At 38.8% G+C, this 144,179-nt stretch overlaps 1 long non-coding RNA gene and 1 pseudogene across 1 annotated transcript; both read right to left on the bottom strand.

The window, feature by feature from the left end:
• Positions 1-41,310: 41,310 nt before the first annotated feature.
• On the bottom strand, positions 41,311-42,734 carry LOC101135005 (selenide, water dikinase 1-like; annotated as a pseudogene).
• Positions 42,735-43,155: 421 nt separating this feature from the next.
• LOC109025889 (uncharacterized) lies at positions 43,156-94,179 on the bottom strand. Its single transcript, XR_002004840.2, has 7 exons — positions 94,120-94,179; positions 77,678-77,742; positions 73,147-73,229; positions 72,199-72,373; positions 70,398-72,052; positions 54,443-54,626; positions 43,156-43,286 (listed from the first exon to the last, which is right to left on the bottom strand). It is a non-coding gene; the product is annotated as an uncharacterized lncRNA (long non-coding RNA).
• Between the last annotated feature and the right edge of the window lie 50,000 nt (positions 94,180-144,179).

Raw genomic sequence — 144,179 nt, 5'->3', positions numbered from 1 at the left:
ACCATGTGATGACTCAAATTCTGGTTTAAGACTTTGGTGGAAATATTATTATTGTTTTCTTTCCAACTTTTATTTTAGGTTCAAGGGTACATGTGCAGGTTTGTTACATGGTTAAATTGAATGTCACGGGGGTTTGATGTACAGATTATTTCATCTCCAAGGTAATAAACATAGTACTCAGTAGTGTTCAATCCTCACCCTCTTCTCACCTCCACCTTCGAGTAGGCCCCAGTGTCTGTTGTTCCCTTCTCTGTATCCATATGTACTCAATGTTTAGCTCCCACTTATGTTTTAATATTATATGATTTTATTTTAATGTTTTTGAGACAGTCTTACTCTGTCACCCAGTCTGGAGTGCAGTGGTGCAATCTCAGCTCATTGCAACCTCCACCCTCCAGATTCAAGTGATTCTCATGCCTGAGCCTCCTGAGTAGCTGGGATTACCAGTGTGCACCACCACGCCAGGCTAACTTTTGTATTTTTAGTAGAGACGGGGTTTCGCCATGTTGGTCAGGCTGGTCTCAAATTCCTGGCCTCGAGTGATCTGCCTACCTTGGCCTCCCAAAGTGTTGGGATTACAGGCATGAGCTCAGCCTAGCTCAGCCTAGCTCCTGCTTATAAGTGAGAACATGCAGTATTTGGTTTTCTGTTTCTGCATTAATTCACTTAGGATAATGACTTCCAGCTGCAACCATGTTGCTGTGAAGGATGTGATTTTATATTTTTATGGCTGCATAGTATTCCATGGTGTATATATACAACATTTCCTTTATCCAGTCCACCATTGATGGACATCTAGGTTGATTCCATATCTTTGCTATTGTGAACAGTGCTGTGATGAACATATGCATGCATATGTCTTTATGGTAGAGCAATTTATATTCCTTTAATTCCAATAATGGGATTGCTAGGTCTAACGGTAGTTAGTGGCTGAACTAATTTACATTCCCACCAGCAGTTTATAAGCATTCCATTTTCTCTGCAACCTTGCCAGCATGCGGTGGTTTTTTTTTTTTTAAACTTTCAAGTAACAGCCATTCTGACTGGTGTAAGATGGTATCTCATTGTAGTTTTGATTTGCATTTCTTTAATGATTAGCGACGTAGCATTCCTATACATGAGTTTAACATTGTTCTTAAATAATTGTTGGCCAAAGTTTCATTTGATGAATCTGATTTTTCTGAAATAGATAATTCTGATGATTCACATGATTCTGATGTTAGTTCTGTTTAGAAATAACTCCAAGGACAGTTTTTATATTTCATTTTCACATTGAAAATCAGTCAGATTTGCTTCAGCCTCAAAGAGTGTGTTTATGTAAAATTAAATGAGCACTGGCAGCGAACTGACCTTTTTTTTCTAGTCGAGAAAGGGTTAAGTCTTTAATCCATCTTGAGTTGATTTTTGTATATGGTGAAAGGAAGGGTTCCAGTTTCAGTCTTCTGCATTTGGCTAGCCAGTTATCCCAGCACCACTTACTGAATAGGGAGTCCTTTCCCCATTGCTTGTTATTGTCAATTTGTCAAAGATCAGATAGTTGCAGGTGTGCGGCTTTATTTCTGAGTCCTTTAACTTGTTCTATGTGTCTGTTTTTGTATCAATACCATGCTGTTTTGGTTACTGTAGCCTTGTAGTATAGGTTGAAGTTGAATAGTGTTATGCCTCTGGTTTTGTTCTTTTTGCTTAGAATCGCTTTGTCTATTTGGGCTCTTTTTTGATTCCATATTAATTTTAGAATAGTTTTTTCTAATTCTGTGAAAAATCTTGTTGGCAGTTTGATAGCATTGAATAGCATTGAATCTGTAAATTGCTTTGGCAGTATGGCCATTTTTACACTACTCATTCTTCCTATCCATGAACATGGAGTGCTTTTTGTTTGTTTGTTTGTGTTGTCTCTGATTTCTTTGAGCAGTGTTTTGTAATTCTCTTTGTAGAGATCTTTCACCTCCCTGTTAGGTGTATTCCTAAGTGTTTTATTCTTTTTGTAGCATTGTAAATGGGATTGTATTCTTGATTTAGCTCTCAGTTTGGACATTATTGGTATATAGCGATGCTACTGATTTTAGTACATTGATTTTGTATCCTGAAACTTTGCTGAAATTGTTTATCAGATCTAGGAGCCTTTGGGCAGAGACTATGGGGGTTTCTAGGTATAGAATCATATTGTCTATGAAGAGAGATAATTTGACTTTCTCTCTTCCTATTCGTATGCCTTTTATTTGTTTCTCTTTCCTGACTTCTCTGGCCAGGACTTCCAGTACTATGTTGAATAGGAGTGGTGAGAGAGGGCATCCTTGTCTTGTCCCAGTTCTCAAGAGGAATGCTTTCAGCTTTTGCTCATTCAGTATGGTGTTGGCTGTGGGTTTATCATATGTGGCTCTCATTATTTTGAGGTACATTTCTTCAGTGCCTAGTTTGCTGAGGTTTTTTAACATGAAGCGATATGGAATTTTAGTGAAAGCATTTTCTGCATCTATTGAGATGATCATTTGATTTTTGTTTTTAGTTCTGTTTCTGTGATGAATCACATTTATTGATTTGAATATGTTGAACCAACCTTGCATCCCAAAAATAAAGCCTACTTGATCATGGTGGACTAGCTTTTTGGTGTGCTACTGGATTTGGTTTGCTAGTATTTTGTTGAGGATTTTGGTGTCTATGTTCATCAGGGATATTGGCCTGAAATTTTCTTTGTTTATTATGTCTTCCAGGTTTTGGTATCAGAATGATGCTGCCTCATAGACTGAGTTAGGGAGGAGTCCCTCCTCCTTGATGTTTTGGAATAGTTTCAGTAGTATTGGTACCAACTCTTCTTCTTCTTTTTTTTTTTTGAGACAGGGTCTCACTCTATCACCCACGCTGGAGTGCAGTGGTGCAATCACAGCTCACTTCAGCCTCAAACTCCCAGGCATAGGTGAGCCCCCCAGGTAGCTGGGACTATAGGTATACACCACTACACCTGGATAATTTTAGTATTTTTTGTAGAGAGGGGGTTTCATCATGTTGCCCAGGCTGGTCTCAAACTCCTGAGCTCAAGTGATCTGCTTGCCGTGACCTCCCAAAGTCTTGGGATTATAGGTGTGAGCCACCACACCTGGCCCAGCTCTTCTTTATACATCTGTGAATCCACCGGGTCCTGGGCTCTTTCTGGTTGGTTGATTTATTACAGATTTAATTTTGGAACTTGTTATTGGTTTGTTCAGAGTTTCAATTTCTTCCTGATTCAATCTTGAAAAGTTGTATGTTTTCAGAAATACATCCATGTCTTCTAGATATTCTAGTTTGTGTACATAGAATTGTTCTTAATAGTCTCCGAGGATTTTTTCTATTTCTGTGAGGTCGGTGGTAATATCCCCTTTGCCATTTCTCATTGTGTTTATTTGGATCATCTCTCTTTCTTTCTTTGTCTAGCTAGCAGTCTATCAATCTCATTTATTCTTTCAAATAACCAATTTTTGCCTTTGCTCTCTTTTGTATGGGTTTTTCTTGCCCCATTTTGTTCAGTTCAGCTCTCATTTTGGTTATTTTTTTCTTCTGCTAGCTTTGGGACTGGTTGTTCTTGTTCTAATTCCTCTGGGTATGATGTTAGGTTGTTAATTTAAGATCTTTCTAACTTTTTGATGTGGGCATTTAGCACTATAAATTTCCTTCTCAACACTGCTTTAGCTGTGTCCCAGAGATTCTGGTATGTTGCATCTTTGTTTTTACTAGTTACAAAGAATTTCTTGATTTCTACCTTAATTTTACTGCTTACCCAAAAGTCGTTCAGGAGCAGGTTGTTTAATGTCCATGTAATTGTATGGTTTTGAGAGATCCTCTTGACATATTTTTGTTGTGCTGTGGTCTGAGAGTGTACTTCGTATGATTTCATTTTTAAAAAATTTTCGAGAATTGCTTTATGGCCAACTGTGTGGTCGATTTTAGAGTATGTGCCATGTGCAGCTGAGAAGAATTTATATTCTGTTGTTGTTGGGTGAAGTGTTCTGTAGATGTCTGTTAGATCCATTTGGTCAAGTGTCAAGTTTAGGTCCTGAATAGCTCTGTTAGTATTCTGCTTCAATGATATGTCCAATACTGTCAGTAGGGTGTTGAAGTCTCTCATTATTATTGTGTGGTCATCTAAGTCTCTTTGTAGGTCTCTAAGAAGTTGTTTTATGAATCTGTGTGCTGCAGTGTTGGATGCATATATATTTAGGACAGTTGAGTCTTCTGGTTGAATTGAACCCTTTATCACTATGTAATGCCCTTCTTTGTCCTTTTTGGTCATTGTTGATTTAAAGTCTATTTTGTCTAAAATAAGAATAGCAACCCCTGCTTTTGTTTGTTTGTTTTCCATTTGCTTGATAGATTTTTCTTCATCTCTTTACTGTGAGCCTTTGGGTGTCATTGAATGTGAGATTAACCTAAAGAAGACAGCATACAGTTGGGTCTTGCTTCTTATCCAACTTGACACTCTTTGCCTTTTAAGTGGGGGCATTTAGGCCAGGTACATTTAAGGTTAATATTGATATGTGCTTATTTGATCCTGTCATCATGTTGTTAGCTGGTTGTTATGTAGAGTTGATTGTGTAATTACTTTATAGTGTCAATATTCTATGTACTTAAGTGTGTTTTTACGGTGGTTGGTAATAGTCTTTTATTTTTATGTTTAGCACTCCCTTAAGGATCTCTTTTAAAGCAGGTCTGGTGGTAATGAATTCCCTTAGCATTTGCTTGTCTGGAAAGGATTTTGCTTTTTCTTTGCTTATGAAACTTAGTTTGGCTGGATATGAAATTCTTGGCTGGAATTTCTTTTCTTTAAGAATGTTGAATGTGGACCCCCAACCTCTTCTGGCTTGTAAGGTTTGTGCCTAAAGGTCCACTATTAGCCTCATGGGGTTCCCTTTTTAGGTGACCTACTCTTTTCCTCTAGCTGCCTTTAATATTTTTTCTTTTGCACTGACCTTGGAAAATCTGATCACTATGTGTCTTGGGGATAGTCATATAGCATCTTTTTAAATTTATTTATTTTTTGAGACGGAGTCCCGCTCTGTCGCCCAGGCTGGAGCGCAGTGGCGTGATCTCTGCTCATTGCAAGCTCTGCCTCCCAGGTTCACGCCATTCTCCTGTCTCAGCCTCCCGAGTAGCTGGGACTACAGGCACCCACCACCATGCCCGGCTAATTTTTTGTATTTTTAGTAGAGACGGGGTTTCACCGTGTTAGCCAGGATGGTCTCGATCTCTTGGCCTCATGATCCACCCGCCTTGGCCTCCCAAAGTGCTGGGGTTACAGGTGTATTATGAAATTCTTGTAGTGAATTTTTCAGCTGTATCAGATTAGTTTGGTTCTTTCTTCAAATGGCTATTTTGGCTTTCAGCTCTGGAATTATTTTACCGGATTCTTTAGGTTTCTTGGATTGGGTTTCAACTTTCTCCTGAGTCTCAATAATCTTCATTGCTATCCAGATTCTGAATTCTACATCTATCATTTCATCCTTTTCAGCCTGGCCAAAAACCATTGCTGGGGAGCTAGTGCAGTCATTTGGAGGGAAGAAGGCACTCTGGCTTTTTGAGTTGCCAGAGTTTTTGCACTAGTTCATTCTCATCTGTGTAAACTGATGTTCTTTTAATCTTTGAAGTTGCTGTCCTTTGGATGGATTTTTTTTTTTTGCTTTTATATTCTTTGATGCCCTTGAGGGTTGGTGTTATAAGTTGGATTCAGTTGACTGGCTTTGTTTCTGCACAATTTCAGGTGGCCAAGGCTCAGCTCAGCACTCCTGGGAAGTGTGCTGTCATCCTGGGGCACTGGGACCAGGCTCATGGCATTCTTCTCTGGCCCCTGAAGGTTAAGGCCCTGCTGTGTTGAAGAGGCCTAGGTGTCCCCAGTCTGCCGGCAACAACACTTCAATGGCAGGGGGAGGGAGGTTGCTGGCAAAAACTCTTCATCGAGGTGGTGGCAGCAGGGTCCGTGTTCATGTGCACTGGCTGCAGCAGAGCAACAGTGCAGCAGGGTCTGCATGCATGTGTGCCAGTGGCAGCAGGGTGGTGGTGCTGTGGGGTCCATGTATGTGTGCTTGAGCCAACAATGGCAGGGTGGTGGGGGCTGCCCATGCACGCTTGCCCTAGTGGCAGGGTGGCGGCATGTGCATGTGTGTGTGCCCTGGAAAAGTGGTGTGGGAAGCTGCGGGAGAGTGCCTACTGAGGGGGGCCTATCTGTGGAAACTCTCCAATGGCTAGGCAGGGTCTGCTGGTGAAGGAGCTGTGGCAATGGCTGCTGGGAAGTGCCCCAGTTAGGCACCTGAGGCTGTGTTGTAAGCAGGTGCAGCCAGGCAGAACCCCAGGACAGGCCAGCAGACAGGAGGGTGCTCAGATTAGACTGCCTCGGTCCCATGGGCAAGATAGCCCTGTTCTGTCCAGTTCTGACAGTCAACAAAGGCAAAAGCCACCTAGAGGAGTATGGTGATCCTTGGGGATGGGCATCCCTGCCCTTGCTCCAATACAGCCGTTCCTGCACCAAACCTTCTGCACTCTGCACAGGCTGGAGTCCTGTTGCTGTCAACTCTCCAAGCAGCTCTCCCTGCCAGCTCAAATGTCTGTGGGGGTCGTGTGGTCTCCTGGAGCTAGGATTCTGGATGTCTGTGGTGACAGTGGGTCACTCTACACTCATTCAAGTCACCCCTTCCCCAGGAGCTGCTTAGGGCCAGGAATGAGTCCTGGTGCTCGGCAACCCCATGCAGGGTTCCCAGCTTCCTCTCCCTTCAGCCCAGGGTTTCTGTCCTCTCTCCATCCACTTTCAATGACTTTCCCCCCTATTTTTATTATTAAGAGATATTTTACAATATTTTCTTACATACAAAGTCATCAAAATCTGGTGTGCATTTTAAACTTATAATACATCTCAGTTTGGGCTAGCCATGTTCCAAGTGCTCAATAGCCACATGGATTATTTAAATTATGGTGATTTCAGAGTGTAAGTAAAAGTTATTAGTGATGTTTAAAAATTAGATATATAACATAAAAGCTGCCTTTGATAAAACATGTGTGGTAGATTATATTATTGTTCCAATTTGTCATGCCTTCCCTCTATTAGAATTATTCACCAGCTCCCTTTGTCTTGTGATTTTGAAGTTCTTTCTACTAGAAATGAAACATATTTTATTGCTTGATGGATGTTGGGATTAGTCGCTTGACTTGCTTTGGCCAATGGAATATGGGTGGAAATGTTAGTGTGTGCATTCTGGGCCAGTGCCGTAAGCTTCTGCCATTTTATATGAAAAGGGCATTTCCTGGGTAGTCACTAATCCAAGCAAGACAGAAGATATGAGAAACAGATCTATACCAAACCTGCAGCTAGATCCCAGAGACTGGAGTTCAGCCTCGTCTGGCCAAGTTGCAGCTGGCTGTAGACCTTACTGAGAAATAAATGCTTGCTGTTTTAAGTCAATGAATATTTTTTAATTAATTAATTTTTTTTGAGACAGGGTCTTACTCTGTCACCCAGGCTGGAGTGTAGTGGTGCAATCACAGCTCACTGCAGCCTCAACCTCCTGGGTTCAAGCAATCCTCCTGCCTCAACCTCCTGAGTAACTGGGACTACAAGCACATGCCACAATGCCCAACTAGTTTTTTAATTTTTTATTTTTTTGCAGAGATGGGATCTCACTATGTTGCCCAGGCTGATCTCAGACTCCTGGACTCATGCAATCCTCTTGCCTCAGCCTTCCAAAGTGCTTGGATTACAGGTGTGAGTCTCTGTGCCTGGCTCGTCAATGAATTTTGGGACAGGTTTACTATGTAGCATTATTGAAGCAATAGCTGATTAATGTACTACCTAAGATTAGAAGCAGGAAGGCAAACACTGACCACATGTCAGGGAAAAGCCCAAAGTATTCATCCACTTGAAACCTGGTTGTGTACATCAGATTGGGTACCTCAAAAATTGTAGCTAATAACTGGAGCATCTAGTCATCTCTTCATCTCAAATATCTGCACTTGTAGAACAAAATCAGGGACTTGAAAAATAAAACAAAATAACTGCAACGACAAAACACCTGGTAGGTTTGAATATAAGTAGAACAGCTGCCCTGAATAGGCCAAGGCAGGAGTCTCACATCCTTCCAGCTCCAGTGCAGGGTCCCAGGCTGAGCTTTCCTAAGACTGCTCAGGGGGCAAGGGCAACTTGCATTCTTAGTGTAATTTTAAACCTTTTTTCTCATATTTCTTCCCTTTTGGCTGCAGTCCCAGAGGTGGCCACAGACCTTGGAATTAAATACCCAATCCTTACCTCTCTCTGCTGTCAGGCCAATCTACAAAGCACCAGTTGTTGAGGTCATTTCCCACATCAGAAGCTAAGAGGAGATGATATAAATTCTCTACACATCCTAAACCCATATTCCAATCCCCAGATGAAGCCGATTAGGATTATTAACAGTTGGTTTCCAAGAAATCTGTCCAGTGGTTCACAGCCATACAAATATGTACCTGATCATTCTCTAAGTTTGTTCTCTTTAGCAACAAGAGTTTGCATGTGTAGATGTCTGCACATTACTAAGTACTGATGCTCTGTTAATTTATTTCCTCTGCTCAGCATCCCTCTGAAATAGGCAGAAATTACTCCATTTTACAGATGAGGATACTGAGGTTCAGTAAGGTCATATGGTTAATAAACAATAGAACCAGGTCTAGGTGCTATCTCCTTTGAACCAATCTTGTAATGTTTTTATTACCTATAATTATCCATGTAGACATTTTCAAAATTATTATAGACTTCCTAAAATTAAGATACCAAGTCTCTCACAGCACTTTCTCAAGAATATAAGATTTGTCACTCAATGCACTTATCACAGGATAGATGCTAAAAGAGTATGAAAAACCTTAGTCATGGAGTAAAAAGTATATGCTATTGCTTTACTAAGCCACTTCCAGGTAACTGATACTGCCACAAACCTAATGATTTTGCTTTTTTGTTTTGTTTTGTTTTTGTATTGTGAGAATTTACAAATTGGCAAGTATTAATATGCATATAACAGTGTTTTCTAAAAGAAGCCTACTTCTATACGTCATAATCATTGGCAGATTAATGTACACAAATGCAAGCTACTTTGTCATTTCAGTCTACTTCATTTTTACATTCTTGTACTTGAAGTTGACAGTATCTAATCTGGTATCTATAACAGAAAACAGAATGTACTGTACGATGCCCAGCCCCCAACACATTGCACTTCTACCAAAGAAAGTATTCTATCCTGTTTCCTCAAACAACCTAATAAATACAGCAAGAAATGGCTTGGTTCAGACCCTAATACAAAAACCTCCAGCTACTGAGGATGATTTCTTGTAGCCAGAGTTGCCATCTTGTTTATAAGGAAAACACAGCCATTTTCTTTATTGTGTATACAAGCACTGCAGAGCTGTTTGTTTGGTTTTTAACAAAGACAATACAAAAATAAATTAAGCCTCGATTTGGTTTAGGTAAGCAATCTTTTGAGCCACAGCTGTATTACTAACTCATCTATAATTGCTCTGCATTTATGAGGTACATAGTTTATTCTCTTGCTTGCCACACAATGGGCCATGCAAGTTAAAGAGCTCCAAGTTTCAAGGACTGGAGTTTTTGGGTGCCTGCCAGGACTGATCTGTTTAGCAAACAAGCTGGAGGGTGCTTATTAGTAGGTTGTGGCTTGCAGACCATGAAGCCCCTGGGGCAGAAGCACTGATCAAATGGTAGATCTATATACCAACAAGGCCATTGGATGGAAAGGAGAACAGCAACGCATTACTAAATATGCTTCTCACAAGCCTTAATTACGCCACTGTAAATGACTTCTTTTGTAACTCCTTCTGTTGGTCCAGAAGACAGGCTATTTAAGATTAACATACCAACTATTTTTCAAATTAAAATGTAGACAATTCTAATGAGTTATAGTGATATTATTCATATTACAAAAAATGAGCCCTGGTTAGATTGGGAGAGTGGAGTCATATTTCTAGTGGAACAAAACACATCTTATTCTCTCCAGTTGCATTTCTCTCTTTCTTGAAAAATTACTAGTCTTCTCTGCCCCCTGCTTAGATTTTTGTTTCTATTGAGTGACTCAAGGTGGCTTGAGGCTTTAAATTAATGCCTGGTAGAATATCATTGAGGCCTTAAAAGAATGAAGCCGGTCTGACCTATGATACCTCAAAAAAGAAAAAAAATCTGGATGATTTCATCTTTTGCCATTCTTGGTCTTGTATGTTCTCCTCTGCTACTTTCCCTAGTGTGTTCTGCATTTTAAGATAACAGTATAAAATGTACCTTATGAGTGTTGCTATATTTTAATAGAAGCTATTTTAATAATGCAAATACATGAGTTGAGAATTTTTTTGAGAGTCAGCCCAGTATTCCATTTAAATGCATCCTATTAGTGAAATCTTTTGTGTCTCTTGCTCTGCTGCTGATTGGTTAATAATTTGTTTTTCTAAGTTATTAGACATTGCTCATTAAATATCAATCTCATCAAGTTATGCACATCCGTAGTGTAGAGGAAGAGCATTGAGAACGCACAGAGCTATATTTGCTACCATGATAATGATTGACCGTAGTTATAAGGAAGAGTTACCCACATTATTATGATGAAAGTAGAGTATACAACAGTTTTGTAAGTGCTTATGATATTTCAATTCCAATTTTGAGAAATTCTGGGAAAGGGAGCAAACTAAAAGCAATTTTTATTTCCAGTTTTGTGATATTCTTGGACCTACTTTACCATTGTAATATTGACATGGTTAAAGTAATTTTTCATTATTTAGGAGGAAAATATTTACCTAGAAAAATATAATCTTAAAATGTGTGGCTATTATGTCAACTGTAATTATTTAGTGCTGATAAAATTGGCCACCTTTCTGGCAGATTACCTGAGGTTGGTAGTTCGAGACCAGCCTGACCAACATGGAGAAACCCTGTCTCTACTAAAAATACAAAAATTAGCCAGGCGTGGTGGCGCATGCCTGTAATCCCAGCTACTTGGGAGGCTGAGGCAGGAGAATCACTTGAACCTGGGAGGCGGAGGTTGCAGTGAGCCAAGATCGTGCCATTGCACTCCAGCCTGGGCAACAAGAGCAAAACTCTGTCTCAAAAAATCAAAATCAAAATAAATAAATAAGTAAAAATTGGCCACCTTTATTTCTTATCAAAATATTTAACCAAAAACAAATGCACTATAGCAAATTCCACACTTTTATTTAGGCCTCAAAACTATTTTACTCATAGAAATAACTTCTTTATTTTTTATTTCTTAGCTTTTGGCCTATGTTTGTATATGTGGGTCATTTTACTATTTTTAATAAGCTGATTGATGAAAATTAGTTATTCAAAGTGCTTAAGCATGTAGTTTGGGCATGCAAATTACATTGGACCCAAAAGTTTAGACCATGGAGTAAATAAAAGTGGACAAAGTGGTCTATGAACCTGAAGCATAACTCAAAAATGCATAGGACACAGAAATTCCTCCTTTAGATTTCTGTCATTTGCTTCATTCCAACACATATTTTTTGAGCCTCTACAATGTTCCTGCTTCAGTGTTTGATGCAGGAGAGATCAAGACCTGGTCCTAGCTTTCTCGGGGCTCAATTTCTTAGGGAATTGGAGTAAAGACAGAAAAGTCAACCTAAAACTATAGTTGAGTGGGGTGCATGCAAACATGGAGATACTTGTAGGTAGCCCAAAGGAGCTAGTGACCACCTCTGAGGACTGGGGCAGGGGAGCCTCTCTGAGGTGGTCTTTGAAAGGCCAGATAGAGTTTGCTAATCACAGAAAGGCAGAGGACATTACAAGGAGAGGGCTCAGCAATTGCAAAGTGACAGCCGGTGAGAGAGGAAGCAGGTCTGAGAGTACAATAGAGGGGAGTGAATGGAATGGGCCTAGGCCTTGAGGATGCAGGGGCTAGGCAGAAGCTAAGCTCTACTCTCAGGTGTCATGTTCAGGATTTCGATTTTAATGTAGTGGGGATCTCCTGAGGAACTTACAAAATCAGATTTGTGTGGATGTATTTTAATAATACACTTTCTTTTATAAGATAAAATACACTGGATGCATACAGTGGAAACCCCAATGTACTTACGCTCCAACAACTCAGAGAAAACTACTGTTAACATTTTGATGTAGATCCTTCTGATCACTTTTCTATTTATGTGTCTGATTTATGTAAATATCTATATGCACATATATGTATTTAGAAATAGTTACATATCATACTTGCTACTCAATAACCTGCTGTTTTACTTAGCAGTAGGTGTGTTTTGAACATTGTCATATCAATTCTTTTCTGCAAGATGATTTTTAATAACTATGCAGTATTTCATCATGTGGAAATATACCAATTGAGAAACAATTGTTGGACATTTATATTATTTCAATATGTTTTGCTATTATAAATAATGCTCCATTAAACATCATTGTGCACATACATCTTTGTGCCCATATCTAATTATATTCTTTTTTTTTTTTTAGACGGAGTTTCTCTCTTGTTGCCCAGGCTGGAGTGCAGTGGTGCCATCTTGGCTCACTGCAATCTCTGCCTCCTGGGTTCAAGTGATTTTCCTGCCTCAGCCTCCCAAGTAGCTTACAAATATTCCTAAAAACCTAATTGTTGGTTGAGGGAGTAGAAGCAATTTATCATGAATTTGATAACATATTGCCAAATTACCCCCCCAAAAAACTGAGCGTTGTACTGAACAGGGGTGAGGTTATGGGCCAGGAGACACATGAGAAGGCTGTTTCTGTAGTTCAATGGAGAATAATTGGTGACTCACTAAAGGTGGTAGATCAAAAACAGGTAGGCATCTGGGATGATGCCCAGCTTCCTGTGTTGGGTGATAAGACCCATGGATATACCTAAGAGAGAAGGAGCATGCAGAGGGAATAACTCAATTCCTTTCAAGGCCGTCATTATGGACTCTTAGTTAGGAATGTGTATTCTGGCTAATTCCCTCTTCCTCATATCAACAACTTTTTAACTTTCTTGATCCAAATACCTAGACCCAAACCATTAGAAAAATTCTTTCATTAAGGATAACTACATAAAAATGACCTTGCTTTATTCATAAGAGAACATTTACTGAGTAGTTTCTCTAGGCAAAGCTCTTTATGTGGTGTTTTGAACATTGTCATATCAATTCTTTTCTGCAAGATGATTTTTAATAACTATGCAGTATTTCATCATATGGAAATATACCAATTGAGAAACAATTGTTGGACATTTATATTATTTCCATATGTTTTGCTATTATAAATAATGCTCCATTAAACATCATTGTGCAGTGGCATGATCTTGGTTCACTGCAAACTCTGCCTCCAAGGTTGAAGCGATTCTCCTGCCTTAGCCTCCTGAGTAGCTGAGTAGCTGCCCTTCTGGGCAGGGCAGAAGAAGTGCTATAGAAATAATAGAGGATGTAGGAAAGCCTAGAGCAGGCATCTTATCATAATGCCCTTAAATGAAGGAATTCACTATCAACCCGAGGCAGAACTGTACTGAGATTGCCTCCAAGTCTGGAGTGCACTTTTTCTGATAGTCCACGGAATTTTAGAGCCAGAAAAGGTCTTCCTGTCCAAAGCTTCCTGTTTTATAAATAAAAAACTGAGTCTTTCTCAAAGCAAGGAATGTTCTGGGATGTTGAGCCCTAAGGCCAGGGGAAGACCAGAATGACCAGAGACTCCAGGCCTGTCTCCACTGCCTGGGAACAGCCTTGTCCACTTTTCCCTGTGAACTGTACAGATAGTACCATTATCGGTGTGAGTGAGGTTGAGGAACCACTTCAAGCAGTAGTTTCCAAGCCTGAATCAGGGTCAGAATTACTTGGGGAGTTGTTTAAAAACAACAAAAAGGGGCACCAGATTCCTAGACTTGCCCTAAGTTTACAGAATCAAATCTTGGCTCCTGGGGCCTAAGAAGCTTCTTAGGTGATTCTGATGTTCTTGGTTTACAGATCAAGTTCCCAAAGCCCCTGGATTACAGTATGGGCTTTAGGATGAGCACACCCATTTTATTTTTTATTTTTAATTTATTTTTATTTTCTAATTCTAATTTTTTTTTTTTTGAGACAGAGTCTTGCTCTGTCATCCAGGCTGGAGTGCAGTGGCATGATCTTGGTTCACTGCAAACTCTGATCCAAGGTTGAAGCGATTCTCCTGCCTTACCCTCCTGAGTAGCTGAGATTATGCCTGGCTAATTTTTGTATTTTTTAGTAGAGACGGGGTTTCGCTATGTTGCCCAGGCTGGTCTCAAACTTCTGGCCTCAAGTGATCCACCCACTTTGGCCTCCCGAAGTGCTGGGATTACAGGCGTGAGCCACCACACGCGACCCAGAGACATGCTCACTTTAAATCGTGGTTCCATTACTAGTTACTAGTAACACTGGGCAAGTGATATAAACTCTTTGAGCCTCAGTTTTCTCATCTGTCAAATGGAGATAAAAACACATATATTACAAAGAAGGAGGAAGCACATAGACAATGTCTGGTTCTAAGAAGCACTAACTAAATTATAGTTGTTACTATTATTCTTATTTATGCTTACTGGTACTTTAATGACCAGAGTTAATGTAATTTCCCATGGTCAGTCCCATTTCTGTGTTTTTTTAATCACTCAGAGTTAAGGTTACTGAAAAACTATCCCTGGGCCATATATATTTAGCAGTTTGGCCCCCTCCCAGTGATGGATTTGCACTTACAACTTCTACCTCCAGGTGCAAAGACTTTCAAGTTTAGAGCACAGCCAATGACCAAAGAGGCAAAAAGAATAACATTAACTTGCTCACCTGTGAGCTGACCATAGCTTTATTCATTGCCAGAGCCAACCTGACTGTGACTAATTTTAATACAGGGAGAGATAGCACTCAATATGTTCCATGGTAAGTTCAAAATCGGAACTTTCATTTCCTTTGCTACTGTAGAGAAACATTTGTATGTTGCAAGTGTAGGTTCTCATGTCTAAACATTTAGCTGTGCATTAAATTCTGCCTTTGACCAAGGCTTACCAGAGTATTAATAAGACCTTGAACTTTTGCTATATACTACAAACTTCCCTGATCAAAATTAAGAACAGTGCCATCTTCTTTAAGGTTTTAGAAAAAAACTCCAACTACAGCAAATGATTAAAAGGCAGCACCACTTTTAAAGATAAAAGTTTATAATTAGCATGGAGGTTCTGTAATTTAAAATGGAAAGTTTGTGAAGACACAGGAAAGTAGGATAAACCTCAGCTACAAAATAACAGGTTTTAGAGGCTAAAAATATCAACCATTTAACCCAAAGTGAACCAATTGTAACAAATTTCCTGTAATGGATGGGCCTAAAACTTAGAGGTAAATCCACTGACTTAACAGGAAATAAGTCAGATTCTTAATACTAATTACCAAACTTTTGCCATATATTGCTCTCCAAATTTAGAATTCCAAATATCTATTCCATTTGAGTTGCTGAGCTCAGTGTTGTTTTTATGTTAATAGAATAGGAGCACTTGCATAGTATATTGCATTGAAATTTGTTATCTATGTAATAACCATCTATCGCTTATTTAATTATTACCCAGACAAATATGTTTTTCATAGTCATCTGGGATCTATTTGGAATAGTGTAACTCCTGTTTCAGCTTAGAGTTAGTTTTATTTCAATATTATTTCACTTCTGTATATCAAAAGCATACTTTAGCAGTGTGACAGGTAATAAATTGTTATTTTCAAAGAACTGTCAATCATTTCATAATATATTCTTCTAATCAACTGGCATGAATTTGATACATGGTAGATAGCTTATCAAATGTCTGTTTGGATTCTTTCATTTGGAGTGTGTTAACTGAACCTATGGAATGATGAAACTCAATCTCAGGCAAAAGTAATGGAATTTTTATATCTAAAATATAAAGAGTTATTTTTGGGCAAGGGAGTTTAGGTGATGAAATGCTTCACTATGAAGTGCCAATTCCTTCCCACCCCCAAGAGTTAGTTTAAAATTGAGATCACTAAGTTCCAAAGCCCAACTGCACTCCAGGAAATAATTTAAACTATGCAGTGGTGTAAGTATCATTTTAATCATAGTGCATAACAAAGAAAAATAAATTTGACTACCAAAGGTTTCTTTTTAGAAAACCAATTGGTTTTTACCACTATGATCATATCTCTGTTCACACCCACGCTGAACAGCGGAGTTAGTCCACTGGCTTCATTCTGGGGTCTGAAGTAAGTTTGGAATACTTTCCCAGCTATTCCTCCATGCCCCACATTAGATTCCAGTTATTAAATGAAATTTTCCCAAAGAGTATACTCATTTCTCAATAATAAAATGTAGAATTTATGTTCTGTAACTATTCATGTTCCAGACTAGGTCAGAGATTTCTCACACATGAAGTAAACAGAAGTCTAGGGCTTTCTAGAACACATCAGGTGAAAAGGAGTCTGTGGTTTCTTCAATTGGTTTGATCTGTCGTGTACTAGATCTCCTTTCTCTGAACTTCTGTGACACCATATTCTAATGTAAGTTGTTTTGTTGTCACTTTCACATTTGTGGGGTTATATTCTTCACCTGGTTTATTTAAAACTCCTGGATTTATAAACCAGGTTCTGTGTTCCCATAGTGTTGGATTAGGAACATAGGATTTTAAAAACTCTTATTAATGGATTTGAATTGATTGCAACTTGTCTGGGTAACTTAGAGAACTTCCTTAATTTTTCTTCTTATATTTGCATATAAAAACACATTGCAGTTACAGCAAGACTCTAACCGTGATCAGTCACACAGTAAGAATGGAGCTACCTATCAATTCTGGGAGGCTCTTGGTTTAGAAAAAAAACAAAAACAAAAACAAAACTGTGCAGTTAAATGAACATGGGGTCCGAAGTAAAGATGGAAAGAGGATGCGTGTGGAGAGGAGGGTCTTAGGTGGCTCTGGAGGTAGTGCAGTATTTTGGTAAAGGCACTTTTATCCACTCTAAGGCCCACTCTAAGGCTCTATTTCCAAAATCCTATCACTGGGTCATATTCTTGCCAAAGGCACAAGAAGGGTGATCCGTGTGGGCTGGGTATTTCCTTCGCCTGCAGGTCTCTTAGGTGCTGTTTCCCCTTGTCTCAGAGGTTCCGTTGCAGATTCTTGGAGCCAATTATATCACATTCTGGAATAAAAGGTTTTCTATGTTCAGGCCACCATTTTGACTCCACATTGTTTCAATCAAACCAAGATTAGCCCAGAGAAAGGGAAAGTTACATTAACATGGAGGAAGTACGAGCTCCACAGAAAATGCAAATCAGCATGTGGTAAATTTTAACGAAATGATCATCATAAAAGATTACAGACTCAGGGAAAAAAGAAAGCCACAGACACTTTAGTCTGTTTGTGAAGAAGCTTATGTATAACCATCCTGTACAGTTTAGATCTATTTCTAGGCCACCTGTCTTCTTGCCACACTTTTTGAGAATATACATTTATCAAAAGTTATTCCTTACTGAATTAATAATTTCTAGAAAGAGACTTTATGTATCCTCATGCTTAAAAGTGAAATGCTCCTTGAAGATTATAGGTGACTTTGATATACTATGAGAACGGCCCTTCCGTAACACACTCCCCTCTGCCATCTAATTTGACACTTAATCTGAGAATTAATAAAAATGTTCTTATGCAATATTGTGTGTAATTGATCCAGGGGATTTGGAGATGGCTAGTATTAAGTGAAGAGAAGTAAGTAGGGTTTTCTGTGGCCCACCCCATTGCCTGAGTCCATACAGTTGTATGTCTTATCCCAATCAATGCCAGAGATCCTTTCTTTGAAATTGCACAGAATTCAGTCCAAAATGTTATTGATGTAATACATATGTGTGTATAATTTATTTACATACTTGGGGGTAAATTAGCAATCTAACTGCTTTATTTAAAAGAAAGTGGAATTTAAGTGCCATGACTCTGGAAAGTAGGGTATTTATAGCGCCATCTGTCTTCAGTAAAAATTTTTGAATTCCACTCCCAGCTCCATCCTCAACTTACTTGGGTAATAATACCTACAGCAGACAGAAGATTTGTCTAATGAGTTGTGAAAGTTGTTTCTTTTGAAAACTGGGCTCTCCTCACAGTAGAATAATTAAGTAATCGCTGCTATAGTGTGAATCCATCTAAAATTGCAATGTTTGGGTTCACATGGGAACAATTTGGCATGGAGATAATTACTGAAAGTGTAAATGTAGTTTAATTCTTTGGCAAGTGGTAACAACAGACAGTTACCCATCATCATCCTAATTACCTGATGGTATTTGTTAAGCACACATAGGCCACTGGCTCTATATTATGGATTGCACCCACAATTAAAGTGGGCCCAGACCTTGCCCTCTGGGCACCTGCAAGAGAGAACAGACAGCCGATTAGTGAATGCACAAACTGAGCATGTCTTAATTCTCCTGGTTTTCAAACATCATGACTTTGCTGGCTGCCACATACCTTTAGCTAAACTGACGTAGACAATGTGAGCTTTAGGACAGAAGATATAGGATTAGGATTTCCACAGGGAATTAAAGGTATTTTGCATTCACAAACCCATAAGGTAACACCTGAATGCCTCATCGCAGGTATTATCTTATGAGTTCGTAAACGCAAAATACATTTAGGATCAAAAGAAAATACTGTCAGGAATGTGCACGGGCTGCTCCATCTTTACAGCAGCCAACTATGGGCTCCTAGAAGAAAGCTCAAGAATATCAGATTTGGCAGAGATCTTGTAGGCCACTTAGCCAACTTCCCACCTATATGGAAATCTCAGTCAGCTGGGATTATCACTGGTAGTGTTAAAAATAAGCCTATTAAAGTTGTAGGGAATTTAAATTTTAATGTGCCTCTACATGATACACTGGATTTGAAATTGGATTTACTTGGAAATGTGAATACTGAGTAGCAAGAAAGAACTTCAACATTAATTCACTTTGTAGCATGTGTAAGCAGTAAGTGTAGGTCCTTTCATATGCATCATGGCTTATAATAGTCATTTGTCCTCTCTGCTCTTTATTTTGGCAATTTCATTCAAACACAAACTCCGTTTTAATATATTAATCCCAATTTATATAATATAATTGGGTTTTTCATGGAATGGTTCGCTACTGCTGATTTAATTTGGAAGAAACTGGAAGATCATTCTTCTTGTAAAAGATGATGATGAATCATATCTAAGGCTTAAAAGCTCATTCAATTTTGGGTGCAAAACTTTAGACCTGAATGGAGTTGTACAGTGGGAAAGAGAAGAAAGGGACTTCAGTCTTTGAAAAACTGTGTCCTCTCCTCACAATTATAGAATGGGGTCTCCAAATGATGACATTCATTGAGTAATCTGTCTTGAATATGAATTCTTGGGGACAGATCATCTTCTCTATATTCTAAAAAGAACTTCCAAAATATTTCCTATAGAAGAATTCTCACTGTTAATCATTCGATGATGAATAATCCATTTTAGGTGGATATTCCCTTAATGAAAGATCTGCACAGGATAATGAGAAATCTATTATATGTTACCAAACATTTTTCTGTATCCATTTATTCATACTCTTTGCTAATGCACTTAATACATATGTCTTTATTATCATCACTCAATTAAACAATACCTTCCTGCATATTGTTGCTAATTGCAAAATTTCTGAAGAGATTAAGATATTTTGAAAGCTTTGGTGAGTTACAACCCTGCTCATACAAACACTGTGTATGTTAAACAATATATTATGGTTCTGTATGGAATCTGGAGACTGATAGAAAAGTATGTAAAATATGAGAGTGGGGTCATATTTTTGGGTTCATATAGCCTGATTTCCTTTCAAATGCAGGCTGTCTTTTTATTCCCACAATATATAGTACAGTTGTATTAGTCAGGGTTCTCCAGAGAAACAAAACTGGTAGGGTGTATATAAACATAGAAAGAGATTTAATTTAAGGAATTGGCTGACATGATTGTGGCAGCTGTAAAGTCCAAAACCTGCAGGCTGGGTGGGCAGGCCGGAGACCCAGAGAAGAGCCAACATTGCAGTTCAGGTCCAAAGGCCACCTGCTGGCAGCATTCTCTCCTGCTCAAGGAGTATAGTCTGCTGTTCTGTCAGCCCTTCAACTGGTTGGATGAGGCCCACCCACATTATGGAGGCAATCTGCTTTGCTCTAAGTCCACTGATGTACATGTTAATCTCATCTAAAAATAACCTCACAGAAACATCCAGAATAGTGTTTGGTCACATTTCTGGGTAATGTGGCCCAGCAAAATTGACACATAAAATTAACCATCACAACACCCAACAACAACAAAAAAAATGAGACAGCATTTGGAAAGAGTGTTGCTTTTCCCTTTCTGTCCTCTTTGGGCAACCAAATTTTGATTGTAATAGGAAAGTAGCACACACACACACACACACACACAAACACACACACACACACTCCTTGGAGCAGTCCATAGTTAGACTTTATGAAAGCAGAGAATGGTTAATAGAGAAGGAGTGAATCCACACTTTGGAATGACGACGCTACATGATTAATATTAGCACCTGTATATATAACAATTTGTATGTTATTTAAAGTGGGAAAAGAGACCTGATGTAAAATTCTGATTCCTCATCACTAAGAGTCTTGTGACTTTTGCCCATGGAGATATATCCAGAGACTCTTCTAGGTTCTCATGATCCTCTTTTGTTTCTCCGACGGGAGAAACATACTGCAGGGAGCATACTTCTTTATTTCAGGACAATAGACTGACTTTGTTTCTGAACCTGCTCTCATCCCCTTTTCTTGTCTCTCTTGCTCTTCCATATTATGCAGATGCTTCAGAGCCTCCCAACCCTCCAAAGCCTGCAAACATTCAGACAGAAAGCCTGGCTTTTCTTTCTTTTGGAGATGGGGTTTCACTCTTGTTGCCCAGGCTGGAGTGCAATGGCGCAATCTTGGCTCACTGCAACCTCCGCCTCCCGGGTTCAAGCAATTCTCCTGCCTCAGCCTCCCGAGTAGCTGGGTTTATAGGTGTGTGCCACCACACCCGGGTAATTTTTTTGTATTATTAGTAGAGATGGGGTTTCACAATGTTGGCCAGGCTGGTCTCGAACTCCTGACCTCAGGTGATCCACCCGCCTCAGCCTCCCAAAATGCTGGGATTACAGGTGTGAGCCACCACGCCTGGCCGAAAGCCTGGCTTTTCTATCTCTCTTTTCCCACACCATGCCATCCTTTTGACTTTTTAAACTTATCAAGTAACCCTTTAAATATTACTATTCACATTTTCCCTGTATTCTCAATAACAAAGCAATTCTGGATGCTAAGCCAGCAGGTGAGAGCATTTCCCACTTTTCTTCCACTTCTCCAGATCTTGTACCTCTATATAAGAAGCCCAGAACCCTGCCCGGCAAAAGCAGAACTCTCCTCAAAGATGAAGTAGGAAAGAGAGTGAGCAGGTGAGAACAAGATGCTCTTTAGTAGAGGTATTAGGGGTGGCGGCAAGGGGGAACATTGTGTAGCAAGGAGAAGTCTAGGAAATCACACACAGTAGTATATTTGTCCCAAACACATTTCTAATTAACCATTTATTTGCCAATATCATATAGGCTATGTGTCATCTTCAAAAGATACAATCTACTCTCTGAGGATGGAAACCATGCGAATGTCTGATGCGGCCCATGGCAATCTTGGACTGCTCTAACTATGACAAATTTCCTCCTGTTGCATCACAGTCTTTTACTCTGAAACTTTATTTATCCCCCTACATCTGCCTCCAGGAGCAATGAGTCTAAATTTATTCTCTGTGATAGCTCTTCAAATCCACAAATACTGTCAGAGCTCCTAAATCTAATTTTTTCCTGGTTTCAAGCCCCCAGTTCCCTCAGTCAAAATGTATATGATATGATTTTCAGAGTCTTCTCTGTCTTAGTTGCCTTTTTTGATGTTTGCTAGTTTTTAAATGTTGAGATGCTCAAACTGACTTGAACATTCTAGCCAAAGATTCCATGGCTTGTACCCACTCAAGTGGAATTGTTATCATTTTCTTCTATGATTTGTGCTTTTTAGCATGACCACCGTATTTGCATTTGCTTTTTAAACTATCACATTACAATGGTTTGCTTATATTGAGGTTACAAACTCCAATCTCCTGGTCATTTTCATTACAATTAGTGCCAACAGACTCCTCCAACCTGTATTTATTTAATCTTTTAACCTAAGCGCATTACTTTTCCAGCTTCATTGTTAAATGTCATCTGGTCAATCTATTGTTCTGGCCTTTTTACAACCTAGCTGCCTGAGAATCACATTAAAAACTCAAGGACCCAGGAAAGAAAAGCTCTAATATAAAAGGACTGCTAGTGACTGTGAGCAACAAAACCACACTAACATATATTTAAATTAAAATAATTGGTGTTACATTCATACAAAGCTGAATGCATATATAAAATAAATAATTTCTTTGAAAGTTAATGTCAAATTACTCTAAAAGTTATAAATAGAAAAGTAATAATTTAGTAGTAATGATCTAGATTGAAATCTCAGATGATATCAATGAAGACCACAAATCAAATGCAGGAAAGGATAGGGGAATGAAAACATACCAAATTCCTAATCTCACACAATGAAAATCAAAGGTTTTGTTTCATCCATGAGTTTGATATTTTATGAAATGTAGGTTCACGTATGATTTGAAAAACTTAGCAGCAACCACCAGAAAAATAAAATTAAAAAAAGATGTCTATGTTCCAAATCACCATGGGAGATAAAAGCAATCAAAACACCAATCATAGAAGAAAACACAGGCACCCACAAAATAAACAGCAAGACATTACCCAAAAACAAGAGGAAAAAAGCAAAATGCTAGTGGTAAGGTCAAATATCAGATACAAGAATTGAAGTAAATTTTGTAAACTTTCCAATGAAAAGGCATATACTCCTTAGGATGAGTTTTTAATAAAAGATAAATAAGAGGGCAGACAGAATTAAAACAAAATAACAAAAGTTTAATTTTTAAAAACCCCAAAATTGCCACAAATAAGGCAGAAATGGTTACTGTCTTTTATATTATAAAGATGACATAACAATGGATAAGGAAAATAAATTTTCATTAGAAAAATGAATAAAAGGCAAGAACACACAATTCACAGAAGAACCATAAACAATAATGTTCATATAAAAATATTCAATATTAAATATGTAGTTAATGAAATTCAAACCAAATTAAAATTAGATTTTTTTCCCCCTGCTAAATCAACAAAGAATTTGAAAAGGAAAGAACATTTTGAATGCCGGTAAGATGAGTCCTCTTTCAAACAAGTGCTAGCGGCAGTGTGAATTGGTACAAGCTTTCTGAGAAGTAGTTTGGTACTGTGTGTATCAAGAATCTTTAAAACATAATGTATCGTTTCATTCAAAAATTCCACTTCTGGAAATGTACCCCAAAGAAATAATCAGAAACACAGATAAATATTTTTGAAAAGTAAATTGCAATTTTATAAGAAAAACAATAAAAAATTTCGGAATAAAGTAGTAATTAAATGAGTTATAATATGTAACTGATTTACTAGAAATTATGTTTATAGAGTTTTTTATGACATGGGGATCAAGAACTACAATAAAATGCCAACTGAACAAAATGTATGATTTCAACTCTGTAAATGTGTTCTTGTATATGTGTATGTATTTCCTCAATTCTAAGGTTTTTTTTTTATATTTCAGTGATTCCAAAATTAGGATAAATCATACACTTAATATAAATATTTTTTACAACCCAAAAAGCTATATTTAAATTAATAGATTATCTTACAATAAATTACATCTTAGGGTCAAGGAAATACTGTGTCCACGTACTTAAAAAATATGGCTTATATAATAAAAAATTAAATTATTCTTTAAAAAGGAAAGAAAGTCCTGCATGGCATACCTTTAACAACTGCATTTCAAGTTTCTAAGGGGGCTATCTTACAGTTCTTCTGTGCCATGGTTATGGCATGTGCCCACATCTGCTCATCTATTTACCTTACTAAAAAGATAATCTATTTATTTTACTGAAAGCCCATTTGGAATGGATTTTCATTATGAATACTCACTAGATCCTACTGATCATCATTTTGTTTTGTGAGGTCCAAAAGCCACCTCTTTTGTTGTCCTCTCTGGAATTTTGCAATATAATAACATCATGTCTACTTATTTATTTACTGTTTCTAGAATTTGCTTCCAAACCCCCAATCTCCTACCTTTTGTAAACCCAAAGCGACTCTGTTTTGTTTGTCTTTCGACATATTTCTGTTTGTCCTCGATTCAATGGTTACCTCACAATCATGCCTAGGAGTTCCTTTAGATTCCTCTGGAAATGAGGGTAGGATTCATTTAAGCAGCCCTCCCTTTTCTAGAAATTTGTGTCCCCTTTAACCCATACTTGACGTTTAAGTTTTGAAAATAATTTTCCTCAATGGAACTGTTTCTCTCATCTATTAGCATTGTACTGTCATCTCCAGTATTGTACATTTTACTTTCTTGTTCACATCAGTGATATAAACAGAGTTGAAACGATTGGTTTTATTGCTTTTGTCACTGTTGTAAGCTTTGGCTTATGAGCACATTAACGATTCTGACAATTTTCTTAGACATTTCACAATTTGTGACCTTGGTTATATGACCTTCCTTGCTTTATATATGTATTCTTTCAAAATCTAAACTCATCAGAGGATTTCTGGGCAGTCTTACTCATGTCCTTATTTCCACATTTATTTATCATAACATGGTCAGAATTTCATTTGTAGAGCCCACCATCTCTCTTAGGCAATGCTCTCTCTTCATAAAGCTGTATTTTCAACTTCCTCTAAACTACTTTTCAAATCTTCTTAGTCTTAAGGCCTTGGATATATGCTGGACTCTGACCAAAAGTCAACATCTTATATATTAGTTATTCCTAGATGGCATGATCACTTTTTTCTGTAGTCTCTGTTGTTATTATGGTCTCAGAAAATGAAAGATTTAAATGAATAGTATACTTTATCAAGATAATTAGGCTAAGTAATTGATATCAGCAAGTAGCTGTGTGGCAGGGGTCTGCCTAGTCCTGATTGCTTGGTTTTATTCTGTAACACAAAGTGAAAGCTGTCAATTTTAGGTTTTGGCCTTAGGGAAATGCAACATGACTAGTCCAGCTATAGCTTCGTTTGAAAAGCTTCCAAGTCTACATACATGTTATATAGAAGCACACATAGTACACACATGGCACATTGAAATCAAGACTCCGTAGTACCTCAACACGCTTCTCCAGGGCCCTGTAACTCATGACCACAATGAGCAGAGCAGCGGTGTTCCTTGTTTATTCCATCTGCGTAACCCAATAGTAGTAAAATTAAAGCTTCATAAACAAGAAGATATTGAACTCTTAGCAAAGTCAAGTATGTTGTGAAAAAACCCAAATGGGTTTTTCAATGCAGACATTTTGTCGAGACGCTTAATTTTGTTTGTCGGACCCAAAATGTGGGAGTTGCAACAATCATTATTTCTTTTCCATGTGGGACATAACAACATAACAACTTATATTGTTAGCATTTTGTCCTAGCCTCCTTTGTTAGGTTTTGGTTGAATTCTCAATTGCAATAATGATATATGTGATCACTAAAGAACATAAGTCAGGATATCCACCATCTGTTAGATCAGCATTTGCTTAAGAACATCAACTGGTATGAAGGAAGAAAATATTTGAACTTTGATTTTTACTTCTTATCTCATCAATTTTATTTTTTGTGCATGTTTTGTTATATATATAATATATTAATATAGGGGTACATTTTATAAAGCATATTGATAAATAAGTGTAAATATACTGGGGGATTAAAATTTATTGATTGTGGTTCATGATCAAAAAAGTTGGAGACCATTATGTTTTATATAAAAATGGCCCCCAACATTTTTGATTATATATAATATATATGAAACCTCCCAGAGCTTGGAACTTATATTTTGCTACATTAAAAATGGAATCTATTGATATTTATTGAGAACTCAATAGGAACAAATATGCTGGAGTATGAAAAACCAATTTAAATGAAAATAGAAATTCACTGACCAGCAAGGTCTGGCAAACATTAGAATGGGCCATAGAAATGGAGACTTCCGGTTGTCTCTCAATATCTGTTCTCTCTTCCTCCTTAGCAGCAGAACCCATGATTTTTAAACCATGAACATTCCTCAGTTTCTATTACTACTGGGTGCTATATGTGACTGAGTTATAGCTAATGGGATGTAATCAGATGTATGCAACTTCTGAGATGTGTCCTTAAAAGGAAAGGAAGCCACTTGTGGTGGCTCATTCCTGTAGTCCCAGCACGTTGGGATGCTATGGCAGGAGGATCACTTGAGCTCAGTAACTGGAGACAAGTCTGGGCAACACAGTGAGACCCCTGTCTCTACAAAAAATACAAAAATTAGCTGGGCTTGGTGGTGTGCTCCTGTAGACACAGCTACTTGGGAGGCTAAGGTGGGAGGATCCCTCAAGCCCAGGAAGTTGAGGCTGCAGTGAGCTATGATCACTATACTCTAGCATGGACAATAAAGTGAGACCCTGTCTCAAAAAAGGAGGTTGGGGGTGGGTATGCCATTCTTCTGCTCTTCCTTCCTGCTGGCAGGAATAAGACTAAACATCAGACATCTATCTTGAACCATGAGGAAGAAGCCACTTACTGAGGATGATGGAGCCACACTCAGAAGGACCAAGACAGAAGGACGATGGAGTCATACCAGCTCTGGACTGCTGAGCTCCAGATTGCCTTTATGAGAGAAAAAAAAAAATCAATTTCTATCTTGTTAAAGCACTGTAATTTTGAGTTTTCTGTTGTTCACTACTGAATCTTATATGGCTAATGTAGTTATTAATTTTAATTAATTTATTAACAAGATTAAATTAAATTTATTAATTTTAATTGTGAAATATTTTAAAAGTACAGCATATTGAATATTGCATCATAATATCTTATATACTATGATTTAATTATATACACTTATTCAAACCTTTATTGAACACTAATGCATATACAGAGAGGAAAACATAGTGATTACTTATAGTTAAAATAGGAGACGTAGACACAAACTACAACAATTAAAAGCAAGAGTGGGACAATAAAGGAACTGTAGAAGAGAAGAGAATATTATCAGGAGGAGGGAATGTGGAAGAAACTGGTAGATAGGGATGATCATGCAGACACAAAGTACATTCTGATGACATTGAGAAAGCACGAAATGTCGACAAAAAGGGGTCAATAGATGGAAAATTGTTCCAAATTTGGTCTGGAATAAAACTCTTTGTGTGTGAGACACTTCACAACCAACTTTCTTCTGCAACAAAATTAGCATTCCTGATACATGCTTAAGCAATTTTCTGAGAAACTTTAATGCAATTAAAAGCTTTTCTGGGAAGTCAGCTCCTTACCTCCTCTATTGATGTTCTTTAACCAGACAGATTATTTTTCTGAATTTTGTCTAAAATTTTTATCTAAATATTCTCCTTTTCCATGATACATCCCTACTAAAAGTGAATCTTTGAATTAGCCTCATTGGATTTCTTCCCCGGCAGCATGAGAAATAAAAACTTAGATATGTCTTTGTAAATAAATTTGTAGAAAAGGGTTTTTTATTGGCCTAATTACATTTTGACAAAATAAAGTGTGCATATGAGGACATAGTTGCTAAGACAGGCTAAATGATACTGGAAAGCAATGCATACTGGGCTAAGGAATCTAATCTCTAGTTGGGAGTATGGAGCCACTGAAAGTGGCCAGAAACACAGAAAATACTCAAATGCATAGTTGTTAAATTGCACTGAAGAGTGATGCAATCCAGATAATATTGTAGGGCTACTTATTTGGAAACAGTGTGCTGGGTAATCCAGGAGGATCTGAGCTGCTTCACTATTATTCAACAGAAACTGCTATGTGAAGTTCACCAATGCCCACCTTGTGCTACCTGTGATTTCTGCAGCACTGATCTCAGCCTTCATTCTTCTTGACCTACATAGCTCATTCATGGGGTTGTCTCCCCTTTCCTTATGAAAAGTCTTCTCACTTGAGCTGTCATGGCATTGTACTGTCTTGATTCTTCTTTTCCTCTTTACTTTACCAATTCCCTGATGACCATTATTTTGTCTACTCAGTGACATTCTTCCTTCTTCCAGCCTCAGAATGCAGCTTTCCCTCAGTGGCTGCCCTGTGACCTCCTCCTCTGACACCTGCTCCCTCTTAGGGTTTTCATACCTGATGGTACATCGGGACCTCCTGCAGCATAGTAAATATCTTTCACCATATAAAATGTACGAGCCATTTCTATTAGCACTATCTTGAAAATAGCACATACATTTCCACAGACTTGGGCTGGGCTGAGAAATCTACCTGGATGCATGGGGGTGAATCAAATGACATCTCAGTAATTTATTTCTAGACTGGGATCCTAAGCTTATGTTTTTGTGTTTTAACTTGGAAAATCTTTGTCTGACTTTAACCCTGAAGGACTATATTAAGGAATACTTTCCATATTAATATTAACAATATGGTTTATGGCACATTTAAATTAGACATAATCAAAAGTCTCATTTTGCAAGTCTGAAAAAAAGAATGACACTCTATGATATGATTTTATCAGGTTATTTTTCTTTCTTATATCTATTTCATCTCCATGTCTTATTTATGCGTCTAATTTTGCAGTTGTCACATGGAATTATAAATTCAACTGTGAATTTCCTGTGAACGCATGGACTGTATGAGTTTGTTTCTGTATTCCAATTGTTTTAGTACATGCCTAGCATATAGTAGGTGCAAAACAAAATTTGCCAATTAAATTAAAACAAAAAATGATGTCATTACAAAAAAATATAATTATATAGCAAAAATTAGAAGCTAAATAAGAGTAGAAATTATATTGAGAAGATTTGGAAGGTCTGAATCTTATTCATGATGAATTTTAAGGAAATGTCAATGGAAATTACTTTTAGCTTTTATTCTTTGTGACTTTTTTTTTTTTTTTTTTTTTTTTGAGACAGAGTCTTGCTCTATCAACCAAGCTGGAGTGCAATGGAGTGATCTCAGCTTATTGCAACCTCCACCTCCCAGGTCTAAGCAATTCTCCTGCCTCAGGCTCCCGAGTAGCTGGGATTACAGGCACGTGCCACCACACCCAGATAATTTTTGTATTTTTAGTAGAGACGGGGTTTCACCATGTTGACCAGGCTGATCTCAAACTCCTGGCCTCAAGTGATCTTCCCACCTCGGCCTCCCAAAGGGCTGGGATTACAGGTGTGAGCCACTGTGCCCAGCCAATTTTGTGACTTTCATTTGCAGTTGACACTCACGTCTCCCTGACTTTCTCTGTGATTGTCTAAAAAGAATCTGCAAAGTCTTTGATACTCCTGCAATAAAAGATTGAGTCTAATTACCCTTCCTTTGAACATGGGTCAGGTTTAGTGACTCAATTCTACCAAACAGAATGAGGGAGAGGCAACCTCCTAACAGTTCTGAGGCTGGGTTAGGAGCAGAAATGCAGCTTCTGCCTGACTCTATCTCTTAGGAGATGTGCCTTTTGGGGCTCAGGCTGCTATGTTAGAAGTCCAGATATCCTAGAGCTGCCCTGATGCAGAGAACAAGCAGAGAGACCACTTAGAGAAGGTCCAGTTATTCCAGTTGCCAGCTGTCTGAATCTTTCCAGCCAGAGCACCAGGTGTCAGGTATGTGAGTGAAGAAGTCTTCAAGATGACCTCAATCCCAGCCACTGTCTTCCTGTAACCTCATTAGACCCCAAACCACCCAGCTACCCTGCTCCCAAATTCCCGAGCCACAGAAATCTAAAAGATAATAAATGATTTTTATTATTTTACACTGCTAAGTTTTGGGGTGATTTGCTATACAGCCATAGATACACACTCTCACTAAATTATCATCTCTAAAATCAGCCAAATTCATCTATTTAAGTGCATCATGCTTTTCAAAACATGTTAAAACTTACATGTAGTAAATCTATTTATATGCTTCTAAATTTTATTCCCATTTTTTTGTGTATATCCCTGATTAGCTAAAGCAAAGACCCTCTCATGTCAGTTTGAGAGTTATGAATATGAAATTTCAGAACTTGCAGCCTTTCAGAGCTACCAAGAATGTAATACATTTAGGGCTGCCTGGGAGGAAGACGGATAGAGAAGGAGCAAGGGTACCAGGTAGCTATGGAAGTCCATCAGCAGGTGATTGGCACACACTGGTATCCCCAGTACAAACAGAGTGTAGTCTTCTAGGGCAAAAAACATGTAACTCTTAAAGGAAGATAGCATATCATCTTTTCTGTGACCCAGAACATGGGAGAGTCTGAATCTGGACGATGACACTGTGATCCCACCCCATGTTAAGATCTGAGGTTCTGAAGCAGGAACAATTATAAACAGATACAATAAAACTTAAAAAGAAGGAATTTCTTATTTTTAGAGCTTTGAGTTTTGTTATAAGAACTGTGTTCTTTGATCTGACAGGAAGAGAAGTCTATGTTCCTCTTAAGATATATATGGTGCTCAGGTCTTTAGGTACTCTGGGCGAGACAGAAACAATTCCTGGCCAAAAGATTGTCAGGAAAGCCAGCTGGCAGGGCAGCTGGGCTAATATTGTCCCAGCTCAGTCAATCTGGAAGAGAACATTGACCACTCAGCTAGCAGGGGACAGTAGACCTTTGAGGATCAGTGCATGATTTTAGGAGCTCCTAAAAGAATCTTCAATTTTGAAAAGAACCTGGCATTTGTTAGTTGCCTGTGGAATTTTGAAAAACTTTTGCATATTGTCAAACTTCAGGTTCTTATGACTTGACTCGTCCAGGATATGTAAGAGAGTTTGGGAGGTTTTTTTTTCCTTTCAAACTTTCTTTGACTTGTTTGTAATTAGGGCTCTTGCCTACATGTGGTTCCCTCTGCCTGGAATTCCCTTCTCCCAACCTGCACTCCCATAGGCTGCCCTCCCATCATAAGCATATGCTTCTCGGGGTGGCTTCCAAGAACTCTCCCTTTTGCCACCAGAGTTGATCACCACCTCATTTGTGATATCACTGATGGTGTTTAGGCCTCTACAAGACCCTTTTCCATGTTGTGTGTTCATTATTTATTTTCTGACTTCATTCACTAGGCTGTGAGCTCCTAGAAGGCTACCTTTTTTTTTTTTGCCATGGATTTAATACAGATATTATGCCTTTCCTGGTTTCCTCTTCCCACTTACCGGGCAAGCCAAGCAGTAGGTACTCTCCTAATGGGTCTTGACACTTGCCATTTATGGAAACACAGACAGGGTTTTCCACTGACCTTCTCTAGGTTGCCTGGCAAGAGCCATCTGGGCAGCTTGTATGCTCAGCACTGGCGTGTACTTCTTCCGAGAAGCTGGTAGTAAAACTTAGGTTATTTAGCCCTCTTTTCACAAGGCTACTGTCATGTGAGCCTTACAGAAGGACAGAAGAAGAGGGGACTGGGCCCCTCTTGTGTACCGTATCTGGCCCATCTAACCAACCTCTTAGTAGGGAAGGGGAGCTATGAGTCTACTGACTCTGCCTGTGCATCTCAGCCTGCTCTAGTGTCTCTTGTGCCATGTTCAACTGTGCCCTTTGCCTGATACTAGGCCACTGCTTGGAGATAAAGTGATCAAGAGAAGATGTATACACACACACATACATACATATATACATACATACAAAGTCTGTGAGTTTTGGGGAACAAGTGGTTTGCGGAAAAGCTAAGGTTTAAAGGTCTCCATCAACCCCCATCAGTCACTCTCTTCTCTTCTACTGATACAAAAAAGAGAGAAAGACCTTATTACTTTGCCTGAACGTGTTTTCTGCAACTTCCTTGTTATTTTGATTGAAAAGTCTCTTGATTTCTGCCATTGATCCTAGACAAAACTGATTCTTGAGTCCTATTTTGCCTTGGTAAATAATCAGGGTTTCTACTTAAAAACCCAGAGACTGGAAAGTGACAGCAGGTAAATGCACCTACTGGAAAGCTGAAATAAATTTAAGTTTAAAAATCTCATTGTTGATACCTGCCAAATTTGCTGCCACTTCATTTAGAGGTGACTTCCAGTATTTGGCATTCCAAAATTAAATATTAGGAGAATCTCTGCTTTTAAGCCAGAAACAGAAAGTTCTCTCTATCACAAATATCTACCCATTATCTTTCTGCAAATTATTAAAAGGATTGATGGCTCAAAAAAGGAAAACAGTAGGAATATAGTAACTTTCCCAGGGTATAAATCCATGTAAGGATTATGCTTGCAGGTAGAAACATTATGTTTCATGTAATCACCATTTGAAGTTTTAATTTTGAATTGTGGTACTTGCCCAGGAGAGCCACTACATCAATCTCAAAACTAGGAAAAAACTCATTGTTTCAACTTGAGAGCTATTTTGGTATTGATTTATAACATGCCTTTCTCTTAAGACTCCCGAAAATTATATTTTATTATAAAATTCCCCAAATCTTGTATAAAATATTATCTTTATGTAGATAACATCTGGAAAAGTGACCCAGCATTGCATAAAAGCAAATCAAGGACGGAGGTAAGAATAGTTCATTCCTGGATTTCCTAATTCTGTTCTTTTGTTATAAACTGTGTATTATTTTACTGGCTTTATGGTTTCACAAACAAAAGGTTCAGCAGAATCTTTGGACATCAAATGGCCTTTATGAAACAATGTCTTGATGAGTTAAATAAAAACGAATCAGAAACACATGGACTCGACTTCCCTTGAAATATAAGAGGACGCACAAATCAAGGCAAAGAGCACTTAACAAACACTGGGTTTGGGTTTCCTGAACCTGAAATGTTAAAATAATTAGCAAGGACTTATTGAGGCTGAAAAATGATCAGTTCCAGTATTTCTAACTCAAAACTAAAATGAGGAGAGGCGGGAGGGTCCTAGAAGAGAAGGGAGTGGTCATGGGGCAGATGGAAACCTTTGAAAATTAGCTTTTCCTCCAAGCTGTTTGTTTCCCAAAGCTCACAAACTTTGCTTTTATTTATTTATTTTTTTCTCTTTTGCTTTGATTTCCAGATTTCAGCTGAAGACCTATCTAAAATATTCTGAATTGGTTCAGCTGAAGTCTTTCTAGTCTCTTCTCGAAGGCAGAAAACCATGATATTTAGTTAAACAATGCTCTGTTCATTCTTGAATTGAAAGATAAATTCATATATTGGTTATCCAGGAAGTTCAGTTAAGTTGAATTTATTTCCTAGTGAGTTGGACTTCTCAGCATTCCCCAAACCCACGAAATAAATTCTTTCAGAAAGCACTGTGAAAAAGTTGTAAGAAAGAATTATTACGTACTAGACTACAGATTTTAAAATAGATTGTAAGCCTAGAGGAAAAAAAAAGAAAAGCTTGAATTATTACAATCTGAGATACAACAGTTTCTTTGCTTCATCCTACACTGTATCTGGGATTCCCAGAATTTCTTCTCTGGCCCAGATCTGATTCTTTCTCCTTTCTTCCCGAGTTCCCCTGGGAACTCAGCCTGCTTCCTTAATTCTTCCACAGTTGTTTCTCTCTACTCTTTGCAATTTTTGTCTCCAAATCCGAGTCTGGCTGCAGTGTGAAGCAGTTACTCATGACTACTTCAGAAAGCATATATTTTTAAAAATATTATTTTAGGTATTTTATTTGTAATAATAATAATAGGAAACTGACTGGGGCGACAAAAATAACAACCAAGGGGAGGTCTCAGAGTAGTGGCAGAGTAATCCCTGATCTCTTGGTTCCTTACTTCCTCTGTCAACTGAAAACTTGAATACAGCAGTCCTGCCTTACCTCTTATCTCTGAGGGTAGATCTCAGCTCCCAGACCTGCTCATCTGAAGGTCAAGTGGGTCCTTCATTGGCCATGCCTGGAGACACTATGCAGATTGCCTCATTAATGTCTACTTGTATTAAGGGAGAAGTTTCCATTTCTGAAGACCTTCTGATTATAGGACATTTGTTCACTACTGCTATGTGCGGTATAAAATCAACCTCTTTGGGCATATTCTCATGTACTCCCTCCTATTTATGAAAAACTATTTTTAAGGTATTTCAGACTCATCAATTTTTAAACTTTAAAGTTAAAAATAATATTTTTATCACTTAAATATGAGATGTTTCACTTAGTCATCAATATAATATATATTTGTTTCCAGTAGGTCCAAAATGTCTGGCACTGTGAATACAATGTGGTCAAGCGTGTGGTGTAATTTAAAACAACAACTGTGAAAGCATTCAGCAAAGCCCAAGAGTTCTAAGGGGAGTTCTTCATTAATGCTGTCAGCAAGCACCATCACACTGCTTCCTCTGGATCTCTACTAATAGTATTTTAGCACATGATGTAAAATAAAAATAATATTTTGGGTTCGGTGACTACTATTTTTTGTGCATATTGTCTTTCTCTTGTGATGCAAGACCTTTTCAGATGCTTGAGTTCATTGTTTCTTCTCTTGCCACTCTCATAGCTCCCTTCTATAGAGCACTTACTATGAGGCTTATGCCTCGTTTAATCCTTGAGCAACCCTGTGAAGAAGTTAAATAATCATATTTCATGACAGAACAAATTTAGACTTAGACACATTAATTGGCTCAATACCAAGCCACTAATAAAGTGGAAGAGCCCACATCTGAACCCAGATCCAATTCTATTTTCTTTGATTTATTTATTTATTTTTATTTTGTTTTGTTTTCTTGAGACAGGGTCTCACTCTGTTGCCGAGGCTGGAGTGCAGTGGTGCAATCTCAGCTTACTGAAGCCTCAACCTCCCAGGCTCAAGCAGTCCTCCCACTACGTGCATGCCACCACACCCAGCTAATGTATTGTTGTTTTTTGTTTGTTTGTTTGTTTGTTTTTTGTAGAGACGAGGTCTCACTATGTTGCCCTGGCTAGTCTCCAATTCTTGCTGTCTCGCGAGGCTCCCATCTTGGCCTCCCAAAGTCCTGGGATTACAGGGATGAGCTACCATGTCCAGCCCCAGATCCAACTCTAAGGTATATTTTATCTCAACATTCCTCTCCATTTTCTTGGTTGTCTGTACACAATGCCTAGAACTTTCAAAGAAAGGTGCTATATAAAAACCAGTTCTGAAGTTAGAGTAATAATGGACAGGAAAACCGACTCACTATTTTATAACTGTATCATTATAAGTCCATAAAATGTTAGAGTGGTAGGGGCATTTATGATCACCAAATTTAACCTCATTTTTACATAGAAAAAAGCCTCCTAGGAATAGAATGTCATCTTCAGAGTGGCACTTAGGTTGCAATCACAGTCCCCACTCCTCAAGCCGGTGTGCTGTCCAATGTATTTACACCTGGTCTGACGAATCATAGTATAGACAAAAGAGAAAAACTCCACCAAGGAAAAGCAACTCCACTTCACTAGATCCCCAAAGGTATCACTTTTTTTTTTTTTTTTTTTTTTGAGATGGACTCTTGCTCTGTTGCCCAGGCTGGAGTGCAGTGGCGCAATCTCCACTCACTGCAACCTCGCCTCCTGGGGTCAAGCAATTCTGCCTCAGCCTCATGAGTAGCTGGGATTACAGGTATGCACCACCATGCCTGGCTAATTTTTGTATTTTTAGTAGAGACGGGGCTTCACCATGTTGGTCAGGCTGGTCTCGAACTCCTGACCTCGTGATCTGCCCACCTCGGCCTCCCAAAGTGCTGGGATGACAGGTGTGAGCCACCACCCTGGACCAAGGTATCACATCATTAAGGTTATTGCCAAAGCTACCATTTCTAAAACCAAGAGTTCTGAGGAGAGTTGTGAGTGTTTTCCATTGGATTCTAATGGCTGTCCAATCATTGAATATATGAAGTTCTTTTTGACAGTTGGATGTCAAGAGAGAAAAAGGCAGTGTGACCATTTTTCAAATGCCACATGTATGCGTAACATGGGCATGTGCTATAGTACCATTAATTGAGTCCTTGTTTTATGTTTAGAGTATACAGTTGGGTCTAGAATTCAGCAAATCTGTAATAGCTCTTTGATTGCTTAGACTCAGGGGTCCTTCCTTATCAGTCCTAAATTATCTTCCTGTGTGTGTGTTTTTTCTTTATTTGCCACAAGTCCTAGAAATTCAGCTTGTTTTCCTATTTTAGTTTAAAAAGATGATGGAGCAACCACAATTATTTTTATTGAACACTTGTTATATGCAAACACTGTCTTTAGTGCTTTACATGCATTATTTTGCTAATCCTTGTGAAGTAGGTCCTATATTATTCCATATTTATAGATGAGGAAACTGAGATACAGGTTAAGTAACTTTAGCAGGTTAAATCACAAGGAAGTGACTGAGCTGCTCTGCACTATGTTGTTTTGGTTTCTCCCAGATTTCTCCTTTGTTACTCCTAAAAGGCAGGCACATACTATATGCCCTTTCCCATCACGTTAGAAAAAAATAGGGTTTTGCTGGTAATTACTGCTACAAAACAGAGTAACACAATCTAAACATTAGTTAGTTACGAGGTAACAGGACCTTACAAAGTTCTTTTGATTGTGATTTGTGGTCTGTAGTTTATGACTGCCTCCTGACCTGAGAAAAAGAAGCCATAATCCTCTCTGTTCTCTCCTTTCTTTCTTCATTCTTTTTTTTTTTTTTTTTAAGACGAAGTTTTGCTCTTGTTGCCCAGGCTGATATGCAAATGACACGATCTTGGCTCATTGCAACTTCTGCCTCCCTGGTTCAAGTGATTCTCCTACCTCAGCCTCCTGAATAGTTGGGATTACAAGTGTGCACCACCACCCCAGCTAATTTTTTTGTATTTTTAGTAGAGAGGGGGTTTCACCACATTGGCCAGGCTGGTCTCAAACTCCTGACCTCAGGTAATCTGCCTGCCTCGGCCTGTCAAAATGCTGGTATTACAAGCATGAGCCACCATGCCCGGCTTGTTCTCTACTTTCATTTCCCTGGGGATAGCAGTCTTTTATTCCTGTGTGCCTTTTTGCCTACCTGAAGAAACTGGGGTGTCTAAAGACACTGGTGACGGAGGCTGAAGCAAAGGTGTATCTTGATCCCATCCCATGGGCTCATGTCATTACTGAGCCCCTCCAGATTCCATGGTATGCCCATCCCCAGGTTTCTGTGTATCCCAAAATGATCCCCTCTGGAAAGAGAAGTAGAAGGAAGGAGAGGATAAGGAAGGGAAGAAGAAATATTCTTATCAGTTAACACATAATCAGTGTGTTTTCCTGTAGCATCTTGCTGGTAAAGGTTGAGAATGTACTTGGACTTAATTTTTCTTTTAAACAGATTCATCACTTCCCTTTATGGGCATAGTAAAGATAGATATGACTAGGATTATATGGCGAATTGGGCCATTGATTCCTAGCCTACTGGTTGTCCAGGCTATTGGAAGCAGGTGAGTAAATTTTATGCAAAAATGAGCTCCACTGTTTTTTCATAATCTAGTATTATGCTGACACTGTTATATGTTATAGAATAAAATCATAATTAAAATTTAAAAAAACCAAAGAAGTAATTCCAATGGGAAGACACGTGCCTTGGCTCCGCCATTAATTAGTTGTGATTTTTGGCATATTCTTTAGCTTTTTGGGGACTCAGTTTCCTAGTTTTTAAAGTGAGAGAAAAAAACTTGTCATTTCTAAGATATCTTTAAGTTCCAGTATTCTGAGATTTATAGGAACCATGTGAATAATGGAGGCTTTTGAAGCTTAAAAGTATAGTATTATAATGGATTTTATGCTTTTCTGTTATTTTGAATTTTATTAGACTTTTGGTTCTGGATATTAAAGCAGAATTGAATATTTTTCAATTAGCTCTGTAGGTAGTACTGAACACATATTTAATTCAGGAAGAAAAAAGCTAAAATCTTGTATTGGGGGAAAAAGAAGTGTTCTTCAGTTTTCTTAGACATTAAATGGCTCATTCAAAGCAACATTTTGATAAATTGTGTAAATGAGAGAAGAACATATGGATTAAATTTTCCTTGAAATACATACGCATTTAAAAATTAAGAAGAAAAAGTGCTTGGCAAAGCCCATTTGGGGTTCTGCCAAATGGAAAACATTTTAAAAATAGTTGAAAATGTAGTTTTATCTTGAAATGCTACCATATTCACCGATCTTTATTGATTATATATTTTTAAATTTGTTAGTTACTCTCCTTATATTTATTTTTACAGTTTTTTTTTAATGCTCTGGGGGCTTGTTCAATTATAGTACTTTTTTTTTTTTTAAACAGAAAACACAGTCCATCAGTCACTGAAGAGCACGTCAGTGTATCCGTCTCTCCCTGTGTGAATCCTGTTACTTGGACTTGTGTAGAGGTTGCAGTTTGATCTTTCGTGTAGTAATGACTGGCATCAATTTATATCGATAGAATGAAAAATTCTAAAGAACACTTTGTGGTAGAGAAATAAAGGAGATCTCGTCTTTGAAGATGCAGAATATGGCAAGTAACTTTCCAGTAAATCATTCTATTTTAGTGGAGGAGTTTTGAAGGAAGATAAGCCCTGAGTTTCCTGATTATGTATAATTCAAACATAGATATTCAAAAGTCTCAGAGATAACATTCTTCCGTATAGATAGAAGAGTTTGCTTTGTCTATAGATCCCATTGTACAACTTGAAGAAGAGAAGAATTATTTTCTCAAAATCTCAAAAATCATATTTCTGCAATTTTCTCAATCTCAGAATCATATCTAATTTCTGATCAAATTGGCAACACTCTCTAGTTCTAAGTGTTCAGTTCATCTGGAAAGAACTTGGTGCAATTTGTGTAATTACTTTACAGCTATCTGCAAAACAAACTGTGGGAGTCACGTCTCTGTCGATGAATGTACAGATTCAGGTCACTAGAACATAATCCTGAAACTGACATTCTCTGTGAGATTTTTCTCCTCTTTTGGTTCTCCTTTTTTTTTTTTTTTTTTTTTTTTTTTTTGAGACAGGGTTTCTCTCTGTCACCCAGGCTGGAGTGTAGTTGCACAATCACGACTCACTGCATTCTTGACCTCCTGGGCTCAGGTGATCCTCCCACCTCCCTCCCAAGTCGCTGGGAATACAGGTGTGTGCCACTACACCCAGCTAATTTTTGTATTTTTTGTAGAGATGGGTTTTCGCCATGTTTCCCAGCCTGTCTCCTTTCCTTTTTATGATTGAATCCTTTTGAAAAGAATGTTGTTTTGTTATAAAATTTTAATAAATGAAGAATTTATTTTGGTGTTAAAATCTTAAACCCTATTAGATGGTACCATAAGGGTTTGTATTCTACTCAGGATATGTCCAAGGAAATGATAAGATTTGTTTGCATAAGATGGTAACAATATCTTATCTTTTGAGGCTAATCTTTAAAACCCAAGAGTATGTGTTAATTGTTGGGTTGTCCTTTTTCTTCTATAGCATCAAAATATTATATAAGTTATTGTTAATAATTTTCAATGAATTCTTTATGATTTAAATAAAAATCATTCTTATTGGGCTCATATGTTTTACCCCCACAAAATTGTGAATAGAATTTGTACAGTTTCATGAACTCTGAAATAAAAAATGTAGGCAATTTTCTTTTTCTTTTTTCTTACTCAGAGGTTTCCAACACATTTTATTTTGCAGACCACTGGTTTGTAGCTTTTTAGGACCAACATCTGTATCAATTCCTATAAAATGTCCAATGAATTTCAGTTCCATAGCAGGCTCTTCCATGCTGCGCACCATGCTTATGGCTGAAGGTCTAGTTACACATGCATAAAGGCTGCCCTTCCCGCTGGTTCCTGGACGAGGGCGCATCCAAGTTAAAGCCTCTTCCAGGAGCTCCATCTTCGCAGGGGTTCATTTCCTTTGGCAGTAAGTCAGTTTATGTGTGCGGCTTTGGTGCCTGTGAGCAGGAAGCACCAGAAACGTGCAGGATGTGCTATTTTTTCTCTGATGAAGATGGGCACTTGAGGATCCAGTGCTCTTGTGCTTAATGACAGGAATCCCTCAATTGCTTAGTAGGTTAAAATATAAGGAGGCCTCCACTTTATGCAACACAGATAACACCTTTCGAGATTGCCTATTTATTCTTGAACTACAAAGTTTAATTCAAGAAAATATAGGTCCCATGAAAGACTTAAAAGTTTTATAAAACTAAAATCTAGTTTTTCCCGATAAATTGTACTTTAGGCAAAACCCTCCCAATGCTTCTAAAATAATACTAAAAGGGGCATCTGATTATACAAGAGCAATTTAAAAAATTAAATATTTATTTGAATAACAAGTTTAAGTTGGAGCTGCAATGTTGGCAATGCAGGTTTTTAACACAGATCACAAAAAGCGTGCACAAAAAAGTACTGGTGCAAAGGACAAAATAATGCTAAGAATTAGGCTAAATATCTGCTGATTTCAAGAAAACAAAAGGCCTGAAATCACTGTACAAAATAGAAAATGTATTAAACACTAACATCCACAGAACAGTCTTTATTATTGATTATATTTAAAAATTATTTGCGTAATTATATATTTTGTAAATGAGTATTATACATGAGCCTCCTTTCGGGAGGCATTTCCTTGTAGCACTATAGAACATCTAATTACATTGCAAAAAGTATCCTTCTTTGCTATCGATAAAGAAAACAGTTAGTGGTATTATTGTAAATATCAGAAAGGCTACAAAAAAAGAAATAAGATTTCTTTTTTGTCTCTTCAAAGTGTTTTCCATGCAGTGAAGCACTTGCCCTGTTTAACTGAGTGCACTACTGGAGAATGTTCTGGGTCCGAGATTCTCTTGAGAGACAAGACTAGGCTTTTCCAAATCAAGCATTCAAAGGAATCATGCAACCCTCTTATGACTGAGATACCGTCATGTGCCACTTATCAATGCTGTCTCTCCAGAAAACCATTCAAGATGCTTAAAAAAAAATCAGACTTATGATAAATATACATAAAATGAAGACACCAACTGCTATTTGACAAGATTACTGGTAATGTCTGTGCTATGTGAAAGCACCTTTAAAAAGAGCCTATGCAGCAAGAGATAAGTGTCTAAAGATTCAAAATGAATCAACAGTATTGGATAACAATATAATTCTCAACTCAGAAGCTGCCTCAAGATTGGGTGCATCTTCAGTTAATGTAACAGGAAAAAAAGGTGACGGATTTTATTTTATTAATTGTATCCACTTACAAACCGACCTAAGGTCATCCGATGTGTAGACACAATGAGATTTCTGTTGTTTATAGTCTTTAATTGAAGTGATGATAAAGGAAATAGATCTATTTAAAAACAAAACCAAACAGCTATTTCTGTCTAGATTAAGAGGTGGCCCCGTCAAGCATGTAATCCCAGCACTTTGGGAGGCCTAGGCGGGCGGATCACGAGGTCAGGAGATCGAGACCATCCTGGCTAACACGGTGAAACCCCGTCTCTACTAAAAATACAAAAAAATATTAGCCGGGCGTGGTGGTGCACGCCTGTAGTCCCAGCTACTCGGGAGACTGAGGCAGGAGAATGGCGTGAACCCGGGAGGCGGAGCTTGCAGTGGGCCGAGATGGCGCCACTGCACTCCAGCCTGAGCGACAGAGCGAGACTCCGTCTCAAAAAAAAAAAAAAAGAAAAAAAAAAGAGGTGGCCCGGGTGTGGGATTCATATTTTGAGTGGCCACTTGTGGTGCGACCTCGATGATCCAGGGTTTGTCTATGATTCTGGCTGTGCAGTTGCCCTTCTCTATAATCCCAATAATCCATGCTTGGTGGCCTTCATCATATTTGAGGGACTTTATCTCTGCACAGAACTGAGCTGCTTGCTGATGTGGTAAACAGATCAGAAGGCCGCCTGAGGTCTCTGGGCAGGTCCCGTGCATGAGGCCAAACATGTTTCCACATGCCTTGCTCGCTGCAGCCGTCTTGGCCAGCACCGGGAGGTTGTGAATTACAAATGACACCTCGTTCCTCTGCTGCTTGGCCAGGTTCTGCACATGGCCCCAAATCCCAAAACCCTTGATGTCAGTGGCCGCGTGGGCATTGAACGTGTGCATGAGTCCGGCAGCTGTCCCGTTGAGCCTTGCCATGTTCATCATTGCCTCCTGATAGGCCAGCTCTACATCTTCTTGGGTGACCACTAGTTTAATCTTATTCCATTTCTCAGGAATATCCAGCCACTGGTGCACAGCCGCTGCCACCTGTGTCCCCAGGGGTTTTGTCTACACCAGCATGTCTCCTGGCACTGCATTGTCTGCATGATAAATTCATTGGGCTGGCAGACAGTGGTAGCGACTCCTCCCAGGACAATCCAGGGGTTTAGAACTGTTTGGCCGCCTGTTACAGACGTTCCTGCTCCTTCAGCTGCGTCTTTAAAACCTTGAATAATCAGAGGCATCACTTTATCCCTTTCCCTGTCAGTCATTTTATTACTGACTCCGAGGAGCATCAGCATATTGTCACATTCCATGACTCCCGTTGCGTAGAGGTCACTGAGGGCATTGACTGACACATGCTATCCTGCCCATCATGTAAGGATCGTCTACGATCGGGTAAACGTAATCTATGGTTTGAACCAAGGATAGCCCACGGTGCCTCAAAGGAATGACACAAGTATCCATTCCAATGCCAAGCCTTGGCATAACGGCTCCCAGAAACTGCTCATCTTCTTGGAAGTGGTTCTTCTGTAAAGATTCCAGAAATTTTTGCAGGACATCTTGGGGCACTTTGCAGCCTGTGCCCTTCAGTTCAGTGAATCTGGTTAGCCAGAAGCTCCTGTCCAATTCGTAACTTTCTGGGTTAAAAGGACTCCGGCGTACACACGGTTCTTGTGTCTCGCTCTCCTCACAGCTCAGCCCCTCCCCTCCCTCTGGGGGTTGGCTGGGTTCTATACGGATCCACCAGCTCGCTTCGCGCCCTCCGCCTCCTCCCGAAAACGGGCCGCGGGCCGTTCCCACAATGCACCGGGCGCGGCCGGGCTCCGTTATCGTCGCTTGAATAAAAATGCCGCGCCCGGCGGCGGCTGGGGCCGGGCCCGGGCCCGCGCTTGGGCGCCGCGGGGGCTCGCCTGGCTCGGCTCGGCTCTGCGGCAGCCGGGGCGCCGCCCTCCCCAAGTGTAGGCAATTGTCTGTAACAACTTAGAGCAGACGCAGAAGTGAAGACCTAGATGACACCTTGGAACTTCTCATGTGCTGGGTTTTGTGTTTAAAGGCCATTCAACATAATACAGCATATTTAAAACATAAAGGAAGTAATTTTAAATGCTTTATTTTATTTACTTAGGGAATGTTATAAATACTGTAAAATGTTTACTCTCCAAACACTTTAAATATAAATTCTTTTATTCCTTGGTGTATTTGAAAGTAATAGCATTTATTTAGTAAGTCTGAAAGAGAAATGAATGTAATTATTTTACTGATGGTATTATAGGAAGTTATTTCAGTTCATTAATAAAGGAAGCTAGTTACTTAAATGCCTTCAAGTGTAAGGGGTTAATTTATCATTGGTAAGTTAGACTTGAGTATATCACAGTGGTTTGGAGAATTAGATTATTGTCATAGTTTCTCAGTTACCATGAGAACTTACTTTTTTTTAAAAATCAACTTTATCAAGGTGTAATTTACATGAATAAAATGCACCCATTTTAAGCATACATTTAGATGAGTTTTACAAATCTGTACATCTGTGGAACTACCATCACCACAATCAGGATATAAAACATCTACATCACCCAGAAAGTTTCTTCATGTTCCTTTGCATTCAATCCCCTCCCCTACAGACCCTAGGAAAACACTGATGTACTTTACACCACAATAGATTAGTTTTGTCTGTTGTAGAATTTGATATAAATTCAATTACAAAATATGTACTCTTTTGTGTCTGACTTCTTTCACACAACATCATGTTTTCAGATTGATTTGTATTGCCTGTATCAGTAGGTTACATTTAGGCTGTTCACAACTTTTGGTTATTATGAATAAAGCTACTATGAACATTTATGTACTGGTCTTTGTGAGAACATAGGTTTCATTTTTCTTGGGTAAGTACCTAAAAGTGAAATTGATGGGTTCTATGATAAGTATATATTCAACTTTATAAGAAACTGTCAGATTGTTTGTCTAAAGTGGTTGCATCATTTTTTACTCTCACTGACACTTGCTGACACTTGGTATTATTACTCTTATTAAAATAAGCAAAAGAAGTAAAAAGCTGAAGAATCTAAAAAAACAACTCTTCTTGTATCTGTAAGAGGAGTGAGGACACAGGGAAAACTTCAAAATTGGAAAGACCAGCAGGGGAACACAGAGAATCACAATTTACTAGAATAGACACCCACAAACATAAACCTCCATATTCTGTTCTTCTTAACAAGGCCTGTCCTCAGGAGAAACTATTTTATCAGACCCAAATCTGCTGGGGTTTAATCAGAGCCTTACCCACCAAGGGGAAGAGAAATGCACAACTCCAGTTTTCCACATGGAAAAGGAGAAATACCCAACTCCAACTTTTTCCACCCATCCTGTCTCACAGGGAGAGGGCAGAAAACTGAGAAGCACTGGTAAAGCTCATAGTTCAGGGGCACAGGCTCCCTAAAAGACTGAGAACTAATCACGGGAATATAGAAAACCACTTTGCCTTACTACCATATTATTAAAGGCCTATTTACCCTGTACATCATTTTACCCCATGGATCATGTCTACCTTTTAACAGAAAAATTATAAGGTATCCAAAAAGGCAACAAGTATGGTTTGAAGAGACTGACAAGCATCAGAACCAGAGTTAGATACATCAGAAATGTTGATATTTAACCAGGAATTAAAACAAATAATTACTAGTATGCTAAGAGCTTTAATGGATAAAGGAGACAACATGCAAGAACAGGTAAATAATGTAAGCAGAGAGATGGAGATTCTAAAAAAGAGTAAAAAGATGTACTAGAGATAAAAAATACTGTAGCAGAAATGAAAAATGCCTTTCATGGGCTTATCAGTAGACGGGACATTCCTGAGGAAATAATCTGTGAGCTTGAAGATATATGACAACAGAAACTCCCAAAACAGAAAAGCAAAGAGAAAAGAGACTGAAAAAACAGAACAGAATATCCAAGGACTGTAGGACAACTAAAAAAAGGTATACCATTTGTTTAATGCAAATACCAGATGGAGAAAAAAGGGAAAAGGAACAGAAGAAATACTGGAAACAATAATGACTGAGAATTTCCTTAAATTAATGTCAGATGCCAAACCATAGATCCAGGAACCTCAGAGAACACTAAGCAGGATAATTGCCAAACAAAATCTGGGCATTTTATGTTTCAAATTTCAGAGAATCAAAGATTTTTTAAAATTTTTGAAAGAAGTCAGAGTAAAAACACCTTACCTAGAGAGGAGCAAAGGTAAGAATTGTCTCCATCTCCCCAGCTATACAAGCAAGAAGAGAGTGGAGTGAAACATTTAAAGAGTTAAAGAAAAAAAACCCATCAACCCTGAATTTTGTACCCTATAAAATTATTCCCAAAACTGAAAGAAAAATCAATAATTTCTCAGCAAAACAAAAATGAGGACATTTGCTGCAAATATACCTGCCTTGCAAGAAATGTTAAGAAAAGTTCTTTAGAGAGAAGAAAAATTATATAGGTCAGAAATTCAAATCAACATAAAGGAACAGCATGGGGGAATGCGTAAGTGAAAGTAAAATAAAAACTTATTTTACTTATTCTTAATTAACCTAATACAACAATTTGTTCAAAATAATATCAACAATGTATTCAATTTTATAGATATAAATATAGATATGTTTACATATAAGTAAAATGAATGACAGCAATGAGGCAAGGGAGGGAAGGGAAGAATTGGAAATATCCTGTTATTACAAAGAATAACAGACAATAAATTGTGACAGAGCAACACCCTGTTTCAAAAAACAAAAAGAAAAAAAAAGAAATTGCACTATAGTGAAGTTGTGTAGTGTTTTTTTAAAGTGGGCTTGGATTTGTTGTGAATGTATATTGCACACTTTAAGACAACCACTAAAAGAGAAAAAAAAGAAGCATGATGAAGCGTGACTAATATGCTAAGAAAGGAGAGAAGATGGAATTATACAAAATACTAAATTAAAACAACAAAAGGCAGAAAAACTATGGAAGACAAAAATAAAAACAAAGAAAAATGGCAACAGATAGAAAACAGTAAAAATGTAGTAGATATTCATCCAACTATATTAATAATCACTTTAAGTGTCAATAGTCTAAATAAACCAATTGAACGGCAGAGATTGATGAGTAGATTAAAGAAAAAAAGACCCAACTACACGTTGTCTGCAAGAATTCCACTTTAAATACAAAGACATATATAGATTAAAAGTAAAAGAAGGAAGATAGATATACCATGCTAATACTAATTTAAAAAGTAAAAGTAGCTATATTAATTTCAGACAGAGCAGACTTCAGAGCAAGGAAAGTTATCAGGGATAAAGAGGAGCATTATATAATGATGAAGAGGTCAGTTCTCCAAGGAGATATAAAAACTTTAACATATATGACAACAGATTGTCAAAATATGTGAGACAAAAACTGATAGAACTGCAAGGAAAAATAGATGAATTCACTCTTGTACTTACAGACTTTAACACTCTGTCAGAAGTGAACAGCTCCAGCAGGCAGAAAATCAATAAGGACATAATTTAACTCAACAGCCCCATCAGTCAACTGTATATAATTGACATCTATAGACTACTACATCCAACAACAACAGCTTACACATTTTTCTTAAATTCACATGGAACATTTATCAAGATAGATCAAATTCTGGGCTGCTGAAAACACACCTTTAGAAATTTAAAATTACAGAAATTAAAAAATGTCTGCCCTCAGACCACAGTGGAATTAAACTAGAAATTGATAACAAAAAGGTAGCTGGGAAATCCCCAAATACTTGGAGATTAAACAACATGTTTCTAAATAACACGTGGTCAAAGAAGAAATTTCAAGAGAAGTTTAAAGATATTTTGAACTAAATGGAAATGAAAATACAACTTATCAAAATTTGGGGAATGAAGTGAAAGCAGTGCTTAGAAGGAAATTTATAGCATTGAAAGCATATATTAGAAAAAGGAAAGATTCAATAATCTAAATCTCCACCTTAGGAAACTAGGAAAAGAATAAAAATTAAATCCAAAGTAAGCAGAAATAGTAAAAAATAAATGCAGAAATCAGTGAAATTTAAAACCAGGAAATCAACAGAGAAAAACCAGCAAAACCAGAAGCAAAAGGCCAGAAGCTGGTTTTTTTTAAAAGATCAATACAACTGATAAGCCTCTAGCCAGGCTAAGAAAAGAAGAAGGAAGACACAAATATTAGTATCAAAAATGAAAGACGAAACATCAGTACAGACCCCATAGACATTAAAATGATAATTAAAATGATAATAAATAAATATTATGATCAACTCTATACTCACTAAATTGATAACCTAGATGAAATAGACCCATTTTTTGGAAGACACAAGTTTTCAAAACCCAAACATGAAGAAATAGACAATCTAAATAGTCTATAGCTATTAAAGAAGTTAAATCAATAATAATATTCTAAAAAAGAAATGACTCATCTGTCATGAACCTACTATGACAGATGGGTTCACTGGTGAATTCTACCAAATATTTAAGAAGGAGATTACATCAATTTTCTGCAATCTCTTCCTAAGGAGAGAAACAGAGGGAATACTCTTTCTATGAGACCAGCATTACCCTAAGACAAAAATCACACAGACATTACAAGAAAGGAAAACTGAAGACCAATACCTCTCATGAATTTATAAATGCAAAACTCCTCAACAAAATATTAGCAAATTGAATCCAATAATTTAAAAAAAGAAATATACAACACGACCAAGTGGAATTTATCCCATGTATGCAAGGCTGATTTAACATTTGAAAACCAATTAATGTAATTCATCACATCAAAAAGCAAAAGAAAAAAATCACATAATCATATTAATAGGTGCAGAAAAAGCATTTGATAAAAATCTAACCCCCATTCATTATAAAAATTCTCAGCAAACTAGGAATAGAGTGGGAATTTCCTCAGCTTGGTAAAGAATAGCTACAGAAACCTATATCTAACATTATACGTAATGGTGACTAAGATTGGGAATAAGGCAAGCATGTCCTCTTTCATCAGTGCTTTTCAACATTGTACTGGTAGTCCTTGCTAACACAATTAAACAAGAAAATGAAATAAATGTTATAGAGACTGAGATTAAACAAGTAAAATTTTCTGTTTGAAGATAACATGATTTCTTACATAAAAAATCTGAGAGTCAACAACAAAAACTCCTGGAACTTATAAATGATTATAGAAAGCTTGCAAAATACAAAGTTAATATACAAAAGTCAATTGCTTTCTTATATACCAGCAATGAACGAGAGGAATTTGAAATTAAAAACATATATCAATTCTTTTCAACTTGATCTATAGGTTTAATGCAATCCCAGTAAAAATCTCGGCAAGTTATTTTATGAATATCAGCAAACCGATTCTAAAGTTTATATGCAGAGGCAAAAGACCCAGTCAACTCAATATTGCAGGAGAAGAACAAAGTTAAAGGACTGACACTACCCAATTTCAAGACTTACTATACAGCTATAGTATTCCAGATAGTGTGGTGTTGTTGAAAAAACAGATAAACAGACCAATAGGCAAGAACAGAGAGTCCAGAAATGGCTGAAAACTCCCCAAATTTGGGGAGAGAAATGGACATCTAGATTCATAAGGTGCAAAAATCCCCAAATAGTTTGAACCAGAAAAGGAATACACTGAGACACAGTATAATTAAGTTGTCAAAAAGACAAAGATAGAGAAAATTTTGAAATCAGGAAGAAAAAATTGACTCACATCACATACAAGTAAAGTACCGTAAGACTATCAGACAATTTCTGAGCAGAAACTTTGCAGGCCAGGACAGAGTGGGATGATATATTCAAAGTGCTGAAAGTGGGGGAAAACTGTCAACCAAGAATGCTTTATCTGGCAAAGTTGTTCTTCAGAAATGAAAGAGAGATGAAGACTTTACCAAACAAACAAAAACTGGAGGCATTCAATACCACTAGACTTGACTTACAAGAAATAATAAAGATGCCAGGTACAGTGGTTCATGCCTGTAGCCCAGCACATTGGGAGTCTGAGGTGGGAGGATCACTTGAGCTTGGGAGGTCGAGGCTACGATGAGCTGTGATTGTGCCACTGCACTTCACATGGGCAACAGAGAAAGACTTTGTCTCAAAAATAATAGGAAAAAAATCGACCAGGTTTGGTGGCTCATGCCTGTAATCTCAGCACTTTGGGATGCTGAGGTGGGTGAATCACTTGAGGTCAGGAGTTTGAGACCAACCTGGCCAACATAGCGAAACCCCGACTCTACTACAAATACAAAAAACTTTAGCCAGGGTGGTGGCAGATGTCTATAATTCCAGCTACTCAGGAGATTGAGGCAAGAGAATTGCTTGAACCTGGGAGGCGGAGATTGCAGTGAGCCGAGATCATGCCACTGCATCCCAGTCTGGGCAACAGAGTGAGACTCTGTCTCAAAAAAAAAAAAAAAAAAAAAAAGGAAAAAAATAATAAAGGAAGTTCTTCAAGCCGAAAAGAAAAGGATGCTAATTAAAAATGTAAAAACATGACTGTACAAAGCTCATTAGCAAAAAAAGTATAGTTAAATTCAGAATTCTGTAATATTGTAATTGTGCATAAACTGCTTTCAACTCTGGTAAAAGAGTGAAAGACAAATGTATTTTTGAAGCCACAGTAATTTGTTAATGGATACATAATATTTAAAAATTTACATTGTAACATCAATAAGTTGAAATGTGTGTGGAGGGGAAGTAAAGTATACAATTTGTATATGCAAATGAAGTTGTATGACCTTAAAATTGGTTGTTATGACTATAATGTTTTATGCAGCCTCATGGTAACCACAATAAAAAAACCTGTAGTAGATACACAAAAGATTCGGAGAAAGAAATCAGAGCCTGTCACCACAGAAGTAATCAAATTGTAAGGGAAGACAGCAAGAGAGAACGAAAGGAACAAAGGAAATACAAAACAGTCAGAAAACAATTAACAAAATGTCAATAGCAAATCCTTACCTATCAATAATTACTTTAAATATAAATGAATTAAATTCTTCAATCAAAAGACATAGAGTAGCTAGATGGATTAAAAAAAAAAACAAGATCCAAGTACATGCTTCCCACAAGAGACTCACTTTAGCTTTAAGAACATGCTTAGGCTGAAAGGTGAAAAAAATAGAAAAAAAAATTCCATGCAAATGGTAACCAAAAGAAAGCAGGGTGGCTATACTTACATTAGAAAAAATAGCCTTTCAATAAAAAACTGTCAACAGAGACAATAGATCATCACAGAATGTTAAATGGGTCAACTCATCAAGAATATATAACAATTATAACTATATCTGCACTAAATGTAAGAGCACTTAACTATATAAAACAAATATTAAAATAACTGAAAGGAGAAACAAACAGCAATATAGTAACAGTAGAATACTTTAATATCCCACTCTCAACAATGGATAGATCAACCACATAGGAAAATCAATAAGCAAGCAGTGGATTTGAACACCATTGTATAATCAATGGACCTAACAGACACATATAGGACATTTTATCCAACAGCAACAGAGTATACCTTTTTCTCAAGTGCATATGGGACAGTCTCCAGGATAAATTATGTGTTTCAAGAAGACTGAAATCATATCAAGTATCTTTTCTGACCACAAAGGTAGGAAACTAGAAATCAGTAACAAGAGGAAAATTAGAAAATTCACAAATCCATGGAAATGAAGCAACACGCTCCTGAATGACCAACAGGTCAAAAAGAAATCAAAAGGGAAATTAAAGCTATTATGAGATAAACAAAATTGAAAACACAACAAACTAAAAGATATGGATGCACCAAAAGCAGTTCTAAAAGGAAAGTTTAGGCTGGGCGTGATAGCTCACACCTGTAATCTCAGCACTTTGGGAGACCAAGGAGGGTGGATCACCTGAGGTCGGGAGTCTGAGACCAGCCTGACCAATATGGTGAAACCCCATCTCTACTAAAAATACAAAATTAGCCAGGCATGGTGGCACATGCCTGTAATCCCAGCTACTCGGGAGGCTGAGGCCAGAGAATTGCTTGAACCCGGGAGGAAGAGGTGGTGATGAGCCGAGATTACGCCATTGCATTCCAGCCTGGGCAACAAGAGTGAAACTCTTGTCTCAAAAAAATAAATAAATAAAAAATAAAAAAATAAAAAATAAAAGGAAAGTTTATAGCTATAAATGCCTATATTTAAAAAGAAAGATATCAAATAAATAATCTAACTTTACACTTTAAGGAACTAGAAAAACAAGAACAAACCAAGCCTAAAGTTAGCAGAAGAAAGAAAATAATAAAGATTAGTGCTAAAATAAGTAACACAAAAACAGAGAAACAATGAAAAAGAATAAAACGAAGAGTTAGTTTTAACAAAAATAAACAAAATTGATACACCTTTAGCTAGACTAACCAAAAAAAGGGATGACTCAAATAAATAAAAAGAACAAAGAGGAGACATTACAAATGATACCACAGAAATACAAAAAAGACCACTATGGACAACTATATACCAATGAATTGTATAACCTAGAAGAAATGGATAAATTCTTAGAAACATATGATCTATGGATACTGAATCAGAATCATGAAAAAAATAGAAAGCCTGAACAGACCAATAACAAATAAGAAGATTGAATTGGTAATCAAAAACCTCCCAACAGGCCAAAGCCCAGGAGCATAAGTCTTCACTGGTGATTTCTACCAAAATTTAAAGAATACTTGATGCTAAGTGTTCTTCACTTCTCTTAAAAAATTGAAGAGGAAGAAACAGTTCCAACCTCATTTTATGAGGCCAGTATTATCCCCATAATAAAGCTAGATAAAGACATTACAAGAAAAGAAAAGTACAGGTCAATATCCCTGATGAACATAGATGCAAAAAATTTTGACAAAATACTAGCAACCAAATTCAACAGCACATTAGAAGAATCATACACCATGATCAAGTGAGATTTATCCCCGTAATGCAAGGATGCTTCAACATGCACAAATCAATAAATGTGATACACCATATTAACAAAATGATGGATAAAAAGCATGATTATCTCAATACGTGCATAAAAAGCATTGACAATATTCAACATCTTTTTATGATAAAACCTCTCAACAAATTGATATAAAAATAATGCACCTTAACATAAAAAGGCCATACGTGTAAAACTCACAGATAATATTATATACTCAACTATGAAAAACTAAAAGCTTTTCCTTTGAGATCAGGAATAGGACAAGAGTGCTCACTCTCATCAATTCTATTCAACATAGTACTGGAAGTTCTAGCCAGAGAAATTAGGCAAGGAAAAGAAATAAAAGGCATCCAAATCAGAAAGGAAGAAGTAAAATTATTCTGTTTACAGATAACATGATTTTATATATAGGAAATCCTAAAGACCATACCAAACAACTTTAGTATCTAAAACTAAACTAAAATTAATAAATGAATTCAGTAAAGTTGCAGGATACAAAATCAATATACAAAATCATTGAATTTCTACACATTAATGAGAAAAATATCTGAAAAAGATATAAAGAAAAGAATTCCATTTATAATAGCACCAAAACATAAAATACTTAAGAAAAAATTTAATTAAGGAAATGAGAGATATATGCACTGAAAACTATAATATATTGATGGAAGAAATTGATGAAAGCACAATTAAATGGAAAGATATCCCATGTTCATGGGTTGGAAGAATTAGTACTGTTAAAATGCCCATACCACCCCAAGTTTTCTATAGATTCAATAGAATCCCTATCAAAATTTCAATGGCATTTTTTTTTGCAGAAATAGAACAAACAATTTTAAAGTTCATATGGAATCAAGAAAGACCCTGAATAGCCAAAGAAATCTCGAGAAGGAATAAAACTGGAGGCGTCATCACACTTCTTGCTTTCAAACTGTATTACAAAGCTGTAGTAATAAAAGCAATATCTTACTGGCATAAAATCAGACTCTCAAAATAATCAAAAATAAAGTTATTCCATATTTATCCTGGAATAAATCCTGTTCATATGCCAATGGAATAATAGCCCAGAAATAAACTTATGCATATATGGTCAAATAATATTTGATAAGGGTATCAAGAATAACAAGGGGAAAGGATGGTCTTTTCAACAAATGGTGTTGTGTTGAGAAAACTGTAATGTCCACATGTAAAAAAATGAAATTGGACCCCTATCTAATAACACTCACAAAAATTAACTCAAGATAGATTAAAGACTTAAACATAAGACCTGCAACTATAAAACTCATAGACAAATACATAGGAGAAAAGCTTCTTGACAATGATCTTGGCAGTGATTTTTTGGATATGATACAAAAAGCATAGGCAACAAAAGTAAAAATAAACAAGTGGAAATACATCAAACTAAAAGTTTCTGCACAGCAAAGGAAACAATTAAGTAAAAGGCCACCTGTAAAATAAAAGAAAATATCTGCAAACCATATATCCAGTAAGGGGTTAATATCTAAAATACATAAAGAACTCATACAACTCAGTAAAAAAACAAAACAAAACAAAATAACAACAATACAAATGGCCAATAGGTATATGAAAAGGTGCTCAATATCACTGATCAACAGAGAAATGCAAATCAAAACCACATAGAGGTATGAGGTACTACCTCACGTCTATTAATATGGCTACTATTAAAAAAGACAAGAGATACAAGTGTTGATGAAGATGTGGAGAGAAGAGAACCTTGTGCACTGTTGGTGGGAATGTAAATTGGTATAGCCATTATGAAAACAGTATAGAGGTTTCTCAAAAAATTAATAATAGAACTGTCATTGATCAAGCAATCCCACTCATGGAAATATATCCAAAGAAGATGAAATTTGTATGTCAAATATAGATATCTGCACTCCCATGTTCATTGCAGAATTATTCACAACAGTCAAGACAGGGAAACAACCTAGGTGTCTGCTGAGAGATGAATGAATTTTATACATACATGATGAAATATTATTTAGTCATAAAAAGGAATAAAATCCTATCGTTTGGGGGAAATGAGAAGATGTTGGTCAAAGCATACAAATGTTCAGTTATAAGATGAATAAATTTTGGAGATCTGATCTACAACAGGTGACTATAGTTAACAATAGTGTATTGTATATTTGAAAATTTCTGAGTGTTGTAGATTTCAAGTGTTGTCACTACACAAAATCATAATTCTGTGAAGTGATAGATGTGTTAATTAACCTGATTGTGGTAATTATCTCACATCGTATGTGTATGTCAAATCATCACATTATACACCTTAAATATATACAATTTTATTTGTCAATTACACCTCAATAAACTAGGTTAAAAAAAACAAAAAACAAAAAAACTGATTACTTGTAAACCAGCAAGCACCATGACCTCATCCAGGGCAAATTAGGTACCTCTGCAGCCAGGTGATGCTGTCTTGCAATAGAGTCCTTTGGCTTTTTCTGGATACCATAAGTTTACCAGTAGATGTGATGATGGGTTGTCCTTTCCAGCCAGGTCACAAACAGCCACACTTAATGTTCTTCAAATACAGCAAGTGCATTTTTAGCTTCAAGTCTCATTCATGCCATTTCCTCCCTATCAAGAATAGCTTTATATCAGTCGGAATCCTGGCAACAGGATCACTACATAATTTTCAGGGCCCACTGAAAGAAGAAAATGCAGGGCCTCTTGTTCAAATATATTAAGAATTCCAAGACTGTTGCAGAAGAGCATTAAACCAAGCACGGGACCTTTCTGAGCATGGAGCCCCATGTGACTGCACAGGAAACAGACAGCACATTCACCTGGAATTTTGAGGTGACTTTTAAGTTAAGGGATAATTTGCAGAGATGTGTGCAGAGCTGAGAAATCAATAATGCATATTGAAGTACCAAGACATTAGCTAGCAGCAGCAGCAAACTTTTGCCACCCTAGGTCTGAAGGGACACAGGAGAATAAGGAGTGGCCAGAACCTCTTTGAGAGCTAAAGCAATAAATAAACAGCCACCCCCAAATAGATGTAGCTATAGAGAAACAAAACTACTGCCAGAATTATGGCAACACACAGAGGAAGTGGGAAAAATAATAACCTGTTATCTCTCCCTTTCCACCTTCAATGTCCAGGTGGTACCTATTATTGGCTGAGTCCAACCAGAAGCCAGAGGGCAAGGGAGCCAGCCCCTGGGTAATCTGGTTTCTGGACAGCCTCGTGGAGACTGGAAGAGAATAAAGAAAAATGGAGAGTGAATCTGGAAGCAAATATTTTAACCAGCAAGATTTTCAGCTGTTTTGTCTGTTTACACATTTTCCATTCCTTAGAAGAATTCTCATCAGCTTCAGCTACATGTTAGAATTATCTGGGGAGCTTTAAAAACTTTTATCACCTAGGTTCTAATCCTGGAGATTCTGGTTTAAATGATCTGGTGTACAGTTTGGATATCAGGATGTCTAAAGTCTTCCCAGGTGTTCCTGATGGGCAGCCAAGGTTGAGCTTTAGAGCAGTGTTTCTCAATCTCAGCAGACTGACATTTTGGGCCAGATAATCTTTTGTTGTGGAGGGATGTCCTGCACATTGTAGAATGTGTCTTTCATCCACCAGATGCCAGTAGTTCCCCCACCCACACTTTGTGACCACCGAAAATATCTGCAGACACTGCCAAATGTCCCCTGGGAGCAATGTTGCTTGCCCCACCCCCGTTTGAAAACCACTGCTTTGGAACAGGGGTTCTCAGAGTGTGGTCCCTGCACTGGCAGCATCAGCAGAGCAGCTGGAGATGAGGTTGAGAAGTTGTTAGAAATGCAAATTCTCAGCCCCCATCTCAGACTTAACTGCATAGAAAACTCTGGGGTGGGGCGCCAGATAATTCTGATGCATGCTCAAGTTAGAACCACTGCTTTAGAGCCTGAATTGAGTTTCTATTCTTCAGAAAGGACTTTAAAAAACAAAATCTGTGTCAGCTTTTACCTATAAACTTGTACCTTTTATTTGAACTTCTAGGGTACTATTTTCTGTATTTCTCATGTTAATAATCATATGTTTGTTACCAGATCAGTAACTTTGACACTGGGTTATTTTAGGCAAGTTTCTTCTCCTTAACAAGATTTCGTGCTCTTCAAGAACAAGGACTGCCAAGATGACACTCAGCAGACTTTACAGCCTAGTCCTGCTTGGGGAGGAGGTGGAGGTCACCTGGGGAAATGACTCTAGAGAGAACTGACCTTAAATTCACTCATTTCCCAGGTAAGTACTTAGAAGTGTATCAGGGAAATGCTTCTCAGACTTTCATGTGCAAATAAATCTGGAGATGTTAAAATGCAGATTGTGGATCACAACATACTTTCAGTGACAAAGTGCTTAAGTGCTCACCAGTCAGTCACTTGCACCTAGTAAGTCAGACAGTCCAACAGTCAGAGACTACAGAACAACTGGGTGGCGCTGGAGGTTAAAACCTTCCTGAAAATGGCAAAAGGAGCTTCTAGAAGGACCCAAAATGATTCATACGCTTGTTAGCTGATTTCATTTGGCAGTGATTGGTCGTCTTAATATAGTTACGTTCTTGTAGCTTTTACCGATATTAAAGGAACTTTGTTCTTTGTGCCTTCTAGTATCTTTCTGTCAACCACTGAGCCCTTGCAACAACTGTCAAAGTCTATATAGCATTCTTTTGCTTTCTCTCAACTCCAATTTAGTGTTATATATTTGATTAATACTTAATAAAATAGATGAATAGGAGGGGAGGATCATGGCAGATGGGAGGCAGGACTAGATTACAGCTCCCACTTGGACAGACAGAGCAGTGTTTGGAGGTTCACACTGAATTTTTGCTCCAAAACAACTGCAGGAACAAATCAGAAAACCTGAGAGGACCCACCCTGAAGGAATCAGAATGCTCCTGAAGGACCCAGGAGACACCCCATATACTGTGAGTGTCCAAACTGTAGAACTGGGAAAGGGAGATCATCCACCTCTGAACACACACCCCCACTGGGGAAATGGAAGTCCTAGGTTACAGAAGATTTTGACCTTACCTGGAGTTGAGTCAATTTAGAGAGTCGAGAGAAATACAGGGGTAGAGGAAACAGCAGGAAAAGCCATGGGAGCTCTGTGAGTCCCCTAGCAGGCCGTTTTTGCCTGGCCTCACAGGGGTCCTTTGGGAGGGTGACCAGAGGTGAAAAGGCCACAGGGAGAAGGAAATCTCCAGCAGAACTTTGTAACACTTTGAACTGATTGAGAGGCCTTCTGGCCAGAACTTGGGGAGGGTGTGAATCCGGTGTGCAGACTCCACAGGCAGAGGAAGAAGGAAAGCCATATTTGCTTCTGCAGCTGGGGATGTGGCCCTGCTCACCCACTGCCTGGAAACAGACTTGATGTTGTTGCGGGGAGCATGGTGGGAGTGAGACTGGCCTTTCAGATTGTGTGGGAGCTGGGTGAGGCCCGTGACTGCTGGCTTTCCCCCACTTCCCTAACAACCTTCATGACACAGTAAAGACAGTCGTAATCCTCCGAGGGCTATAACTGCATTGACCTGGGAACCTCACCCCCATCCCCAACAGCAGCCGCAGCAAGACCCACCCAAGGAGAGTCTGAGCTCAGACATGCCTAGCCCTACCCCCACCCGGTGGTCCTTCCCTACCCACCAAAGACAAAGGGCATATACTCTTGGGAGTTCTAAGGCCCTGCCCACCACCTGTTCCTCCCCTTACTACCACAGCTGATGCTCTCTGGAAAGTGCTATCTCCTGGCAGGAGGCCAGCCAGCACAAAAATAGTGCATTAAACAACCAAAGCTAAGGACACTCACAGAGTCCATTTCACCCCCCTGCCACTTCCATCAGAACAGGTGCTGTTATCCATGGCTGAGAGACCCACAGACAGTTCACATCACAGGACTCTGTGCAGACAACCCCCAGTACCAGCCTAGAGCCTGGTAAACTTGCTGGGTGGCTAGATCCAAAAGCAAGAAAACAATCACTACAGCTTGGCTCTCAGAAAGACACATCCATAGGAAAAGGGGGAGAATACTACATCAAGGGAACACCCTGTGGGACAAAATAATCTGAACAACAGCCTTCAGCCTTAGACCTTTCATCTGACAGAAACCACCCAAATGGGAAGAAACCAGAAAACCGACTCTGGTAATACAACAAATGAGGTTCTTTAACATTCCCCCAAAATCACACTAGCTCACCAGCAATGGACCCAAACCATGAAGAAATCCCTGATTTACCTGAAAAAGAATTTAGGAGGTTAGTTATTAAGCTAATCAGGGAGGGACCAGAGAAAGGCTAAGCCCAATGCAAGGAAATTCAAAAAATGATACAAGAAGTGAAGGGAGAAATATTCAAGGAAATAGATGGAATAAATAAAAAACATTCAAAACTTCAGAAAATAATGGACACACTTATAAAAATGCAAAATGCTCTGGAAAGTCTCAGCAATAGAATTGAATAAGTAGAATAAAGAAATTCAGAGGTTGAAGACAAGGTCTTCAAATTAACCCAATCTAACAAAGACAAAGAGAAAAGAATAAGAAAATATGAACAAAGCTTCCAAGAAGTATGGGATTATGTTAAACAACCAAACCTAAGAATAATTTGTGTTCCTGAGGAAGAATAGAAATCTAAAAGTTTGGAAAACATATTTGGAGGAATAATTGAGGAAAACTTCCCCAGCCTTGCTAGAGACCTAGATAGCCAAATACAAGAAGCACAAAAATACCTGGGAAATTCATCGCAAAAAGATCATCACCTAGGCACATTGTTCTCAGGTTATCTAAAGTTAAGACAGAGGAAAGAATCCTAAGAACTGTGAGACAAAAGCACTAGGTAACCTATAAAGGAAAGCCTATAGGATTAACAGCAGATTTCTCAGCAGAAATCCTACAGGCTAGAAGGGATTGGGGTCCTTATCTTCAGCCTCCTCAAACAAAACAATTATCAGCCAAGAATTTTGTATCCAGTGAAACTAAGCTTCATATATGAAGGAGAGACACAGTCTTTTTCAGACAAACAAATGCTTAGAGAGTTCACCACTAACAAGCCACCACTACAAAAACTGCTAAAAGGAGCTCTAAACCATGAAACGAATCCTGGAAACACATCAAAACAGAACCTCTTTAAAGCATAAATCTCACAGGACCTATAAAACAAAAATACAATTTAAAAAACAAAAACAGGTCGGCTGCAGTGGCTCACACTTGTGATCTCAGCACTTTGGGAGGCCGAGGAGGGTGGATCATGAGGTCAGGAGATTGAGACCATCTTGGCTAACATGGTGAAACCCTGTCTCTACTAAAAATACAAAAAAAAAAAAAAAAAAATTAGCCAGGCTTGGTGGTGGGCACCTGTAGTCCCAGCTACTCTGGAGGCTGAGGCAGGAGAATGGCATGAACCCGGGAGGCAGAGCTTGCAGTGAGCTGAGATGGCACCACTGCACTCCGGCCTGGGTGACAGAGCGAGACTCCATCTCAAAAAAAGCAAAACCAAGGACAAAAACAAAACTTTGAACAACAACAACAACAAAAAACAAATAACCAAAAACCAAGGTATACAAGCAACAAATAGCATGATGAATGAAATGGTACCTCACATCTCAATACTAACATTGAATGTAAATGGCCTCAATGCTCCACTTAAAAGATACGGAATTGCAGAATGGGTAGGAATTCAACAACCATCTGCTGCCTTCAGGAGACTTACCTAACACAAAAGGACTCGCACAAACTTAAGGTAAAGTGGTGGAAAAAGACATTTCATGCAAATGGACACCAAAAGTGAGCAGGAGTAGCTATTCTTATATCAGACAAAACAAACTTTAAAGCAACAGCAGTTAAAAAAGACAAAAAGGGATGTTGTATAATGATAAAGGCCTTGTCCAAAAGGAAAATATCACAATCCTAAACACATATGCACCTAACACTGGAGCTCCCAAATTTATAAAACAATTACTAACAGACTGAAGAAATGAGACAGACAGCAACACAATAATAGTTAGGGGACTTCAATACTCCACTGACAGCACTAGACAGGTCATCAAGACAGAAAGTCAACAAAAGAAACAATGAATTTAAACTATACCCTGGAACAAATGCACTTAACAGATGTATACAGAACATTGCATCCAACAACCCCAGCATATACATTCTATTCAACAGCGCATGGAACTTTCTCCAGGATAGACCACATGATAGGCCGTAAAACAAGCCTCAATAAATTTAAGAAAATTGAAATCATATCAAGCACTCTCTCAGACCACAGTAGAATAAAACTGGAAATCAACCCCAGAAAGAACCTCTAAAACCATGCAAATACATGGAAGTTAAATAACTTGCTCCTGAATGATCACTGGGTCAAAAATGAAATCAAGATGGAAATTTAAAAATTCTTTGAACTGAACCACAATAGTGACACAACCTATCAAAATCTCTGGGACACAGCAAAGGCAGTGCTAAGAGGAAAGTCCATAGCCCTAAACGCCTACATCAAAAGGTCTGAAAGAGCACAAACAGACAATCTAAGGTCACACCTCAAGCAACTAGAGAAACAAGAACAACCAAACCCAAACCCAGCAGAAGAAAGGAAATAACCAAGATCAGAGCAGAACTAAATGAAATTCAAACAAACAAACAAACAAAAAATAAAACGAAAAGCTGGTTCTTTGAAAAGATAAATAAAATTGATAGACCATTAGCAAGATTAACCAGGAAAAGAAGAGTGAAAATCCAAATAAGCTCAATGAGAAATGAAACGGAGATACTACAACTGATACCACAGAAATACAAAAGATTACTCAAGGCTATTATGAACACCTTTATGTGCATAAGCTGGAAAACCTAAAAGAGATGGATAAATTCCTGGAAAGATACAACCCTCCTAGCTTAAATGAGGATGAATTAGATACCCTAAACATACTGATAACAAGCAATGAGATTGAAATGGTAATTTAAAAATTGCCAACAAAAAAAAAGTCCAGGACCATACGGATTCACAGCAGCATTCTACCAAACATTCAAAGAAGAATTGGTACCAATTCTATTGACAGTATTCTACAAGCTAGAGAAAGAGGGAACCCTTCCTAAATCATTCTATGAAGCCAGTATCACCCTAATACCAAAACCAGGAAAGGACATAACCAAAAAAGAAAACTACAGGCCAATATCCCTGATGAACATAGATGCTAAAATCCTTAACCAAGTACTAGCTAACCGAATCCAACAACATATCAAAAAGAGAATCCACCATGATCAAGTGGGTTTCATACCAGGGATGCAGGGATGGTTTAACATATGCAAGTCAATAAATGTGATACACCACATAAACAGAGTTAAAAACAGAAATCACATGACCATCTCAATAGATGCAGATAAAGCATTCGACAACATCCATCATCGCTTTATGATTAAAACTCTCAGCAAAATTGGCATACAAGGGACATATCTTAATGTAATAAAAGCCATCTATGACAAACCCACAGCCAATATAATACTGAATGGAGAAAACTTGAAAGCATTCCCTCTGACAACTGGAACAAGGTGAGGATGCCCACTCTCACCACTCCTCTTCAGCATAGTACTGGAAGTCCTAGCCAGAGCAATCAGACGAGAGCAAGAAATAAAGGGCATCCAAATTGGTAAAGAGGAAGTCAAACTGTTGCTCTTTGCTGATGATATGATTGTTTACCTAGAAAACCCTAAAGACTCCTACAGAAAGCTGTTAGAACAGATAAAGGAATTCAGCAAAGTTTCCAGATACAAAATTAATGTACACAAATCAATAGCTCTTCTGTACACAAACAGTGACCAAGCTGAGAATCAAATCAATAACTCAACCTCTTTTACAATAGCTGCAAAAAATAAAATAAAATAAAATTCTTAGGAACATACCTAACCAAGGAGGTGAAAGACCTCTACAAGGAAAACTATAAAACACTGCTGAAAGAAATCATAGATGACACAAACAAATGGAAACACATCCCATACTCATGGATGAGTAAAATCAATATTGTGAAACTGACCATACTGCCCAAAGCAATCTACAAATTCAACACAATTCCCATCAAAATACCACCATCATTCTTCACAAAATTAGAAAAAGAAATTCTAAAATTCATATGGAACCAAAAAAGAGCCCACATGGCCAAAGCAAGACATCAAAAAGAACTAATCTGGAGGCATCACATTAACTGATTTCAAACTATAAGTAAGGCCATGGTCACCAAAATGGTATTGGTATAAAAATAGGCACATAGGCCAGGCGGGGTGGCTCATGCCTGTAATCCCAGCACTTTGGAAGGCCAAGGCCGGAAGATCACTAGGTCAGGAGTTTGAGACCAGCATGACCAACATGGTGAAATCCTGTCTCTAATAAAAATACAAAAATTAGCCAGGCATGGTGGCACACACCTATAATCCCAGTTACTCAGGAGCCTGAGGCAGGAGAATCACTTGAACGTGGGAGGCAGAGGTTGCAGCGAGCAGAAATCGTGCCACTGCACTCCAGCCTGGGTGACAGAGCGAGACTCCGTCTCAAAAACAAACAAACAAACAAACAAACAAACAAACAAACAAACAAACGGCACATAGATCAATGGAGCAGAATAGAGAACCCAGAAATAAACCCAAATACTTACAGCCAACCGATCTTCAAAGCAAACAAAAACATAAAGTGAGGAAAGGACACCCTTCTCAACAAATGTTGCTGGGATAATTGGCTAGTCATACGTAGGAGAATGAAACTGGATCCTCATCTCTCACCTTATACCAAAATCAATTCAAGGCTGATTAAGGACTTAAATCTAAGACCTGAAGCTATAAAAATTCTAGAAGATAACATTGGAAAAGCCCTTCTAGACATTGGCCTAGGCAAGGATTTCATGACCAATAACCCAAAAGCAAATGCAATAAAAACAAAGAAAAATTGCTAAGAGTTAATTAAACTAAAGAGCTTTTGCATGGCAATAGGAACAGTCAGCAGAGTAAACAGACAACCCACAGAGTAGGAAAAAATCTTCACAATCTATGTCTGACAAAGGACTAATATCCAGAATCCACAATGAACTCAAGCAAATCAACAAGAAAAAACCAACAATCCCATCAAAAAGTGGGCTAAGGACATGAATAGACAATTCTCGAAAGAAGATATACGAATGGCCAACAAACATGAAAAAATGCTCAACATCACTAAGGATCAAGGAAATGCAAATCAAAACCACAATGCGATACCACCTTACTCCTGCAAGAATGACCATAATCAAAAAATCAAAAAATAGAGTAGATGTTGGCCGGGATTTGGTGAACAGGGAACACTTCTACACTGCTGGTGGGAATGTAAACTAATACAACCAGTATGCAAAACAGTGTGGAGATTTGTTAAAGAATTAAAAGTGGAACTACCATTTGATCCAGCAATCCCACTACTGGGTACCTACCCAGATGAAAAGAAGTCATTAAACCAAAAACATACTTGCACACACATGTTTTTAGCAGCACCATTCACAATTGCAAAAACGTGGAACCAACCCAAATGCTCATCAGTCAACGAGTGGATAAAGGAACTGTGGTGTATACATACAATGGAATACTACTCAGCCATGAAAAGGAATGAATTAATGGCCTTTGCAGCAACCTGGATGAGATTGGAGACTATTATTCTAAGTGAAGTAACTCAGGAATGGAAAAGAAAACATCGTATGTTCTCACTCATAAGTGGGAGCTAAGCTATGAGAATGCAAAGGCATAAGAATTACACAATGGGCTTTGGGGACTCAAAAGAAAAGGTGAGAAGGAAGTGAAGGATAAAAGACTACAAATAGGGTGCAGTGTATGCTGCTGGGGTGATGGGTGCACTAAAATCTCACAAATCACCACTAATGAACTTATTCATGTAACCAAACACCAGCTGTTCCCCAATAACCTATGGAAATTTTAAAAATTAACAACAAAAAAGTAAAGTAACTACATTAAATGAAAAAATAAAATAAAATAAGGCTGGGCACAGTGGCTCACGCTTGTAATCCCAGCACTTTGGGAAGCTGAGGTGGTCAGATCACTTGAAGTCAGGAATTCAAAACCAGCCTGGCCAACATGGGAAATCCTGTCTCTCCTAAAATACAAAAATTATCTGGGCATGGTGGGAGGTGCCTATAAACTCAACTACTTGGGAGGCTGAGGCAGGAGAATAACTTGAACCTGGGAGGCGGAGGTTGCAATGAGCTGGGATTGCTCCATTGCACTCCAGCCTGGGTGACAGAGCGAGACTCTGTCTCAAAAAAAAAAAAAAAAAAGAAAGAAAGAAAGAAAGAAAGAAAGAAAGAAAGAAAAGTGAGGTGAATAAATGAATAAGCCTTCATTGACCTTTTGGATTTTATCCCTCCAGATAAACCCAGTTAATGTGGTCCCTAACCAAATTGTGGGCACTTTTATAAACTGAACTACCGTTTCATTTACTACACTTCCATCCCTCAAATCCAGTCAAAGAGGCTAGATGTGCAAACCCCTAAGCTAACTTTGGGCTATTAACACCAGCAAGTTAACTCCACAACCTTACTTCTGATTTGTAACATCTTCATGACATTTCCAAGGTACAAAGACAGAACTAGGATTCCCTGCCTTGTAAAAATTTGAAAAATCGCTGTCATGGAAATACTGACAGATTTTACGACTAAATCATCCCTCCCATTTTCTTAAAAAAATTGGAGTACTAGTTTCTGTTCCTTCCTGTTTCTCTTTGCCAAAACTTAAAATCCTAACATTCAGAAAGTTATTTTTATGTATTTTTACCTAATACTTTTTTTTCTGCAGTTAAAGTCCATTTCTACTTATTATGGCCTTTGGACACGTGGAAAATTTGACCTGTACATAAGTACTTTATGTGTTTGAAACCTTACTGTATTAGAACAATCTGAAATTTTATTTGGCTAAAATAAATAATCCTTACTAAAATCTGTTTTTCTTTTCTTCCCTTTTCCTTGTTGGCAGTTCTATCAAAATAATGAATAAGGGGGAAATCTGTACCTCCAGAGATAATTGAACAGGGAACAATAAGCCGCCTGGGGTTTATAACTAAGCAGGGAATGTGTTAGGCCGTCCTATCAAGTGTTGCTGGGAAAACATTATCTGGGAAGATTTTATGGGAAGAAGACAACTTCCAAATAAGGCTCAAGTTCATAATGGAAAAGTTAAATATGATCTTTTTAATAGTTGGCAGAGTACCCCAACACAATACATTACTATTTCAGACTTCTCATGAGTTTTGTCCTACTACAAAGATAATGGAAGAAATGCATACCTACAGCTTTATTAACAACCTCATAATTTGTGTCTATTGTGCCAAAGACTTACCACAACTTAATCTCTCAGGAAACCATAATGCCATAGGGACAGAATCTAATGTCGGCTCCTATCTTCAGACAGAGCTACAACTAAACCATCCTTCCCAATTTTTTTTTTCCCTAAAAATTGGAGAACTGTTTTCTGTACCTTCCTTGGGTATTCCATTACCAATGTTAAAAACCCTAAAATTCAGAAATTTTTAAAAAAATTTTTCACCTGAAGCTCTTTTTCCGCTGTTAAGTTCAGCTGCTACTTATTTTGGCCTTAACAGAGATACAGAAAATTTGATCTGCACATGAGCACTTTATGCATATGAAACCTTACTATATTAGGACAATCTGAAATTTTATTTGGCTAAGATAAATAGTCCTAATTCTGTTTACTTCTCCTCAAATACCCTATTACTTAAGCCTCAAATCATCTTTATTATATCCTTTTAGGCCTCTCTAACATTTCCATGTCCTTCTAAGTTGTGCTTCTAAAACTTAAGTACAATTGTTTATTAAGGGCTCATGCAATGCCCAGGAGAAGGAGATGGTTTGTATTCTTAGGATTCTTATATGTTTCCCTTTTACTTAGATAACTCAGAAGCAACCTGATTTTTGTCTTCCCATTAGGAACTCTTGCTTGAAATAACCCTTGTTTAAAATTGGGCATTAACTTCCAGTTTAAAATGTCAGACCGAGCACAGACATCTACCTCCTGTTCCTTAAAAGATGCTTTTGAAATGACAGCAAATATTTTCTTTTAACGAAAGCAGAACAATGCGGAAAAACATGTATTTGTCAAAAATGTGAAAGAATTCCTAGAATACTGAAAACATATGTGACCCAGTAGACAGAGACAGAGCAGAGGAAACCATAGCCCAAGATAACAAGAATACGTATGGGATGTTCTCAGGAGTCCCAGGAAAGCTCCAAGTTCAAAATCACTAAAGGCAAAGGGTAACAGTGGCTAGTTCCAGGTTATTCCTTTAAAAGAGCATCCCTACCCACTCCCACCATAAGTGGCCAGCAGTGGGAATTTTTGTCCTTGGGCAAAAGCCTGAAAATTACACTTTAAAGCAAATGAGTGATTTTTGCCCAAAGCTTTGTAGTTAGGGTTTTGGGGGCTGAGAAGGAATCAGAACCTAGGATGAGTATTTCCAGAATATACAACAGATATGGAGAGGCTCTGCTTCTACATCATCACCATCCCCACTCTGGCTGATGGAGGAACCACCACATGGAACATTGTCATTTGATGTCGCAGATGTAAAAGGAGAGTTCTAGAGGCCTTGGAATAAAAATTTTACATGTGGAAACTTAAAAAGTTGATCTCAGGCCGGGCGCGGTGGCTCATGCCTGTAATCCCAGCACTTCAGGAGGCTGATGTGGGCGGATCACCTGAGGTTGGGAGATCGAGACCAGCCAGACCAACATGGAGAAACTCTGTCTCTACTAAAAATACAAAATTAGACGGGTGTGTTTGGTGCATGCGTGTAATCCCAGCTACTCGGGAGGCTGAGGCAGGAGAATCGCTTGAACCCAGGAGGCGGAGGTTGCCGTGAGCCGAGATCGCACCATTGCACTCCAGCTTGGGCAACAAGAGCGAAACTCTGTCCAAAAAAAAAAGAAAAGAAAAAAGAAAAAAAAAGTTGATCTCAAAAAAAAAGTTGATCTCATAGAAGTAGAGAGTAGAATAGTTACTGCTAGAGACTACAAGGTTTGGGGGGAGACAGTCAGAGATTGGTTAACAGATAGAAAAGTATAGCTAGATGGGAGAATAAGTTCTAGTGTCCTATAGCACTATAGAATAACTATAATCAACAATTTAGTGTATATTTTCAAATAGCTAGAAGAGTGGATTTTGAATATTCCCAACACAAAGACGTGATAAATGTCTGAGGTGATGGAAATGCTGATTAACCTGACTTCAGCATTACACATTGTATGCATATATCAAAATATCACACTATCTCATAAAGGTATAATTATTATGTGTCAATTAAAAATAATTTTAAAAATCTGAGTTATGGACACTTTCTTAAAAAAATAAAACAGAAAAAAAGCAACATACATGTATACACAATTTTGCAAACCACTTCAAGAGATTTGCCTCTAAAACTTATCCACAGAGCACTGGCAGCACAGGCCCCGGTTAGGAACCTTAGAATGGTCTCACTTGGAATCTGTTTGGACCTCATGATGCTGGCACCTGCAGCCTAAGAGCCGGAGTGAGCGCATGGATGGGGCAAGACAGTCCATGCTTTTGCTTTTGGGAGCAGGAGTGTAGTCTCTAATTCTGCCTCTAACATTATAGCGGTTCTCTAGGACCGCCTCATGTGAGTGAGGAAATGCAAAGAACCAAAGGCAGCCTGATAGTTGTGTGTGGTAGGGTGTGGTTCCACAGGAAACAAGTATCCTCTGATCCAGTGGCCACTGTGCTATGAATTCTTGACTTTTGTATAGCACGCAGCGATTCACAGAGCACTTTTATAAACGCTGTCTCATTGGACTCACGAATATCTCTGGAATCATGAGGTCAGGAGCAGCAGTCTCATTTTACGAAGTAAAGCAGTGAAGCCTCAGAAGGGTTAAATGACTTGTTGAGGGTCGTCCAACCAGTTAGTGACAGGGTTGAGACTAGGTTTTCTGACCATAATCAAACAATTTTTCCATTTTACCCGCCCCCGCCAACCCCGGCCCAGGCTAAACTTCTGTGTGAGTAAAATGTGGAATATGATTTTGGACTCTTGAAAAAGCCTCCTTTCTCTAATAGCACACAAAGACTTTCTATTCACAAGCAGAGAGAAGGCTCAAAATGCAAAATAAATTTATTATCACCAGGAATACTTGCTATAGCTATTCGAGAACAGGGGCTGGAGGCAATAGGGACTATCCTGTGTGGTAGTCTGTAGGGAGGCTGTGTGAGGCACTGGATGCCCGAGAAAAAATATAGAGATTAAGTAGATTCCCCAACACAGCTGTTGGGCCCCTACTTCCCAACATGGCCTAGAGCTGGCCCTAAGAACATTAAAGAACAGTAGGAGGTTTGCGAGAGAAGGAAAAGTACAAATAACTTGTTTTGTAGAGGCCTAGCCATTTAGGAACTGGATCTACCTCAGCTGTGTATCTCCTAGCCCAGCCCCAGGGCTGGCAGAGAGTAGGTGCTCAGGAGCCGTGTGTGCTAAGTGGAGGAAATGCAAATGGTAAACCGGCCCATGGAGGATCAAGATGAGTAACTATCTATGAGATACTCTGAGACTGTCAAAAATGACTTTTCTACCAGTGACATTGTCAACTGGCATACCATTGGTTAGAAGGCAGTATTGGAACTCAGAAAACTGGGGTGGACAAAGAACTGAATATAATTTTTTGGTTATTTGGGAGTGGGAGGGTCGCATACTGGCAGGTGGTGAACCCAGTGACCCAAGAGACCTCTTTTATTTGTGATTCCCCTATGGTTAAATAACAAACTGCTTTTCACAGTTTGGTAATTCAGTGGTTCCTTTCCATAACAGGAAAAAAAATGAAAGTAACTAACCGTCAACTAAGACCTTGAATTCCCTCAGCTGAGAGAAGAGACTAATGCATATAGGTCATAAAAAAAATTAAAGTTCTCCTGCTGCAGCAAAGAGGGAGAGACAAGGCTGTGCTAACGATCTATCTCATGCTTTCTCGTTGTATGAAGAAGGCCATGATGACAGCTAACTTTCAAGACCTCCAGTATGAATCAGTGGCATGACCACTGTGCTTCCCTAGGTAGACCCTGAAAGAAGCACAGAGAAGAGAGTCTGGTGGGGAAATCCTACCTCCAGGATTTAACCCTCCTCCATTTCTCATAGTGTAGTTGAGTAACCCCAGCAACATCCTCTAGCCCAGGGTTTCCCAAACCAAAGTTATTTCTTTATAATGGTCACAATTTTTGTCTTATCCAAGTACCAGTTGTATTTGTATTTCTTTGATATTTTCCTGTAAATTCATCTACATTTTTAAACCTAATGCTAGAGCTTAACACCAACTGCTTGTTCAGTATACAAGCAATTATTTTTCTAGAAACAACAAAATAGCTTCAGTTTTTTTGTGTGTTTTGTGGCCTAGAAGTACATTTTTTTATGATGATTTTTCTTTGAATATTAGGTTCTTGGGGAATGACATCACTTAAAACAGAAACTGGGGAAATACTTTGTATAAGCTTTTAAAATGTGGTTAAAAGTTGGGAAAAAACAGATTCTTCTGATCAATGATAGTTTTGGAAGAAAGTGGTGTACCCAGAAAACTTCTCTCTCTCAGTCCTGGTTGTGCAAGTAGGGAAGGAGGTGACTTTCATTCAGAAAATGAAATATAATAAGAATGATGTAAATTTGGTCAAAATAATGACAAGGAAAATAAAATATTTCTTAAAGGCAAAATCATACTGCAAGGCAATTTGTATTCACTACAGAAAGCTTGCCCAAAGTGAAACTTAAGCTATTTCAGAATTCTTAGTGAAGATTAAATCTCTCTAATTTGTTCCTACTCAGGGGAATCACAAGATGTGGAATTTATAGGTTTCTAACCTAAATGGTCTTTTGCAACTGAAAGGACATCCCTAAAGAATAAGGAAAAGATTGGCCTCACTGGCCTCTCAGGGAATGGCATGGTTTTGGACTATGTAAATCAGCAAATGTATTGCTTTCTTACCAAGTTCAGAGTCTGCATTTTGTAAACCCAGGAGCACAAAGGTAAAAGATAGAAGTCCTACTCTGTGTGGGTTGTAATTGAGTGAAAGGAAAACAAGCAAACAAAAAATTGCAGTACATTGCAAGTACTGAAGGCAGTAAGAACTGACATTTGTTTAGTGATCATCATATGATTCACATTAACCTACCAAATCCTCATAAAGATACACTTCACATATGGAGAAACTGAGACACAAAACAATCAAGCCATTCATCAAGGTGGCAAAGTTTATAAGTAGCAGAACCAGAAATCAAATTGAGACTGGTTCCAGGGCCTTAGGCATCACAAGTTGGGGAATCTTCAAAGAAAGTGATCTGAAGATGAAGAAGAGCTTACCAGGCATATGGAGATCAAGGGGCGAGAAGCTGAGATATGACACTCCAGTCCTAGAAAACAGAGTATATGAAACATGTCTGAAATGACTATTTAAATATGATGAGTTGCTAGATGTGCTTCAAAGTGAATTATGAGGCACAGTTCCCACCTTCATTACACATTTATTAAGTATCTGTTATGTGCCAGGAATTATATTCCACAGTAGGAATATGGCCATCAAGAGGACACCATCCCTCTCCTAGGCCAGAAGGGTCATTATATGTGATTTGAAAACCCATTGAGTTTGGATAAATTGTTTGAGAAGGGTGGCATAAACCCTTAACCTCATAAAACTTAATTAGAACTGGGAAATCTGTCAAATTTGGGGATTTTGTTTTACACCTCGATAAAAACAAACAAACAAGCAACAACAACAAAGATTCCTCATCCTTTCCCCACTGGCAAAACACTTTTATTTTCCATTAATGCTTTAATCAGTTTGGAGTGTTGGTTTAAACGTTTAGAATGTATTTGAGAGCTTTAAGTATCAAACAGAGTTTTAAAGTGGCTTTTCCTGTTAACACAATGTTTCTTGTAACCAGTGAGTTGTGCCAAAACTCACTGTAAAGTAATACTGTCAGGTGGGGTTGTATTTTGGCAGTAATGCATCAACCTTTTGAATGGCACTACATTTTTTCTAAGTGTTCAGTTCACATTTTGTCTTTGCGCACAACTTCCAGAACATCACTTTGCCATCTTGTAAATCGGTTTGCATTATTTGTGATAATACTTACCCTTTATTATAATTACCACAAGTCATGGGAAGGTTCAACTGTTTCATTAGTTAACTGAGAACAACAAAGTCTAAAGTTTCATTGAAATCAGATGTAATGCTCGTGTTCCAAGGTCAGCTGGAAACTAATAGGAATAATTTAAGCCATGATATCCCAACTGAGGCTGAGCCACGCTAATCATTCTGCAGATCATACTAGAGTGATTCTGGAAGGAAAAAAAGACATCCCATTTCTCCCTCATTAAGTATACTGAAGACCAACTTTGTAGGAGGAAAGGATTAATCTATAGCAGGGTGGTCACAGTTCACGCCTGGAGAACCACTCACAGGCAACCCTTGGCAGCCAGGAGCCACAACCAAGTGGGTCTTAGGGGACTAAGGAGCTGATTCCCCTTTCTCCTTCCTTTTTTTTTTTTTTTCCTTTTAGGTGTCTCTTCTCTCTTCCATAACCTAGCAAGTGTGGAACCAGGGGATTCTGAGAATGTCTAGAGTCCCTTGGAAAATTTTCTCGCCCACCACCTTCCAAAGCTGTAAATGTCAGGAAGCTTTGAGAATGAGGAAGGAAAGTCTTGCCATTCTGCCAAAACAGCCAACTGGAAAGCTCCCTGTGATACCCACTGGCCTTTTGTCTAAAATTTTCTAGCCCTTTACCTGTAGTCATTATTTTTATTTGATAAAGTCATAAGGGACTTACCTTCTTCACCATGAGTAAAGGAGCCTGTCTCAGTCTGCTTTGTGCAGCTATAACAGAATGCAACAAACTAGGAACTTTATTAAAAACAGAAATTTATTTCTCACAATTCTGGAGGCTGGGAAGTCCAAGATCAAGGGGCCATATCTGGTGAGGGTCTTCCTGCAGGATCATAACATGGCAAAGGGCATCCTATGGGTGAGAGATAAAAGGGGGCTGAACTTTTCTTTTTATGACAAATCCATTCCCGAGATAACAAACCCACTCCTGCAATAACAGCATTAATCCATTCATGAGGGCAGGGTCCTCATGACTTAAACACCTCTCAAAGGTCCCACCTCCCAGTACTGCTGCATCGGGGATCAAGTTTCCAACACATGAACTTTGGGGGACGCGTTCAAACCACAGCAGAGCCTCTTCTCTCTTCAAGCTTTTGTCAGGCACTTCCCAGGGGTGCCTTTTTTCTTCTGTGAATAAAATCAAGCTCGGAAGACTGCTTCTATGAACTGCAAACTTAAAGAAGAAGAAGAAAGTATGTCTAGGCAAAATAAATATAGAATACATATAGTCATCATCTGCCTAATTGTGGCATTTTAAACAAAGATGGAAGAGAAAATAATTTTTTAGGCTATTGGAAATCCTGAATCTGTTAGTCCACAAAGTAAACGCAAGCTTATAAAACTGGAAATTCCCAGGAGACCACGTTACTGCCCCCACCATACGAACCCCATTTTCTCCATTTGCTTTGAAGGAAGGAGAATGGGAGTGGGGGAAACAAGAGTTCTAAGTAATATATTTTTCTGCTTTTGGAATACATAAAGGTTCTACACAGACCTCTAAGTAACAACAGTTTTCAGGAATGTTGAAGAGGGGACATAACTGTTGACACAGAGGATGCCAGACCAGGGATCAAAGAGTTGCCTCTGGCTATAAGAAACTTAGAAGCTGCTGGGTTGTGCTTCCTTAACCCTCACACTGCTATTCACACCAAACTTGGGCACTTACCAGAATCTCCTCTCTCCATCCCTTTTCTTTGCTTTCTAATTCCCTTTGAATCTTAATCCCTATAGTTATTTATGCTTTGCAAAATGCATTCATAAATTATGATGAAAATGAAATTTCATCTGAAATCGCTGATAGTAGTCTGTTTTGCCCTACAAATGGGTATTTAGTACAATTTAATATACTGCCTCATTTTATCACCTTGATACCCTTTTTGCAGACAGAGCCTGTTAACTGTGGTGAGACTCAGCCCCAGAAATCATATAACAAAAGAAGTGGCTGACCTAGAACTTGAACCTGGGTGTCTGACTCTAAATCCAGTACTCTTTTCTCCCTGCACTGCTGCTTCCTGCTCCTTGGGCTGACCCTGCAAGAGAAGAACAAGAAGAAAGGAAGATGTGTCTAGGTTCTGGGTTCTTCACTGAGGATGAACCACCTTTGCAGGTCCCAGGCAATCTTCTCCAGGCAATCTCTCCTCCAGTGCTCAAGATATCAAATATATAAAAATGCACCCACATCTCGTATTACCTATAATTTTTATAAATTTTAAAAATTGATGCTTATAATTGTGTATTTGAAACTATTTGGCTATGAATAACACATAACTTATAATTGACTATGATTTCTTGATCACTTACAAAATGATGAAATCTAGCCTATAAATTGCTTTCAAATATAATGAAAATTTCATGAATTCTAAATTTAACACCCAATGAATTTGGCATGGAATTACATTTTGGAGATATTTAATTAAACATTTATTAATTTTAGTTTTGTCCTTTTTGCATTCAGAATAAATGCTCTTTTTTTTTTTTTTGTAATTTCAGCTTTTAAACTGTTTTTTAGGTCCTCAGAAATCTCATAGGCCCCAGATGTTAAGCATTTTATGCCCAATGTGTAAAAGAGCTTGGCAAAGTCCACTGGCTCCAGCGAGCAAGGCCATTCATTCATTGCCCATTTTCTGTGCACTATATATGGAAGAAGACATGGTCTTTCCCATCAGACCTAAGGCAAATACTTTGAAAATTTATTGTCACTAAGAAGCCTCCCTGACATTACCAATAAATATACTATTAGAGAGTCTGCCGATCCTGCACCAATGTAAGCCAGCAAAACCTTGAGAAATTGGAATTTTTGGGTCTTCTAGAAAGGAATTTGGGGTGTCTCATAGTTAACCAGAAAGCATGTTTCCTTTCGTCCTTCTTGTTTTAGCTTACTCTCTAGCCCTAGTGAATAGCATATGTGGAAAAAAATGAGATCTTTCATGATGATGATTATCACGAATGGGCTCTGAAGGTGCATCCATTTGGAATGATCCAGAAATGGTTTCTGGACATTGATTTTCTTCTTTAAAACAAAATTTCTGCTTAAGACTATTTCTATGGCCTTGAATTTTTTGTGACAAAAGTGGAGTGCAGCAAAAATTCTGAGTTACCTTTGCTAGTCAGTGTTTTTGCGATGTCACAAGACAAAAAGCCAAATGAAACATTTAATCAATGTAATAGATTATTAGCTGTCTGCTCTGAAACATTATCTTACTCAAAAAATTTGAGAAAAATATCCTTTAACTTCATGGGCAATATTTTATTCTACACCTAATATTATAGGCCCTTATCTTTCCCTATATCACTACTTCTAACATCTTCAATAGGAGAGATATTTTTCTTTCATATTAGGGAAAAAGATGTTTCCTCAAACATTTATTACGATGCTGATAGACTTAGCAACTACTCTAAGCTCCACACTACATTAAGAAAAGAAGTCTCAGTATTTCTGCTCTATAAAGAAGAATGATGATGACACTCTCCTTGCTCTGATTCACTCATTGACTCATTCTGTACACACATTTATTCATTTAGCAAATGTTTATTGAACATCTACTCTGTTAGGTACTAGCAAGACACAGTATTAAAAACTGGAAGTGTCTTCACTTCGAATTTAGTATTTTATCACTAATAACACACACACACACACACACACCCCAACAATATCCAACGGGATGGTGTAAATAAATAGTGGTCCCAGTACCATTATTTTTTGTTTCTGGGAGTTTAGTTCAATAAATGCTATTTATATGCAAGGCCCTACATTGGGTGCTGTGTATGAATATTTCTTGATTCATTTCTTCAACAATAATTCACAGAATGTCAACAATTTGCCAACACTTTGCTTGTCGCTGGAGCTACAGAGGTTAACAAGAAGCAGTCCCTCCTCTCAAAGTGTCTCCCCTTTCTTATGGGGTCAGCAGACATATACATGAACATATACAAACCATATAATAAGTGTTACAATGGAACCGGCATTCCAGACAGAGTGGGAACACACCCAGGGAAGGCTTCTCAGATGAGCTTTGTAAGCCATTTTGTTATCCAGACCCTCCAAGGATGCGTGTGCAGCATCCCTAAGGAATTGTTTATATTGTAGACATCATTAATCAGTATATTTTAAACAAGAGTTTTTAAAGTTAACAAAATTAGTATAGTTCAACATTTCTCCAACAGAGGAAAAGGAAGGGTCTTGAATAAGGTGTGCATTTTTCTAGTGTGCACGGAGATGCCACATAAACAAGAAGTCTGTGGAAGAAGGGCATTCCAGTTATGGAAAATGTGCACAGCATAGATCAGCATGGTGCATTGGAGGAATTTTAACTATTATATAGTTTTATATGATTGAATTATAGGGTGCCAAGCTACGGCGTAGTGAGAGAGGCTGAAGACATAAGCACAGGCTCAATCACATTTTTTTCCTTCCTTCCTTCCTTCCTTCTTTCCTTCCTTCCTTCCTCCCTTCCTCCTCCCTCCCTCTTTCTCTCCCTCTTCTCTTCTCTCCTCTCCTCTCCTTTTCTTTCCCTTTTTCTTTCTCTTTCTTTCTCTCTCTCTCTCTCCCTCTCCCTCTCTCTCTCTCTCTCTCTCTCTCTCTCCTTCCTTCCTTCCTTCCTTTCTTCCTTCTTCACAGAGTCTTGCTGTATTGCCCAGGCTGGAGTGCAGTGGTGTGATCTCAGCTCACTGCAACCTCTGCCACCTCCTGGGTTCAAGCGATTCTCCTGCCTCAGCCTCTTGAGTAGCTGGGACTACAGGCGCATGCCACCATGCCTGGATAATTTTTGTATTTTTAGTAGAGACGAGATTTCGCCATGTTGGCCAGGCTGGTCTTGAACTCTTGGCCTCAAGCAATCCAACCACCTCGGCCTCCCAAAGTGCTGGGATTACAGGCATGGGCCACCACACTGGGCCTTGATCACATTCTTTTAATACCTACACTTCTACCCAGGCCTGTTGTTAGCTTTCAGCATCATAACTTAATGTGATATAGTTTTCCCTTTTTCTACAGTAAACGAGATGTTGATCCTTCACAGGATCCCATTACTTAAGTGGGGATGTTGTGACTTCATTCTAATTTCTTGGGGCATGTGTAAAAGTCAATGAGGGATTTATAAATACTATTGAACTCCATAGAGGAAACCTTCCTCCAATCCTGTATTCTTAGTGCTTTTTTTCATCATAGGACAATCTTTCTCAAGTCATGGATCTTGTGTTTTTTGGCATTACAAAAGAATCTCTAGGATTCTATGGATCTGAGAACTATTTTTAATGCAAACCTCCTCATTATGCAGCTTTTTCACTCATGTTATTCAATATTATTTCCTTTATCTTACTAGTCCTTTTACCCTAACTTGGTTGGATAGAAATCTCTTTCACTGTCTTTCATTAACATCATCATTTTTTATTTGTAGCATATGGTTATAGATACAGCTTAGTATAGGTGAAAATATCATTATTCTTAAAATGAGCAGAACAGTGGGATCTAATATGTTCAGTAAAAGCTCTTTGTTTGCAAATAGCCTACTGGCAAGCACCCTGGCCAGCATCCATTCTCCTGGGAGAGGGTCATGTTCCAACTGCTGAATGCCTTCTCCCACAAGTGAGCCAATTGGTAAAGATTTTGATTGACACCTCTGATTGTAAACAATAGTGAAGAACTTTGGCTAGGTTAAGAAAAGAGAAATTAATGGGAAAGACATGGAAGAGATAAAGAAACAAAAGTAAGACCAAATAATCATATTGGGAAAAGTTCAGGACTCAGGGCAGTCAGATTCTGGGTAGTAGGAACTAATAGTATTGGCAAGTCACTGCCTCTAGACAGAGTAAGCACTCACCTGTCCTTGCTATGCTGTGTTCAAGACTCAATCTCAGGAATGCAGTCTGTCTGGTCTACCTTGGCTCAGGCACTCATTCACTGGCTGGGGGAACAGGGACATCTTAATTGGCAGACCTCTCAAGACTGTTCTTTACGGGGTCAGGTGATTTCCTAAAAAGGAAACTGGAGTCTTGTTACCAAAGAAGTAAATAAATAAACGTGTGTGTGTGTGTGTGTGTGTGTGTGTGTGTTTATGTGTGTGTGTGTGCTCATGGTAAAAAAAACTCACAATTTGGCTGGGTGCAGTGGCTCACACCTATAATCCCAACATTTTGGGGGGCCAAGTGGGAGGATTGTTTGAGGCCAGGAGTTTGAGGCCAGCTTGGGCAACATTGAGAGACCTGTCTCTACAAAAATTAAAATATTAGTCAAGCGTGGTGGCACACACCTGTAGTCCCAGCTACTCAGGAAGTTGAGGTGGGAGGATTGCCTAAGCCCAGGAGGTCAAGGCTGCAATGAGTTATAATCTGGCTATTGCACTCTAGTCTGGTTGACAGAGTGAGACCTTGTCTCATAAAAATAAACAAAACAGAAACCCAAACCCACAATTGTCCATTATGGTGTAGTATGGTATACTATACAGTATTTTTTCTCTTTTCCAAATTATGAAACTCTTACCTTTGTTTTTTCATGGAGGGGAGATGTTGGTAGAGGAGTTTTAAGAGCCTCCTGGGTTTTAGGAGCTAGGAAATGGTAAGAAACACACAGAGACAAGACTCAGGAGTTTATTTCACCATTTCGGATTTCCTCAGTCAGATTTTTTTTGTTCCATTTTATAATTATCAATCACATGAACTTGAAAATGTGAAAATAGGAGAAAGAAAATCATTGGGGAGAGGAGGATTTTTTAAAGGAAATTTTTTTTTGAAACTTGACTTAGAATAATGGGATTTCTTCAATTTGCTGTATGCAAAGTAACAGAGAGCTTAGTGTATCCCAGAGATGGATTAGACAGATGTAGCACTTAACTATTAACATTTGTGAGGTTCATTCCCACCAGTGAGATTTGTGAGCAACTTCCACGAGATGCTATGCAAAATCAGCTTAGTACTTTCCTCATTTGTCACTGTGCCGTGAAACTGGTAAAATATAGAGGAAACAGAAAATTGGGCACATCTGTGAATTTGGTTGTGCCCTGATTATAGCAATGCAATTCCACAGATGTGCATGTTTTCACAGGAGAACAGGTTTCTATTTGACTCCAAGCTCCATCAATGCTCAGCTGATGTTTTATAGCCCCCTGTGGGTTTAGCATGCCCTCCCTTTATAGAGCCAAAACAGTAGCTTAGCTATAAGATTCACTGGCACCACTTTGGTACCTATTTTCTTAAATTATGGCAAATGGGGATTTGTGGCATACCTATGTCAACTCCACCTACATATTTTCCCATGGTAGTGCTTGGCACATTCATGCTACCTCTCAGCAGAGAGCCCCAAACATTTAGTAAACATTTATTCTTTCTCCCATCAAAAAGAGTTTGGTAACTTTCATAACTCCCATTTTATAGAAGCATAAAAATGAAAGGCCCTTAGCTCATTAAGGAAGGAATACAGAAGTATAAGTATTAATAATCTGTTTCCTTCTCAAAACAAAGTCAGAAGTGCTTGAAATTGAAATAACATCAGAGATGATGTTGATATATTCAACTGTATTCTGTGTCAGAGGTTCTCACAGTTGGGTGTGCATGAGGATCATCTAGAAATCTGGTTAGGACAGAGACTGCCCATCGCCATCCCCAGAGATTCTGATCCTGGAAGTCTGGGGTGGGGTTCTGGCATCTGCATTTGTAACAAACACTTTTCCTCTAAGTGATTCAGAAAACCACACATTGAGAAACAAATTTTAAGACCATAAATAGAGAAACAAAAGCATAGCTCTCAAGAGACTACAAATCCTCTCCTTCTCCAACCACGCCCTGCCTCTCAAAATTATTCCATTTTTGAAAAATATTTCTTGAAAGCAGCTGTCATTGTCACCATAGTTGAGGAGTCCTCAGAAGGAGAACTAATTGCAAAAGAAAGGTAATAAAGTAAAAATTATAGCTTGAGTCTAGTTTTGGATTCATTCGTGTAGCTAATCAAGGGAACATGGCCATCTGTGGCTAAGGATCTCAATTTGTCCCACCAGGGCTTGTAGTCTAGAACCACATGGGTTATTCAGAAGAAGCAGAAGCTGTTTCCAGGGGCAACCAACATCTCTAGGAATTTTTCTAACATCCATCAAATGGCTTATCTTGTGGCAAGTGAGCCTCCTAAAACACATTTGGCCTGTTACCATGATTCCACTAAAGACTTTTATGACCATGGTAATAATGACAGCTAACATTTATTATTTACTATATGCCAATCAACTGGTATTCAGTTTTGCATTTGATCCTCCTGACAATCTTATGAGGCAGATAATGTGTATAATGGTTTTACAGTTGAGGAAACTGAGATAGATTAAATACCTAGCCACACAGACTAGTAAGGGTATGAAGTGAGTAAGCCTTGATTTGAAACATATTTTATATATCATTGAGTCCCTGCACATAAACGCTATCATCACATCGTCTCTCTTGGTAGAAGGACAGCGAGTTGGCCGGGCGCGGTGGCTCATGCCTGTAATCCCAGCACTTTGGGAGGCTGGGGTGGGCAGATCACGAGGTCAAGAGTTCGAGACCAGCCTGGCCAATATGGTGAAACCCCATCTCTACTAAAAATACAAAAAATTAGCCGGGCCTGGTGGCGCTTGCCTGTAGTCCCAGCTACTCAGGAGGCTGAGGCAGGAGAATCGCTTGAACCCGGGAGACGGAGGTTGCAGTGAGCCGAGATCGTGCCGCTGCACTCCAGCCTGGGTGACAGAGTGAGACTCTGTCTCAAAAAAATAAAATAAAATAAAATAAAAATAAAGACGGTGATTTACAAGGGCAAAGTTGTTCAAATGTCTTTGGGATAGAAAAGGAGGATATGGGAGAATTAAGCCCACTGCTTATAGGCAGAGGAAAGTAGGATTCTCATTTCTCAGAAATCAGACTACAGAAGAGGATTGCACTAACTTACATACCGTGTATTATTCTCCATGTAATTATACTGAGTAAAATACCTTTAGAGTAATTGCATACATAATCAAATATTGCACAAATCTAAGAGCTTGAAAGTGCCTGCCAGCCTCCTCCCACCCTGGATCAAATGAAATCCTATCTACTAAACCATAGTTATAATTTTCCCCCTGGTTTCACTTGGATTTCCTTTAATAATGTTTGATTGTAATTAAAAATCAGTGTATATGTGGAATAGAGAAAGAAACCAAAATTACTCTCTTTTGTCTTTTAGAAAAGTGACAGTTATAAAAATGCTCAATATAATCAATTCACTCCCTGCCCCCACTATTGAACTAGCATTTTATCAACCACAAATATGCTTCTCCACATAAGACAGTAACTACAGTTCTGTGGTAAATGCAACAGGACTGAAGTCATTGCCAAAGAAGCATCAAAGCTTTCAGAGTGCTATTGATGTGCTCAGTTCATAACTCAAAGAAAGAGCAAAGAGAAGAAAGCCAATGGCAGGAATGGCTTCAGGCTATGCTTTCAAAATAGGTTTAATATAAAGGCTAAAATGGCAGTAAGATACTCATATATAAAACAGATACCTGCTGCTTAGCAAGCCGAATGGAATGAGTTTCCAGAAACTCTCAATGTTCAGGCACCACTGATCCCAGCAACAAAAGGCTTGAAAAAGATAAGAGATTCTAATAGTTTATTCTGACCCAATGTTGTCTGTGTGGGAAATCTAGAGATCTTAGTGATGAGGCATTAGGATTCATTCACTACCTTTGTCAGTCCTGTTGTTATTAGGATCAGGAGCCAGAATATTCAGAGGTTCTGGGATCTAATTCTACTGTTCAGGATGAAGTGACTGACCACCATCCAGAGGCATGTCCTGGACATCCAGGAGAATCCTAGTCTGTTCTTGAGTAAACCCACTTATTGGGTTAAAAGTCAGTCACAGCCCTAGGTTTTGGAGGCACTGGCAGCAGCAATATTATTTGAGAAATTCTACTCTCTGCACAGCTACTCAGAGATATCTGACTTCACTGGTTTATAACACTGTCTTCTCCCTTTCTACCTAGCTTGATGTTGCCACTATTAGGGTTCTGCAGGGACTGAGGCTAAAATCAACACTTGCCACCTAGTCACAGACTTTCATGACAGCCATGTCTTTAATGGAGAAGAATCCCCTTTTCATTTCAGGAGACAATGTGTTATAGTGGGAAGAGGGCAGTGCTGGAGGACATACAGAATCTCGTCTAATCTGAGAGTTGTCATTTATTAGCTTTGATACATTAAGCAAGTTACTTAATCTTTCTGAGCCTTGATTTTCATCAGAAAGTTGTACTAAAACTCAACTTATAGGGTCATCCTAAGGAATAGAGATATTAGAGAGAGCTAAACAAAAGATGACTTAGTGTGGTTGTTGAGGTGATGAAAGCAAAGTAGAACAGTTAGTCTAGCTCTCATTTTTTTTAAAAGGATAGGGTTCATTTTGGCGATTTTCAAAAGAAGATGGAAGAAGGGAAACAAGGTCACCTGTTTTTCATGGTTGAGGGAAGATACCTGGTGGTAAGCAACTAACAATTTTCTCCAAAGAGAATGAGGTGGTACTAAGTGGGGGCAGAGATTGGTGGAGTGAGATGGGGTTGTGGTCCCTTTGGGAGATGCCAAAAGAAGAACTCACCAAAGATGACCTCAACTCCTTCACAACTCTTAAAGTCCTTCTTGACTCTACTTGAAAGCGGATGCTGAGTATAGCACTGGGCAGTTAGCTGTAAATGAAAATTATGGCATCTGAAAGTGAGATGATTGGGAAGTCAGTGACAGTCTTTATGCAAAGATCTCTGAGACCCCAAATTCCTCTTGCTAGAAATAGATACGTATTCTCCAGGAGCGTCTGTGGCTTGTCATTAGAATATTCTTTTCCTGGCTGGGTGCGGTGGCCCATGCCTGTAATCCCAGCACTTTGGCAGGCTGAAGCAGGTGGATCACCTTAGGTCAGGAGTTCAAGACCAGCCTGGCCAACATGGGGAAACACCGTCTCTACTAAAAATACAAAAAATTAGCCAGGCATAGTGGTGTGCACCTGTAATCCCAGCTACTCCAGAGGCTGAGGCAGGAGAATCCCTTGAACCTGGAAGGCAGAGGTTACAGTGAGCTGAGGTCGTGCCATTGGACTCCAGCCTGGGCAACAAGAGCAAAATTCTGTCTCAAAAAAAAAGAAAGAAAGAAAGAAAAGAAAGAATACCTTTTTCTCTGAGGTCTTAGGCACCAAGGCTAGAAACCAACATAAACCTAAAAGGAGAGGCCCTATGCCCACAGGCCATCCACAATGCATCAGAGAAGATTCCTCATCCTTTCCAGTCTCACAACTCTCCTCTCTGTTCACATGAGATTCCTGTGGCAGATATATCTCTTCTGAACAGCCCTTTTAGTCTACAGAATGGTATAGACAGGCATACTGGTGTATTTTCTCAAACTTCTCCAGCAGTTAGTGTTTCAAGAACACAAGATTAATTAGAATTAATTATACATTTGAAAAACAAATCTGGCTGTTTGGCAGAAAACAAGAAGTAATAATTTTGTAAATCACATCTTTTTACATTTGTCCATTTAAAAATATGGATTTTGTTTCATTTTTTATGGAAAATGTACTTTTGAGTCCAAGTGACATAACTAAAAGAACTGGTGATGATGAGTGAAACTCACATACCTATTTCCTCACAACCTTAAAACCTTTTTCTTAATTGGCAAGAACATTTTTTTTTTTGAGTTGGAGTCTCGCTCTGTCACCCATGTTGGGGTGCAGTGGCGTGATCTTGGCTCACTGCAACCTTTGCCTCCCAGGTTTAAGCAATTCTCCTGCCTCAGCCTTCCAAGTGGCTGGGACTACAGGTGCATGCCACCATGCCTGGGTAATTTTTTGTATTTTAGTAGAGACAGGGTTTCACCGTGTTGCCCAGGCTAGTCTCAAACTCCTGAGCTCAGGCAATCCGCCCACCTCAGCCTCCCAAAGTGTTGGGATTACAGGCATGAGCCACCGTGCCTGGCCACATTTCTATTAAATGCATAAAAATTACAACCTTCTAAAAGAGGCCCAACTGTATATAGAAAATAATAAAAATCTATAAGGCGATGATTTTTATGACATCATGGCCTGTTGCTATGGAAACTATGATGAAGCAGATTGAACAATATTATGCCAATAGAAAAGGTAGATATAACAAGGGTGAGAGTTGAGAGAGAGTGAAGTCCTATATTACTGCATAAATACCTTACATAATTAGAAAATGTAGCAGAAAAAATGTATAATATGGAAGTAAAAGGTAAATAGATTTCTGTTTGATTGGCTTGAAAATTATCCTCATCACTAAAAACAGAATCTTCAAACTTGAAATATAAAGATGATTACTTTTTACTTTAGTGTACATTTTTATACTACGCACAGCCACTTTGAACTCCTTAGTCTTCACCATCTGTATAACTCAATTTCCGTTTTATAAAAAAAATTGCTGACATCTGTTTAAACCCTAATATCTCCACAACCATGTAGAATGTTAACTCAAGCTTGATGTCATGTTAAATCACTTGAGCCTTAAAATAATATTAAACTTACGGTTCTGTTTCAACTTTGTAATGATACTGCATTTAACCCTTCAGATGTTCCAAACTGTTCACCAATGAAAATCTTGGACAAAAAAATGAAATCAATTGTGGACCCTTCATTTTCAAAATGATGCTCCATTAGGGATTGTCTAAAACCAACCCAGAATCTGGAATCTTAGAATATAATGGGCAGTTAAAAAGTCGGTAACTTAGTTAACACATGGGAGAGTCTGACCTCACTAAGACATCTTCTCTTACTGACTATGGCAGCTGATTCTGTGCCTGGGCCAACCCAAGTCAAAATTGTGAGGTAATGAGAATATCTTGCAAAAAAATGCAAAAATTAGCCAGGCATGGTAGTACGCAGCTGTAGACCCAGCTACTCAGGAGGCTGAGGTGGGAGGATCACTTAAGCCCAGGCAGTTGAGGCTTCACTGAGTCGTGAGTGCGCCACTGCACTCCAGCCTGGGTAACAGAGGGAGACTCTGTCTCAAAAAAACCAAAACAAAAAAACCCTTGGATTTATAAAGTGTTTAAAATAAACTGAAGTCCTTCCACATTCATGTTCTGATTAAATTTTAAAACAGCATTGGTAAATGCAGTGGTGAGGTACACCCCAGATTTCTCTCTCCACCTTCACCTTCAGGACTGAGGTTCCTATTCTCCCAGCTGCCAGGATTCTTGCCTGTTGATGGCTGACAGTGAGTTCTTCCCCAGGAATTGCCCTGAGCCTGAAAGGTGCTGCCTCACACTAGTGTATGTCCCTGCCACAAGGGCAGCCCATATCCAATGAGGTCTTTGTCAAGAAGGAGGCGACAAAGACGAGGCCCACCTCACCTCAATTCAAAACACCTGTGCAGGGCTGTCCCAGCTCCAGAGATTCCCCAGAGGATGGACTGAAGACTCTGTGGCAGTTCAGCCTTCCCCACTGCTTAACCTTGTTCCTTATACACCCTCCCCCATACATATTGTTCCTACAAGTATCCTTAGTGAAGTCTCTAATTTTTGGAAGTAGGTCATCTGCTGGTTGGCTGGCAATGAGGTTCTCATCCTTGGTAAATAGATGGAATATGAACAGTCTCTAGCATTTTGTAGCCGGGCAATTGTTAAAACTTTATCTGACAGAGAACTGGGATGAAGTAGAAGGGAAAGGAAAGCATTGGCAGGTGCAACATCTCAGATGTTTGAGAAATTCAGAAAGGAGTAATTATAAAGACAAGGGAATTAGGTTGCTCTTGTTGAGTGTGATCAATGCATTGGAAATAGACAATGAAAAGGTGAGGGTAATTCATGACCAGTGTAAGGGAGAGTGTGAAATTCAGAAGCCTCCCCAGAAGCACATGAAAGGACAATCATCTCCTGCAGCCACAGAGCAGAAATAGTTGAGGATCAGGCCCAGGACTTAATTATAAGAGTAGCTGAGCACCAGAGAGAAATTTAAATTGTCAATCCCCCCAGCAGAGTCCTAGTTAGGAAGAAGTGGGACTCTAGGACCTGGATGGGGATATCTGGGTCAGTGCACTAAAGAACCTTGAAATCCCAGGTCCTCTTAGACCCTTGGCATATGCAAAAGTAACCCACTTTTCCCTATTAAAGGATAGCACTCCCCCTTGTTTGAAGACAACACAAAGTCCTCTGCTTTGCAGGACAACACATTCCCTCCCCTTTGCCCCTCCTTTAGAATTTTCTCCCAATTCGACTCTTGGCTGCTCACCAGTTATTAGGGCCACACCATAACATAACCTGATGGAGGATATGCTGGGCCTGTGAAGGGTGGAAAGGGACTAGGTACCGAAAGAGCTGTATGACCTAGGAAACCAGGAACCAACAGAATACATACTGGACTTTTTGATGGCTCTGGATCAAGGTTTACTGGAATATAGAGCTGACTAAAGGATAATTTATCAATATGTGAGCACCTTCCCATCATATGGGTGATCTTGGGCAAATACACAGGAGGCAGTGCCAATATATTGTTGGTCCATAGTAAGTGAAAAAGAAAGGGCAGAACTGCCATGCAAATGGTGAAAAATGGACTCAAAGGCTCAAAGAAAAGCTCAAAGAGGATATCCTGGAATAAATATACTTTATGAAGCCAAAAACACACCAGCCAACTGTGTTCCACAAGTTGGACTAAAAAACACTCTGTTTACTAAAGTAATAAGGACTATACTGAAGAGAGCTTCAGCATCCTTAAAGACTCAGTGATAACTTTCCTCTGTAGACCAGGACAAATGTAGGAGATGCTGTTACAGAACTCAGTTCCCTAGCAGATGTGGAGATGATGGGATCTCAAAATAATGAAGGCCAAGTAGTGGTACTTAACAGTCAGCATCCAGGTTGATGGGACTGCCATAATGAGTACAAGGTCAGAGCACATCAAGAAGAATTGTGCCTGACCTGCAGACAGAGCGATAAAGATGCCTAGATCTCTAGAATAAGTTGGACAGTCAACAACAGTATTGTTCAATTTATATAGTCAGCAGCAATTAAGGGTTGATTAGGGCTTAGAGCAGAATAGGTGCCCAGTTTCTGAATCTGAGCCAATTTTCAGATTCAGAACTTTTTGAATGAAGGGGAGCCTGGGCCATAAACAGGAAGACTCCAATATCATGGTGAGATTATTTGGTAATAATTTGCTTGTGCTTTGTCAAAACTATCTATGGCCATTTAATCCAGTAACTCATCACAGGAGGACAGTGAATACCTAAATATTTCAAGGACTATTGGACACAGAATTTGAATTAAAATTAATATTTGTTGATATTTGTCATCATGACCTCTTAGAATAGGAACAGTGGGAGCTACGTAATAAATGAAGTCCTGGCTCAGGTTTGGCTATGGTGTGTTCCCTGAGTCCATGAATGCCCCCAGTGGTCATTTTGCCAGTACCTGAATGTATACTTGGACTGGACATACTTGGGAGTTGGCAGAACTCAACATTGATTCCTTGGCCAATAAGATAGGAGCCATCATAGTGGATAAGGCAAGTGAAATTCTCTGAAACAGCCTTTAATTGTCCCCACCCTTTCTCATCCAAGATGGTAGACGAAAACCAATAATGTATCCAAGGGTCAAAGGTAGAGAATAAATATTACCCCTACAGTTAAAAGACTCACAAGAAGTAACGATGAATTCCTAATTTATCCTTATTTAGTTCACCAACGTGTCTTCTCCAAAAAAATAAAGTCAATCCTAAAGAATGATAATAGACTACACAAACTGAACCATACAGTAACCCTATTTATCGCTACCATACTAATTATGGTTTGTTTGCTATAGCAGATTAGCATGGTGCATGCTCAAGTACACAGCATCCATTCACTGATCTGGTGAATGTAATCTTTTTTTTTTGAGATGGAGTTTTGCTCTTGTTGCCCAGGCTGGAGTGCAATGTCACAATTTCAGCTCACTGCAACCTCCACCTCTGGGGTTCAAGCAATTCTCCTGCCTCAGCCTCCTGAGTAGCTGGGATTACAGGCATGAGCCACAATGTCCGGTTAATTTTGTATTTTTAGTAGAGGCAGGGGTTTCTCCATGTTGGTCAGGTCAAGGTCGTCTCGAACTTCTGACCTCAGGTGATCCACCCACCTTGGCCTTCCAAAGTGCTGGGATTACAGGTGTGAGCCACTGCGCCCGGCCTTGGTGAATGTAATCTTTCCCATTCCTCATAGAAAGAAAGACCAGAAACAATTTGAGTTCACATGAGAAAGCAACAATATACATTTATGATCTTGTGCCAGAGCTATGTTCAATCTCTTAGGTTCCATTACCCTATAGGACTGGAACATCCATACATTCTACAGAACATCACCTTGGTTCACTATTGATGACATCCTATTAATTGAACCAGATAAGCAAGCAGAGGCAAGTGTGCTGGAGGCGTTGGTAACATGCACTCCAGAGGGTGGGTGATAAATCCAACGAAGATTTAGGAGCCCATAAAGTTTTTAGGTGTCCCATGATCTGGGATTTTTGACAACATCCCCATTCAAAACAAAGGACAAATTATTTTGTCTTGTATCTCCGATTATCAAAAAAGGACCATAATACCTGGTAGGGTTCTTTGAATTTTGAAGGAAGCATCTTTTGCATTTGAGAATATTGCTCTAACTCATTTACTGAGTGATAGGGAGGGCTTCTAGCTATGAAAAAGAAATGGCTTTGCAGAAGGCTCATATGACAGTACAAGCAGCCCTGCTTCTTGAAACATATGATCTACTAGACCATTGGTATTAGAGGTAAGTGTGGTGGGAAAAGATATTGTGTAGAGGTTGTCACAGGCTCCAAAAGGGGAATCGCAACATCGGCAGCTGACCAGAGCCACACTGTCTGTAGTGGAGAACTATATACTTTTCACAAAACGGCTACCAGTGTAATATTAGGCATAAAAAGTCTGCCCACAGTATAAGTGAGCATGCACCCAGAACCACCTATCAAGGAGCTGGATTCTTTCAGAATCATCAAATCATATTAATTAAGTGAGCCCTGCAGCAATCCATTGCAAAAATGGAAGTGGCACATCTGGGATGGGGCACAAGTAGGTAGTATAGGCCCCTTTGTCATGGTTCATGTCACAATGGTGCCTCTCTTGCAGATCATACTTATAGCTGAATCACCTACTTAACGTGGAAACAGAAGTGGCCTGAAATGAAAACAATATACATATGGATTTATGAGTAGAAGAAAATGGCTGGTTGGTCAGGGTGTTGGAAGGAGAAAGATTGGAAAGTCAGAAACCAGACAGCGGGTCTTGGGAGTGATCTTGAAGTATGAACATTTTTGTGTAGCATGTTAACATCCACCAGAAAGCACCCACCAGGAACAAGGCCCTTCCTTGCAGAATGTATGATAGATAGAGATGATCTTGTTGACAGCATAAAGATTTATCTACCTTAAAGCAACAGTGCTCCTTCCACAAATATTTATCAAGTGGCTAGTAGGGATCAGGCACTGTTCTTGTGTTTGGAACAGATATATCAAGGGAAAAAACAGGCAGAAATCCCTGGGCTGGTGGAGTTCTAATTGCTGTACTCCACAGCTTACTTCAATTTGACATTTGTGAACAAAGCAGTTGTCTTCCTCACCTTGATCACTGTCAGGAGTGTTTTACAGGCAGCCAAAGTTTGCTTACCATGAGTGTGAGTCCCTTGTTTTCACTAACTTCTATGGTTTGAACATGTTCCCCAAAAGTATATGTGTTGGAAGCTTAGGCCTCAATGCAGCAGTGTTGAGAGGTGGGACTTTTGGGAGATGATTGGATCATGAGAGCTCTGTCCTTAAGAATAGATTAATGGTTTATCATAAGAGAGGGTTAGCGATCATGAGAGTGGACCTGTTATAAAAGCCAGGTTGGCTCTCAGTGTGCTCCCTTGTCTTATGATGCCCCACACTACCACAGCACTCTGCATAGAGTCCTCACCAGCAAGAAGGTCCTCACCAGATGCAGCCCCTCATCTTTGGACTTCCTAGCCTCCAGAACTGTAAAAAATATATTTCTTTTCTTTATAAATTACCCAGTCTCAGGTATTCAGTTGTAGCAAAAGAAAACAGACTAAGGCACTATGCCTCCATGTCAGGGGTTGGCAAATTATGGCCACTGAATGTTTTTATAAATAAAGTTTTATTGGAACACAGTTACAACCATTACGTCTGTAATTGTTTTTATGCTAGTACAGTAGAATTGAGTAGTTGTGACAGAGATTACATGGCCCACAAAGTGTACAATATTTACCATCTGAGCCTTTATAGTAAATGTTTGCCAACTCATTCTGTGCAAGGGCTCTTTCGGGAGGATTTTAAGTTTGAAGAACTTTGTAGCGACAGGAACCTCCCAAAGTGAGGAGAAAGCCTGACCCAGCTCTTTATGAGAGCCTGACTGCAGCCTTATCATAGCTTGTCTTCACTCTGTGATGGACATTTTATAGATGAAAGCTACTGCTTTGCAACTCAGATTTGTGTCCTAGACATAGGAGCACAAATTTTGAGACAAATTTTAAAATAGAAACATTATTTGGCTGAGCACGGTGGCTCATGCAATAATTCTAACACTTCGGGAGGCTGAGATGGGAGAATCACTTGAGCCCAGGAGTTGAAGACAAGCCTGGCAAAATAGTGAGACCCCATCTCTAGAAAAACATTTAAAAATTAGCTGGCCATGGTGGCATATGCCTGTGGTCACAGTTACTGAGAAGGCTGAGGTAGGAGGATCACTTGGCCTGGGAGGTCAAGGCTGCAGTGTGCCATTAGTGCACCAATGCATTCCAGCCTGGATGACAGAGCAAGATTCTGTCTCTAAAAAAAAAGGAAGAAACTTATAATTCAACAACTATTATTGGCTATACACCAACAAATGAAATAGATTTATTCCTTTCCCTTATGAATCTTACAGTCTAATGGGGGAGACAGATACAAGAAATTACAACATAAATAAGTATTTAATTACAAACTGTGAAAAATGCTATCTAGGAAAATAGTAGCCTTGTTGTAGCTTCTCTTTCCATTGTACTGCCATAAGATAAGAGGAAATAACAGGATGGGGGTGAAGGCCCTCTTGCTGTTGGGGATTCTCTGCAGAGTCCTGAGGTGGCACAGGGCATCACAACCACCGTTACCTAGGTCAGGGAAAGACCTTGGGATCTGTAGGATCAATAGGAGGTAACCAAGTAGGGTGGAAGGGAGAACATTCCAGACAAAGAAACATCATGGAGGAAGTCACTGAGGTCAGGAAGAGAAACAGAAATACAGGAATATGCAGCAGAAGTGCAGTTAACAAGGGTAAAAGGGGCTGAAGATGAGACCAGAGTTGCAGGCAGCAGATTTGTAAGCCATGGGAAGGAGTGGAATTTCATTCTAAGAGCCATGGAATGTTTCAGCATGGATGATATGGCCTGCCTGGTGCTTTGAGAAGATTATTCCAGCTACTGTGTAGAAAATGGATTACAGGGTACAAATGTGAATGTCTGGAGAAGAGTTCTGAAGCAAGAGGTGATGATGACTCACGCTAGGCAGTAAAAACTGGAAAGAAGTGCATGGAATTGAGGCATGTTTTGGAGGTCAAAAGGACAGAAATGGGTGACTTTTTAAGTAAATGTGGATGTGTACATGTGGTGGGTGGGTACTGATGGAGAGGAGAGGACTCAAGAATGACTTGGGTGGAGTGGGGGTGAGGGTAAGGCTGAACAGGAGGAGACAATTCAGGAAAAACAGTGAGTTGTAAAAATGGAATTCTCACAATACAGACACAAATGATCCTGTCATTAAAAAAGAGAGGCATTGCCGGGCACAGTGGCTCACGCCTGTGATCCCAGCAGTCTGGGAGGCCGAGGCGGGCGGATCACGAGGTCAGGAGATCGAGACCATCCTGGCTAACACGGTGAAACCCCGTCTCTACTAAAAATACAAAAAAATTAGCCGGGCGTGGTGGCGGGCGCCTATAGTCCCAGCTACGTGGGAGGCTGAGGCAGGAGAATGGCGTGAACCCGGGAGGCGGAGCTTGCAGTGAGCCCAGATTGCACCACTGCACTCCAGCCTGGGCGACAGAGCGAGACTCCGTCTCAAAAAAAAGAAAAAAAAAAAGGGAGGCATTTTGGAAACCAACCTGATTGCACAAGTAAGTCTTTGATGGGCTCAGATGTAAAATAAAAGTATTTTAAAAATATAAAAATAGAATATTTGCCATATTTGATATATTGTCATATATCAACAGTATATGAACACTGTCAGTATTCAACATACTATTGAAACAAATCCCCCAGATTCCTTTTTCAGTTTCTGTATATGCCTTTGCTTCTACCAGCCAATACCTGCAAAAACCTTCAGAAGACTGCAGTTGGACTACTGCAGCTGCTCACGCACACACACGTACACGCACGCACGCACACACACACACACACCCACACACACCCCGAGAGCCAGAGGGACCAGGCAGTTTAAGCTCTCACAGACACATCTTCCACCCCTTTTCCTGCCCTGTTCCCCCAGCCAATGATCCACTGGTGCAGAGTATGAAAGCCCAGGTTTCTGGCTTCAACTAGGAAAAAACCTGAGGCATAATTTAACTCTAGAGTTTCCTACAGGGCTGGGCTGAGGTTGACTTTTGCTTGGATCCCATCCTTGCTTCGTTTCTTTCTTTTTGCTGTCTTACTTTCTTCATTCCCTTACAGGATTTTCCTGGGTTCACTTCCTTAATAAATCTCTTGCATACACACCCTTGTCTCAGGATTCGATTCTGAGAAACCTGTCCTAAGACACTTCCCAAGGATATATACTATAGAATAGCGTGAATTCAAATAATCGATCTAGAAAAAGCTAAAATCCTTACGGAAGTGAAGCTTGCAAACAAACAAACACTATTCCAGCTACGTTTCCAAAAGGAAAAGAAACAACAAAAAGCTAGAAAGTTTTATGGCATAGAAAGTGACATATAGGAAGCTTAAGTTCTCAACTCCTGTGTTGACTCTATCTAGTCTAGCAAGGAAAATAATCTCTTCCAAAAAGAAAGAGTAGAGCAACCTTGGTTAAGAAAATAGAGAGGACAGAGCAGAATGTACTAATTTCAATATATTCACATCTCTGGTCTAAGGCAAGTCATAACCCAGAACTTTAAGTAACATTTCATGATGTGATCTCATAAACACTTGTAGATTTTTGAGAAACTATAAAGAATGGGGAAATTGCTTGGGTAATGGAGCTGGAAAAATGTTTTCCTGATTTTCGGAAAAGGGAAAAATGTAGAATGATAAATTTGATTGTTAATTGCTTCCTAGTTTCAAGAATGGATAATCAAAGAGACAAATACTAGAAAAAAGTGCAGTGAGTCCAGGCACAATGGCTCATGCCTGTAATCCCAGCACTTTGAGAGGCCCAAGGCAGGCAGATCACTTGAGGAATTCAAGACCAGCCTGGCCAACATGGTGAAATCTCTACTAAACAAACAAAAAAATTAGCTGGTCGTGGTGGTGTACCTGTAGTCCCAGCTGCTTGGGAGGCTGAGGCAGGAGAATTGCTTGAACCCAAAAGGTGGGGGCAGCAGTGATCCGAAATCACACCACTGTACTCCAGCAGCCTGGGTAACAGAGTGAGACTTTGCCTCAAAAAAAAAAAAAAAAAAAAAAAAAAAAAGAAGAAAGAAAGAAAAGAAAAGAAAAAAATGCAGTAATTACTAGGTACTAACATAGGATCACAAAGAACCTTTCACTTTTAAATTGGGTTACTGGGGGTGGGGGTGGGGGGAGGGAGAGCATCAGGATAAATAGCTAATCCATATGGGGCTTAATACCTAGGTGATGGGTTGATAGGTGCAGCAAACCACCGTGGGACATGTTTACCTATTAACAAACCTGCACATCCTGCCCATGTACCCTGGAACTTCAAATAAAATAAGATTAAGTAAAATTAAAAAAAATAAATCAGGTTATTGAGTAGAATATTCTTGACATAATGAGTAGTTATGAGTAAGGTGTTTGATAAAGGCTCACATGATTGGTTATCTTGTGGACAAGATGAGGAAATGTTACCTTGATGATTGTGAAGTGTAATCAGAACTGGTGTCAATTAATAAATCAAGGTTAACCTGGAAAAGATGTTCTTGAGAATGTGCTGTTGGGAGCTTCAATTCAACATTTTCTTCATTGATCTAGGTGGCTAGCACAATCTCCTATGCTCTGGCCTTTTCCATTCCTGAATTCCCACCAAACCTGCTTTCCTATTTCCAATGCTTCAGCCCTTCATTGCTCCCACAATATACCAGCCTCCTCAGCTGCATCTAGTGACTGGGGTGGCATTCACACACACTCCAGCATACGCCTCAGTTTTTCTGTTGCTCTCAATCTAGAAATATTCCCCCTTTGGAATAATTCAACCTTCCATTTTCTTATGATTCTGTCTACTGAGAAATATTCGAGAAAATTGCAAACTAATAGCTTTCAATTCCAGATGTCCTTCCTTAGAGTAATTTCTTTTCTCTCAAGTTTTCTACCCTCTATGACTAACACCATTTATCGAAGATGAAATCCCCAGAGTACCCTGTTCTCTTCCTTACTCTTTATATAATTTTTGTTTGTTTTTTTTCACTCCTCTCAGCTCATACTTATTCACTCTTTGTATTTAATTGGTCATATAGTCTTACTTATTCCACCTCTGAAAAATTCTGAATTCTGTCTCCTCTTCACTCCTATTGTCCTTGCTGTACTTCAGTCCTTATTAACTCTTACCTGAAATATTGCAGTAGCCTCCTAACTGGCCTCTCTGATTTTGGTGTTCTTCTTTGCCAAGAGAAGATGCTTCATCATCCCAGCTGCTGCTGATGTTCTGCTAACATAAACAGCTGATCAGGTTATTCCCCTTGCTTGAAAGTCCCCTAGTTTAATCTCCTTAATGGGGTAAGTAACGGCAATCAAACCAGCTGATCCCACCTACCTCTCCAGTTTCATCTCTTGGGCTCCTCATCTCTGTGTCTCTCTAGATGGTGAATGCTTTGAAGACAAAGATCTTATTCATTTTTGTATTCCTCTTTCCTAGAAAAACACCAGATACATAGTGGATCTTTTGTAAATTAGTGAACAACTGAAAACATGGAAAGAGGCTTTTCAAATTATTCAGGATTCAAATATGCAGAGGGTATCATGGCAAAATAAAATTAATACAAAATACAAATTTAGAAAGATTTCAATATGCTATATCTGAAACTAATGAAACTATTTTAATGGGGACCAATGATTCAAAACTCAACTCTGCAAAAATAAAATGAAGGAGGCCTGCTGTCTTAGTCTGTTTTTTTTTATTGCTTGTAACGGAACAGCTGAAACTGAGTAATTTATAAGAAACAAAATGTATTTCTTACAGTTCTGGAGGCTGGGAAATCCAAGGTTGAGGGGGCCCATCTGGTGAAAACCTTCTTGCTAGTAGGGACCCTGTACAGAGTCCTGAGGTGTATCACATGGCAAGGGGGCCGAGTGTGCTAACATGCTTGCTCAGGTCTCTCTTCCTTTCTTAGAAAGCCAGCAACCCTACTTCCATGATAAACCATTAATCCATTAACCCATTAATCCATCAACCCATGAATGGATTAATCCATTCATGAGCACAGAGCCCTCATGATCCAATCACTTAAAGGTCCCACCTCTCAATATTGCCACATCGGGGATTAAGTTTCAACATGAGTTTTGGTTGGAAATAATCAAACCATAGCACCTACCTTACACTCAGTTAAGATGAAAAATACCCAGGGGTTTTGTTGTATTACAACTGAATAGTGGCCAGAAGTGTGTTCTGGCTAGCAAAATTTTATGAAACCCTAAGTTGCATTTCTAAACAAAGGACGAGATAATGGAGAATATGGTTCCACAATCATTTGTGCTGGCCAGAACAAAACTAGGTTTCAGGGACACTGACAGCTGAAGCTCAATCAGAGAATGGCATGTAGGAGGAGGGAGGTTCTGGAAAATATTCATGTGAAGAACCATTAAAAACTGAGAGTATTTACCTTAGAGAAGAGAAAACTTAAAGGGAATATTCGTTTCCTTAAATTTTTGCAAAGCGACTGTGGAAGTGTTTGATATTAGCTGAGTTCTTCTGAGGGCAGAACTAGCATGAATGAAATGGCATTAGAAAGGCAGATGACTTCACTTTTATATAATGAAGACATTTCTATCAATGAGAGTTATTAAACAAATACATGGGCTATTGTTTGAATTTCTTGAAAACTGGAAATGTTCAGGCAACAGCTGAATGATGGTATGTCAGCAGTATCGGAGAAGGAATTCTAGACGGCCTCCAAGATTTTTCTAACGCCAACATTTTACAGTCCTATATTTTATTTTTAGTTTAATTTTAAAGGAGACCACCGAGAAAATCCATTTGGAAACTTTCAATAACAGTGTAAGGTATAAAAATCCTAAGCCACCAACTAAATTTGTCTAAAAGGCAACCCCTAACCTCCTTGGTGAAGGCCTGTCTTTTGTTTCATTGTTTTGGCGCCCTAAGCACCCACAAGGGGGTGCTTGTGGGGAAAGGATCATGGATGTGATTAAAATCCTTATGGCTAAGCTCAGGATTAGAATTAGTAGTTAAACAACTGTGCAAAGATGTTTGCAAATCCTGATGAGGAAGCAAAGGTAGAGAGAAAAATGTCCAAAATGGAACCTTCATCAGACCCAAGAATTCTCCTTTGTTTAAGTCCAGAGGAGGCTAAGTAGAAGCAAACACAGAGGAAGCATTTTGTTATCTACTCCAAGGCCCTAGAGTTGAACTCCTCAACATGTTCCTCTCTGTGTCTTTGGCTGCTTGCTCAGTTGCTTGTTTTCTCCAACTACAAAACATAGAGACTAAGAGGCACCACCGATCCCATTCACCAGAAGCCGGGATTCATGAGTTAATGTCTGCAAAGCATTTTGAGCTTGTTGGAAGAAAGGCGCTAGATAAATACAAAGTGTTGTTGTTATTATAGGGAAGAAAAAGCAACTGTTAGCTCAGGGTCTATAATTAGGAAGCAAATATAGTGTCTGGTGGCTTTGATAATAGGATTTCTATGAAGATGTGGCATGCAGTAAGACCGTTGACTGAAATGTTATAAATGACATGATTTTTGCCATCCGAGTCAAAATCCTTAACATTTTAGTTTTCGGTTTTGTCTTCCTGCCCCTCTTCCTGCCCCTCCCCCCACACTCTATTTTTAGGTAAACTCTAAGAAAGCAAGTGTCAAATTCACAGCTCTGAAAATTAATAAACTTAGCGTGTTTTTGGAGAAAGTATGGTCCTGAAGGCATCTGGACTTGCTTCTTTCTTTCTGAGGCCAAATCTCGAAGACTTTAAGTTGAGTGTCAAGGTGTTCCACTGAGCGCCTTCAGATCCTGGATTCTTATGCTCTCTGTTGAGTCTTCAATTTGTAATCCCAGGGCCCTGTTGGAGGCCTAGTCCTACAGACTGGAAGAGAAAGCTCTGGAATTCTTTCAAGGGAAGCACAGATCTGAGTGCAGGTCTTGGAAAGTAAGTAAAGGAGGAAATAGTTTTAAAATATTTTAATATGTTTATCTGCATATTTTCGGTCTACCCATAATGTTCTGAGAATTTAAATGGTTTAAGAAAATCACTTCTAAAAATAAGAAATACTGTTTTTTTGTGGAACAGTTTAGCCCTTCAGACTCCTCTAACTCCTTCTGCTATCAATTTGCTTAGTGATTTTTACCTGTATTTGCCTCAATTTCCATCCTATAAAATTGTCATAAATGATTACTATTCTAATCAATGCTGCTGGAGAAAGGCAGCAAAGGCAGAATTCACAGATGTACAATTAAATTCTAATCTTTGACCTGCCATTAATTAACCAGCCAGCTATGGGCTTCCAGCAAGTTGCTGAATTCCCTGTGCCTCAGTTTCCCATAATGTAATAAACTAATAAATAATTGAAATGAATTAAAATGAAATTCACTTGGATTTAAATAAAGTAGATGAAACTTCCATTAAGGACTTTTCCATTTTTAAAATCTCTTATTTGTATGATTACTTCATTGTCCTTCCTAAAGTGAACATTTATGATTATGTCTTTAATGTTGATTTTCTTGTTCAGGTTTTCTAATTTTACTGTGGAGACTAGTTTGTTCCATGGAACTTGGTGTCATAAGTCTGATTTGAATCTGTTACATTTTTAGAACACAGAAGTTTCAAGTGTGTGTGTGTGTGTGTGTTTCATTGGGTAGCTGTAGACTTGTTACTTTTATCCCATGGGTTTGGATTTTTTAAAAATATAAACATTGTTTCTATTATTACTACCAATAAAAATATGTAAAATAGAGATTTGTATTTTCACAGTCATCTTGTCAGCTGAGTTTGCAGGAATTTTGGTTCAATACATGTATTTGTCAGTTGCACTAAGGCAGGCAATGCACTTGGCGTCTAGAGGGTGAGGAGGGGTGGGTGGGGATGGGTGAGAGTGAGGAGTTTGAGGGGAGTCAGAGGAGGTCTCTAATTACACCAAGTTCTTGACACACCAAGGGGAGTGATTAATGCTTTCAGAGGTGTTACAATTTAGTGTTTATTTGAATGTATTAAAGTTTGCTTTGCTTTAAAATTCATCACATTTACATTTTGAAAACAGGACTACTGAGTTTTTTTTTTTTTTAATGTCAAATTCAATTTTGTTTTTCCTCTATTGACCAAATTGAAATGATCGGGACCTATGCCTCAGGCTCGCGTCACTGCAAAGTAGCCTTTGAAGGACACTTAAAAGATTCTCACACCGACTTAGAGCAGTCTCGGAGAATAGCTGTGTAGCTCAACGAACCAGTGAGAGAGGCCTGAGGACTAAGGAGAAAGTGTTTGGAACGTGCTTTCGAGGTTGCCATTGCTCAGCGCAGGGCACGGCGTGCGCGTAGCGCGGCAAGGGGGACTAAAGGGACCGGCCGCGGCCGCGAGCGGGCGGGGTGCGCGCCGGGGGCTCCCGGGAGGCGCGGTGGGAGGCGGCCTTGTCTCCAATCGCAGCCACCAAATTGCTGCTCCCTCCCTCCGCTCCCAGCACTGGGCTGGCCCCACGGAGGAGGCTCATCAGCGGTCCCGGTGGGGTAGGCCCCTCAGGCAGTTCGCTGTGGTCACCTCCCAAGTTCTCCAACTCCCTGACACATCTGCTTTCCCGAGTGACAAATTAAAACGTCTGAAGCGGCCGGAGCCCGCTGCCGCCAGCGCACATGGCCGACATGTGAAGCTGTGGGATTCCCGAGTTTTGACGCATTCCGTTTAGGACACAGGGACAGCAGTATTTAGCAGTTGACACAAGAGGGGTTTCTACTGCCTGCCAGGCAGCTAAAAGGCTGCAAGAAATCTTTTGTGGGTTCCCTGAACGCTTTGAATTCTTCTAGCCGGCCTGACAGCCCTCCACTAGCACTCTGGAAAAGACTGCAGTGTTCTTCTAACACTGGGCGAGCCTTCATTATGAGGGTGAATGGGATCCCAGGAAGACTTGAAGTGGGGGAGACGATAAACGCCAAGAAAGCGAATTCTGTCTAACGCCGTGCTGCAAAAAAAGCAGCAGAAACACCAGCAGACAGGATCCCACATCCGTCCCTCAAGATTCAAGGGGTGAAGGGAGCCGCAGGATCTCAAGTGGATCTTAACTCTCTCTGCCCCCCACACCTCACCCACCTCTCCCCTCCCCAGCTCCCTTCTGCCCCTGCAGGGTTTGTGTTCAACATCAAATTAAGTGTTCATGACAGCTAACCACAAGTTATTAAATGTGATTCACTGCCACATTGCTGGGCCTTCACTGGTGGTGCAGAATAACCACTTAGACAAACCATTTGATTCATGGCATTGATACAAAGACTCTTTCAGAAGAGAGAGGCCTTCTCAGGCCTTTAGCTGAAAATTGTTTTATTTCCGTTATTCTCTTAAACAGGTCAGTGAGCTGAATTAAACCCCAAATCCTTTCTAACTGCTTAGCTGTGAAGTCTTTAAGATATTACAGAGCTTGTGAGAAGTGGCTGCAGATTGCCAAGTCAGCGGAAATTTAAGAAATCAGTGTCAAAAACGAACTTGTGTTTGACAAGTAAGACAAACGATCTGCAGCCAGTACGAAGGGTGGCAATCTTCTAGTGTTTAATGCTCTTAATAATTAGGTTTCCTATCATAGAAAGGCATTATTATTTTTGAATAACTCCCTGCTGTGAGAGAGAGTTGATGAAATAGTGATTGTTGCTTTTCTTGCGTTTAAATTTCTCCTGGTTCATGCTTGGAGACAGTGAAGAATGAAAGACAAATGATCTTTCAACCATCAGACACTCGGTTTCCTTTCTTTTCTTTCTTTTCTTTCTTTCTTTCCTTTCTTTCTTTCTTTCTTTCTTTCTTTCTTTCTTTCTTTCTTTCTTTCTTTCTTTCTTTCTTTCTTTCTTTCTTTCTTTCTTTCTTTCTTCTTTCTTTTGCCTGCCTGCCTTCCTTCCTTCCTTCCTTCCTTCTTTCTCTCTTTCCTAATTCATTTTTTTTTGTTTGTTTGTTTTTGAGTCATGGTCTCACTCTGTTGCCCAGGCTGGAGTCCAGTGGCGAGATCATGGCTCACTGCAGCCTGGACCTCTCTACTGTTTTTCTATTCAATCATTCCAAGCCCTGGTGTAATGTTGGCTTGTTGTGAGTGTTGCTGCCCTCTCCTGGGTGGAGTATGACATTTACTGCGGTGTTAGGTTTTGCCTGTGCTAAGCCAATGGGGTTTAAGGATTTAGAAGGTCCTAAAACAGGAAGCTGAATGGTCTTTGTTCAAAATTGGCTGGGCTGTGTGTTCTTCCTGATGATGCCACGGACAATTCCTGGATAAAAGTACTTTGGCCTGTGCTCTCTGCAGCACACGGGTGTGGAGGCTTACCATCTGTTTATAAATGGCATCCAGAGGTGATAGATTGTTGAGGTATCCCAAGCTTATTGAATTTAAAGGGGGTACCAAGTTTGTGTGGGATAAATTCAGATCTAAGTTATCATCACTCTGCCAACAGCATGTAATTCATTTTCTTATTACCAACATAGTCTATTAGAAAATAAGTTAGCTATGTAACAAATTGAAGTCTAAGAAAATATCCATATTAGGAAACCTAGTTCGATGATTAAATTAAGCAAGGATTACTTTGGCGTGAATAATTCCACAATCTGCTTTTCTGTCCTGAAAAATGAGTTTAGCAAGGCATGGCTGTGCTTGTAATATTTAACAGCTTTATTTTCAGAGTTTTGAGTTATTTCCTCTCTATCAGTCTTCCAAACATCTTGGTTTAATGTCAGCTAATGTCACCTTCACTATCATTTATGAAATTTACAGAATTGGTTCGAGTCAAACAAATGTCTTACTAAAGGGGCCATATCCAGTGTAATACATATGTTTATTTGTGTATTCATTTATTTGTTCAGCGTATATTGAGTGTTTCTTCAATGAAAGTTATCTTAAAGTAAATCAAAAGCATTTGGTCATTAAGATGTCATTTAAGGTAATAGTAGAAATGTAATAAAAGCCCAATTCACCAAGATACATGAAGTTAAAGTAAAAGCAAGTTTTCTGTTTAACCCATGATCAAGCCAGCAACCCTTTTTGTTTCATTTCTTACTGAAAAATCTAAGTGGATGACTCCCTCCTTCTCCCTTTTGGATAGGAAGGAGGGAAAGAATCAAATCTTTGGTGACTCAGTATATGGCTAAATTACCACCCTTTTTTAAAAAGTAATGTTTGTTTTATTACATTTAATACACACGTGCCCAGTATGTATGCTGAAAATGTTTTGTTGGCTTTGTTGTTGTTTTAGCTAACACTGACCTGTTTCTTTGATTTTTGATTTGTTTCCTCAAATACAGAACAAGAAGTAAACCCTGGATAATGGAGGATTTGGATTACAATTAATCAGTGTTTTAATATAATTTAATAAAAGATGTCATGTTGCCTGCAAGAGTTAAGGTGGTCTTTACTCAGAAAGCAGTGTTATCATTAATAAAAGTGATTGAAAAACAAAGGAATAAATGAGATATTTTTCTCTACTTCAAACTATATATTAAAATGGTCACACTGATGGCTTTTTAACTTGCAACTTTTTGCACTCCTACAAATATCTGATATAATCTACTAAATTGGCAGGATCAGAGAGAAGGTTTAAAGTTCACCAAGAAACATTTTGCCACTTGATATAAAGCAAATAAAGCCCTAGAGTTCAAAATTAGCCAACACATATGATAATTAATGGATGAGTATTGGAGGAGTAAGAAACTTGGAGAGAACACGAAATTAAAAAAAAAACCTCTAATGTAAATTGGCAAAATTTGCAGTATTTTATGATTCATGATAGATCCATTTGAGTGTATAAGTAGATTTTGAAAGTCAGTACTTGTCTAGGACGGCAAATGTATTCAACACGTATTTATTTAATCTAATCCCTACTATGTGTCATTCTCTTTACTGGATGCCAGCATTCAATAGTGAACAAGATGACTTTCATATACACTGTGCCCTACATTGGAGAAACTATTAAAAAAAAAAACTCAGTTCTCATAAAGTATCATAAATGCTCTTCATTCATTCCACTATTAATTATTTAATAAGAGCCTAGTATGAACTGGGAAGGAAAAGGGGAACCATCTAGCAGAGCTCTTAGTCTGAGACAGGGTAGGAACCACACAAGCTCCCAATAAAGAATAAAAGAGTTGGCCGGGCGCGGTGCTCACGCCCGTAATCCCAGCACTTTGGGAGGCCGAGGCGGGCGGATCACGAGGTCAGGAGATAGAGACCATCCTGGCTAACACGGTGAAACCCCGTCTCTACTAAAAATACAAAAAAATTAGCTGGGCGCAGTGGCGGGCGCCTGTAGTCCCAGCTACTTGGGAGGCTGAGGCAGGAGAATGGCATGAACCCGGGAGGGGGAGCTTGCAGTGAGCCGAGATCGCGCCACTGCACTCCAGCCTGGGCGAAAGAGCGAGACTCCGTCTCAAAAAAAAAAAAAAAAAAAAAAGAATAAAGAGTTAGGAAGAGGCAATAAATATGTAGGTAGAAGAAACCGAATGCACAAGGGGCTGATTGAGAAAGCATAAAAGAGTTTGGTAAAAGCTCTTGCAGAAGGAAGGAGCGTAGGGTGAAATAAAGCTGGAGATGCAGTAACAGCCAACTGACTGAGCATATAAACAAGCCGAGCATCTCACAGCAACCCTTTGAGGTATGTGCCATTATTATCCCCATTGTAGAGATGAGGAAATTAAGTCAGCAAGATCACACATCTAGGAAGTGCAGAGCCAAGATTTGAACCCAGTAGTCTGTCAGTATAGGCTCCACTTTTCATTGCTTCATGAGGCTGTAAACACGGAATGTAGTCTTGACAATAAGGAATTTGGTCTTTAGGCTAAGGACAAATGGAAGCCCTGGAAGCATTCCACTAGGGAATGAAATACTCCCATTTGCCTTTTAGATGGATCATTCTGACAGCAAGTGAAAAATGGATTGGAAAGGAACTATGTGAAGTCATTGCTTAGAGGCTATTGCAGTGGCCCAAGTGGAGAGATTCTAGAGGCCAGAACTAGGAGGTAAAAGGAGGGATGGGGAGAAGTAAGAGTTTAAAAGATGTTTAGGAGATAGAAATAAGACTTAGTAAGGAACTAGATGTCAGGACAGGGTGGGTGGGGTGTCAAAAAGAGTTCCTGTGTTTCTGGCTGGGGCCACTAGATGGAATTTGGTGCTGCTGATTAAGTTGGAAACACAGAAGGTAGACAAGCTCTAGGAGCATATGAGATGAATTTAGAGTGGGACGTTTTGTGTTTAAGATTCCTTCGAGACCTCTAAGTAGAGATCTTTGAGACCTTTGAGACCTTCAGCTACATACTAGAGCTTTGACAGCTCTAACATTTCAGGAGAGAGGCCTGGGTTGGCTGTGTAATTTAATCAACTTTAGCACATAGAAATAGGGGAAAACATTCACATGCAATGATAGAAGACTATGCCCCTCTTCCTTCTCTCTGCACCCCTTCACAGCAATTCATGTGTTTGCTGTTGTCTACTTGTTCTTCCTCCATCCTGTCTCTCATTTCCCTCTTCTTTTTTTTTTTTTTTGAGATGGAGTCTCGCTCTGTTGCCCAGGCTGGAGTGCAGTGGCACTATCTCGGCTCACTGCAACCTCCACCTCCTAGGTTCAAGTGATTCTTGTGCCTCAGCCTCCCAAGTAGCTGGGATTACAGACATGCACCACCACTCCTAGCTAATTTTTTTTTGTATTTCTAGTAGAGGCAGGGTTTTGCCATGTTGGCCAGGCTGGTCTTGAACTCCTGGCCTCAGGTGATCCACCTGCCTCGACCTCCCAAAATGCTGGAATTACAGGTGTGAGCCATCATGCCCAGACTCATTTTCCTCTTCTCACAAAAAAGTTGAAAGTGAAAGAAGGGAAGTGAGCCCTTATCAATTCTTTCAGATCTTTTGTCCTGTACTTCCTCTTTTTCTCCTCCTCCTCCTGATTCCGTTTTCTACTAACAATGTAGCTGTCTATCATTCTTTTAGGCCACAGAACCAGGAGACATCTCTGAATCCTCTCCACACTCTACCAATCACCCACTGTGTCCTAGGAGTCCCCAGGAAGCGTGGCAGATCAGGGCCGCATGGCTAAGTTACTCTCTCCTCTCCCATCTGAAAGACATTTTTGTTTGCAATCAGATTCATCTTTCTAAAGAGCAAAACAAATAAAATCATTCTCTTGCTTGAAGAAACTCAGGAGTTTCCAGTGACATTCAACACGTAGTCCAAAGATCCTTAGGGAAAGAAGGGGAGGGATCTAAATGTACTCAGAACCTTTTATGTGGCCAAGTGCTTTATGGACTGATTCAGTCAGTGTCCTAACAGGAAAGAGGTGGCACACTGAAGTTAGGATAAATGAAAGATTTTATTTGCAAAGGAGTGATTTCAGAGGTGTTGGTGTAGGGAAGGAAAACCACAAGGGATAGTGCAGTAACTAGGGGAGGGAGTAGTAAGACCAAGGGAATGTTAAAAACAGACAAACAAAAAAAACAAACCCCTAGATATTTCCAAATTATTTCCTAGTAAGTTGTATCAATTTACAGTCTCATCAGTAATTTTGAAAAGTGTCCATTTCCTCACATATTTGCCAGCATCAAATGCTTTCAATCACTTTAATTTTTGCCAACTGAGTGAGCTGGAAGATTAAGAAATCTCATCGTTTTAGCTGTATTTTCATGACTAATAGAAAAGAGAAACATCTCTCTGTATGTTTATTCGCCATTTGTATTTTTATAAATGGAAACTGAAGTTAAATAATTTTTCCAATATCATGCAGGTAAAGAGTGGCAAAATCAGACCCAAGAGTCAAACATAAATCCATCTACTCTTTAGCCTCTTCTATTTCCACCACACTATCTCTTTTCTGTGGTATGCCTTTCCATATAAGACCTTTCATATTCTGACCTTTAACTAACTTTCCATGTTTACCTTCCCTCTCTCCCTAACTCACCTGTAATTCTAACTTGTCCCTGAACATATCATGCCCTTTGAGACTTTGTTACTTTGCACGTTTCTCCCCAGCATTTTCCACACTTGGTAAGCCTCCATTCAGCCCTCAAACCCTGGATAAAGCTTCCACTAAGAATTATTTCTTGACTTCTTGAATTAACCTCCTGAGCACTCCATTTGTTTATATATTATGGTTCACATCACATCACATTTTATTATGATTGTGATTACTTGTTACTCATCTGCCTCTTTCTCTGGACATAAGCTCTCTCCTCATGTTGTTTGCTTTGTTGTACTTCTGTCTCTCCTGCACTTTGCTCAGTATGGGGCTGAGAGTGTCTTAGCTCAGGCTGCTATAACAAAATACCATAGACTGTATGGCTTAAACAACATAAATTTATTTCTCACAGTTCTGGAGGCTGGGAAGTCCAAGACTAAGGTGCCAGAAGATTCAGTTCCTGGTGAGGGCTGCCTTCCTGGCTTGTAGATGGCCACCTTCTCACTGTATCCTCACCTGGTAGAAAGAGAAAAGGCTCTCTCATGTCTCTTCTTATAAGGGCACTAAACCCAGCATGAGGGCTCCATCCTCATGACCTAATCGCCTCCCATAGGCCCCACCTCCAAATACCATTACATTGATGGTTAGGTCTTCAACATATGAATTTTGGGTAATGCAAATCAGTTCTTAGCAATAAGTGATTGCTGAATAAATATCGAATTAAAGGTAAGAAGCTTTAAATTCCAAAGAAGAATACAATAAGGAAAAAAATCAAATCTGTGAAAACATATTAACCTTCTACAAAATATATAAAATGCTATGCCAGCCAGCTTGGGTTAGTAGCTTTCTGATCTTTTCTCCCCTAAGACAGCCAGTCTTCTGATTCTCATGGCTCCTTTGCACTTCCACTAGAGGGTGCCCAAGAGAAAGCAGAAGACATCTATACTCAAGAGTTATCCACTGAAAAAATAAAGCTGGATTTCACTCCAAATTCTCTCAATGGAGTTTTGTTATCAGAGAACCTTCCAGTTTCTTCAACACTTACGAACAGGGAAATTTCTCATAACACTAAGTTTTGTATTGGATAAGTTTCTATCTCTTTGTCATTCTTAATTTGCTCCAAGCTTTAGAGGTTTAAAGTAAACTGAATTTTTCCTCTTCCCATGCATATTTCTAAGTCCTTCATTCATTTATTTCCAGATCATCCAGGATAATCATCTGTATTTGTTTCCTGTTGCTGTATAACAAACTGCCACACACTGGTGGCTTAAAACAGCACACATTTATTCCCTTTAGTTCTGCAGATAAGAAACCTAAAATCAAGACGTCAGCAGAGCACTGTTCCTTCTGGAGGCTTCAGAGAGATTTTGTTTCCTTGCATTATCAGTGTCTGAGGCTATCTGCATTCTCAGTTCCCGGCTCCTTCCTTGAAGAACTCCAGTCACTCACTCTGTCATCATGTCTGCTACTACCAACTCTGATCCTCCCATCTTCCTCTTTATAAGGACTTGTGTAGTTACATTGCGCCCACCTGGATAATCCAGGATAAACTCCCCACTTCAAGAACTTAATCACATTGGCAAAATCTCTTTTACTATATAAAATAGCCTATTCACAGCCTCTGGGGATTAGGACATGGACATCTGTGGGGGTCATTATTCAGCCTAAAGCTAATCTTAATTTCTGGCATTAATTGAGTGAATGCTATACAATGGGCACTACACAAAACACTTTATATACTTTCCTTGGTTCACTTCACTTCGCTGCCACTCCTGAAGGTTGTTTTATTATTGTCATCTCTGTTTTACAGATGAGGAAACTGAGGCAAAGAATTGTTAAGCACATTCATTCGCTCACATAGGTATATCAAAATCGAGACTGAGGTTCAGGTTGATCTCAATCTTAAAATTATTGTGCCATTTACTCCCCAGACTGGATATTGTTATTGATGATTTGTTTCTTATAATTTGTATATTTTTACAAAAAGACTTTTACAGAAAGTCACAAGATGGCCAATCTACTCCCTCCTCTCTCTTCCTGGACAGCCTGTTCTCTTAAGCTGCCCCGGGCTTTCCAGACCAGAAAAATATTTAACAGATTCATTCACACTAAGGCACTAGAAGTTTAATCTGCCACCGGTCTCAGGAGTTTTTGCATTTTAAAGAAGGTTGGGAAGAAGGAAGGAAGAGAGAAAGCTGGAAGGAAGAAACTCAAGTGGGACATGCATTTAAACTTTGCTTTAAATAATAGATTATAAGCCTAGTATAAAAGGGGGCATACGATTTTGACCTAGCGGACACCCTTGCTGGGTGGGAGTCCCAGCCCTAAGCCTCTTTGCTCTCAAGTCCTTTTCTCACTTTCTCTGCTCCTCCCTGTATTTTACAGAGCCTATATCATCAGGGTCAGCCAGTGACAGCTACTGGTGGGAGGTTGAAAGGTAAGAGAAAAGGAGAAGCCAAAAGTATTTCTCCTCTGCCTAGGTCCACCCCTAACATTTACAGAGTCAGAGGTAAAAGGTCAAATGGAGATCCCATATCACATATCCAAATGTTTACAAGTTCTAAAACAAGCTAACAAATTGTTAAATAAAGCACATTCTAGCCTCCTACTTCATCAACTGTACTTTCACATCAACTTGAAGGCTAGTTTGAGTTAGAATTCTTGGACTCCAGGAATTTCACATCTGGACATGGTGGTATGGAAAGAGTTAACCCTGGCTCCGGGCTCTGCCACCCGGTCTAGGCCCTGACCCCAACCCTGGCCTCGGCTTTGGCCTGGCCTCTGCTTTGGCCTGGCCTCTGCTTTGGCCTGGCCTCTGGCCTGCCACCCACTTGCTTCTTGTGACCTGTCATACACACATATAGACATCACTGTCACCACGTCCAAGCTTTTTCCCCCTCCCCTCAAACACCTGCTCTGGGGCTCTTAGGCCATCTGAAATGAACACTGGAGGTGTGTCCCACTTGAGGAGAAGGCCTGAGGCCTGCACAGTCCCTGGGAGTGGGCTCAGGCTGTTGGGATAGAGAGTCTCAGTGTGGCCTAGAGGGAGTTACACAGGCCCTGAGGCCATAGGCACCTCCCTGTAGCCCCAAGCATTCCTCAAGGGTGGAGGACCCAAAGGTGGAGCAGGACCACCGCAGGCTCGTATCACGTGCAGACCCAGGTAGGCGGCCTTGTTAGCCCTAGTCAAGGGGCCATGCTGTCCCCTCTTTTTCTGCCTCAGGGGATATCTCAGCCAACTGTCTCCAGCTAGCTCTAGCTTCACCTTCTCCTCTGTCCCTCCGATCTAGGGGACCCCATGGCTTCCTGCTGTTTTTACCTCTGGGTTTCCTAGGTGTCCCTTGTGGGCTTCTTGTTCTCTTCCAGCGCCATTGTAACCAATTCCCTGTGTTAAACTTACTTTGCTTTAAATGCTCAGAGAAGCTTCTATTTTCTTGATTGGATACTAACTGTAAGGGCAGCATGTAATGAAGGATTTCACCTAGGGCCATTTGGGAAAGGGGTCAAGTCTTGGTGCACTTCCCTTTTGGCATAAATGAACTTCAGAAGTTCCATGACACTGAGGGAAGTCTCTCCAATAAGGGAAGCCCCAATTGTCATCACCAATGCTAGCTTTCCAAAAATGTTTCTCAAAAAAAGGGAACAAACTTCCCTACTGAAGTAGTCCATTTGAAATATTAGGGAAAGAACCATCCCATTGCTAACCATTGCATTTCTCCCCTTGACCTTGACAATTATTCACAATAGTTGCTTCTATATGCATGCTGCTCTTTTGCAGAACTTTATGAAAACCAGACTTTGTACAGTGTTCTAAGTTTTGCTGCATCAAAAAGAAGTTTAAATATTTTCATTTAATGTGGAAATATTTTTAGATGAGGAAGATGATTAAGTGTTGAAAATGTAGCGATTTGTTTGGCACAAAGAGAAAAGAAATATGAAGAATTTTTAATAAAAATCTGACCACAATGGTGTTGGAACACAATCTGTCTGAAATACAAGACAGATACTTTATCCCACAAGCTAAGCTGACTTTACTAATAATTTTGGACAGTTACAGGTGTAATTTTAGCTACTAAAGGGAGCACAAATTGTGTTATAAGAATGCAATAGAAACAATGGGAAATGCAATTAAATTTTTAAAAGAAAAATTGAATATAAAGTTAGCAGAGCTAACACAAAGCATATTTTTGTAGCTTTTCACCAACAATGTATGTGAATTCAAGCTATTAAGAAAATCAGATTCACTTTCGAGCTTCATATGTGAAGAGTGTGAAGGTTGTTTTTGCTATGAGTGCTAGCTGCAAACATACATAAACCTTGCACCTAATACAATTATTTTAGATATATTTGGTTTACATAATTTAATCCTTAAAGAAATACCAAAAAAAGAAAGAAAAAACGTTGATGGATCTGGTAAGAGGCCTATGCCCAAAACCCTTGCTTCTCTATAGTCATTGAGGATGTTTCTCTTTTTTTTTTTTTTTGCCTACGTGGCTTTAATTTACCATTCTGAGACACAGTATGTGTGGAGAAAATATGTGGAGAAAAAGCTTTTATGTGTTTTTTTGATTAAAAAAAAATCGGTGCCACCAGCCCATGAGTGATCCTAAAATAACAAGGCAGTTATGTGTGTGTGTGTGTGTGTGTGTATGCTGAAAGGAAAACTTTGGGTAAGGAAATAGATTTAAGTTTCAAGTTTCCAAGGATCTATTTAAATGACAGCAAGGAAAAAAATATTGTAAAAGTGATGAAAAATATCCCAGCAGTGTCCTTTCAGAAAGCCATTTAACTTCTGGTGGTTTAAGTTGTGCAATGTAATTTCTACAGCCTTTGAAATATGTGGGCACCCTCACTGCTATTTACGTTCCCAATACTTGGAATTGAATGCTCCATTAGGGCTCTGAGAAGACAGGAGTTTCCAGAAGAGTTTGGTAATTGCCCGTTCATTACTCAAAAACAATGACAGGGAATCATCATCTCTTTCCCTAAGTAACGCTGGCGTGTGGTCTAAGGCAGGCGCAGGAAGAGGCAGGAAAGTGTCAGCTCTGAAGGCGTCTACAGACCGGTTAGGAATATTGTGCGTGGACTTAATGTGTGCACTGAGTCGAGCTATTACTCTGCTGCTTATGAAGGAGAAAGAGCTCTCCACACTAGTATGCTGTTAACACATGCGGGCTGAGGCCTGGACTCGCTGATAAGAAGGCTATCCCCGCCTGTACCAAGGAAAGAAGCAACGACACACCTGTTCATTCTCTCTCTCTAAAAGTTTTCCATAGAGAGTGTCCTCTGTAACTTGAGCCTTGAGCAATATATATTTTTTTCTTTTAAGACAGAATCTCGCTCTGTCACTGAGCCTGGAGCGCAGTGGCATCATCTCGGCTCACTGCAACCTCCACTTCCCAGGTTCAAGCGATTCTTCACCCAGGTTCAAGCAATTCTCCTCCCAGGTTCAAAGCGATTGCTCAGTCTCCCGAGTAGCTGGGATTACAGGCACGCACTACCATGCCTGGGTAATTTTTCACATTTTTAATAGAGATGAGGTTTCATCATGCTTCCAGGCTGATCTCCAACTCCTGGGCTCAAGCAATCTACCTGCCTCGGCCTCCCAAAGTGGTGAGATTACAGGCATGAGCCACCATGCCTGGCCAACGTGAGCAATTTTATTGGCAGTCAGTGACAAAGTGCACTACCCAAGCTATATCTAATGACTTAGTTATCATACCTCCGAGAATTGTCATGGAATTGCAGACTCTGTCCCAGTAGAATCACCTTGCTGATGTCCTTTCTGCTTTTAAATCCCAGCTGTGTGTGCCATGTCCAACTGTGTGCAGTAGCTTAAAATAGTATACATTTTAAAACACTATTATAGAGACTTCTTAATTTTCATAGCTCTGTGAAGGCTAGCAGGCAAACTCTCCATTTTACAGATGGTACAACTGAGGCTTTCTCTAGGTAACTGGTGCTAGGAGGAAACCTAAATTTCTTAGCTCCAGATGCAAAGCACTGTTGTTTCTGTGGATTTGGCTTCTTGTCCCATTTACACTCTTGACCACCTCTGAATTACAGTAAAGTTTATCATTGTGTTAACAGAAAATACTTTTTTCTTTTTGTGTCGGTTTTTTGAGTGACATTAAGAATTAGCAACATAGAAAATGATTTCCCACACCCCCACTCCCTGCCATATTGCCTTTTTCCTGGGATTATGTCTCAAACTGAATAGATTTACGAAGTGAGGTGGAGAAGGGTGTTTTGTGGGAGTTATACCCTCCTCCAAATACTTCTAGGTTGTAGTGTTTTCCTGTGAAGTAGATAGCTAATACTTAACATGAGAGGAAAAGATATTAAATATTATAATTAGTTTTTAAAAATATAAACAGAACCAAATCTTTAGCTCTTTGCAGTCTATGTTTTTTAATAAGCTTATTCCCCCATCTAGAGTTTCCCATCAGTGGGAATATTATACTCTTCCCATAGTATAGACCCTAGTGTGTGGGTGGAGGGAGGTTGGGGTCTTCTACCTCGGACACACAGGGTGCTCATCAGATGTTTTCTGATAAGTTATTGTGCTGGGGAGGAAATCTCCCATGGCGTTTTATTAAACGTTCTGGCTACAGCCTGACAATCACAGTCCTTTTGCCCTTTGCTGTGAAGATCAGTGAAGGCAGTTGTAAAATGACCCAGTCATCAGACAATTTCAAAGTTTACAGCATGAACAACTGCATCTGAAAAAAAACTGGCAGAATTTTACATGCATCATATCTTACACTCTTATCCACCCAAATGAAGTGCCTCTTGAATACACTTTAAAGGCTAGATACAGGATAATTTCTAAAGATCATATCCAGAAAATGGAGTCATATAATAGCTCCATTTATGAGAGCTCATTGTGAAATAGATTTATATTTGTAGTGGGTCAAATAAAGGCCTGCCATCATAAGACCTCCTGCCTGGGGAAATAGGGTTAGCCTCTAAGAAGAGTGAGTCAGGCTGAAGGAGCTGCCTGTGTTTGAATATTTCTTCCTTCTGGTTCCACGTCCTTAATATTGTGCTTATACACAGCTGTGAATTTTTCTAAGTGTCAAATAAGAAATGAACAATGCGTGTGCTTGGTTTTGTCTCATAAAGGGTCTGAACAACATTAAGTGTCAGTGTTAAATTGCAGATTGATGTCCCCTCCTGTTAACCTCTGTGCTCTGTGGGTCCCAAGTGACTCTGCTAGCTTCCAGCATCCTCTGCGTTCATGTGGCTCATTGGGAAATCCCACTGTTTTCCTGCCAAAGGGTTTGTTACCTAGGTTTAATTTCTGTTTGGTATGAAAAGTATAGTTAACTTGTTTCTGTGGGCTTTTTTAGAGAGATATGTAAAACCAAAGTTAGAGCAACGGAAAACAAACATTTAAGAAAGCACATAATTAGGGGATACAAACTCAAACTGGGGGAGGCTGATTTCATAAAGGGGATAGGACTGTGTGTGGTCAAAGAAGAGGAAAGAGTGTGTGCATGATTCGCCTGCTTTTGGAGAGCTGCCCCCCTTAGAAGTGGAGTCCAAGGAGCTGGAAGTTTAAATGAAAACCTACAAATTGATAAGAACCAACAGCCTAAATGAATCTGATTCATAATTAAAATTGCAATTATTTTTTAGTTGCAAAAGCTCCAGTTATCCACAGGCTTCATAAAGTTACCAAATATTGCGATGCTAAGTCACTCCTTAAGAACTTCTCACTGCAGGTCTACAGGGAAATGTTTTCTTCTAAGAGTCAGAACAGCATTGTTACAGAACCACAGGAGAGAGAGAGTGAGGGAAACGAACATTTAGCATGGTCCCTCTCCAAGAGGAAGAGATGAGAAAATTTAATAAAACAAAATATACCCACTCCCCAAAACATGGGACCATATTATTTTTCGGAGGAAAGATGAAAGAACTACGATTCTCATAAAAGCCAGGATGGTGCTGAATTTAGGGGGGTACAATGAGGAAGTTATTGCAGTGATATGGGTGGGTTTCTTTTATCTTTTTCTAGGTGCAAAGGCAGCAGTCATTTGAACGCCATCGAACAGCTTTCAGCTGACACAAAAGAGCAGACGACGGTTCCACTTATTTCTGAAATTAGATGCAATCATATCTGTGAATCACGCAGCAGCAAACCACCGTAATCTGCATTACAATACATTATCCTGCCACGCTCCCTAACTGCAGTCTACCGCAGCAACAGAAACACTTTGCGGTGACCTGCACTGAGTCTGCCAAAAGCACCAAGCCACGCTAAGGCAGTAAAGCGACAAAAAAGAACTGCTTTCTGCTGCGAAAAAAGAGCAAATTATAACAAGAGTCAAGTCTCAGCTAATGCAAGACTAGCATCTTCTTGTTCACAGTTTGCATAATTAGATATCATGAATAGGTTTTTTATTGTTCTAAAAATACTCCTGCTTTGTTTAAATCAGCTATTTCCTTAACAGCATGACTTTGGTACCAGAATTAGTGAGGTAGTTAGGGCAGCAGCAGAGATAAGGTACTTTTAGTTAACATTTAGAAAAAAAAAATCTATGGATGATATTCCCCCTCTCTTAGTAACTGTCAAAAGAGTCCTAGGTTTTCAACACTGTATAACAGGAGAGGCGGCCCACTGGAATGGACCTGTGAATTGGGTCAGGGGTTTGAGGGTCAGAGGCACCCCAAGGTCCCAGAACTCATAAAACCAACTTTTATTACTCTCTTAAAATAAGACATTCAGAGCCACTACAAACCTCTTCAGGAATTAAAATGCTTAATACACTGGGGCCCCGGGTAGCAGTACCTACACTTCAAATGATAACATTACTAAGTTCAAATCCAAGGGAAAAAAGTAAATTTAGTTTGTTTGTTTGTTTCACTGGTTTGAATCATACCAGCACTTCCCCCAACCTGGAAGAGTGAGGGGGCAGAGGGACATTTTACTGGGCTTCTTTATCTCCCACCGCTTTGCTGTTTTCCTTCTCATTCACTCATAGTCTGTGTGCTATAAAGAGTATCTTTCTTTCAAGGGAAGATGTGGGTGCCAGGCTCTATCAGTAACTAGTCAAGCCATTAAAAACTTTATTTTTCTTTTTCCTTCAGCCTGTGAGCTTGAACAGCTGCAGCTAAGGAGGTATAGTAGCAGTGACCAGTCCCTAGGGTCCATCTTGGTATCAAACACTGACAGGTCCCAGGAAGAGGAGGTCACAGCAAAATTATATATTGAATTTTTCCAGCCCCCTAGACGCCCAGGAACTGTTTGGAGAGAGCTGGGGCCAGGCGAACTCCCAGCAGCACTGTCGCTCTTCTCACAGGCAGTAGCTGCAATTGGTCAAAGCAGTCCCCAGCAGAGACATTTGGAATTACTGTCTCTTGGTCTACGTAGGACAGTCCCGATGTTCAATTTGACAAAACACCGTAAAGAGAATCCAAAGGGCAAGGCTTATGCAATTCTTGCATGTGCCTTAAAACGCACTTTTAACCTTTGTGGTTTTTAATTTGCACTAATGATCTATAGGCTTCCAGTGACTGTGACAAATAAAATGGCACTGATGCTTTTATTTTACTTTAATGTAGGCATTAGATAAAATGCATTTACCCCCAATTATTGCATTTATATTGAAGTTTTTATTGCTAGTGAGATTTTTTCAGACCTGCGCATCATTTCTTTTTATAAAAGAAATAATATCCATCTGAATAATATTGTAATAAATGATGTATTGTGACTACTTCTGTTTCTGGTAGAAAAAGTTAGACCCAAAGCCTCCTTACTATGGTTTCCAGATTGTGGTAGCCTGGGAGCTCAGTGAAATCATATAACTCATCCTTTCTCCTCATCAAAGTCATAGGAAAAACGGGAATACCATCTTGGCTCAGACCCTCGATGCATTTTTGATAGATAGGGGTGTCAGGGGTTATTTTCACAATATCACATCAAGATCACTAAATACATTCTCCAGGTGGTTCCATCTTCCCTTCACAATTTGAACTTGACATCCATGATCCCATCTAAATAAACAGGCTTCTCAAGTATTTGAGGTAACAAAATTTTTAAGTTCACTATGAAACTTGAACTTCTTTTTACCTGATCTAAAACTACTGTTTCCTAGATCTGCAGATCTAGGCTTAGGTAAATGAGTATTGACACTTTTCGTGATTTCTTTAACTTTGATTAGTGTTTATCTTCCCAGTTAGAAATGTGCTGCTTTTGCAGTCTAATCTTGGCAAAGAAACCCCTTAAAACCCAGGATTATTTTTCCACATCCCTCTATGGATAAATTTTCAATTTGTTTTGTATTTCTTGAGCTGTCGTAACCAAAACTGCATATAGCAATCCAGGTGGAGATAAACTGTGTTGTTGTACACAAGTAACCTAACACTTGTTCATAGTTGTTATTATCTACTGGTGTTTGATCTCCTATAATCCAAGTAAGGTTGTCCTTCATGTTTCCAATGAAAGACACTTTTTAAAAAACCAACAACCTTCAGACCTCTGCACATAAAAATCTGAGTGCGTATGCCTCATATTAATATATACTCCATTGGAATAACTAGGCACTGTGTTTTAATTAGTAATATGAGATATAGAGTAAGTCTAGCTATTGTAAATTATTTCAAGGGACAGTTTAAAATTTTACCAAGAGGGGGAATGTTCCAAAGCGTTAGACTCTATTGAAGCATAAATCCTGACATAGTTTAATTTAATTGTATGTAAGCTCCAGGATAAGGTTTGAGCATATTACAAAGTACCCTATGATCTCTGTTTTCTTATTCAAGGCCTAGGACATCTGTTACTGATTTCTTGTGCCAGAAAAGGTGACAGCAGTCCAAGTTAGGGAGGGTGGAAGCATAGATGGGGATAATTCTGTATTGTTGTGTCCAAGGGGGAAAAGTAAAGTTTCACCAGGCAGGCCCTGATGTGGCACAAACTCCCCTTCCACCCAGTCCTTTCTTCAGGGCCACCGCCAACTCATGCTGCATTTCTCATGTTGATTATAAGTGAAGCTTTGGCAAGGGGGCATTCGGGGTATCAGACAACCACATTATAATTCTACTGAAAAGGGTTCTTATTGTTTCTAAATTACCGGTTATAGTAAGCAGCTCTCATGTCTTGTAGGGGGTGCATTTTGAACAAACATACGTAATCTTAAAGCTGATCTCTGCAAACAAGGGAGAGAGATCACCTGTGTACCTCAATATGCAAAGTGGCTTCTGCTTCAAAAGTGGACCTGTTAAGTTACTGAACAACAATTAAAGAGCCCCTAGGATACATGTCGAGAATGACTACGTGAAACCCAAATTGAGTTTTCTTCTGGTAGAGGACACAGCACACTTTTGCCACAGCCCCACAAAGCAACAGAAGCCATCCTGTATTGTTCTATTGTGTTTTCCTGACCTGAAGGGTATATGCTGTGTGGAACCACTTGCCAGGGTCTCCACTATGGTGGCTCTGTCCCTTCAAATATTCACATTATGTAGCATATTGTCTCCCCTGAGAGAGACTGGTAAATGAAATGCAACTCAGGGACTCAAGGATGTTAAGGTGGCATTGAGATTCCTCTGTCCGGTGGATATTTTGTATAAGTGTGCTGTCTACTAGACCTGTATTTTGATTGAGTCTGTGCAATCAACACATCACTTGTTTTCTTCAATTTACTTGGCTGACTCTAAGACCTTCTTTAATTCCTCAGAATCTTTGAATTTTGTTTACTGAAGTACAGACAAAAATCACAAAGGCAAGTGATACCTCTCAGAAACAAGGTATGTTATCTGGATTGCAGCAGGTTCTGAATAATAACGGATTTAAGAAGCAAAACCAGAATGTCATCCACTGTGGGTACCATTCCCAGCAGGTCTGGCCTTTCCCCCAGGAGAAGACCAAAATGTCAGTTTCCCTACACTATTGTGGTCACTGTTGTAATACAAGAGGATAATAGCTAGGTCTTTTTGGTTTCAAACAACTGATTTATGATGCAAAACTGCTGAATATTTCTGGTAAGGGAATGCATTGTTCTTTTTGTTTTTTTCTAAAGTTGAGACCTTGAATATTTGACCAGAAATATTGAAGACCATCTTGCATTCTAGATAGTATTGCTGTTTCATTTACTGTACGAAGCAACAGCTGGCTCTTTGATCTTCGTTCACCCTGCTGTATCTCCTGGTTCTGTTCCTTCTCTGTTCTACTGTAATCCAAACATGTCATGTAACCCATCTTTGTCTGTTAGGGTATCTTTTTTATAGCTGAAAAGGGAGAGCTTTCTTGTTGATGGGGTTTTTTTTTTTTTTTTGAAATGGAGTCTCTCTCTGTCACCCTGGCTGGAGTGCAATAGTGTGATCTTGGCTCACTGCAACCTCCGCCTTCCAGGTTCAAGCGATTCTCCTGCCTCAGCCTCCTGAGTAGCTGGGATTACAGGTACCCCCCACCACACCCGGCTAATTTTTGTATTTTTAGCAAAGATGGGTTTCACAATGTTGGCCAGGCTGTTCTCAAACTCCTGACCTCAAGTAATCTGCCCTCTTTGGCCTCCCAAAGTGCTGGGATTGCAGGTGTGAGCCACTGTGCCTGGCCCCTTAATTAGCTGTTTTGAATTAATGGTTGAATTTCTTTCATGTTTCAGAGAGCAGAGCATTAAGAATTATAAGTTTAAGGACTCAAGTAAGATTTGCAGATGTTGGTAAGTAGTCACTGTGTCACATATATGTATATTTAAGTGTAGGAAGCAGGGAAATGGAAAACAGAGAGGTGCTTATGGGGATGAATGCATATAATGTTTGAAGAACTGGAAAGGAGAGACAGGTTTACAAACCACAGCCACACCTGCCATGTCCAGTGCCCTATCTAGGCCTTCAATTAGTAGTGTAATCTGCTCATTTAAATAGGCCTCAGTGGTTTCTCTCTACAAAGGTCTTCTTGGCTCATGAAGTGGAGATGGGAAGGCTGTTGTGTTTGACCCTGGAGACCAGGTTTTGGTCCCAGTACTTCCACCAGCCAGCTGGGTGAACTCTCAGGTCTTTGAGGACTTTTTGTTTCTTCTGGAAACCGAGAGTCAGGGCTGAAATAATGTCAGGAGAGCTCACTCAGCTATAAGAATCTAAGAGCATCTGTGTTTCTTGGCTGCTTTGAAGAGGTTGTACAAGCCAGAGAGAGAGCCCTCTGGCAGCTGGAATTAAGTAGGCCTGTAGCTGAACATGAAACCCAACATCTGAACATTGGTGGGCTGAGGTGCAAAGGTGGAGTGCAAGGATATGTTGCTGACTCTTTTGACCATATCAGAACTATGGGAGAAAAACAAAAGCACTTGTTCACAGGCGAGCATGCACCAACATAGAGATGTGTCCTCTCACGCCCGTAGATCCTAAATTAAGTTCTATTAATTGTTTAGAAGCATTATGAAGTTAGGGAGCAGTGTGCAGAAAGAGGACCAAAGTCAGTTTTAGAATGTTCCATCACTTTCCATTTCGGCCACCTTATTGAATCTGACTGATCTCAGTTTTCTTTTCTATATCTATGTCCTAAGTGTTTTGTGAGATGAAAAAAGATTGTATATTCAAAAGAAAAGTGCTTTATAAAATAGTTTACACAGACATTATCATTGTCCAATTATTACAGCCATATTTATAGCTAAACTCAAAGCATTCCCCATAAAGCTTGGAGGTCCTAAGAGAGACAAGCACTCCCCAACCATTGTGGAAGCCACAAGTTCTGTTAATTCCACAGGAGGCATTTGCAAAACGTTATGAGAGAACTCTGAGCCTTCATAAACCATGCCCCTTCCACCTAAGATGACAAGACTGTGCTCGTAAGGAGTGGAATGTCAACACACACATTTTATAGTTGAGAAAACGTCAAGTCCCCACAGAGATTAAATGACATGCCTAAGGTCACACAACCAGTTAGCAGCAGGACCCAGATTAGATTCTTGGGCTCCTATTGTCCAATCATTCTTTTTTTGTTAAAAAAAGAAACTTTCCCATGGTAACACTATTTTAGCTACATCTGTTAAATTTATGGGAGTTACCTTTAGGGTGAGTGATGATGAGTACCCCAAGTCGTTGGTATTAATTACCTAAAAAATTTGAAAAAACGATAAAATGGAAAGTGAAATCAGGTTAGAGCAAGAAGGAAAAAAGAGAAGACCTTAGCATCTTTTTCTCCACAATGTCTACACTGCTAAATATCACCTAACTTGCCCCTGAATGTTGGCGGTGTGGAGGGCAAGGGAGCACTAGAGGCATGTTTATTTGGCAGTTACCAGTGGATAAGTGAATTCTTTCTAAAATTTCACTTCAGGGCCAAGATTTATCTAAATATGTCACTGTTTAGACCACTAAAAAAATATGGTATAAAAGTTCTGATTCTCATTTCACAATATGTTAATCTTTCTTTCTTTATTCCTCCCAAATGTTTTTAAAACAATCTCTCTCTGGGACAATTGGATCCTGTGTATCCTGTCATATTTTAGTAGAAAGCAAATTTTTATAACCAAATTATAAAGCTTTCAACACTGAGGCTTATTTATGGTGGAAACATTGACAGAATATTAACTGTAGTGGCTTCAGTGATACATGTTCCAGTGAGGCAGAATTTCCAAATTGGGCAAATACTAAAATTATTTAGCATCTATTTTAATGCCCTTCCCTCAACATCGTGCACCGTCTCCCCATTTCAAGAGTATATGATCCATTTTTGGAGTGATTTTTTTTTTTTTTTAGATCTGACATCAACTTTATACATCATTTGAATAAAAGACCTGGATGTTGCAAATTTTTTAAACTAAAACTTGTTCTAGTTTCCCCAGGAATTAACTTTAAAAACAAGATATGGCAGAGCAGTGTCCTGTAACCACTTGACATTTGATCTTAAATTTAACTCTCATTGACTATGATCAAATCTTCCAAAAGAAAATAATATTTTGCTTTTACCTCTGAACCACAGTTAGGAGGGGAAGGGGAAACTCAAATTCAACCCTTCCTTTTAAAAATTACTGAGTCCAAATATGGGTATCTATGAGGAAAATTTCTCCAACAGGCCAAGCAAATTTTCACCCATTTGAATAACAATCGAAATTCATACTACTTCTCTTTCCGAAGTCTTAACAAGCACCACAGACCTATGTTATGCTTTATATTTAATTAAAGAAAAAAAAAAGATGGCTAAGAAATTGAGGCACTGATGAAAATAACCAGCCGTTGTGTAAAGTCATTCAAAGCCCAGGGACTTGATAGCAGGAATCCCTGCTCCCAGACCACCTCCCCAGATCTAAGTGGTTAATCAGACAAGGATTCCATTAGGGTCTGAAATTGTTCATGTGCTTTGTGGCAGCCGCAAACCCCTGGCCTCCTGTGGAATGAAAAAAATACATAACACGAATGAAGGCGCAGATCAAGCCTGCCCAGCCGCAGGCTCCCAGTCAGAGGCACCCCAGGAGACCCCAGATGAAGCTCATTTAATATGTATGCGAATGTTTTTGGGAGCTTTTTCCTCTTTGGCTTCGTGAAAGAGATGTTGATACCAAATGTATAGAAAGGGGACAGGAGAAAGAGACATTAAACATTCGCCTGTCAGGAGAAGGAGCAGAAACAGTAGCAGCTGGCTGTGCCTGAGAACAGAGAAAGGAAATGGAGTAAGAGGGGAAAGTGAAACTCACCATTTGAGCTCCCTTTTCCTAAGCTGACAAACACCAAAAAGGGGCAAAGTGGCGGGGGGTGGGGAACAATGGATGGAGTTAAATGTGAATGCGTGAATTCTAGGGGATTTAGTGATCTGAGAGGTGTCATTCGTTTGGTACCGTGATCATTCTTTTTAAAAATATACTTCTTTGGCTAATGTGTGCTTTTTAAGACACCGATCTTAGCTTCTTTTCCGTTATGCAAAGCTACCAAACCATCTCATTTGTCAAATAATTCCCATTGAAACAGATGAAAGAATAATGGAGGAGGAAAACAAAACATCTTTGATGTGCTGCTTTATCAGAAATGTGTGTCAAAGGTCAAAAAAGCAGTGCTCCAGAGTCTCTTAAACATGTCATTGTCATAATATAAAAACTGACTTACTAACTTAGATTATTTGGAGAGTTAAGTGCTTGTGTTATTGCAAATTAAACTAATTAGTATCATTTCCTGACAGCTGCAGCAAGTGTTAGCAATTCCACGATTTTTCTTCAGCCGTTCGTATGGGATGCATAGAGGGGAGACAGCTTTGTGATTTAATGGAATGGGATCAGCTTATCATACTAAGGGCACAACATTCCACTCCCAATAGAGAACAGCTTCCACGCTCACTCCTTCCCAGTTTATCCACAATTATTATACTATTCACTTATTAAATAGGAAGAAGCACAGCAGTGTGAGGTGTCAGTGGTTCCTCAAACAGCCATGAGAGGGAAATGTGTTGGAATTTGCCTGCAGTATTTCCCTTTTGGAATTGCCGAGATTATGCTCTCCAGTCTTTGAACCAAAATTGTAGCTGCCCGTAAAACATGCTGGAACTAATTTTCTACCACAGCTAGCTTAATTGTTATAAAGCAGCATATAAAAATGCCCCAAGTGGAGCTTCCAGCATCTGTAAATGAACAGCTAAAGCAAAAGTTTACATATTTTATCAGCTTTTCTCTGGAATGGATGAGCTTCTAACCATGAATGGTTATCAAAGACTAATGATAGGTGTTTTTGCAACACTGAACACAGGAAAACTTACATAGTGACTTCACCTATTAGACACAAAAATTAAGGAATTATTCAGACTGTATACTGCAACACTGAACACAGGAAAACTTACATAATGACTTCACCTATTAGACACAAAAATTAAGGAATTATTCGGACTGCGTACTGTCAGTCATAATCTGATCCTTATAACAATGAGTTCCTAAGTAAGTTGAAGAAGTGACAAACTTTTTAGAAAAGAAACATGGAAAAGAAAAAAAGGAGGATAAGGACAAGAGAGAATGAAAGGAAAAAAATTATGTGAAAAGGAGAAAAACTAAAGATCTGTAAGAAGTATGTAGTGAGGAGTTAAGATCATAATGGACTCTTGTATCTCATTCTTGATTTTGCTCTGACTTCTACTAATACTGATTTTTCATCCCATATTTAATAAAGGAGCAGAGGACCCAGTGACATCTCTGGAACTATTTAAAGTGAACTAGTTAAGAAGTGAAAGAAGGAGCTCAGAGCAAGGAGAAGGCTAGAGGAAACCCTATTTTGCCCCTGCGGACTCCTTTAGTATATAAATAATTGACCTTCTTGCAAACAATTCAACACTTTTGCAATCAGATGTCAAGAGCATTTTATTGTCTTTTCTCTACTGCTTAGAATTACTTTCTGTCTAGGACAAACTAAAGGATTACCAGAGAAGGAGCAGTGAGACTGGGATCCAGACTTCATCAGCTACACATCAGAGTCACCAATAACAGCAGAATCTCTTAGAAGGTGGCAGGCACTGGTATTTTTAAAAACTCGAAGTTGATTGTGATGTGCAGCGGGGTTCAGAGCCACGGGATAAAGAAATGAGGCTCAGCCTGTTTAGAGAAGAGCCAAATGGCATGGTGATGAGCAGGATGGATTTTTAAAATCTCGAAGTTGATTGTAATGTGCAGCGGGGTTCAGAGCCACGGGATAAAGAAATGAGGCTCAGCCTGTTTAGAGAAGAGCCAAATGGCATGGTGATGAGCAGGATGGACTTTTTAAAATCTCCAAATTGTTGTGGAAAGGCAGGGTGAGGGGGCACTAGAAATGTACAAACCGTTGGGCCTGGCAACTCAACTTCCAGGAAGATATCCTACAGGTGTACACATAACTGGATATGAGGATACTGATGGTATTATTATTTGAAATAGCACAAGATGGTATAAAACCTTAAAAGGCAAAGGTTAAATGAAGTATGTATAGGTACACTATTAAATACTACACAAATGTTCAAAAGAATGAGCAGATCTGTGGGTGCTCATGTGGCACAGCCTTAAGATAAATTAACTTTAAAAAGGAGAGAGAACAGTATATATGTTATACTATCATTTTTGTAAAAAAGAAAAAATGGGGATATATGTGTTTGCATAATCATAGACTATCTATGGAAAGACACATAAAAATCTGGTAACCATAGTTGCCGTAGTTATCTCTGGGGAGGGGGATTTAAGCAACTGGGGTTCAGAAGAAGGAGAAAGACTTTTCACCATATGCTGTTTCATACTGCTTAAATTTTTTTCAGTGTGCAGGGTAAATGCATTGCCTCTAACATTAACTGATCTTAAAAATTAAATTTCCTTAGTAAGATGTGTTCTATTTAATTCTTCTAGAATGCTACACTGCTATCATATATGCAGAGTTGCATTTCTATAACTTATACCTTTAAAAAGTCCTCAGTCATTTTTTTTTTTAAACTGAACAAACTGATAGTGCTATGTGCTTAATTCTTCTTTGTGAAACCTTTATTAAAGGTTCAGATTTTACTGGTGATATTTATCCAGTTTGATTCAAAGCAGTTGAGCTATTGCTCACTGAGCCCCTGTTAGGAGCAGACTGTTTCAATAGTGCTGTGAGAAAACACATGAATGTTCTTACCACAATATCTGGCACATAGGAGAAACTCTCTTGACTTTGTTGGATGATGGAATGATGCAGGAATGAATGAAAGGGGAAACAAAAATATAGAACTTCAAAAATTGAGCCAGGCACGGTGGCTCATGCCTGTAATCCCAGCGCTTTGGGAGACCAAGGCAGGTGGATCACCTGAGGTCAGGAGTTTGAGACCAGCCTCGCCAATATGGCGAAACTCCATCTCTACGAAAAATAAAAAATTTATTCGGGGAGAACCAAGTAGTAAGCAGCTACTTGGGAGGCTGAGGCAGGAAAATCGCTCGAACCCGGGAGGTGGAGGGTTGCAGTGAGCTGAGATCGTGCCACTGCACTCCAGCCTGGGCAACAAGAGCGAAACTCAGTCTCAAAAAAAAAAAAAAAAAATCGAACTCTGTACATTGCAAGTTCATGTCAAAATTTTCACTGATCCACAGCAAAATGAGAATAGTAAGGACATGAAATGGGTTTTTATTCACTTTAAATGTCTATCTTCATAAGACCTTCTATATTTTATATGTTATAAAGTTATCTATTTTATGAAATAATGTCATAATAAATAGTAGTTATCAATTTTTATTTTTGAAGCCATTATTTGGTAAAATAAAAGTTTGGCAAAATCTTTGTTGAGCCTCCAACTTTTACATGTCCATGAAATGTAAAGGTTTGGTAACTCGGAGAAGCCAGAAGTTATAAAGATGTCAGAATAGAATGACAATGGAAAAAAAGACTTTTTGTCCACTGGCTGCTTTTTATTATAATAGTTTTTTTCTATCTATTGTTCATTGTAAGACGTTATTTTAAGGTGTATTAAAATAAGCATTAATAAATGTACATTTTCAACATGATTTGTTTTTTAAAACAATTATTTAATACTTGCACCTCAAAAAAGGTTTTTAACTTGGAAATAGTAACTCTTTCCTAGAAATGATTTTTAAGAAGATTGAAAGTGAACCCAAAGGTAGTAAGCTAAAGTGCCATAAGGAAAGATTTTCCTTTTCATTAAAACCATAATTAAGGTGGGGGCGCAGTGGCTCACACATGTAATCTCGGCACTTTGGGAGACCAAGGCAGGCAGATCACTTGAGGTCAGGAGTTTGAGGCCAGCCTGGCCAACATGGTGAAACCCCCATCTCTACTAAAATTACAAAAATTAGCAGGCTGTGGTGGTCTGCACTTGTAATCCCAGCTACTCAGGAGGCTGAGGCAGGAGAATTGCTTGAACCGGGGAGGGAGAAGTTGCAGTGGGTGGAGATAGTGCCACTGCATTCCAGCCTGGGCAACAGAGCGAGACTCTGTTTCAATAAATAAATAAATAAATAGCCATAATTAGCCATATTAGCCAAATACTAGCTCCTTTACTTCTCAGTGACCACTTAGATCCTCACTGCTATGAAGGCCTGTTCATTATTAACCAAAAGGAAAACAATAATGGAGCTACTACCTCAATTTCAATTTGATGAAAAACTGTGGACTACAGTTTTGCTTTGCTTTCTTTCCCTCAAGGACTAATTCTTTTTTTGTCTTCCAGGCTCATTGGCCCATTGTTTTTGGAGGCAAGACATAATCAGATGAAAGACCCAGCACACTGGGAATTAAATGACTCACTGGAATTCAGTTCAATTTCAGTCACATCTTTTGAGTGTCTGTGACATGCCACCTACTCTGCTAGGTACCTAGGACACAGAATGAGTGCAGCCTGGCCCCTGTCTATTGCAGATTGCTCACGATTTGCCCAGAATTTATGTATGTATGTAGTTAGCCATAATGTATAATACTAAATCTATGTTCTCCTAGTAACAAAGTATTATGGAAAGAAACGAGGTGTGGGGATGGGTAATTCTACTGGGTCAGGGAAGCTTTTGAAAACTTCTAAGAGATAGCTGCTTTTAAACTGGACTTTGAAGGATCGATGGTGAAAAAAGACATTCTTTACTGTGATAGCAATTATTACAAAGTTGAAACGATTATTAAGGAGTTTTTTCCCCGTTAAAGTGTGAGCCTTAAAAATAAGGCCTCTGCCTTACTCAGTTTTGTGTCTTACTAGCCCTTAACACCACGGCTGTTACATAACAAGGGCTCAGTACATGAATGAAGGAATTGGCTAGGCAACACAATACATTTTAAAAGGCATATTTGTAAAACATGAGATTACAGTCCCTCAACCTTTAACATACAAGATGAAGAAGGACAGCTGAAGAAACTCTAGTATGTAACACATACGCATGATTCCTCAACTGCAAAAGCACTGGGTAAACAGTTTTGAAACATGCTTTCTACTCTGAGTTTAGCATTGAAATTTATTTATCATCTTCTTATCCTTGATGACTAGATGTTAATATTTTTCAACATCTAAATCCTAGAGCCTGGCAAAGTTTAAGAATTTGGTCTTACCTGAGGCGAATGACTTTACACAGCTTAAAAGAGGGTGTAAAGTAGATGGTCAGTAAATGTAGTTGGCTGATGGCAGTGTCTCTGCCTTAGAGAAGTTAAAGGACAGCCCATTTAAAGAAAATCCCTTGCTATGTTACATCTTTTCACCAGGAAAGGGAAAAAAGATATTTCTCTCCTTCTCCCCATCCACCACTCCTTTCTTCCTTCTTTGTTTGCTTACCTTGTCAAAGAGTATTCTTGCAGCCTTAGTTTATTTATTTTTATTCTATGTCCCAATAGGTAGTTCTGGAATCTCCCCAGTGTGCATGTTCATTTTCCATTTGAATCTACCCACACACACCCACCTCTGTCCCCTAAGAAGACGAAGATGGAGTCTGTTTCTTTTTTCCCCATTATTTTTTCCTTGAGTAGCACTAATAAACACCTAAGGGGTTGTGTTGCTGTTGCATGTACTTATTTTTATGACTGAAACAGAAAACACATCACATTCTCAATACCCTCACTCCCAAGCGTTGTGAAGAAATGTTGCACAGGCAGAAAATGAGCTACCTGTGCCTATGACGTGCCCTTTGGTTTAAGAGAGGATAGGGCTTTAAAAAAATACCTTAAAGAGGTGTATAATTGTTGGAAGCATGATGAGAATGTGATATTGGAACAGAATATAATTCATATTTTCTAATGAGGTCATGTCAGTTATAATTATTGTAGCCATCATGTGGACTCATTTTCTAGACTACCGTCCCTGTAACGCCATTTACTGTGAAGTTTGGCTCACATTTGCAGTGTCAGGGAGGTGCCAATATCTATCTTTACACAATAGAAAGAGAAACTTCTACTATCTTTTGAGCCAGATATCCATTTTTAAAATAGCCTGGGTTGAAATTTAAATGGTGCTCCATAACAATTCGAAACTCAGTCTGTTTTATAAGGAAACAACACATTTTTATGGGGCAGTCTTCTGCAGATTCAAAAGCAGCAGTGGTGGCTCTGAAGGAGCTCTAATAAGCTACTGGATAATAAGCATATATGTTTTATTAAGTGCCTAAATAAGCATTAGCATCATAGATTTCACTGCAAGCTATATACAGCCCTTTCAGGATTCCAGACATGGAGCCAATTATTAATTCTTTTGCAAAGTAATTTACTCAGGAAGGAACATGTTAAAAAATGATTCTTATGCCAAAATTTCAGTCTTTTCTGAAGATGTTTCCCATATAGACTAATGGAAATTTGGCCTGAGTTACAGGAAGGGCCTGGACAGCAGCCGTATATAATCAGAAAGCTTGCCATTTGTTAATTTTACAATTGTTATTCATTTTAACAAGAAACTAGGCAAACTCTATATGTACAGAACCATTTTCTCATTCTTTGCAACAACTCAATAGGTTGGCTAGTATTACTATCCCTGTTTCACAATTGGGTGGCAAACAGGAGTAAGACAGAAGTGAGGGCTGAGCTCTTTTGATGATTTACTGTTTGCCTCAAGGGCCTTTCTTATAAACACATAAACAAGTGAAAGCAGTTAATGAAGACCTACCGTATGCCAGCACTTAGTAACTTCATGTTAAAATATTTGATATTTTTCACATTTAAAAATCATGCTTAAATTTTTTATTATTACAGGAACAATACAGACTTCAAACTAAAAAAAAAAAAGGAAAAAAGAAATAAAATACTCATAGGCAAATAGGAGAAAGTTTCTATGTAGAAAGTATCTATAACCCCCCATTCCCAAAGGTAGTCAGAGGAAACCTCTTGGTATACATATCCTCTGGACTTTTCTCTCCTTTCCTTTGTTATATATTTTTCCATACTTTTACTTGAATGAGACTACAATACGTGTACTGTTCTTAAACTTGCTCTTTTCACTTAAAAAAAATCACTAGTATATTTTCACAAAAGTATGTACAGATTTCATTTTGGTGTTAAATGACTTTTGTACATCACTGTTTTAATCAAGTAATCTGGTGATTGCAAAGGAGAAAGTTAAAAAAAATTGCATCACATAAATAGCCAGTGTGAATATATAATTCTTGATATTTCCTATTTATATATACTTTATGTATATGTTCTTTATGAGTCTCTTAAATCATTATTATTTAATCTTAAATCATTATTAAATCATTATTTAATAGTTTAGGTAACCAACTCTCTATTTATGGATAATTAGTTTTGTCTCAGTTTTTGTTATTACCATGTAAATATTTATTTCCGTGGATATATTTTATTGTGCATTTGTCTAATAATTTCCTTAGGTTCAATTTTTAGAAATACAATTCATGGGTTAAACTTTAATACATATTGCCAGGTTGCCTTCAAGAAAGGCAAAATTTTGTATCTCGGTACCAATTTATCTCTAATTATCAATGAATCTGAGAATTCTTTTCATATATTTGTTAGACATTTGTACTTCATTTGTGACTTACCTGTTCATGCTTTTGTCTATTTTTTTCTGTCATAGTGTTTATCTTTTTTTTTTTATAGTTGATCTGTAATAGGCCTTTATATATCTAGGAAAATATTTCCTTGTCAAATGCATTGCAGCTTTTTTCTTGTTTGTTGTTTGTCCTTCAGCTTTGTTTATGGCACCTTTATAATAAATCAGCTTAGAAATTTTATGTTATCAAATCTTTTCATCATCCCATTTACATCTTTTGACATTGGTAACACCACTGAAGAATTACAAAAAAATGTATCTGGCTCGGTGTGGCAGCTCATGCCTGTAATCCCAGCACTTTGGGAGGCCGAGGTGGGCAGATCAGTTGAGCCTAGGAGTTTGAGACCAACCTGGGCAACATGATGAAACCCTGTTTCTACAAAAAATACGAAGGGAGTTGTGGTGTACACCTGTAGTCCCACCTATTCAGGAGGCTGAGGTGGAAAGATCACTTGGGCCTGGAAGTTCGAGGCTGCAGTGAGCCATGATTGCCCCTCTGCACTCCAGCCTGGGTACAGCCTGGGCAACAGAGAAGCTGTCTCAAAAAAAAAAACAAAAAAACAAAAAAACAAAAAAACAAACATAAAACCCAGTATCTTACATGCTCTCATTTTTTACATTTAAAATATTTACAACAAATGATTTTCTGAAATTTATTTTTAGGTATTGCATGAGTAAGGGCCAAAATTTTTTTTTCACAGTTTTCTACCATTTGTCTCCAAACAATTTATGATCAGAAATACCACTTTTTTCATAAATTCCCACATATTCTGTAGTATGTTTCTAAACTGCTCTGTGTCATTGAGTTATCTGCCTATTTCTATATTGGTGCCTTACCATATTAATTATCACAGCTTTAGAGAAAATTTTATTATGTGGAAGGGAAGTTTTATCTCATTAATTTTTTTTCAAAAATTTCCTTGACTATTTCCATGTATTTGTCCTCTATATAAATTTTATAATGAATTTATTAAGTAACCCCACCTCCAAAATTACTTTAGCATTGTTGACTATTTAATCTTAAGAAGCAAAAGGATTTGTAAGTCCAGGCATTATTCTTATGGGTCAAAACTCATGAAATCTGGATACTGTGTTTCAATAAAAGCTCATGAATTCTATACAACTCTTATGGTAAAACATATTCAACAAATATTTATATGTCTCTGGCATAGTATTCTTTTCAATTTTGAGGTTTCTCCCATATATTAGTATAAATAAGATTTACAAGCTAAGACTGTTTCAAGCTTGTGCCATGGTTTATAAAGTTGCATTTGAAATTAAAGTAAAATGATTCATAAAGTTTCTATGATTCTGTTACTTACCATCTAACCATATTGATTCCTATGCTTTGGAGTGTTGTCTGACTCAGAGAACACCCACTAAATGCATATAATGAGCATCTGCCAAAGGAATCCAGATAGTATTCTGTTCTGTGTGCCTTCATATCACAGTGAGCAGTGGTGGGGAATGGAAGCCCCGTATATTTTCTTCAATATAATAGCAGTGATGGTGAGCCCCTGGTGCTCCTCAGCCCCATAGTTTCAGGATTCAGTTTATCAACTGTCAATAGGCAAAGGCATGTTTTTCTTTTCCCTTGAGCTGATTAAAGTTGTGGTTTCTTGTAATTCATGGCATTCCATTGTATTTATTTCTGCTGGAATTTTCAGGCTGGATTACTGTAACTAATATACCACTAAGTCTGTGCTGCAAAATCCTTGACCTCTTGAATCCTCCTTTTTAGCAGAAAATTGGCATAAGAAATTTCAACACAATAAATGCTTTAATTTTTTCTTAATCTTGATCCAGAATTCACATGGTTCAATTTAATTACGTCAGAGGCTCTTTGCCACTAGTATTAGTTTGGATTAAGGGTTTTTGGAAATTGTGGTGATAGGAGAAAAAGAGAGATGAGATAATTCTGTTTGCAGTGGATTATTAGGAGAGAAACAAAAATATAAAATATGAATCCTTTGTTTTTTTTCTAAAATAATTTGTGCCCACAGCTCAATTTGAGCACATAGATTTGCTGGCCTCCCAAACCATGTGACTTGGAAATTGATTTAATCTTTCCTCCCAAATCATGTGACGTGGAAATTGATTTAATCTTTCATATGTGATCAAAGAATCTTTATGCACCCCCTCCGCTTCAGTAGCAAAATGATGGACTCTTTGCATCCATAGCCTATCTGTGTAGGATTGGGAGAGATTTCGAACTAGGAGAAGAAATGGAGGCAGCAGTAGAAAGGTGTTATGCTCAGAGTCTGTAGGGATATTGTTGGTTCAAACTCATGTGACTTATTTCTGTTGTTTTAGGAGTCTGCAAACCTTCTCTTTAAAGGGCCTGAGGGCCAATAGTAAATTAATTTAGGTTTTGCAGCTGACATACGGTTTCTCTGATTTCTTCTTATTATTATTCTTTTGCTTGTTTTTTTGCTTTTGTTTTTACAACACTTTATGAATGTAAAAACCATTCTTAGCTCAAAGATAGTTCAAAAACAGGCCATGGGTTCGATGTGGCCCACTGACTTAGTTTGCCAACCCCTTTACGGGCTCATTGGAAGATAAAGTCACAGAGAAATCATCAGATTATGAGATGCTGCTGATTATAATTGCAATACTATCTTATGTTTTGATTCTGTTTTATTGTTTACCCAGCCCATGCTTGAACATTGTCCCATTTGATCCTCAAGCTAACACTTACGAGACATCATTATTCCTATATGAGAGAGAAAACAAACCCAGGGAGGTAGTGACTTGTCCCAAACTACACAGATGCTAAAAGGGAAATCCAGGAATGAAAGCATCTTGTGGTTCACGTTTGTTGCTCTTCTTTTATATTAAACTCAGATTGAGTAAGAGAAAATGTCGGTATAAAGGAAATCAGATTGAGAAAGCTGCTAGCTCATCATTAACATGTCTGTCCTCTGAGACCCTCAAGCTTTAAGTTGAATAAAAACCCAAGAACATACATTCCCGACTTCTTTCACAGTACAGTGGCCCTAAGGGCTTAGGTAAATTGCCACATCAACTTGCAGCCTGGTCAGGATTTTGGAAAATCTCTAGTTATCTCATAATTCCCACCTATGCTGATAAAAATGATGTGATTCGTGTTTTATTAATGCTTTAAAAGACTGATCAAAGAAGTGATAGTTTAGCTTCTAGGAACATACTCTATGATACCGTAGTTGGATTGAGGGAAGAGGGAGAACAAAACTGTTCATTTCATCAGCCTGCCAACAGGAGTCTGAGCAATGAAATACAACAGAATTGTTTGGAAAGACACATCAACTCAACTTGTGTGGCCCAGAGGCTAATCAAAATCTACATCATAAAGAATAGGCAAAGGTACATATGGGACTCATTCCTGCATTTTTATGGGTTAGAGACACGAACTGTGTATCCCATTATACAGCAGAATAACACTAGAATGAGAGAGATAAGGTCCAAGAAATACAGTAACTTTATGGATTATATTGTGATATCTTTTTCGTTAAACATTATAGGCCAACATTGTTTAGTAACATTTATTTTTTAATTTGGATTTTTAGTTGCTGTTTTCTAGATTTAAAAGTGCCTATCTTTAAGAAGGCTGTCATCCTGTTACACTTAATAAATGAGTGCTACCAGAGTTCTGTGACCACTTGTGGCTTCTGCAACTTGAAAATGTGGAAATGTTGGAGAAGGTTCAGAAAAGACTATGAAAAATAAAAGTACTGTAAAAACAAAGGCTGGGAGCAAGATTAAAGGGATTTATTTGTGCTAAGGTTTAAAAATACTTAAGAGTGACTGACGCAGTGATTGGCGATCACATTAAAGGTTTCCACACAGAGCATACAGAGCGATCGTTTTCTCTTTCCATCTGAAACAAGAGCACAAGAAGAGAATCTAGAACTTTGATTTCCAATTTGTAGGCTCCCATGGAATTACTTAGAGGGATCCTCAAATTGTTATAATTGTATCAAACACTAAATACAAAAAAGGATAACGATGTTATCTTTTTTGTGTGAAATGTTTGCTACTAAAAGGGGGTGTTTGTTTTTGAAAATGTTGAGGACCACTGATCTTGAATATAGCATTGGAAAATAAGTGAGGTACAAAAACTGACATCCAGCAATGAGAATTATTAACCTACAAGCATTGAAATGTACTTTGATAGACTGATTAAAATAGAGACCATTGTTATTTCAAGGTAACATAGAAGTTTGTTTATTCCTTTATTTATTCCACGGTTAGTCTCTGAATACTATCTATGTGTGAATGCACCAAGCATTGTTCTAAGCCTGGAGCTGCAACAGGGTTGAGGTGGGCACACTTTCTGGAATCATGTTATTCACAGTCTCTTAGTCACTAGTAGAATATATTAATTCATGTCCAGCATGAGATTGTTTCCAGTCCTACAATTTTATTATCTTACCTTAATAGCAAGGAATAACAGATTTTGAAAAGGAAAGGTGAAGTTTTACTTTTGAGGCTTATCTCTGCATTTGAAATGAGATTGTAACCAAATAATGAACAGAGGAGTCACCTTTAAAAATCCTAAATTTTATTTCCCAGTTTGTGGGACAGCTAAAGAATATTCATTTTACCTGTACCTGTCTTACATGAATGTTTCCTATATTCAGAAGATATGTTGTTGATTTTCATTTAGACTCCAGATCCTTAAAGTACTTCAGAGAGGAAAGTTTACCTCCTCCCCCTCCCCCATTTGTTCTTTTCCAGGGTAAAGGTGGAGATGACTGTAGTTTTTTAGTCGTAAATTGGATTCATTCCATAAAAAGATGATGATTTAATCTCCGATTACTCATTGAGCTTTCAATTCACTTAGAGGTCTTCATGATGATTAATTTTCTTTAAAGAACATCATAAATATATATCCTAATGGACTTGCCATGTGAAGTCTATGATTACAATATAGATAAGAGATATTCATCTCTTCTGTTTAAGGGCTGGACCCTAGTGATATGAGCTCTTAAAGCTTATCCTTTTTCCTTTTTCTTTTGTGTTCCATTTAAAGTTATCTTTAATGTCACAGACAGTACAAGAAAGAAACAAAATTTGTCATCTTTTCTCCAGAAGTATTAGGAACCATGCTTTTCTCCTTGTTAAATGAAAATTCTTAAAATACCTTACCATAGGCATTTAAATCTGCAGAGATTGTTCCAAATCTCTTATGGCAAATATTTATTGAGCATTTAAATGTGAGCCAGGAACTGGTCGGGCGTGGTGGCTCATGTCTGTAATCGCAGCACTTTGGGAGGCCAAGGTGGGAGGATCACGAGATTAGGAGATCGAGACCATCCTGGCTAACGCAGTGAAACCCAGTCTCTACTAAAAATACAAAAAAATTAGCTGGGCGTGGTGGCGGGCGCCTGTAGTCCCACCTACTCGGGAGGCTGAGGCAGGAGAATGCCTGGGAGGCAGAGCTTGCAGTGAGCCAAGATTGTACCACTGCACTCCAGCCTGGGCGACAGAGTGAGACACCAACTAAAAAAAAAAAAAAAAGTGAGCCAGGAACTCTTCTAAGCACTTCATGTATATTATCTCATTTCATCATAACAATATAACAATGCTATGAGACAGATACTATTGTTATCCCCATGATACAGATGAGGAAACTGAGGCACTGAGAGGTTAACTAGCCTGTTCAAAGTTACACCAGTGAAGCCAAGGATCAAGCCCTGGAAGTGGCTCTTAACCGCATTCCCTACACTGCTTCTTAAGAAGGAAATGGTTGGGTTTCTTTTGAGGCATTCTTTTTTTGTTTGGTTGGTTTTTCTTGAGACAGAGTTTCACTCTTGCCACCTAAGCTGGAGTGCAATGGTACAGTCTTGGCTCACTGCAACCTCTGCTTCCCGGGCTCAAGTGATTCTGCCTCAGCCTCCTGTGTAGCTGAGACTACAGGTGCCCGCCACGAAGCCCAGCTAATTTTTGTATTCTTAGATGGGGTTTCACCATGTTTGCCAGCCTGGTTTCGAACTCCTGACCTCAGGTGATGCACCCACCTTGGCCTCCCAGAGTGCTGCGATTACAGGCATGAGCCACTGCACCCAGCCTCTTTTGAGGCATTCTGACATGGGCACAATCTAGAAACATTAATCAAAAAATTTTCAAACGTATTTATTTCTAGAATGCCTAGCATGGTATATTCAATAATGGAATAGAGGTACTCCTTGACTTGTGATATGATTACATCCTGAGAACGCCCTTATAAGTTTCAAATATCCTAAGATGAAAATGCATTGAACATACCTACTGAATTTCATAGCTTAACTTAGCCTATCCTACCTTAAACATGCTCAGAACACTTACATTAGCCTATAATTGGGCAAAATCATCTAATGTAAAACCTATTTTATAATAAAAAGTTGAACATCTCATGCAATTTATTAAATACTGTACTTAAAGTAAAAGATAGCACCATTGTAAAGTCAAAAAAATCATTACATTGAACTATCTGAAGTCAGGGATCTTCAGTACCATACAGCAGTGAAAAATGAATGAGCTACAGCTAAATGTATCAGCATAGGTGAATGTCACAAACATGTGGAGATAAAAACCAAATACATAATTATTATTTAATTCATATAAAGTTAAAAAATATGCAAACCGAATAACATAATGTTTAGGGACATAAGTATACAATAAATTTTGAGAAAATTCTATACACAAAATGCAGGATTGGGAGAAAGAGGGAAATATAATTTGGGAAGGCTACATAGGGAATTTCAAATTACTGATAGTGATACACAGGTGTTTTATTACTATTTTAATCATGTATATATGTTATATATTTATTATGTATGATATTTCATAATTACGTATTTTAAGGAAATAATATACAAATGCAAGGAAATATCTTTATTGCAAAGTGGATAAGGCAATTTTTCAATAAAGCATCAAATATTAACTAACATTTTCTTAATTAGAACTTCTCTATGCTCCAGTGAATTTTTAGTCATTATAAGAACTGACAGGCCAGGCACGGTGGCTCATGCCTGTAATCCCAGTACTTTGGGAGGCCGAGGCAGGCAGATCACTTGAGGTCAGGAGTTCAAGACCAGCCTGGCCAACATGGTGTAACCCCCTCTCTATTAAAAATACAAAAATTAGCTGGGCTTGGTGATGCATGCCCGTGATCCCAGCTACTCGGGAGGCTGAGGCAATCACTTGAATCCAGGAGCCGGAGGTTGCAGTAAGCCAAGATCGTGCCATTGTGCTCTATTGGGTGACAGAGCGAGACTCCATTCCCCACCCCACCAAAAAAAACAACTGACAAATCCTTTGAATGTTAAAAGAATAATTAAATCATTTCTAAGGTAGCAGAGTTGAGAGTATATTTTCTGATTTTCTCATTTAAAAAATTGTTTATCAATATAAGAAAATTATGATGACTATTAACAGATGTATATGAATCACCATCACTCGCAATTCCTCACTGCCACCAGATAACAGCATTTATTGAGTAACACCAGAGTTTTTGCCATCATTAGGAAAGATAATCAGTATTATTTTATTCTTTGTGAGACTCTGAATCGGGGGAGAGCTAACTATTTTTAACTGATATCTTAGGGATCATAGCAACTGATCTGTGGTATCAATTCCAATTCTTGACTGTTACTTCTCAAGCCTGTATGTGAATTCAATAACAACAGGTTAAATGTGATTATTGCTTTTAAAAACTGTATAATTGGGGAGGCAATACTAAATACATTCTATAATTTAAAGCAATACAAATAAGATGTACAATTACTTAGCATAGTATAGATATAATGCTACCAAAAGTCAACATCAGTTTTTATTTTAAAAGATTTTTTTTCAAAAAATTCTATGATCCTAAGATTTTATGTTCTGAACTATTCAAAAGTTAACTGGAGTCTAAATTTTGTATTAGACTCCAGTTATTGTATTTTGTATTTGGTATTTTTAACAAAATGACATCCCATTATTTAAAGTAACACTGCATGTTGGCTGCTTTGCCTATAGAGTAGCCATTCTTTCATTTCTTTATTTCTCTAGTAAAGTTGCTTTCACTTAAAAAAAAAGTAACACTGTATTTTAAGCCAATTTTAGCAAATAAAATCCAACAATATATAAAATGAGTAATGCATCATGACCATGTAGGGTTTATCCCAGGAATGCAAGGATGTTTTGACATTAGAAGATCGAACATAGCAGGGTGTGGTGGCATGCACCTGTCATCCTAGCTACTTGGGAGACTTACACAGGAGGATCACTTAAGCCCAAGAGTTTGAGGTTACAGGGAGCTGTGATCATGCCATTGGACACTAGCCTGGGTGACAGAGCAAGACTCTGTCTCTCTCTCCCTCAAAATAAATAAATAAATCAAACAGACTAAATAGAAAAATCATGTGATCGTCTCAATAAATGCAGGAAAAGATTTGGCAAAATCCAACATACATTTCTGAGAAGAATGCTTAGAAAACTAAAAATAGAAAGAGATGTCCTTAACCTGATAAAAGGCATCTTTGGAAAACCTGCAACTAACATCAGACTTAACGGTAAGACTGAAAACCTTCTTTTTTTTTTTTTTCTTCGGAGTCTCGCTCTGTCACCCAGGCTGGAGTGCAGTGGCATGATCTTGGCTCACTGCAACCTCCACCTCCCACGTTCAGGAGATTCTTCTGCCTCAGCCTCCCGAGTAGCTGGGACTATAGGCGTGCGCTACCACACCCGGCTGATTTTTGTATTTTTAGTAGAGACAGGGTTTCACCATATTGGCCAGGCTGGTCTCGAACTCCTGACCTCATGATCCGCCCGCCTCGGCCTCCCAAAGTGCTGAGATTACAGGCGTGAGCCACTGCACTCAACCCAAAAGCCTTCTTAAGATCAGGAACAAGCTAAGCCATGTCCTCTACCACCAATTCTATTCAACGTTATACTAGATATTCTATTCAGTTCAATCAGGCAAGAAAAATAACAGACACCATATTAGGACGGAAGAAATAGAACTGTTTTTATTCATAGACAATGTCATCATCCATGTAGAAAATCTGACGGAATCTACGATGAGCCAGAATAAGTGAGTTCATTGAGATTTCCAGTTATAAGATTAATATACAAAAATTAGTTGCATTTCTGCTAACAACAATCAGAAATTAAACTTAAAAGGCAATACCATTTACAATAACATAAAAATATGGAATACTTAAAATTTGGCAAGAGATATGAAAGAACTGTGTGCTGAAACTATTAAACATTGTTGAGAGAAATTAAAGAAAATCTAAATAAATAAAGAGATAAATTGTGCTTATGGGCCAGAAGACTCAGTATTGGCATAATGATAAATTGACCAACATAATACAAAGCCCAGAAATAGATACATACATAGATAATTGATTTTTTTCACACGAGTGCAAAGGCAATTCAGTGAAGAAAATGCAGGTTTTTCAATAAAGGCTGCTAGAACAGTCAAATACCCATATGCAAAATAATAAATTTCCATCCACATTTCATACTATATTTAAAAAATTAACTCAAAATGGACCTCAGAATTAAAAGTAAAACACAAAACTCTAACACTTCTAGGATAAAGTATGAGAGAAAATTTTTATGACTTTGAATTAGGCAAAATTTTCTTAAGGCAAAATTTTCTTTCAACACCCAAAAGCAAGCTGTAAAAGAAATAAAAAGACAAATTATACTTCATCGAATGAAAAACTTCTCTCTGAATTATGCTGTTAAAGAATAAAAAGACAAACCCCAGACTGGGAGAAAGTATTTACAAAGTTTGCATCTGATAAAAGCATTATATCCAGTATATATAATAAAGAACTCTCTCAAAACTCAATAGTAAGAAAACAAATAACCCTTTCGAAAAAGGGGCAAAAGTATTAAACAACCACTTCACTGAAGAAAATATATGAATGGCAAATAGGCATATAAAAAGATGCTCAAGTCCGGGCATGGTGGCTCATGCCTGTAATCCCAGCACTGCCTGTAATCCCAGCACTTTGGGAGGCCAAAGCAGGTGGATCACGAGGTCAGGAGTTCGAGACCAGCCTGACCAACATGGTGAAACACATCTCTACTAAAAATACAAAAATTAGCTGGGAGTGGTTGTGTGTGCCTGTAATCCCAGCTACTTGGGAGGCTGAGGCAGGAGAATCGCTTGGACCCAGGAGGTGGAGGTTGCAGTGAGCCAAGATTGTGCCATTGCACTCCAGCCTGGGTGACAGAGTGAGACTCTGTCTCAAAAAAAAAAAAAAAAAAAAAAGCTCAAAATCTTTAGCCATTAGGACTACAAATTAAAATCAGAATGAGCTATCACTACATATCTATAAGAATGTCTAAAATAAAAAAGACTGACCATATCAAGTGCTGGTGAAGATGAGGAGCAACTTGATCTCTATAGATCACTGGTGGGAATATAAGATGCTGAAACCACTTTGAAAAAGTTTGCCAGTTTCTTAAAAATTTAAACACCCATCCACCATATTCCATTCCATTATTCCTTACCCCTCCCCTCCCAAAAAAGAAAGTATATGTCCATACAATGATTTTTACACAAATGTCTATAATAAATTTAGGTGTGGCCTTGACTGGATTAAGAAATACATAGAAACCTGGTAAAGCATTATTCTGGGGTATGTATGTGAGAGTGTTTCCAGAGGTTGGCATGTGAGTCTGAGTGGACTAGATGGGGAAAATCCACCCTCAATATGGGTGGGCACTATCCAATCCACCAGGGTCTGGGGAGAACAAAAACAAAGAAAAAGCAAATATGTCAATCTATCTGCTGAATCTGGGAGACACCCTTCCTCTCCTGTCCTTGGAAAACAAACTATAGACTCCCAACCTTTGGACTCCAGGACTTACCCCAGCAGCCCCTCTAAGTTCTCAGGCTTTTGGCATTGAATTGAGAGTTAACACCATAGGCTTCCCTGGTTTCAAGGCCTTTCTACTTGGACTGAGCCATGCTACCAGCACCCCAGGGTCTCTTGTTTGCAGATGGCATGTTGCAGGACTTCTCATCCTCCATAATAGTGTGAGCTAACCCCCCTAATAAGTCTCCTCTCATATATCCATATATATATACTCTTGATTCTGTCTCTCTGGAGAACCAAGCCAATACAAATAGCCAAAAATTGGAAACAATCCAAATGGCCATCAACAGGTGAATGGATATACAAATTGTGATATACCCGTATGATGGAATAATGCTTAGCAATAAAAAGGGATGGGCTATTGATACACATAACATGGATCTCAAAATAATGATGCTGAATGAATAAAGCCAGAAAATAAGAGAATATACTGTATAAGTCCAGGACCAGATGGATTCACAGCTGAATTCTACCAGAGGTACAAGGAGGAGTTGGTACCATTCCTTCTGAAACTATTCCAATCAATAGAAAAAGAGAGAATCCTCCCTAACTCATTTTATGAGGCCAGCATCATCCTGATACCAAAGCCTGGCAGAGACACAACAAAAAAAGAGAATTTTAGACCAATATCCCTGATGAACATCGATGCAAAAATCCTCAATAAAATACTTGTGAACTGAATCCAGCAGCACATCAAAAAGCTTATCCACCATGATCAAGTGGGCTTCATCCCTGGGATGCAAGGCTGGTTCAACACATGCAAATCAATAAATGTAATCCAGCATATAAACAGAGTCAACCACAAAAACCACATGATTATCTCAATAGATGCAGAAAAGGCCTTTGACAAAATTCAACAGCCCTTCATGCTAAAAACTCTCAATAAATTAGGTATTGATGGGCTGTATCTCAAAATAATAAGAGCTATGACAAAACTACAGCCAATATCATACTGAATGGGCAAAAACTGGAAGCATTCCCTTTGAAACCTGGCACAAGACAGGGATGCCCTCTCTCACCACTCCTATTCAACATAGTGTTGGAAGTTCTGGACAGGGCAATCAAGCAGGAGAAAGAAATAAAGGGTATTCAATTAGGAAAAGAGGAAGTCAAATTGCCCCTGTTTGCAGGGCAATATTTTAAGGAGATTTTGGGCTGAGACGACATGATTGTATATCTATAAAACTCCATCGTCTCAGCCCAAAATCTCCTTAAGCTGATAAGCAACTTCAGCAAAGTCTCAGGATACAAAATCAATGTGCAAAAATCACAAGCATTCTTATACAACAATAACAGACAAACAGCCAAATCATGAGTGAACTCCCATTCACAATTGCTTCAAAGAGAATAAAATACCTACGAATTCAACTTACAAGGGATGTGAAGGACCTCTTCAAGGAGAACTACAAACCACTGCTCAATGAAATAAAAGAGGATACAAACAAATGGAAGAACATTCCATGCTCATAGGTAGGAAGAATCAATATCATGAAAATGGCCATACTGCCCAAGGTAATTTATAGATTCAATGCCATCCCCATCAAGCTACCAATGACTTTCTTCACAGAATTGGAAAAAACTACTTTAAAGTTCATATGGAACCAAAAAAGAGCCCACATTGCCAAGTCAATCCTAAGCCAAAAGAACAAAGCTGGAGGCATCATGCTACCTGACTTCAAACTATACTACAAGGCTACAGTCACCAAAACAGCACGGTACTGGTACCAAAACAGAGATATAGACCAATGGAACAGAACAGAGCCCTCAGAAATAGTGCCACATATCTACAACTATTTGATCTTTGACAAACCTGACAAAAACAAGAAATGGGGAAAGGATTCCCTGTTTAATAAATGGTGCTGGGAAAACTGGCTAGCCATATGTAGAAAGCTGAAACTGGATCCCTTCCTTACACCTTATACTGAAATTAATTCAAGATGGATTAAAGATTTAAATGTTAGACCTAAAACCGTAAAAACCCTAGAAGAAAACCTAGGCAATACCATTCAGGACATAGGCATGGGCAAGGACTTCATGTCAAAAGCCATGGCAACAAAAGCCAAAATTGACAAATGGGATCTAATTAAACTAAAGAGCTTCTGCACAGCAAAAGAAACTACCATCAGAGTGAACAGGCAACCTACAGATTGGGAGAAAATTTTTGCAATCTTCTCATCTGACAAAAGGCTAATATCCAGAATCTACAATGAACTCAAACAAATTTACAAGAAAAAAACAAACAACCCCATTAACAAGTGGGCGAAGGATATGAACAGACACTTCTCAAAAGAAGACATTTGTGCAGCCAAAAGACACATGAAATAATGCTCATCATCACTGGCCATCAGAGAAATGCAAATCAAAACCACAATAAGATACCATCTCACACCAGTTAGAATGGCAATCATTAAAAAGTCAGGAAACAACAGGTGCTAGAGAGGATGTGGAGAAATAGGAACACTTTTACACTGTTGGTGGAACTGTAAACTAGTTCAACCATTGTGGAAGTCAGTGTGGCGATTCCTCAGGGATCTAGAACTAGAAATACCATTTGACCCAGCCTTCCCATTACTGGATATATACTCAAAGAATTATAAATCATGCTGCTATAAAGACACATGCACACGTATGTTTCTTGTGGCACTATTCACAATAGCAAAGACTTGGAACCAACCCAAATGTCCAACAATGATAGACTGGATTAAGAAAATGTGGCACATATACACCATGGAATACTATGCAGCCATAAAAAATGATGAGTTCATGTCCTTTGTAGGGACATGGATGAAGCTGGAAACCATCATTCTCAACAAACTATCACAAGGACAAAAAACCAAACACTGCCTGTTCTCACTCATAGGTGGGAATTGAACAATGAGAACACATGGACACAGGAAGGGGAACATCACACACTGGGGCCTGTTGTGGGGTGGAGGGAGGGGGGAGGGATAGCATTAGGAGATATACCTAATTTTAAATGACGAGTTAATGGGTGCAGCACACCAACGTGGCACATGTATATATATGTAACAAACCTGTACATTGTGCACATGTACCCTAAAATTTAAAGTATAATTAAAAAAAGAGAATATACTGTATGATTCCATTTAAGTAAAACTGCAGAAAATTCACACTAATTATAGTGACAGCTGATCAATTGTTGCTTGGGGCAGAGGTTAGGGAGGGGTGTGAGAGAGATTATAAATTAATAGGCATGATAAAACTTTGCGGGGTTATGGTTATGTTCACGATCTTGATTGTGATGATGGTTTTACTAGTCTGTGTTTGTGTTGGTATAGACATAAAAATAGATATCATATCATATATGTATATCTAAACTTATAAAAGTATACAGTTTATATATATGTAGTTATTGTATAGTCAATTATGTATAAATAAAACTTTAAAAATTATATAGGTCCTACAACTTTGTTCCCTTAATTATTCAAGAGTTTAACCAAAGTCTCTGACTATGTTTAAAATATTCACTGTTTCATCCCAAATGACACTACCCATAATTGGAAAACTAAAAATTCCTTAACTGCATAATGAATTATTTTTAAGTACACAATGCAAAATGAACACTTATTTATTAAAATAATGTTTTAAAAAAAACTTTGAAGCGATATCCAGACAAACTATAAAGATCTAACAGGAATTGCAGGCATGTGAAACTAAAACTAGAACATAAAATGAAAATTATGTACATGTCCAAACAAGAATATACATAGAGGCCCTGTATAACACTTTCAGTGGGATTTTCTCTTGGTGCAGTTCTAACCCTATGATGAAAAATATCTTTTCTTAAAGTGTATAATTACCCTCTGTCACTCTTAAATCTCCTCTGGTGTCTAAGCTCGTTTAATAATGGTGAACAGATGAGCAGAAATTAAAAATAAAGGCCTTCTACCAATTTAGCACCCTGCACATAATGTACCTATAATGATAGTTTGATTGCCAGTGCCCATTATTTTGTTGATGCCTTTTTTTCTATTATTGCACCAGAGCCCTGGGTTTCAAAAAGAATGCAGCATCCTGTTTGATAAAACCAGAGCAATTTACATGAACACCAGTTTTAGCCTGTATTAGAAAGATGCACAGAATAAAGTGGAAAACATAATGTAACGCCACGTGGACCATTTAATGTCAGTGGCACTCTTCACTTAAATATCATATTACATTTTGGTTAATTTATTTTCCAGAAAAGAAAAGTGAAAAGCATGATTCTTCTCCAGTAGAATAAGGGACGAAAATTGAAGTGTTTATGGATAATAAAATGAATAAGAAAAATATATCAAAATGAGGCTAGCGAGTTCCCTACCACAGTTCCCTCAGTGGATATGGAGCAAGTAAAAAATAGGAATTTAAGGTAAAGCCAAAAGAGATATTATCCAAGTTTGGTAGAGAGCAGGCAAGTCTTGAAATACCATTATAATTTTAACTATTATTTGGATCTGAAAACCTCCTGTTCTAAGACTGTTATCTTCGATTACTCTTATCCAATCATATATGGCATCTTATTTATATTTCTAGTTTTCCTAAGGAAAATCATGATAATCATAATAACTGCTAATAAGTCACGTAGGAAGGAAGCCTCCACACTATATACATTATGATTGCAGTAAAAATAATAAATTGGATTTTTCAAATGGTTGTGGTCACTTCCCTCACTTTTAACACTAAGTAGACCAGTTATTTTAGTGAAGTGTGGACATGGCCTCAGACACCTGCCTCAGTTCCCCGTGAGGACGTTGCTCCCCGGGACGCGATGCTCCCTGCTGACGTGTGTGGAGGACGTCCAGGCCACTGGGCGCTCACATCTGGGCCGCGGAAGTGGACGTGGGAGTGAAGAGACCCCTAATGCGACCTAACTAATGTGCAGCACATTCAAAGTTCTGTGAGAAGATGTGTTATGTAAAACCCCACTCACCACCAAACACAGAGTCTCAGTGCGGAGCTGAGGGCTCAGTTATCGCTTCCCCTGCCTGGCAGACCTGAAGGATGTAAACAGCTTGTGGTAACATCAGGGCCCAATCTAGCGCCAGTAAAAGATCTCCCTCTCCACAGACCTCTGCAGTTACTCAGGAGGATTGTAGACGGTTTTCAGTTACCCTAAAAACATCCCGTGTAGGCCCGTCTTGTCCGTGGACAAGCAGACTGTATGGATCATTTGTCTTTCCGTGGACGCTTTTCCTCGCCCTCCACCACCTGTACAAGCAACTCTGGCCCTCGACGTGCATCCCTTCAATCATTATAACCTTCTCCCTCAGTCACTTCCTTGATTTTATA

Source organism: Gorilla gorilla, chromosome 11 (assembly GCF_029281585.2).
Source record: "Gorilla gorilla gorilla isolate KB3781 chromosome 11, NHGRI_mGorGor1-v2.1_pri, whole genome shotgun sequence".
NCBI lineage: Eukaryota > Metazoa > Chordata > Mammalia > Primates > Hominidae > Gorilla > Gorilla gorilla.
This window is presented reverse-complemented; position numbering and strand designations above follow the sequence as displayed.